This window comes from Saccostrea cucullata, unplaced genomic scaffold, assembly GCF_032062105.1.
Source record: "Saccostrea cucullata isolate Sc308-1 unplaced genomic scaffold, CSIRO_AGI_Scuc_v1 ctg18, whole genome shotgun sequence".
Classification (NCBI taxonomy): domain Eukaryota; kingdom Metazoa; phylum Mollusca; class Bivalvia; order Ostreida; family Ostreidae; genus Saccostrea; species Saccostrea cuccullata.
In genome coordinates, this window is record NW_026932065.1 from 376,412 (window position 1) to 509,853 (window position 133,442).

Genomic DNA, 133,442 nt, shown 5'->3' on the forward strand with positions numbered 1-133,442 from the left:
TGGATTGGGAGTGTCTAGTGGGAAATTATTGGTCTGTGATAACAAAACTCAGACGCATACAACTAACTCGATAGCAGATAATGTAATAATAAGTTAACGTTTCATTGTGCATCATATGTTGAACCGAGAGCTTGACAAATTCTTTTTCATTTATTATGAAATCAATGTTGTAAACATTTATTGTATACTTAGTTGTAATTACATCGATTCTGCACTATATGATACGAGTGCAACGACTGGTCCGAAAACCCATATCACGAATCAGACCGACGTACCAAAATCCATCATGATATCAAACCGGAAGTAACTTTTTAATACCGTTTAAAAGTTGTTAATCAGCTCGATTTTATTAAAATATACGAGATGAAATACAATTAACAAATTGTAATAATTAATGATTTGATTAGCCTTCGGTCCCTGTGCTGATAATGACATGAAGGTATATAAGCCTCAGGTCACGACCCTCTTGCTGATATGGCATATGGTGTGGATTTTTTTAAAATGAATAATTCTATTTTACATACATTTGTGTGTCCACTAAGAGTCAATTACTTATGATTCATGCCTTTTGACTTTTTTTTCATTCAAAACTTACAGTATCAATTTTAGGGTTTTCAGAGGCCATTGATTTATCATTATGAGATTTTGCGACGTCATTCATATCGCATAGAATCGGTGAGTATAAACTACATAGTATATGTTAAAAAAAATATTTGAAATTATAATACTTACAAATAAATAAATAAATCAACAAAACTAGGAATAAATTTAATAAATAAATAAAAATACGTTATCCATTTTAATCTATAACCAACAATATGGATTTTGTACAACTGTACATGTTTTTCATTTACAATATCTTTTTAATTAAACAAAGCTGTAACCATTTCTTATGGCATTATTTACTGTAGGTACCATTAATTGAAATTTCATTCACGGGGAATAATAGGGGACGTGTTTCAATTTAATCTTAAAAGCATATTGTGGAAAATATCTATAGAAATAAGCTTTGGTTTACGTGTTACTGTATCAAAGTACGTGCGAAGACAGCTATCAAATTTTCATCAGCCACGAAATTGGTCATATATTTCTAAGACACTTCAAATTTCATAAAAATTGAATCCATATAAAGGTTAATACCATTGTAATAAAAACTCGGTCTTTTGTATTCATTAAAAAAAAAAAAAGTACTCTAAATCTTAGTAAAATGACATTCTCTCAAACTTAATATTTATCGGCAATTCTTTTTTACGAAAAAGCAACCTTTTTTGTATTTTTTATGTCCTGTTAAAATGCCAAGTTGCTGTGAATCATATTGTGTGAATAGAGCATTAATAATGCAATAGTAATTCATATATACTTTCAAGTTTTCTATTGTTAGAAATCACGAATTGAAAAACAAAACAAAACAAAACAAAAAAAGAGAAAAAAATGACACTTCAGTAAAAAATGTCTCCGACGTAATAATTTTTTGATATCAAATTGATCAGTCCACGAACAATGAACAAATTTTCTTGCCAATCATTGCATAGGATTAAATAGCCTACGCAAAATGCTGAATATATAGAGAAAACATTTTTCTTTCCTCTTTTTCCCTATCTTAAGGAGTTTCTTGTTGCTGAATCTTTGTCATTGTGTTACAGGGGTTATTGACATCTCGTCCTCATGGTACAGAGGATATGCACGTTTATAGTCGCCTGCTTCGCGCAGTGATTGACGCGTTGGCCTAGGAGTCGCGGAGTAAGGAATTGATCCTTACGTCACGGTTTTGAATTCACTGTGTGAAGCGGAGACCCTTCCTTCGCAAGAGACTTGACGGATAAACCAAGTTCCTATGTTGCACGAATGATTGCGATCCCTCACTGCTTAAAGAAAGGAAATGCTGAGAACCGATTTAAAATTTAAGCCTCCCACCAGCAAATGGGAGCGTCTCAATATACTTGAAAAATTCTCGAAGAAACGTAAAGAATAAATTGAACAATTTTACGCGTTTAATTTTAGTTAAAAATCAATTGCTATAGCAGTCATATTTTCAGAACTCTATGAAATACGACCATCTATATTGTGTACTCTGTGAAGTGTGTTTTACATACTAGTAGTTGAAAGAATCATGAGCCAATGACTTGAACTCTTCCATGTATACATGTAAGAGCTGTATTACGCATATTCTCACATTTTTTTTCCAAACTCTATAAACCAAAAGTATCTGGTACCGTTATCTTAAATCAAGCACAAATTATTTGTACCACAAAGTTTGCAAATAGCAAATTGTCGTAAAATTGTAAATATCATTTATGAACATGTTCAGTATGCTAATGGGGAAGATACATGTAGTCTGTATGTGATGTAAATGTAATGCGTGGTACAGATGCCAATTCAGATCACCATCTTGTACTGGCTAAGGTAAAGATGAAACTCTGCAGAAACTTAAAGCCAATGGAAAGCAACAGGAAGATTTATGATGTCAACAGCTTTGAAAATCCAAGAATAAGCAAAGGATTCCAACTTGAACTAAGGAAAAGGTTTCAGCAACTGGCTGATGACGAAAACACAATCAACGAAAAATGGACTCTTGTAAAATAAGCATATAAGGAAACAGCAGAAAAGATCCTGGGCCAGAAGAAAAGCAAACGCAAAGACTGGCTTACTGCAGAAACTTACAGAGCCATAAATGAAAGAAGAAAACTAAAGGAAGATCAAACTCGGAGAGAATAAAGGAAATTAGAGAGAAGAATATAAGACCAAAGACAAAGAAGTGAAAGGAAGAGCAAGAGCTGATATAAGGAAAAATCTGGAAGATGTAGCTAACCAAGCAGAGAATGCAGCAAATACAAACCGTCTGAGTGAAGTTTACCAACTGACCAAGCAGCTTTTTGGGAGAAAGGGAAACAGGACAGGCGGCATAAGGTCCAAGAATGGTGAACTAATCATTAAGGATGGAAAAATATTGGAGAGATGGAAAGAACATTTTGAAGAGGTCCTTAATGCCCATCAGAAACAACAGAATTACCGGAAGGATGCACCATCCAAGAGAACAAAATTGAAGAAATTGACACAACACCAAAAAGAGAGGAGGAGGTTAAAAAGACAATCCAAAAAATGAAAAGTGGCATAGATAACATCAATGCGGAGCTACTTAAGGAGAGCGTATCATACTCAACATCAGAGCTTACAAATTTATTCAACAGAATTATCAGTGAGCAAGAAATACCAACAGACTGGAAGATATCGCTCATTGTCAAAATACCTAAAAAAGGAGATCTGACAATATGTGACAACATTGTGTAGAGGAATATTACTACTATCAGTGCCATCTAAATTATTTTGCAAAATAGTAGTTGACAGAGAAGGATTAGAGGACAGACTAAGACCAGATCAAACTGCATATAGAAGAGGAAGAGGATCATCAGAACAGATTCACGTTCTAAGAAATATTTTAGAACAATCTGTAGAGTGGCAAGTACCACTATACATAAGTTTCATAGATTTTTAAAAAGCTTTTGACAGCGTAATAAGAGAGAAAATGTGGGACATACTAAGGCAGTATGGAATTCCAGGCATGTATGTGGATATCATCAAAAAATTATACGATGGAATACTAAGGCAGTATGGAATTCCAGGCATGTATGTGGATATCATCACAAAATTATACGATGGAAGTTCTAGTTGTGTCATAGAGAATGGAAGAACAACAGACTGGTTAATTCAAAGTACAGACAGGAGTGAGACAAGGTTGTGTTATGTTTGGGTTCCTGTTCATCATTGTGGTAGACTGGATACTAGTAACGAGAAATACCAACAATAAGAAGAGAGGCATACGTTGGAAATTTATGTCCACTTTAGAAGACCTGGATTATGCAGACGACCTTGCACTTATTTCCAGCAAACACAGCGACATGCAGGAAAAGACCAGGAGATTACATGTTGTCGCGGAATATACAGGCGTAAAAATTAATGTTTAAAAAAAAAACCCAAAAAGCATGAGAATAAATGGGAAGAAGAAGGATGCCATCAGGTTGAATGATAAAGAAATAAAAGAGGTCGAAACATTTCTCTACCTGGGTGCCACAATGTACAAGACCGGAGGAACTGAGGCAGATATTGGGAGAAGGCTAGTCTTAGCCAGTACCGCCTTGGCATCCCTTGACAAGGTATTGAAGTCAGCACAATACAGTACAAAGACCAAATTGAAGATCTTCAACACAAAATGTTCTATCTGTGTTGCTGTATTGTGCTGAACTATATAGAGAACAACAGAAAAAGATGACGAAAAGCTTGATACGTTCCATCGAAAATGCCTTAGGAGGATCCTTAAAATACACTGGCCTGAAAAGATAACTAACCAACAACTATATGAAAGAACAAGTTCCATACCTCTATCAAGCACCATCAAAAGAAAAAGATGGAGATGGATAGGCCATATCCTCCGAAGGGAAGAGAATTCACACGTTAGAACAGCTCTCGCCACTGGGGGAAAGAGACGAAGAGGACGGCCAAAGAACACCTGGAACCGCTCTGTTAAGAGAGAAAGGGAAGAACTGGGCTGGAACAGTTTGAAGGAGTGGCAGGTTGTTGCCACTGACCGCTTTAAGTGGCGTTCTTTGTTGAACTCTGGGGCACGGAGAGGATAAGTATGTAAGTAGTTCATAACTTTTCCAAACGTTAAAGGTCTTATGTATCAACTTCATGATAAATATATTTGGGAGATTAACTATAACTTACGTTTGTCGGTTTGTTTAAAATCGAGAATTCTTAAACTCGTATTGAGAAGCCACCACTTGCCGATGAAAGTTTTTTAGACCTCTACTCAACACTCAGAGCAATAAGGGATTTTGTGCCAGCATCTAATGCAACACGGAACATCGGTTTATACGATCATATCCAAAGGACCGATCTCCAAGTAACGCAGTGGGATTTGCAACCGCGAAAAAAGAACTCCGCGACTCTAAGCAGACGTTATAATTATTGTGCCACACAGGCACATAATAATAAAGAAAGATCATTTTGAAGCAAAATTTGAGATGTTTTATTTGTTAAGGATGGTTCCCACCTTTTTAATGCTAATATGTTAAAAGCAACACCTATAAATGATACCGAATTAATAAGAAGTAATTCTAAAAAAAAAAATAAGAACACATTGTATTATTACTAGTATTATAATGTTTATAATTTATTTCTTTATCGACCAGGGTATTTATCTGTTTACTTATTTTTTTTATTTGTTGAAAATTTCAGTAAAAATTATTGAAATTAGTTGAGATAACGAATATTAATCGAGCACAAAAGTCCATCAAACCTAACAAAATTAGAGCGGAGCAAACACGGATTACCAAAACATCAGAGGTGGGATCAGGTGCCATGGAGGAGTGAGCATCCCCTGCCGACCGGTCACATCCGCCGTGTAATCCTTTTTATGTTCGAGAAAAAAGAACAAATCCGTCGACAACTCATGAAAAAAGTCAGTCAGCATTTGACTTAATTACCGTCTTCCTTGGAAGACGGTATTGTATAGTTGAAGTTTTTTACAGTCTTCGGACTATGCACTTCCTCTCTTTTGTGATTGGTAGAAAATGCATGATGAGAAAATTTTCAATTATTTCATTTGTTGAAATGCTGTTCAAGGCAAGGGAGATAACTTTCTGATGATCTAATTTTCTTAATCCTTAACAATTTTGCAAGATTTTCAATCTTAAAAAAAAATGACAAAACGAACAACAAAATCAACAGTAATTAATTTCTAATAACATGATTTTTTGTATAGCAAAAAATAAAAAGATCTCTTTAACTTCATTATAAATAAAATTTGATTTTATTGCTTGCAGGCTTTACAATTTGTTATTATTCTTTTCCCCTTTCTTGTTTGAATAAGGAAATGGAATATATTGTGTGGTTTTGCCGAAAAGCTCTCGGCGAGTCAAAGTTTACGGAGATGACCGAGCGACAACCGTGATAGGGCTAATGCCAGTAAAAAGCTAATGTAGAAATACAAAATCAAGAAATTCAGAAGAAGAATACGGCCTGATAGGTGTAGATCAGTTTACAGTTTAAGATTGTTGCTAAAGACGGGAAGCTTTTTTAAAAAGCTCTACTTGTGATAAATTATATTTGCTGATAAGGTCGATATATCGACCATAGAAGTTTCGAAATGATGACTTTAAACGAAGCTGCTGATATTCTTGCTTCATCAACTTTATTGTCAAAAACTGACTTCGTATAGGGAAATTGCTAAGAAACATATTCGTCCGTATCGAATCAACTGAGATATATAAACTCCGTATGCAGGTTACAAGGGTATATTGCTGCATAAGTAAGGAAAGTTGACGATTGAAACATGTGTTAGACTCGGTGGTATTTTTTTACGTCAAGCTCATCGGGATATATATTGTAACGACATTACAATGCAAATAATAATTCTTAATTGACAATACGTCGTCGATATATCTAAGTGTCGAGTTGAAGGCCATGGCAAATGTTTTTTTCTTTTCATTTGAATACAAAAATAGGTCTTCTAATAACGGAATGCCATTGGTACCGATGGGAATTCCAATAGATTATTGGAAGACCTGGTTTCCCAAAAACTACAGAGATGTTGTCAATCAGAAACTAGAACATCTTTTTAATAACTTCAAATAGTTATGTGTACAGTCAAATTGTTTTTATTAAAAGTAATTATGAATTGAACAATGAAACGGCGTATTTCGGTTTTATTGAAAAAAGTAGCTGTCAACATGCCGTCAGAAAGCCTGAACTTTAATTTATTGTAGGGAATACACATGTAGTTGAATATAAAGATGAAAAGTATAAAGTTTTTATGTTGTTGAATTTGGTGTGTGATTTCAAGTGTTCCTACTCAAAAATGCATTTTCCTCTGAGAGTCTGTCCATTTTGGGTTAGGATCAATATTGTAATTAATATCCTCCTGTTTGTGACCTTCTAGGAAGAATCATTGATTCACTGGTTATGATTGATTGATTATAGTTTAAGGTCCCTCTGGAGATTTTTTCACTCGTATGAAGATGCCAGCACTTGCCCGGTGATTTTTTTCGTGCCAGCACCTACTTGTTGATCCGACAAAATACATCCAAGGAACGACAACTCTTATTCATCTAACCATGGTGAAAAGTATATGAAAAATGAAAAAAAGTATTTAACTGCCACTTTTAATTGTGATGAGATTTTGGATAGTCGGTCCTCCTCAATTATCCTATAGGTAGAAACTAGACGGAAGCATGACCCTCCAAAATATTTTTGTTTGATTTTCTCATGAAAACTTAACATTTATTGTTGTTTTAAACAATCAAGTTAGATTAGGTTTTAGCCATTTGTTAGCCGCTGAACTGTAGATCTCTGCTTGAGAAGCTTTTTCTGTCCGAATTTTCTCAAACAGAGAGCTACAGTTCTGCAGCAATCATCTGTATAACCGATTTCTAAAGAATTGTCACAGGTAATAAGTTGCAATAAAAGGTATCATTCAACAATACAATAATTTCGAACTTTCACACACTTTATACATGATTAATACAGATACGAGGGTTTAAGTCAGTCGCAAAAATTTATCAACTGACGCACTGGTTCTTATTAATCATTGTTACCTAAAAGTCGAAAGAAAACAAACTCAAAGATGATATTAAGAATAATATATAATATTCTAGTTTTTGGTTTTATGCTGTGAGTGCCTTTGATCAATCAATATGCTCGCGTGATAATTTCGTAAAAGCCGAAGAAAAACAACTCATATTCATAGAATGTCAAGCTTTGAAATATCATTTTTTTATTTACCCTATATATTTCGTTTAATCTTACTCCTACAACTAATTGCTTTGACTTTCTTACATATCTCAGACTATTATCCGAAGTCCATTTTCGAACCGTCTTATGTAAGAAGCTCGTGCGTCACAAAATGAAGTGTAAACAATTGATTTTCAGATACAACGTATTTGCATGGGGTATTCCAGTAAAAAAAAAATCCACTTAAATTAGTGTTCATTAATCAAATCTCTTATTATTTCAAAATTTTCTCCCAAAGTACTTACTATTTCACGAAACAGTAATTATTCAGAATACGAAAATTAAGTCTGTAAATATTTTTTCAAATCCATTTTAGAATTCTAAATCATGACGTTCTGATTCATGCTTCAATTTTGAAAACAATGGATTCCTCGTTTAATGCATATAAGTTTTATCGCAATTCTGAATGTGTTTTTTTTTTTTTTTTTTTTTTTTGGGGGGGGGGGGGGGGGGGTTATTTGTCGTTTGTAAATCTCAAAACTTGAAATCTCCTAGAACCTCAAGCATGCTCTGAAGTAGACTAATCTCTACCAAGTTGACCTCAAAGTCTGTCAGACTGTGCAACAATTTTATCTTGACGGAGGACAGTCATATTCGGTCCATGAGATTGGGCACAAATTTGATATTAATATTTTTCAAATTCTCAGTGTACATAATATCATGACTTACATGTTTCTGGAATAATTATGACCGATATGCTGAAATGCGGTGCATTTACAATTTTTACTTTTATCTGATTTTTGAAATCTACGAATTTTATATCGTGTTTAATAGACACAAATCCTTAAAGACATCTTCTTTCATGAAGTATAATTTATTCTGAAGTTAGAAAATGTGTTTCACTCTCAGTTGATTTTATACGCAAGAGCGTACTCTACGGATTCTAAAACGAATCAAACGTTTCACAAATAAAAAGCTACTGGCACATAAGTTGATGGCCAAGGACAATCAACTCAACACTTCGAAAATTCTTTGATTGTTACAATGACCTTGTAGCAAATACAATCTAGGTCAAATATTGACCGATGATTCCAATGCAAATTGTACGACCAAAAGCTTCCGACTTAATTTTGTATGAATTTTTCTGCATTTTGAATTTTGACAAAGAGCACATGGCGTGTGACTCGTCAACAGGATATGTTTATGCCTTAATGCACCAGATCCTTCTAGTATTTTTAGAGGCCCGTGTTTTCTCTTCTGCAAATTTGCATTGTTTGAATGGATTTTTGAGCTTGACTATTGATCATTATCATCATAATTTCAAGCAATGATAAAACAGACAAAAACTGTAAATGGTTTTGAAATATCAATTCAATTTTATTAATGAGACAATTGAATATCATGTTAGAACATGAGGTAGGTATGATGAGCTATGGACATTTACAATTAAAGAGTGACACTTCGGGTTTGTGGTTTGGCATTTCTATAGTGACATGGATAAGTTTTTGGTTTATTTCTGCAGAATTCTTCTCAGGAGATCAACGAGTTCTCTTTTCTTGTCATTTTCTTTGTGCTCACTTTCACATCCGGCTACAAAAATACAATACAATAAGACAACTGTACAATTTTAAAAATTTTAAAAACATTTAAAATTTGAATAAAGCTTTAATGCACTGGTATTGAAAACAGTCGATAATATGACAGTTGTGATGCAGAATATTTAAATTTATTTTTAAGTTTAAAAAAAGAAGATTTTGAGAATTTATTTATTATTATTTACCTATCACATCTTTCACAATGGCATCTGCTTTGGCAATATTTAGAACAGATCCCTTTGTAAACATGGCAATCTCAACCACTGAAAAAAGATTCATTGTAATTCATTTTAAGTCTGACATCATAGTTCAAACTTTGACTCATTATTAATATATTGATTTTTTTGTTGGTATTGTTGCTGTTTTATTAATGATAATTATGTTATTATCATTGTATATTTTTACTTTCCTTTTGATCAAAATTTAAAAGTATACTGGCTTGAACATCTTTTCTTCATAAACTAGTCATAAAGACTGCCTTTTTAAGAATTTGAATTATTTTGTATTAAGTTAATTTACTTTAAAAACAAGCTCCTTACCATTAGTGTTTGTTCTCATTTGATGAATGACACTGTCAACAGTGTCTTTAATACAAGTTCCAATTCTGATGGCTCGTTTTTCACATCCATCCAAAGCGAGAACTTCATCTACAAAAAATAAAAACCTTTGAATACCTCTAAAATAAAAATATATTACAAGCAATGCTCTAGAAAATATTTGTAAATCAATTTTTATTTTCATTTAAATTTTCTGATATTATTTTCAAAATAAGATACACTGTCTTGTTTTTTTTTTTATTAGTAAACAACATCTAGTAATTAATATTTATTTCCATAAACTTACCCTTTGTGCATCCGGATGCAATTGGAAGAACCGATGGTGTAATGGACTGCCCACCTAAAAGTAAATATTTCATATATTATGTTTTGATTTATTGTAATAATTGAAATATACGGAATGCATCAAAGAAATAGAATACACAGGGCATTGGGAACACGTCTAACCTTTTTGTTCATGAAGTTCAGCCAGCTTTACGGCAGCGTCCAGATGTTTCAGAGCTAATTCGATGTCACCTCCTTTTATTGAAAATAAAATTCCAATTGACCATATATATTATATTGCTACATAAACTACATAAAACATTCTCTGATTGGAATGTGGTCTTGATTTTAAGAAGGTATATATATCAACTTCTACACATTCATTATTGCGGTACTTAAATCAATATATTTTAGAGAACTTTATTAAAGTAATATACATATACTATGAATTTAAAAAGTCGAGCTGTATAATGTGAAAATAAAACTTTGGAATAATAACAGGTATCTGTAATTTTTTTTATTCTAAAGCTAAACATGTAAATTTCGCAAAGAGGAAATCAACAGGTTTTTTGACTTTATGTCAACTTACCTCCACTCAGAAGTGCGACCAAGTTATCGCGGATATTCACCATATCACCGTGAATTCTCATTCCCAACTGCTTAAACTTTTCCATATTTGCTGGGTCTTTTAGTTCTGGAGAAAATGTGACAAATCAAATTAAAATACCTGTAAATATAATAAAAGAAGCAATTTCAAAGATTAAAGCTTTTTTAAAGATTTGTTTAGATTTAGTACCTTCCTCAGTAATCATCCAAGCCTTTTCCCAGTGTTGAATGTCCAACTGTAAGAGTGATGTTTCAATAGTTACATGTATGTTAAAATGTGGAGTGTATTGATAAATGCAAAGAAAGGGTGGCCCATCAACATTCTGAAGTTTTTCAATTAAATATATTTTTAAAATTTATTTATCATATTATTATTTTGTTTTCCATAGGATTGTGGGGAGAAAGAAGGGGATAGGGGTACCTTTAGAAGACATGCTTATTGTGAGTCTGTTACCACATTAATTCAAAATATTTGATACCTTTCAATTCAAAACAGAAATAAAATCAATTTAAATGTTTGACATGTTTAGCTTTCATTACTCACTTGTGAACAGGAACCTAAAAAAAAATCAATTAGCAAACAATCAGTAAATATACATGTTTAACTTAATGAAAAGGGAATATTGAAATAGAATTATATTTTCATTAAATTGATTTTTATTTGTCGAAAGTATACGTTATCTCTTATTTTAGATACTTACTCTGATTTAAACATATTTTATTGAACACAATCAAGATCTAAAATAATATATGGGATTGGACAATACACTTTATACCTGAATTCCAGTGATAAATGTGATTTTGCTTTTTAACACAAACAAAAAAACGAGAACATATATAATCGTGATGTACATGAACATATATACTTTATACAATTATATATTAAAAAAAAAAAAGAGGAAGAAGAAGAAAGTGGTGCAGAGAGATAAGAAAAGAAGGGGATGGGAGTGCATGGAGAGAAGAAATAAAGGGGGGATTATTTTAAGGATACAAAATGGTTACACTGGTTATTCATAAAATCTTTTTGATTTTTTAATATATTTATGTACAGCTTTAACAATATTGATATTATTTTGTTGATTTCATCTACAAGAAAAAGAAAATGTACAGAAACATGTGTAAAAATTAACTGAAATATAGTTTAATCTACAGTACACCTTGTTGATATAATGTACATTTATAGAATTACAACAAATTTATATACACTGTAAAAATGAACAACAAATAATTATTTTTACAATGCAAAAAATGTCAATTTAACATTTTAAAGCAGAGAGATAAGAAATTTCAGGGAAAAAGGAGTGCAAGGAAGGATGAAAGAAGGAAGGGGATTTTAAGGATACAGAATACATGTAGTTACGCTTACTGTTCAAAAATCTTTTCGAATTTTTAATATATTTATGTACGGCTTTAACAATATTGATATTATTTTGTTGTCGTCCAAGTTTGGGTCCCCAACAAAGTATTTTATCAAGGTCTATTTCTCCTTTGTTATTTTTTATAGTATGGAATAATTCTTTTCTTATTTCAGTATAATTTTTACAAAACCAGGATAAAAATGCAATCTTTAAAAGTGTTTTCATTAATATATCCACAAGAACACTTGGTATTGTCTGGAAAGTTTAAACTTAAAAAGATCTGCCTAAGGAGGCTAAATACATTGTGCCTGCATTATTTAAAATTAAATTCATTTTTTGTCGCCATAAGAAAGATATTTAAGTGCAGGATCACCTTTAGAGAGTCTCTTTTTAAAAGCATTTATAGTGTCAAGGTTTCTGGTGTTAGGCAATGCATTCCATGCTGATATATATAGTGGAAAAAATGAATTTTTGAAAAATTTGTTCTACTGCTCCTGGGAATAACAATATTATTACTAGTGCATAGTTATCATAATGGGTACCAAAATTGAGAGATTTTATGGCCCCAGGGTAATAGATTCTTGTAAATATTAGGGTGGGGCCATGTTATATATTTTATACATTAAACATAATTTTCTCCTTTGCTCCTGGTCTACTAATGATCTAATTACATATTTAATCCCGTTTAAATATAGAGATTTACAAAGAAGCATCAAGGTTTTGAAGGCCTGTGAAAAAAAAAAAAAAAATTCTTCTAATTGTAATTTCTCCAGCCTATCACAGTCAGATACTTACTCTCAATCTCTTGTAGTAGTTTTGGAACTTTGGCAACATTCATAACGACACCCTTCGTGTATTTAACCAGTGCAAGATCTAAAATAATATAATGTGGATGATTCAATATCACTTTATACCTGAATTCCAGTGATAAATGTGATTTTGCTTTTTATAGACAAACTTCTCCAAAGAAAATAGTATGTATTACTATATTCCATATATATCTTTGATCTCATGAACATATATACTTTATATAATAACAATCTTAGAAATCTATGTCTATATTTTTTGTATTTAAAATATCTACTACAATACATGTGTCAAAGAAATAATTCAAATAAGACAGAAATTAAAAAAATTCAATTTAACAAGGCAGAATTTACAAATATATACAGGCATGTAGATCATTTGTATCAGCCAGAAAAATTATTTTAAACTTAATTGAAAAAAATGTTACCCTACTCCGCAGTACTCATGCATGTTTTATGATAGGAATTATTTTAGCCACAATGTCCTAGACTGTTGATTTCATCTAACACATATTAAAAAAAAATGAAGATATATTTAGACTTTTAAAGAATTGATTTTTAAAAATATATTTTGATCAAGGATTCACAAAATTTATATATAATGGCCAAACTGGCAGATGATGAAATAAGCAATTAAATATACTTTCCTATTTGTAAGCATTTTATTCAAATCTTGGATAGCATAAAAAAAAGAATGTACAAATGTTAATAATTGATTTATTAATTTTTTTTATTTCCTTCTCCATAGGAACTCATGTTCATAACTAAATTTAACATTTTAAATGCTAGTATATTCAAGAAATTTCAAAATAGATAATTTAATGTGAAGGACTTCTAAAAATAAATTGATGTTTGAAATCTGCCCTTTGATAAGCAATGGTGCCTCTTTCAAAATTTGTGAATTCCATGGCTTTTGGCTTAAAACAATGAACAAATACAATCGCTTAAGTTGTTACATGATACTCAGGTGACCTATAAGGCCCGATATAGTTTTTTGTGTTTGACGCCGAGTCGGCAATATTTCAGCCATATTTCGGCAATCAAATTAAGCGAAAATGACCATTTTTTGTTTCCCTGGCGGCCCCCAGTGAGCCTCCTCTTTGTCGAAAACCAGGAAAAAGATTTTTTACGTCCCCGATATAAAGTATTCCAATGCTTGTGTTTCAAAGGACCAAAAATCATCACTTGGGATAAGTCTGAACACTAAAACTATGCTAAACATGTTTGTTTTTTTTATTTATACCTTGCCTCTTCCTTACCTTTTGTACAATCAGCGTCAATGGGAACGCTGTCTGGTTGAACAGTGCCAGCGCCTGAAATGGACATTGAGGTAATATGACAACTGATCTTTTCACAACTTTTATTTTTTCTCCATAGGCCTATAGCATTAATGTCTCTTCTACTATCAGACAGCTGATTTCATTTCTTTTTAATTGAGAAAAATAAGAAGTCTAGATGTTTTTCAATTGTATTTGATTTTAAAGCAATATTATTTCTAAAGATCTAATACGTATTAGTTTGCAAACACGTACCTTCCTTCTCGTGAAATTCAGCCAATGAAACGGCAGCTGCAAGGTGTCGTTCAGCCTTCTTGAACTCCTGTTCAGTGCCAGCTGTAATAAAATCAAGAGAAAGTGAGTTTTCTTTATACCACTTCCTTCACCCAGTGAGTCAGGGACATAGATTTACCCAATAATAAATAAATGCTTCATATGAACATGATTAATGCAATTGCATACAATATTTATAAAATATTCATTTCTATCCTCCTTAGTATAAAAATTACCACATAACACTAAATAATATTATGAACTAGACAGAGTTCAAAGTTTTTTGGGACGTACCTCCGCTCAAAAGAATGTCCAGATTATCTCTTATCTCCTTTACATCATTGTAAATTTTCATTCCCAAGTTCTTGAATTTCGCTTCTACGTCATCAGGGTTGCTCAAATCTACAATTTGTTTATTAAGTTCACATGACGTACCGGTATTACATCATAACTAATAATCAATTTAAATGAGAATTATTAGCTAACATTTTGTCATTAGTATATATAAAAAAAATAGCTTTTTAAGTATAATTTTATGTAAAACTTTCATATATCTCTGTTTGCATATCATTAAAGTAAGGAAATTAAATGGTTGCTTGATTTCTGAAATACCCTGTGTATGAAATAACTTAGACCTTTTTTCCTTCATTACAAAATGTTTTATCAAATACCTGCATCAGTCAATTTCCATGCTTCCATCCAGTGTTCTGGGGTATATGGCTACATTAAAAAATACATAATGAATAAAATTGGGAAAGGTATATAAAAATTCATACAACACGGTTGTCATTTTTATTAGCATTTTTAGTTAATTTATTAGCATCAGAGATTGTTTTGGGAGCTAGAGGGAATGGAGATTCCATATACTAGTAATTTTATTATTTGTCTCTTACCTTGGAACAATGTCCTGAAATTCAACAAGAATACCATTGTTACAAGTCTTTGTAAATATCTTTTGTACTGATCAATAAACATACTCTGTATTTCAGAAACTGAACAACAATAATAAGGAAATAACTTTTTAGACTTATTCAAAAATACACAGATATATTTTTTACATTTACCTTTATTTAGTTAAATCTATTTTAGTACGAAATTACTTACCAAACAACATTTTAATGTCATCGAGCTCTTGAGCAACTTTATTAATAAATGATTTCATTTCGCCAACTCTGTCTTCAACTGTAATTAAACTCAAAATCAATTTCTACTCTAACAATTTTACTGTTAAAACAGGATTATGCTATCTTGCTGCAAAATATGATCAGAGACCTATTAAACGATCTAAACTGCATACTGGACAAAAGATATAGAGACTAATTTAGTAAAGAATGCGCAAATTAACCAAAATTAAAGAATTTTAAAACTCGTACAGGAGATAGTTGTGTCTCCTAGGCTGGCAACCATAGCTCTTGCTCCTCCCTGGACGCACTCTAAAACACGTCTGACCATTGCATCGCACTCCCCGAGAGCCTCGACATCAGCTGAAAGCAAAGTGCGAGTTTAATCTTTATTGAATGATGGCGGGATGCGATTCGAACATTACCATTTTCTTGCTGTGGCGAGATGTTTCATTTTTGCCGTAAGGTTTAAAATAGTTTATTTTCTTTCAATCTCTTCGTTTTCGTACAATTAAAAAGGTCATTGCTTGATTTTTTAAAGGTTCTGATTTAAAAGTACACATGAAATTTAAGTGATGAATACCTCTAGTACAACCAGCCGGGATGGTAACTGGTTTTGGTGGAATCATAACGTGGCCTTCTTCAGCTGAAAAAAATTAAAGTGCGATATTTTCTATTGCAGGAAAACCCATAAAGGAAACAGTCATTAATAAATATAGCTCAGTTGATGTATACCCTTTTGTTCGTGCATCTTTACAAGATGTGCAGCTCCTGACAGCATGTTGACAAGGTCATTCTTGTTCTGTTCGACATTTTCTGTAAATGAAATACATTAATCAGAATACACATTGCAGGGTACCCATTGCGACAATAAAACTATGCCTTGTAAAATTTCAGTTTTTTTTATAATTAAGATATAAACCCCCTTTACAGTGGCTGAGCGTTTTCTATATACATCTTACATGTTTTACAATCAAGTGTTTCGTAAACATCTTACCGCCTTTGACGGCTCTGTCCAACACACCAAGGAAGTGTTTCAAATCGTTAGCAATATTTCCCAAAATTTCTTCTTTTTGGGCATCGGTGTAGTCATCTACAAATCAAATGAAATGTTTTACAACGGTAGGATATTAAGTCTTTAGTGCTATATCTGCATTGCACGGACTGAGACGTGTAGTCTTACTATTCATGCCAGCTAGAAACGCCGAAACCCAATGATCGTCATCTCCATCGTCCCGTTTCTATATAAAAAAAAAGACAAGGAATATGAAAGTATCATGCTAAAAAGTACAAGGGATCAGGCGTCATCAATAAAAAAAAATCCCCCAAGTAAAATACTCCCATATAGTCCAAAGTGGATGAATTAGTAGATCTAGTGTTTATTTGAAACAGAAAACCTTCCCAACTATTAGTACATTGTAACATCATGTACCTGATTCATGTTAAGTATTGAAGTTGTCCAATTACTGTTAAGTTATTGAAAATGCTAAAATATCATGTCCAGTTCCTAAATATAACTTTGTAACATGTATTTTAAACACAGGACAATGCTAGAAAATCTATCAAGACTACTTCATTCAAAAATGGAGATTTTAAAACAAAATAAATCTAATTGCATTGGCTCCAGTCAAACCGAAAAATCTAAAGACGATGTTGCATTTCCCCCCCCCCCATAATTCAATATTTTAGGTAAGCAAATTGAATTATACACGAATTTGTTCCTTCGTTATCATGTTTCATTAATTTGTCATTTCATATGCATTTTAATATGATAAAACTTAAGCTATATTCATATAGTTTGAAGTTCTTGGGACGGTCATATAACAAAAAGACATTTGCACCCCTCAAAACAACAGCACAGGAAAATTCCAGATTTTATAGAAATTGATTTTTGTTTCCATTTTCCTGTTACATGTGCCTAAAAATGTATGCTTTTTTAATGAAATTTTACCTATGGTATCTTGCAAATGCCACTGCATGCTTTTTACACGAACTATAATTTGACAATTGAAATAGACCTAAAATACACATTGTACAAATGTACTGTTTTAAAATATTCTATAAACTAAAAAATATTGCAAAAGTTTAAAAAAAAAATTCTGAATATCGGCATATTTCCTTTTCTCTTTAACGTTCGTTGGGGTATTTTCATTGAAAAAGACTATTTTTGTAAGAATTTAAATGATTATGTAAGAAATTAAGGTGTTGCAGCACGTTTTCAAATCAACAATTAAGTAAACGGTTTAATAGCTAGTCATGTTTATTTCGCTGATTATTAGATAACCTGACATCATTTATTTGTTGTTTTCTCTCTATCAATTTTAGACTGTGACCGCTTTTTGTTTGAAACGCAACATGATGCAATATTCCTTCCGTGACGTAAAACTATTTTGTAGTCTAAAAATGTCCTTTTAAAGTTCTTATCTCTTCACGTCTTTTATAAAGATTAAAACGTTCCGTGTATATGTAGGTTTTGAGAATGATTAGCTGCGATCTGTAGCTAGCTATTTTATTTAACATTAAATTAGAATAATAATTCTTACAGATAAATCGAAAACTGAAGCGCCTACTTTTGTGCGTAATTTTATTTCATTGGTGACGTTGATCTACGCTCTGGCATTTTTTTTTTCGGAGAGCTACAGTTCAGCAGCAAGAGAATGGCTTTCTTTTGGGATTTAATTCAAAAAGTCCTTGATCTGTAATATGTTATCATATAATGCATTATGTTATTAAATGCTTTTTTTATTTTTCAAAGTAGCCGTTCACATCTATTGAATTGAAAACGATATCAAGATTCTTGGCCGAAATTGGTAACTAAGGTCCCCCCCCGAAAAGCCTTTTTATGGTACTATATTCTGTATATCAGCATTTTAAACGATTATGTGCGATCACATTTTTGGAGCGCAACGAGGTGTCATATTTGACTGCTGGTGTAAAGAGAATTCGTAACTTTTAAAAAAATCTATTTAATTTTTTTTTAAATTGCTAACTTCTTAACAGTTTATAAAGAAAACGTTTGTTCTGGTGTATGATATTGGTTTTTCTTATTGGCCTAATATGGCCGTTTAAAAGATCTTGAATTGTAGATGCCATCATTACTACACATGAATAAGGCTATATTTAAAGTTACGGTTTGCATATATATACACATACATGTATATTGAATTGATCCTATAATCAAAATTATAGGACAGCATTTTACATTTTTCCGAAACACAAATTCTTTCATATTTATATGCATTTTACCCCTTTTAATTTTCCTTAGTCCACATTTGCCAACTGACATTTTCAACAGCATCGTTCAAGAAAATATTTAGATTTCCTTTGGGTTTTTTCTGTTGAATCTGTGTAATTTATTTTATGAAATCCTTCTTATTTTTATTCAAAGATGGGAATATTAAGTTCCAACGTTTTACCGTGCAATATTAACAATTTATAATTTACGATAGTTTTACAAAATAATTGCATTAGAATTAGAATTAACTGTAAGTATTTCACTTTGTCAAGCAGAATAAAGCAATCTAAGTAAATTGATTATTGTTAAAAATCATTATATATGTTAATTATGCTTCTTAGCACAACTTTTGAAGATAAAGGAAAGATAGAAACATGCACATAATTAAATGGCTAAAATTTATTGAAGCAAACATCGGTTTACTTGTTGGAAATTGAAGAAAAATCTACAATTATATTAGTGACTTAAACAGCTAAACAATAAAATAAAAAAAAAGAGTTGTTAAGCATGGGATCTATTGGAATATTTGATTAAAAATACAATCACCAATTAAGCTGCAAATAATTTTAATAAACAAAATTTAATATACCCCCTGCAGTTTTTACCTTTAAAGTGCGGGCCGAGGCAATGGCCAAAACAGCCAAAAATATCCAAGTTGCACGCATCGTCGTCTGTGTTCTGTTAACAGTCTGCACAATGGACAAACTTCCCCGGTATATATATCTTTACATCCCTCTTCATTTCGAAATTCTTTTCCATGGATCAGTGCTTGTTTTCATCGGTTACTAGATTTTGTAATGGTTAAATTACGTTAGCAAAATAAGAGAAATAAATAAAACTTGAGATAAATTATAACATCTTTAGGCTATTTAAAGATCGCTTACACATCTTTTGATAAAACCAAAATCAAATTTTATAGTTTGTTGAAGATGTTTTTCAATTAGGGTTCAATAGGATTATTTCACTGACTTCAACACCCACGCAAGTCACCAATAAGAAAATTTTGATAAATTGTCGATAACATTTTAAAGCCATGGTATTGTTTTTGAAAGTAGGAAGCATAACAAGAAATTTACAACACGCTTAAACATCTTTGACATAAAAACGGAAAACTGTCCAAACTCCAGAATCTTATTTCGGGCAGAGGGTAAGGGTGTTGAGAAGATTTAGACTTTACTTTACAACCAGAGTTTACCAATACATTAGTAAATTCCTTTGATTTGAAAAAGGGGCAGCCCCTCAACACTAAGTGCCAGCATTTTATCTTAATTGGTAAAAAAAAAAAACAACCTTGCATCTCTAACACTGATCAATTAATACAAAAAGTACGACATCAGTCATAGAAATTACTTTTAAAAAATTAGGAAAGCAATGTTATTTTATCATGTATTTATTTTCATTTATTTAGTAATTTATTCATTTTTGCTCAACCCCCACCCCCTCCCAGCTCTGTTACATTTGTTTTGCCGTTTTTGTTAAGCGGTGGTTAAGAAATTTATTTGTAAGAGCGAGGGGGAGCAATTTATTTTATTTTTTAAAATCATATTTTTAAGTTTACACATTTTAAAGTAAAGTTTGGATTTTTCAACTTTTAATAAGGTGGAATTAATTAATTGACTAGATAGAAAATAATATATGAAATATTAATTTTATGTTTTGAAACATGCAAGTACATGTAAGTGCGTAAATCTCCTGAGCAAACTTTTTCAAAAGCATGCGCTTGAAAATACATGCAAGATGCATTTTGAAATAAAGATCGAAAGATTTTGCACTCAGTTGTATTAAAAGTTGACCCTGAGCTCGTTAACAGATCAAAACTTTTCTTCCTTTTCAAAAATTCGCTTCACTGAAGAATGCTTATCATTATTTTTTCGTATGTCCAAAGTATGCGAACGCCAGAAATGAATTTTTGTATAATTTTTTTTTTACAATTTGATAAAATCCACATACTAGATACACATGTCTAGTTATGGGGGGTTGATTCACTGAGTGCTGCAGAGAATGAACGTGTCTTTACTTTTGTTCAAACATTTATTAAGCATTCTGATAGATTTCCTTGTTAATTACTGTACCAATATTAATATATAAATTTGTTCAACTTTTTATATATTTATACATATATGCAAAATGCATCAATTTGTTTACTTTTGCAAATACTGAATACTTTATATAGCATGTTTAACTGTGACAATATAAATGTGTAATTTACATGTACAGGGAGAGGGCGTTATAAGTTTGCAGAACTTGTGCTCAATCCCTTTGTAATTATATTACAAATAAAATATGTTCAAATCATATGCTTTCACTTTTTTGATTTCTTTATATATATTTTCAAATTAAGTGTTCAGATTTTTTTCCTATGTGCGTATCTTAACATGTTTAATTCGCTTGAAATTAAATGTTCAAAGTGGTCCGCGTCTTATTATGTACAATTACATACATGTAATTATAGCTTTTTTTCAAAATTATTTTCAACTTTTTTACTTTAGTGAAATTGTATCCCACACTTACAAATAAAATATATTTAGTTTCTAATATAATGTTTTCATCAATTTATACAGCAATGGATGCTTTAAACATGTTTGTATAATATTTGTTGTTTGACGTATTCTACTAAGCTTGCCAGTGCTTGCTATCATGCTTGTATTTGATTTTGTTTGGATGATTTTCTCTAGGATACGGTCAAATGTGATGAAAAGAAAACTAATGACATTAGCCACTATTTATGACTGACAGAAAACATGTCGAGCAATACAGACAATAGCCCCTCTTGGTATTAAGACCTTTAAATAATATTTTTCGAAAATTAAAAGTTCAAAGCTTTTGTATGCATGCCTTCCAAATAAATAAACATTAATTAAATTGTGATGTATTATTTTTATTATTTTCAAAACACCTCCAGCGTTAAGTTCTAAATTACTGGTGTCATAGGGTGGAGAATTTCACAATAAACACGACAGTTGACATTCTTGTAAATCTGCATTTAATGCAAAATAATATTGGTCCTATATATGCATAACTGTCTGAAGAGCCAACTTGGAGGAAAACGCTTACAGTAAAGATTTTATTTCATTTGGACGGAAGCATTCTGTTTTTATTTATTTAAGTACTTTTTACTGTACCAACAAAAAAAGTTAGGCAATCTGAAACATACAATTTCTAGTTCTGTGTGTACATGTAATTTAAAATTGTATTTAAATTAAATCCTATACATTTTTGACAATTAAAAGTTTTCACCAAAAATTTATATTTCAAATCCTTTGTTTTTGTTTTTTTAAATATACGCCCTAAAATTTCATTCAGAAATGTGCAATACTTCAGAAAATATTCAAGGAAACACATGGGTATCCCCAATCGCAGCACAATGATTTCTTCTTGGAAAGGTTAAAAAGATATACAAGTGCAGCTAAACTAAAAATGAATGTTGAAAAAAAAATAACACTATGACGGCTTCGGTAATATTCTTGCCGTGTGGTGATGGAAAAAACCTAACGTTGTGTGTTTAGCTTAAAGGGTATTTTAAAGAATCAAATGAAATTTTAAGACAGAAATCAAAATAAATAGGGAGTACAAGTATGTCAAATGATAACACAAAATTATGAAAGATTTTGGAGCAATTCTGATATATCCTTCAATCAACCCTCATAATAATGTTTTTGAGCATGTTTAAGTAGTATGATTGCCTTTTACAGAGAAAAGAGGTAATTTACTCAAAAAGTGTTGTGCATTCATAAAGTGAAAGAGCAACTAGTGCTAATTGTAACGGGAACCGTTACAGATGTTCCCCAAACGCTCCCCAACTCCCTTTTGGTGCCATATTCCCTGTTAGCTTCATTAAATAAGACAAACTCTGTACATTTTTGACTCAACGTTTTCCCAGAAGGATACCAATTATATTCTAATTTTAGCATTGCACCCGTGCGCATTTGAATGTCTGCGCGTTATGACCATATCATCTTGTCTACACTATCTATATATTTTAATATACTATACAGTTAATTCTCGAATTATCGCCACTCGATATAACGCCATTCTCGCAATACCGCCATGATTTCCCAAGAACGTTTTTCCTGCTATATAAAATTCTCTTTATAACGCCAAATTCGCATACCGCCATCCGCCACCCTATTTTCATAACAAACGTCCATTTCAAGGTGTCAATTATCTCGATATACCGCCACAGGTGTTTGGTGTTCGATGAAGCGTATAATTGGTTCACAGGTCGCAATCGATCGGCTGTACACAGCAAAGCAAGGTACATGTAGTTTTTAAAATAAACAAGATAATTATTTTAATATGAGTTGTTGTTAATATGAACTGCCGTTCTGTTTTCTGTTCAGTAATTATGACTTTAGTCATGGCTTCGCCACGAAAGAGAGTGTTGTTAAATTTTGACGAAAAAAGAGAAATTCTTACATATCACGGCAATCATCCAAAATGTACCCAGGCAGAAATTGCAAGTTATTTTACTGTTTTGTGGGAGAAACCGATAAAAAGGAGAACAGTGGGTGATATAAGCATTCAATTCTCGCCGATTCTGATGGTTCACCTGCTCGAAAAAGACACAGAAGTGCGGCAAATACGGATTTGGAGAAAGCCCTCTTTCTCTGGTTTTCTCAAGCGAGGGCAAAAAATATCCCAGTGACGGGCGACATGCTTATTGAAAAGGGGAAACAATTTGGCGAAGAGCTAGGAATTTCTGACTTCAGATATTCTACAGGATGGTTGACGCGTTTTAAAGAACGCCATGGCATTTCATCAAAAATAATAAGTGGAGAAAGCGCTGGTATTGATGTTAATTTGATTAATGACGGCAGAAAAAAGGCAATAGAAGTCATGAAGAATTATGATTTGAAAGACATTTATAACATTGATGAAACAGGTTTATTTTACCGATTGTTACCTGATCGCTCTCTCTGCACGAATGAACATGTCAAGGGCACGAAAAAGGCAAAGGATCGCATTACTATAACTCTTATGTGCAATGCAGATGGAACTGACAAATTGAAGCCACTCGTCATCGGGAAATCCTTACAACCTAGATGTTTCAAAGATTTCAATTCTAATCTGTATGTGGAATATACAGCAAATAAAAAGGCCTGGATGGTTTCTTCTATTTTCTGTGAGTTACTGAAGAAATTTAACGCGCGCATGCGACGAGAGAACAGGAAAGTCCTGCTTATTATGGATAACGCACCTAGTCATGCTGAGCCACTTTTATCCAATGTGCGGATTCACTTTTTACCTCCGACCACTACCAGTCATCTTCAGCCGCTTGATGCCGGCATTATTCAGTGCTTCAAGAGTTATTACCGTCAAAAGCAGTTAAAACATCTTATGCAGTGTATTGATGAGGGTCTACCACCGATAGTTCCGCTTGACAAAGCCATACGGTTCGTAAAACGAGCGTGGGACGAAGTTAGCCCAACAACAATTCAAAACTGCTGGCGTCATAGCGGTCTGACAGAGATTCAGAACGATCACAATAGTCAAATTGATGACGACTCAAGAAACACCGAATTTCCAGATTTGTTGGCCGAGGCATATCGCCGACTAGACATTGACGATGATATGCGGCTAACAGTCGCAGAGTTTGTTGGACTTGACAAAAATGTTGCCAGCTGCGAAACGCTAGCTGATGACATGATCGTTGAATCTATCTCGCGATCCGATGAAACTACCACCTGTGCTGCCGAGTCCGATGACGACGAAAGTGGGTCTAGTTTTCCATCTGTTAAAGAAGCTAAAGCTGCGTCAGAAATTGTCACTCGTTTCTGTGAGAGTTTTAACGACGAAGATGTGTTGGATAAATGCTTTTTTATTCAAGAATTCATTTTAAATGCCTCCGTCGCGAGATTAAAGCAATCTACGTTGGAAAATTATTTGAAATGAGCTAAATGACATGACAATTGGTTTTACATGTATGTAAGTCTTCTTTTTATCATCTTGGTTGTTTTTAACATTAAAATGTCTTTTAAAATTGTCTGTGATGTGTTTCTTAAATATTATGAAAATAAAATAATTGACACGTTTTCAAGTGTTTATTTCAAGAAAGACAACTGTATTTCAATCATAAGAAAGATAACTCTATTGTAGTAAAAAGGAACGGTAACTCTATTTCCACTAATATGGTAGAACTCAATTCATCGCCAAACTCGTTATACCGCCATGATTTCTAAATAACAAAAGGTGGCGGTTTATCGAGAATTGACTGTATATTACAATATTCAGTCCAAAAGTAATAAAAATCACTCATTCAAGTGTATTTTTAATTATACTCGTTCCAAATGCACGCACGTGCGTGCACGTGCATGATGACCATACCTTCTTGTAGGAGTCCCTTACATCTATCTATGTTCTAAATCCCATCATGTTTGGTTGAAAAACAAAGGAGTTATAGCCATTTCAAGTTTCAGACAATCAGATTGCAGCACACGTGCATGCGCGTGATTTCATGTATTTTTACTATATCATATTGTAGTATATCCTAATGCATGACTATATTTCAAATTTCAAAGAATTTCGTCAAAAAATAAAGGAGATATAGCAATTTAAAGTTTCAGCCAATCAGATTGCAGCACACGTGCATGCGTGTGATTTCATGTATTTTTACTACATCATATTGTTGGATATCCTAATGCATGACTATATTTTAAATTTCAAAGAATTTCGTCAAAAAACAAAGGAGATATAGCCATTTAAAGTTTCAGCCAATCAGATTGCAGCACGCGCAAATGCGCATGCTTTCATGAAAATTCTTATATATCATGCTGTAGATCTTCATAATGTGGGACTATGTTCAAAATTGCAAAGGATTATGACAAGAAACAAGAAAGATATTGAGACTTTAGTTTCAGCCAATCAGAGCGAAGTGCACGTGCATGCGCGCGAGATCTTGCTATTTTGACCATGCTATCTTGTCTATACTACTAATGTATCCTTACATTATGAGTTTCAAAAAATTTCATCAAAAAATAGAAAAGTTACGGCAATATTCATTATATTGGTCATTTCACGTGTTGCACGTGCGTGCTCTTGCAAGCACGTGCACGCAAAATGACCTTCGTTCGGCAACGCTGCATAACATGCCTACTGACCCTAAAAAGGTTTCACCTAAGTCGGATGTGTAGTTTACAAGATCACTCGAGGACAAAATTTTCCCAGGAAGAAGAAAAATAATAATAACTAGAGCAAAGCTCGTTGCAAAGCAACGAGTAGGTCTTCCGTCCGGTTTTCACCGGAAGTTCCGGAAGTGACATCAACACAAGAAAGCAATGAGCTAAGTTGTCTCCAGTGACTTTATAATTTCAATTTTGCATCAAAACCTTCAAAATAAGCTATTTTTGGCTACTTCCGGTTTGACCGGAAGTGACGAAGACGGACGGAAAATTAATTTTTATGCTACCACAGACATATATTATTCAAAAAGTTGTCTAGAACGGCAAAAATAGGTGTTTTCCGACTACTTCCGGTTTGCCGGAAGTGACGACGCCGGACGTATTTTGACGACCCAATTAGATAAAGCTTGACATTTTGAACAACTTTGCTTCTTTGACGTATTACAAATTCTCAATATGTTTTGAGATATAAAGAAAAAATTTTCAGCTCCTCTAGGCCCTTAATTTTAGGGGCCAGCCCTTTTTCCGAGATATCATTTGAAAGATCTTGGAATTCTACACTTCTTTTGTTCTATATGTATAATCAAATTATTTCCAAGTAAAAAGATATCGTAGAAAAGGTGTTAAAATTATGAAATTCGCAATATGTAATTTTTCGGGTCATAGCGAGCGCCGACGTGCGGCACTTCCGATAAAAATGAAATACCTTACGCATATCTATAGACTTAGGACTATCATGCCTGAAAGTTACATGATTCCATCTAGAACCATTTCTTAGAAAGTCTGCGGACAACCTCACCCTTCAAAAATCATAAAATCGGCAATATCTCCGAACCGGAAGTGACGTCATCAAATCAAAAAAATATGTATCAGGTTCAAGTAATGTTACATAAGTACTGAAAATTTCATTAAAATCCATCCAGCCGTTTTCGAGAAATCGCATGCACAAAATCGGTAAGAAAAAAAAGAATAATAATATAGAAGAAAAAAAGTGAAAAAGAAACCGAAGAATAACAAGAAGGTCTTCCGCTGAAGACGGAAGACCTTAATAAGAAACAGAGTAAAAACAATATGTTCCCCAACTTCGTTTGGGGAACATAATAAAATATGGTAAAAATATCTCTTTGGGCAGCATTCTCAATGCATAAAACAAATTGAAATGCGCCTTTCCTTTTAAAAATGTTCAATGTTAGGAATATTAACAATATATGTATATTAAATAGATATAGAATTTACATTGCATTAAACTCCTATGAATGCGCATAGCAGGTTTCGTAAACTTAATTTACTTGAAGTTTGCATTTATTATAAATAAATCTTCTCTTAATTTCAAAGTCCCTTTATGTGTTGCAATTGAAGGGCGAGCTTAGATGCCACAGACTATAGTTAAATATCGAGTCAGAAGAAGACTCTATGTAGATTTCCCACAGATCAATGAAAGCGGTTTGTATTAAATAGAATTATTCAAGCTAATCTATGTCTAAGTATTGACAATCTATATAATCACAATTTATATAATGTGGTCTCCACTGTATGTAGTCAAAAATCTTTAACACGAGATGAAAGTAGGTATACTCTGAGGAAGAAATCGCATCGATAGACACTCATGTCTATTCTCTCTAGCTCTGAATAAATAATATATAAATCAAAATAATTCTTCTTTGATTAAATTCAATATAGGTCATCTGTAAACCATATCTAAGATAAGTTACGTCGATCTTTTTTTCATTTTAATTGAAAAATCCTTTGTTGTCTTTCAAATGTCAGTCTTATGAAATATTTTTCTTCATTGAATGCCTGGTTTTAATGTAGTTTTCGCGCGCATTAGCCTTCTAAAATGGTTGTTTAACCTTGTAAAACTTATGTTCGATGAAGGAGAAAGGGAATTCAAGATGCTCCATATAATAACCTTTGCAACGTTCAGTTCAAGTCAGTTCAAAGAATGATATGTTTATAAACAATTTTTGTATCATCCAGGTAACACGAAAACACAAAGGGGTGTGCAATGAGGCAGCTTAGAATAATGGCCTGACATTATTGTGTTTTCCCTCGATGAATTTATTTTAAAATTGTTAAAGTAATCTTAAAAGGTTTCCATAAATTACAAACAGCTTAAATGCATCATACCAGACATTTTGACCTGCGGTATAAAATGAAGAGTTCACCAACAAAGAAATAAATGTAGTACAAAATATTTCTTTCCTTTACAAATAGAGAACAGTTCAATTGCAAAGAACAACCAAGCTGACACATTCCAAACACACTAGCAGCAACTATTTATGGTACCTTAGCCTAATATTTTTCTCATAACTTTTTTTTCATAAATACGTTTGTCATAATAAATAAGTTGCATTGCTATATGAATAAGATGCACAAGGTCCTTGACGGTAACCCGGGTATCAAGAATTTCTTTTGACGAGGTAATAAGCCCTGTCTGTATATGACTTTAAAAATTCTGGACTTAAGTGATGTGAATTTATGGTGAAAGGACTGTTATGTTCTTAATCATACTCATGAACTTTGTTCTTAGATGATTAGGGGTATAAAAATATTTCCCAAATAAGGTAATCAACTAGGCCCAATACAACCCCTGGGTATCAGCTATATGCCTACACATTTCATAAATTTATATAAAGGACAAAGAGTTACTGTGGAGTACATGCCCTTCTCATTCTTAGACCAAAGAATCATGGTGTTTGGTTTCTCACTTTCTTTTTAAAAATCTACTCTTTATAAACCAGGTAACATCAGTCTTCATTAATATGAATGCAAACTGAGAATCCTAAATAAATTGTAAATTAGCTAAGAGTACAAACGGGGCTAGATTGATCATATCAAGAAAAAAAAACCCTCCCAGGTGATATGAAGGTCCCAGACCTCTTTTAGGCTCTTGTATGTAATGAATTTTCAATTTTACGCCAAGAATTTATGCGAACCTTCACCTTGTTAAACCACTGTGAAATCACCAATATTCGTGAGGTCAAATTTTCGTAGTTTGAGGAGACATATTGGTGATCCTTACTCGTCCTTTAGGCACCTGGTCCCACCTTTCCATGGATCTGTGTTTATGCCCTTTTCAAAGATTTGTATTGTTATTAGATCTATCTCTATTCGTTAAATTCACCTTTTTGTGGCGATTTGATTTCGTGATTGAAAACGTCTTAATTTTTATCAAATTGTTGGGGACATTATTTCGCTAACTTCTTAAAACTGTACCTATCAATCAAAAGTTCCACTGGTCACATCCGTTTCAATCGTTTGTTTAACGTTTACAAAGGAAGGGCTGTAAATTTAGACTTGTACTCGGCACTTACGAACTTCGAGCAGTGAAGAATCTTTTTATCATCACCACACACTGCAACATGGGATCTCGTTTTTTACGGTCTCGCCCGAAGAATCGGTATCAACATCCCACGGTGGGATTCGCATCCGCGACGTAAGGATCAAATACTTTCTCCGCGACACTATATAACTTGCAAACGCTATAACCAATGCACCATACGGGCGACCATCCATTCGTAATCATGTCGTGTGCGTAAGTGAACATAATAGATTTATGTAATTATCGAACTCTGTCAATGAAAACTGTAATAGGATGCATGTTTGAAATAGTACAAAGAATTGATTTTTTAAAACTTTCAGAAAATGAAGACAAAAAAATGCCTGCATACTCGTAAATATGCAACGAATGAAAAAACCAAAAATCACGACAAAATCGTAGCAAGGGGATAATTTAAAGGTGCATGGACACAGTTTCAACTGATTTTTTTAATACCAATTTTAATGTTTACAATTCCTAACTAAGGCAATTCTAATGATCAGCAAAAATTTGAACATCATTTGTTGATTTACAAAGGAGATTCTTCATAATGTAAACAAGGCTCGTGCCATGTTTTTGTTTACGTTTAGAAAATATCATGTTTATAACAAAACGAGATTCAACAAATCATTAGAAAATGTCTAATTGTATTTAGATTTTTAACTTTTTTTATTGAAATAATCTGCTTTGAACAAACACATACCAGCATGTTTAACCTTTGTAAACAAAAACATGGCACAAGCCTTGTTTACATAACAAAGGTTGGTAGCTCTAAATTTGTTTTGTATCTCGACAACTGAAATTCAAATTGACATAAGATTACCTAACCGCTAAGCCGATTCAGAAACGATTCACCTGCCGTGTTGCGTTTTAGATAAGTTGTGAGCAATAACAATATTTAAATTGAAGTGTTTTTCACTTCGAAGGATAATATGAGATTTATCGCTGTATAATATGTCTGTGACATTAAATCTGGTGGATTAAATTATTTGTTTCGAATTATATATAACATGCTAAAAGGTCCAATTCTATTAAGTTTTATCACACGTCAGTTATAAATCAGATTTAAAAAAACAACAACAAAATCATTGATTTTACCTATTTATACATTTTTAAAGTTTTAATAATCATTTATATAACATTATTGAGTGTAAATTTACCCTTTATATTCAAGTCATGACCTTTACACACTGCACACTGAAAAGTTCTGATGCAAAGGCATTTTAGGTCACCTGAGTCACTTAAGTGACCTCTTTCTACCTCGTTCGTTGTCAATCGGTCGTAAAATTTTGAACGTTTTTAGCTTCTTCTCTTGAACCGCCTCTTGAACTGCCGAACCAATTCAGACCAAATTTGGCATAAAGCATCTATGGGTAAAGGAGAACAAAAATTATGAGTTGCAGGGTCCCTGCCATCCTGGGGCCTGAGGGTGGGACCAAAACCTCCAAAATTAATGCAATCTTTAAAAATCTTCTTTACTCCTGGACATCAAGCAGTACACTGTTGGCATGATTGTAATAAGCATTGAGTCCTCTACCAAAATTTTGAAATTCATGGCTCCAAGGGAAGGGGTTCTAGTGCTAGGGCGGGAATAAATTGATTATATAATATATATTGAAAGTACATTATTTCTTTGAAAATCTTCTCTGCTCCCGGGCATTAAACAAACAAGCTTAAATAAATGTATTTTTATGATAAGCAAGGGTGTCTTTTCAAAATTGCGAATTTTATGGCCCCAGGGTCAGGGGTTCTGGTGTTAGGGCGGGGCTCTATTGATTATATAGTGAAAATGCATTAATTCTTTGACAATCTTCTTTGCTTCTGGGTATTAATTAAAATAACTAAGTACATAGTTATGATGAGCAAGAGTGCCTCTACCAAAATTGTTAATTTTATGGCCCCAGGGTCAGGGGTTCTGGTGTTAGGGCGGGGCTCTATTGATTATATAGTGGTCACGCATTAATTCTTTAAAAATCCTCCACCTTAAAATTATTCTACAGCAGGTCTTGTATTTGATAAGACCGCGGAACATTAACTGGCAAGATTGGAAATATATGTCTTACGCCATTTCTATCTGTTACAATCAAAACATTCAATGATAGACAATGAAATGGGCGGGTACAATTTGACGCGGACGTGAGGAAAACATTGGATTGAAATTCTGGTTTGAAATTCATTTTCAATCCACCTGAGCTGTTTTCAAAAGCAAAGTGTGAATGTATGATCTAAAAGACAAACAATTTCAATTCCCAAATACATGCTGGTTGAAATTTATATTATAATGAGTTTATAGCCTATAATATATTCTTATAGACACTTATAAAAGTCATAGTTCTAAGACATTTTTTCAGGAGACTGCTATATGACTCGAAAAGGGGGGTGTCAAAATTTGTCGAGTCATTCATGCATTGTACCAAATAATTTTTAGGATGACAAGAGCTTTTTTAGTTTTTTCCTCACTGAAAAATGTTGCCAACTTTCTTATTTATTTTCAAGATAATTAAGCCCCCCCCCCCAACGCACACATAACACGTACATGCATAAATTATACCAAACAGAAATCAAATATGTGTCCCTTCATACAATGAAGCGCATTGAAGTGGTAAAATTTTCCGTTTGGACGAAACGTTCTGAGTCATGTTTTGAACGTCAATTAAAACATAATGACACGCCCATATTTTTAGAAACGAGAAAGAAATATTCGTCGTAATGTTTTAGGACACCCCAATCTTCGCGACAAGCAATATGAGTTACACTGAAATGGAGCTTGAAAAAATAAGAAGAGAGAGTTAAAGACTCCCCGCTTATGTAAAACATAAATTGCAACGAATATGTACATATCTTTGAACTTATCATGTCTATTGAAGTTACGACAACACATGTTTCGGTCGAACACGTGTTTACTCGGCGTTTATTTAGACCGTCAATTTGATTGGCTATTATATTTATGGAAAACCTGTTCTACAGGTATTGGAATAAACAAATTGACCGTTTTATCCATTTCTAAAGAAATGGGCGTGTCATAAGATGACAATAAACGTTCTAAAGATAGCTCAAAACGTTCCATTCGAACGGAAAATTTTACCACTTCAATGCGCTTCATTGTATATTCTTTTAAAACGCTGGACAGAAGATTCCGATTTATTCGAGGGTTGATCCAAAAGTAATGTCAGAGTGTCCATATCTTTTATATTTGGCGTCATATTATCAAATACAATATACCAAAAGATGCACAAATATAAATCTAATTAACTTTGAAATTTTAAGATAATACAGTTTATTTGAATTTATTTTATAAATGTTTAAAACATAGAGCATAGGGGGTGTCGCCGCGTCGCAACGGAACGTCACGTTTTTAAGTGTATTTTTTCTTAGAATGAAAGACAAACGCATTAAAAAGATTCTGAAAAAGCACCTAATCTCCCATTTTTTAAAAAGATTTTTTAGTCTTAAATTGAAAATAAATTGACGGCATTGGTATTTGTGATTATAAAATTGTTGTTTTACTCTGCTGAATTGAACAAAGGGATTGTCGAAATTGGAAAAAAAGGCTCGACGAGTTGTAATGCATTTTTTGCTTCAAATATTGGAATCAGTTACATTAATTAATCAGACTTACAGAATAAAGAATGTAAGTAAGAGACATCTTAAAAGATGGTTTCAGCAATTTTGGGCGGGTGATTGATTTTAATGAAACGAAAGCGAAACGCTTAAAACTATGACGTCTCGTATCCGTCATAAGACTATATCGAGAATTTGCAAAATGTTAACGAGACTGATGATATCTTTCTTTCACTAACTTTTTTGTCATTGACTTGACTCGTTTTAAAAATCGTTCGAAAGAAGAGCATGCTTTTGGTTATCGAATCATCTGGGAGACATGAACTCAATGTGCTGGTGATATTATAAGGGTATATTTCTACATGAAAATGGACGTTTATAAGGATGGAAAAAATAAAATCACCACGTTTATCATAAAGTTAACAGTAAGCTAACAACATACATAGTTGTGATGAGGAAGATTGCCTCGTCTAAAATTGTGAATTTCGTGGCGCCAGGGTCAGGAGGAAAATATCCAAATATGAGACACATATGTCAGAATTTTTGCATCTAATATCAAAACCATTAGTATTAGCAAGATTTATTTCGTGATGGTCGCCATATTGGAGGTTTACAAGCCCAAATTCCTTGATCATTCAACCAATTTGAACTCATACTGGGCAATTGTAATTTTAGAATTTTAAAAGATTGTTGCTCTTATACATGTATTTTTGCAATGCAAAATTAAAATTGGTTGCTCAAAGAGGAAAATTCGCTCGCATTCGATTCTCTCGTTGGACCTCCAATATGGCGGCCGACACGAAATAACTCGTGCTATATTAAGGCTAATCGAAAACTCTCTTTATGTACATGTATATTATACAAAAATGGAAGTAGTTGTTGTGAATTGACAGTACGTCGTCGATATATTTATAAATGTCAAGGTGAAGACCTTAACAAGTATTTTCTTATCATTAATATGTTTTTGAATAAATTCTGCTTCATCAGAATTTCAAATATTTTTAGTATCAACTTCGAAGTACATGTACTTGTGTGTATAATCGAATCATCTTTAACAATGACTAATGGTCTCCCGCGTGGCTCGATCAGTGGCTAGAGCGTCTGCTCTACAATGAAGCGCATTGAAGTGGTAAAATTTTCCGTTCGAATGGAACGTTTTGAGCTATCTTTAGAACGTTTATTGTCATCTTATGACACGCCCATTTCTTTAGAAATGGATAAAACGGTCAATTTGTTTATTCCAATACCTGTAGAACAGGTTTTCCATAAATATAATAGCCAATCAAATTGACGGTCTAAATAAACGCCGAGTAAACACGTGTTCGACCGAAACATGTGTTGTCGTAACTTCAATAGACATGATAAGTTCAAAGATATGTACATATTCGTTGCAATTTATGTTTTACATAAGCGGGGAGTCTTTAACTCTCTCTTCTTATTTTTTTTCAAGCTCCATTTCAGTGTAACTCATATTGCTTGTCGCGAAGATTGGGGTGTCCTAAAACATTACGACGAATATTTCTTTCTCGTTTCTAAAAATATGGGCGTGTCATTATGTTTTAATTGACGTTCAAAACATGACTCAGAACGTTTCGTCCAAACGGAAAATTTTACCACTTCAATGCGCTTCATTGTATATTCACGTAGTAAGGAGTTGATCCTTACGTTCCGGGTTCTGAATCCCACTGTGGCACGTGGAGATCGGTCCTTCGGATGATATCGTTTAAACAGAGGTCCCGTGTCGCACTAGGTTCAGCAGCTGGCATGAAAAAGATCCCTAACGGTTCAATGGGCGTAAGCGACGAATGTAGGACAAAAGAGACGTTAAACAACAAACAAATTATGACTAATGACAAGATTAATAAATGAGAGTTCAAATTCTTTTTCGAAAAAGCAGCCGTCTATGTCAAAAGCTGTCTGTCAGATAGCTTGGACTTTAAATTATCGTGAGAAACGGATGCATTAAGTGTTGAAAAGTCGTACGTGTTGATGATACTGAATTTTTGCCTGGTTTTACAAATAAAATTTTGAGATATGAATTTCAGCCTGACGTATATAAATTGATCACATGATTGATTGTATGTTGTTAAACTTCCCTCTTGATAATTTTTCACTCATATGAAGACGCCACCACTTGCCGGTGGAGAGATACAAATTTTTGTCCCATACTCGATCGGCACTCAAGGCCATTAAGCAGTGAAGGATCTTTTTTTCATGCCAGTACCTGCTGCGACACGGGACCTCGGTTTATACGGTCTCATCCGAAGGACCGATCTCCACGTCCAACAGTGGGATTCGAACCCGCGACGTAAGGATTGACTCCTTACTTCGCGACTCTAGAGCAGACGCTCAAACCAGTGCTCCACGCGGGCGACATAAATCACTAAATTATGGAAGACGTGTCACGTTCTAGTATATTAATCTGTTTTTGAATATGAATATCTAAGTTTCAAATATAAATCACATGATTATCGCAAATGAATCAACAAATTATCAAATTTCGCAGAAATATGGCTGAAATACTGCGGACTCGACGTTAAACAGTAATCAAAAATATTCTAATAGCAAAGGCACTGCGGAGCGGAGAATTTCATCGCAGAGAGCATACTAAATCAATGCAGTATTGACAGCGATTCTGATGCAAATTATATCGCTTCCGTTTCGCACAAGGACAAACTAACATACACAAAACTCTCTCACGTTACTTTATCCGCTCCAACTCTATTACCAGGGGACAAAAAGGCTTTTGAATGATAATTTAAAATTATATATTAAACTTAATTTTCGCTTATTCGAATATGAACCACAAAAGAATTGAACATATTCTTTTTTTTTTTTTTTTTGTTATTATATCACCTTGAATAAATCACCTTTATGCAAACCAATAAGAAATTGTCTTATATAAAACACAGAATTATTATCGGCCTATTTGTGGTTGTGTTAGAAAGTGCACATGGGAAATGCGACGTTTTTTTTCATCAGTTCTGTAAACTAATTCTTAAATGATAACGTATATTTTTAATCATAAGTAAAATATTTTTTTTTAAACTTGCTTTAAACTGAGCATTAATTGTTGTTATTGTGTTTCAATTTGATAGTCATTTATCATCAGGTAATTGATAATTTATGGTTATATAAAAAATTACAATAGATACTCCCCAGCCATTGAGTTTGTAAGATAGGAACGGAAATTGTCGTGATTTTCCGGATAATAATGACGTGGTAAAAGTTGCAAGGAGAATAAAAATTGAAACGATTTTCAATTAGTAAAAATTGTTTTAAATGTGCTATAGATGTGAATGACAAAATAATAATTTTTTCCTACATTCTTAGCTCAGGCTCAAGTGAGCTTTTCTGATCACATTTTGTCCGTCATCCGTCTGTCCGTCTGTCTAGCTGTCTGTCTGTCCGTCTGTAAACTTTTCACATTTTCGACTTCTTCTCAATAAACGCTGGGCCAATTTCAACCAAACTTGCCACAAAGTATCCTTGGGTAAAGGGCATTCAATTTTGTTCAAATGAAGGGCCACGCCCTCATTCAAGGGGAGATAATTGGGAATTAATGAAAATTTAATGGTATATTTTAAAAATCTTCTTCTAAAGAACCACTGTGCCAGGAAAGATGAAACTTATGGGGAAACATCCTCAGGTAGTGTAGATTCGAATTTGTTCAAATCATGACCCCCGGGGGTAGGGCGGGGCCACAATGGCCGACCAAAGTTTTACATAGAAATATATAGGAAAATTCTTTAAAAATCTTCTTCTTAAGAATAGCAAAGCCATAATTGATCATGTATTTATATGGAAGCATTCAGGTAGTGTAGACTCAAGTTTGTTCAAATCATGACCCCGGGGGTAGGGCGGGGCCACAATGACCGACCAAAGTTTTACCTAGAAATATATAGGAAAATTCTTTAAAAATCTTCTTCTCAGGAATAGCAAAGCCATAATTGATCATATTTATATGGAAGCATCCTCAGGTAGTGTAGACTCAAGTTTGTTCAAATCATGACCCCCGGGGGTAGCGGGGCCACAATGGCCGACCAAAGTTTTACATTGAAATATATAGGAAAATTCTTTAAAAATCTTCTTCTCAAGAATAGCAAAGCCATAATTGATCATATTTATATAGAATCATCGTCAGGTAGTGTAGATTCAAGTTTGTTCAAATTATGACCCCCAGGGGTAGTGAGGGGCCACAATGGCCGACCAAAGTTTTACATAGAAATATATAGGAAAATTCTTTAAAAATCTTCTTCTCAAGAACAGCAAAGCCATAATTGATCATATTTATATGGAAGCATCCTCAGGTAGTGTAGATTCAAGTTTGTTCAAATGGGGGTAGGGCAGGGCCACAATGGCCGACCAAAGTTTTACATAGACATAGGAAAATTCTTTAAAAATCATCTCGCCAAGAATAGCAAAACCATGATTGGTCATGGGACTACCTTTGGATTTAAATTTTTCAATAATAAACCAATTTTTCCTAGCCACAGTGCTCAGGTGAGCGATGTGGCCCATGGGCCTCTTGTTTCATCGTACTACGCACCTTGCAGCATAGCCTACTCTGCAGAAACCATGGGTATTATCAAATGACAAAGATCCAGGGTATCAGCACGTATTATCATTTATCATTGACTTTTTTTTTACATCGATGAATCAATTTGATGAACAAATGCACTAAAATTTCTATTTATTTAATTTAAAAAAATATTTTATTTATTTTGCTTTGAAGACCTTCTGAAATAAAAATGATCTATTTCAGCTTTGAATATCTTGTGCTTTCCGTGCATGAATACTTTTGGAATTGTGAAAGTAATTTTCAAAATGATAAATTTTGCAGCCGATTTGATGTTTTGCATCAATTGTACTTGTTAAATATGAATCGCAAGTTTTTTGATATAAATATCAAGTTCTTGAGTATGATTTTAACGTTCCATATACAGTACAATGTATATAAATTAAAAAAAATTGCTTATGATAAAATATGTTTTAAAAAATGAATAACAATTTTTTTTGCTGAAAAATATCAATTTTCCAGATATAATTCACAATGTTTTGCATACAGATAACATTATTTCGAATATGAATAACAATTATCGAAAATTTACAAGATACTATATTAAAAAATTGTGTTAAATTTGCCAACTTTATTTTTTAAAAATTTGGTTGTAATTCAAAAATTTTGTTATTCGTCATATTCGAAAACTTATTATTCTTGTACTCTATTTGTGAGCCAGCTTGTTTTCGATCCCTAAAATCTCGTTCACAATATACTTCTCTCCAAAGATTTTTTTCATTAGTACGGTTCAAGTAATTAAAGTACGTAAACTGCAGTATATGAGGAAATTGTTAAGATGATTTATAGCTTGGAATAACCATAACAGTTAAACACAATACCTTAAAGAATGTCAGGAATCTAAGAAATTTGAGCCTAAGATATTGACAGCTGACTAAATATAATGTTTCTTGTTAACACGTATCACGGACTTCAATCGCAGGAAACAAGACAAGGCTGTATGATTTATTACGTGTGGTCACTCTCTTTCGTCCTGTCCGGCAAAGCGAGGAAGAGGCGGGACCACGGTCATCATAAAAACATTCATCCATAAATGCCAAACATACTGGATAACTATTATAAACCAAACATCATGAGAACTCAAATAGTGGTGAGTTTTTTGCTTCGTATTTTGCTAAAGATATGCTTTCTTTTTTTCAATTATGTCTTCATTAAGCAACTTTATCAACTTTTTTTTTATTTAAGAAAGGAGAAATTAACTGTTTTAGTTACAGTATTAATTTGACTTTAAACTTCATCCAGGGTCGTCAACAAGGGATCCATCAAGATTTTTTGCAGAACTGTTTATTTTTTTTCATACCATGTTACCAGTATCTATGTTTTATTACAGGTGTATATTTTTTATCTCTGTCATTAGAAGTGGTTGCAAAATATTTTTAAACATTTTACAATACCTATATAAAAATATACAAAACTAAAATTACGCTATCTTTAGCGAATTTAATTTCACTTATATAAAAAATTAAAGAGTGATTTTCCCGTGTTAACTTTGAATTCCAGAATAGTAATATTCTATATGTATTCTATTTATATGACTCAAACTGCACGATGAATGCTGTCCAAACTGTAATATATGTGTCAGATTTCCTCAAATATGTGTCAGAGAGAAAATAATGAACTGGTCCTCATTAATAAAAGGCACTAGGGCAGAAAAGCTACTTTATGACATTGTCTCCAAGCATTTCGATTCTTTGGTTGACCTTTAACCCTCTAGCTGATACATCTATAGTACTCTTGCAGTTCGTCCATTATAACTGTAACGTGCAAGACTTTCTCCTACCATTATTCAACATGACATGGACATTCATTATGTATAATGCATACATAATTTAGTCCTATTTGGCACATTCAACCCAAGAAATCTGCATCCCAATAACTTTCTTCAAAATAAAATATGAAAGATTAAAAGAATCTTGTTTATTGATAAAACTTAACGTTCATTTCCTCAAGCTGTAAAAAGTCTAAAATTAGGTTGTTTTGCTTGTTATACTGTTTTTTATGGATAACTGCTAGGGTGGTGCTCAGTTTGACACAATAAAACACAACTGATAGTTGAGGAATTGGAATGGTCATTTATTTAACAAATAAATGACAAAGTATTATGCAAATAAAACATATAAAACATTTTTTTCCTGGTTGTGACGCAAACTCATGTGACATCAATAATCGTTTTTACCCCAAACTCTGCCTTATCTCACGAAGAAGTGCATAAATCTAGCTGCTCTCATTAGAAAAATTTAGAAAGTTTATATGAAAATTTTCTGATTACAAATTTAGAAATTATATTTTAGTGAATTCTTAGAATTATCTCTCTAGTGTACACAATGTTGTTGAATGTTAATTGATTGACTGCTACTAATTTGTTTTAGATTACAATTGCCATACTGTGTCTTACGTGTGTATTATGCCAGAAATCCACAGTGGCAGAGTGTGTAAGTATATATACGAAATCAACATGGTCAAGTAATGTTTTATGTAAAGTATTTTCTCAGGATATTAAGTACAGCAATATTCTATGCGTTATTTACAAATGTGTTCTCTGTAACCGAGTTTTACAGTAGATATTTCTTTCTATTTCAAGTGTGAATATACCCGCAGTCAATTTTTACGTTGCTTTGTTCAGATCATTATTTCAAAATAACTTTAACATTAATCAGTGGTAATAATGAGTCGAGACTTTCAATTTCATATTGTACACTCTAATGTCCCTTTATAGGATCCTCCTTGTAAGGCTGGGACAGAGACGTGTGTCCGACTCTCCAGATGTAAAGGGAAGAAATGTAACATGTGTGCAGGTGAGTGAAAACTTTGAGAAAAAAAAATATTTTTTTTTACTTAAGTTGAATAACAATCCTTGTTGCAAAGTACTAGCTAAAAAGACACATTAACTTGCATCCATGGAATGGCTGAGATGAATGCATTTATTCTCTGAAACAATGCGATACAAATGATTACTAAAAAAAATCCATCTACGATTTTATCCCAGCTTTATACAAAGCATAGACATTACTTATTCGATAAATATATTCTTTGTATTTTTAAAATCTGAGAGTTATAGTTTGCAATTACATTTAGACGTATAGCTACAATGTTGTACTAAAGTACAGTTACCAATCATGTTGAAATGTATGATGTTTCAATATGCTTTTCGCAGAATTTTGCTAACATTAGTGTATTCAATCCTTTGGCGTTTTGTTCAAACCCAAGTTCTAGCATTCATTACAAAAAATCTAATATTTTAAACATAAAATGTCTATGACATATTAAAGTGACGCTAATGTAGTTATCAAATTTATCAAAATATATTTTGCTAAAATACAGTTGGGCTTCGTTTTTTTTAGAGACGCCTAGCATACAAACTGCCAAACCTGCAAGTGTGCAACTTCCTGGATTCGGGGATTTACAAAAACAGCAGCTACAAATGTTGCTGCAAGCTAAAATGTTGCAGCAACAACAGGGTAAAGCCACTGCAGCAACAGATTCGGTTTTTACGGAGACTGTGACGCAGCCTCCTGCTGATTGGTCATCCATGTTTGCCGGAAATACAGCAAACACCGGAAATACGGGTACTGAAATCTTTCAAAGAGTTTTTTTGCTTCCTTCATTTTTTTTTCAAATATTCTTGCACAATCAATTTTTTTTATTGATATGCCAAAAATTATATTTCAGGTTCAAATTCTTTCACTGTGAACGATTACTTGTAAGTAAAATATCTAATTTTTTTTTCAATATTGCTGTAATTGTAGGTTATTGGTGGAGAATATCTATCACCAATGCTGAACATCATTTAGTTTAACTATAATTCTACTAATCTATTTATGTTTTAGTTTATCGGGTTACCTTTTTGACGGATTTGGCATGGGATTTATGGCTTAAGGAAGAAAAACCCAACGACATCTGCATCAACTCTTTCATTTCTTTCACACATTCATTAATATTGTCACCACAATTTCATAGATGATGAATAACAAATAAAATATGGCTTACTTCATCAGTTTCTATTTTCAATTGAAACTATATGTTCCATTATAGAATCAGTACCTGTTTCAGAAATGTCTTAAACCATTTCACCGTACATGATGTATTTAAGCTTTTTTTTAAAGTTAGTAAGTTCTTCAATGTTCGAGAGGATTTGGGAGTGATAAGTAACTCTGTGCCTTATCAGTCTGGGCAATATAATTTGCTGTTGACAATTACTTGGGATATATTTCCGCCACAATGGTGACTATATATATTTACATTTTCTTGGCCCTGGGAAATGTTTGTGGTGAGACAACGTTATTGTTTTGTAAAACTTACATATACAGAGCCTAAAAAACTTCCAAGGACAATTTGTTTTCCTTTAAAATTTGTAATCGGCGTAGCATCGTATGGCATCGTATAAAAAAAAGCCATAATATCATTCCACATGAATTTTTATTTAATATATAAGGTATACAATTACACTATTTTGTGTAAAAGTGCAAACAAAAGGATGTTAATCTATAATGATTCGCAAATGGCAATATATAAATTATAAAGAAATGTGAAGCAATATTATAATCAGTGAACGAAGGCACCTGGCGTTAGTTATTTTTCTTTTAATAAGAAAAGTACACCACTACCTAATACATGTACTTTGGCCATAACATGTTAATTATGTATTGTTTGTAGATCTTTCATTGGTATCAACAACCTTGACCTTTTGACATTGTGATTTACGTACTTATGAAAAAACATTTTTTATTTCATTAAAACATTTTAAAGAAAAATGAAGTAATATCACCTTGGTGTCTGTGTATTCCTTGTTGCAAGACATTTCATTGAATTTGATTTACATACTTATGAAAAAACTTTAACCTTGTAAAAAATTCATGACCTTGGAGTTTTAACTACTTTTAAAAAAAACTTTAACTTTGGTCACACTTTTTATTACTTAAAAACATTGGATATCAACAACTTTGACCTTTTGACCTTGACCATTTACCAGAAATACTTCACATATGTAAAGATTTGAAGTTGACCTACTTTACGTTAACTTTGGCCATAACTTTTTAACGGTATAAGGGTTTTCATCCTTCAAAAAAATCAACTTCAATGATAATTTCTATGAAATGACATATGATAATGAATTTTGTTCTTTTAATAAGAAAAACTTCATGTGAATTATTAGGTAGGGTGTGTATTTTTTATTTCATTAAAACATTTTAAAGAAAAATAAGTAATATCAGGTGTCTGTGCCAGTGAATTTGTGTAAAAAATTCTCACTTTTTATTACTTAAAAACGTCATAAGAAATATTCCAAAGATTTGAATGTGGATACTACCTTTGAAATTTTGAAAATTAGATTCAAAACCGTTCTCGAAAGATGAAATCCTTGGTCGAAGAATGTTACAGCGGCAAGTACGACAGACTTCCGGGACGTCTTCGTCCTCCTCAGGTACTATAACAACACTGTGCAGCCATTTAGAACTACCCCCAGTTCTTAATAAACATTTTGTGATTTGAATTTTAGACATAATTTCTATACAGTATCAACAGATTTGTGAAAGCACATCACGTATTCCACCATGCTATTAATCTGGGGAACAATTCTAAATGTCTTAGAACTACCTGTATCTCATTTCATAGTTGTTATTGACCGTCAAATTTAGAATTTGTACACTTAATTCATATAAACGATTCAGCTAATTTTTCTTACAGGATCTTTCACGTCCCTTGCTAGCGGTGGGTTCAGTCCTGGTACTCTAACAGGAAGTGGGACTGGATCACTGGGTGCTATGAGCTTCAATCCAAATCAATTCAATTCAATGATGACACAATCCTCAAGTGGTTTCTCTAGCGGGTCTTTTGGCAATTTCGGTTCTGGAAATAATATGGGCTCTGGATTTGGTTCATCTGGAAGCGGAAGCTTTGGTTTTGGGGGTTCGTCTGGAACTGGATCATCAGGTTCATTTGGATCCGGATCTTCATCAACGGGCTCAGGTTTTAATGCAGGATCCTTTGGGGGTTCTGGAGCACCGTCGGGATTCGGAATGGGATCAAGTTCTGGATCTGCTAGTGGATCCAGTTCACCGTCCGCAACAAATATGGGATCAGGTTCGTCTGGTAGTAACGGATTTAATGTTGGAAGCTTCGGAATGGGAACGACTTCTTCAAATACATCTTCTAGTGGATCTGGAATGGGAAGTTCTAGCAGTTTTGGTATGGGGTCATCCTCTTTCGGTGGTGGATCAAGTGGATTTGGTATGGGCTCTGCAGCGTCGACTGGGTCAACGAATGGATTTGGAAGCTCTGGATCTTCAGCCACAGGATCTGGATTTGGAACTTCATCTACATCCCAAGGGTCAACAAACGGTTTTGGAATGGGAAGTGGGTCAATGTCATCCAGTTCTGGTTTTGGATCAGAGTCTGGATTCGGATCATCATCTTTATCAGGTGGAAGCTCTGGAACAGGTTCATTATCTTCAGGATTTGGTTCATCTTCAGGAAACACTACATTAAGCAAAACTCCAACCTCTTATTCAACTAGCAATGGGCCTGGTACAGGAAATGGTCGCTTTGATTACAGTAATAATTTTGGAAGTCAGAGTGCCTCTACAGGATTCGATGCCTTTAGTAGCAATGCTTTGAACAAACCGGGTAGTGGATTTATTAGACCAAGTCTACTGGATGCCAGTTTTGGCTCAGGAATGCCAAAGGGCGGTAGTTTTGCTGATGGAATTAAGGGTTACAACACCGCTGCATCTGTACCAGGGGGTTCTGGAGTAAGTGGAAGTAGTGCAACGGGTGGAAGCACAGGTGTATCCTCTAGTGTAGTAAGCAGTGCAGGGAGTAAACTTGGTATTTCCGGCTCGGGAGCCACTGTAGGGGCAAACAAAGGAGATGATGGATCAACGCTCAATGGTTTTGTCGGAAGTTTTACAGGAAATAATCTAGGTAATGTCTCAAATGTTGGAGGATTTTCTCCATCAAGTTCAGGAAATAGCGGAGCAGTTGCTTCGGGAGGAGGCGCTAGTGGCACAGCAGGCGGAAGTGCTGCTTCTTTTGGAAACAGCGGAAGTGGCTCAGCTCTTGGGTTTGGCAGTAGTGGGTCCACTGGTTCTGGTTCAGGAGGATTTAATGGTGGTTCGAGTGGATTTGGGTCTGGGGGGATTGGAGGAAGTTCAAATAGTAGTTCTGGGACAGGGGGATTTGGTGGTAGTGGTTTTGGGTCCGGAGGATTTGGAGGAAGCGCAAGTGGAACAAGTTCTGGTGGATTTGGGTCTGGTGGATTTGGTGGAAGTAGCTCGGGTGGCTTCGGATCCGGAGGTTTTGGTGGTAGTTCTAGTTCCACAAACTCAGGTGGTTTTGGATCCGATGGGTTCGGAGGAAGCTCAAGTGGTAGTGGTTCAGGTGGGTCTGGGTCTGGTGGTTTTGGTGGCACAACCTCAGGTGGTTTTGGATCAGGTAGTTTCGGTGGAAGCTCAACTGGAAGTGGTTCGGGTGGCTTTGGATCCGGGAGTTTTGGTGGCAGCTCAAGTGGCACCAGCTCAGGTGGGTTTGGTTCGGGTGGTTTTGGTGGAAGCAGTTCAACGGCATTTGGTGGAAGTGGGGGCGGTTCTAAAAACGGATTTGGATCAAACACCGGGGGTTTTGAACAGGGAAGCGGCTTTTCCTATACAGATGGTTCGATGAGTAAAGGGGTACACGACACACACGCCGGTGGCGGTCCTGTGTAATCAGTTAACAGTGACCAGATAAATGTTTAAAGAACTTATCGGGTTTTTTTGGTAATATTTTCTTTCAAAAGGTGTACATATTTATTCCTTTTATAAAATTGATAAAATGTTCATTTCTTTGTCATTTATATTTTTACAAGATCGTCTCTTATTTGTTTAGAGTTTGTTTACAGATAACACAACCCCTTTCCAAAAATTTATTGACCCGAATATCATTTCCATAATCCGGGTTTGGTACAAGTATTATCTGAATTACATTGATTAACTTTGACAAGGATGCGTGGTAGCGTTTAATTCATACAAATATTGATAAGTAACTATCAAACATGTCACCTATGTTTATCACTACGTCTCCATTTTCTTCACCAGCTATTCTGGTTCCAGTTTAAACAGAATTTTAATGGGGTATTGAAATTCATTGTGATGTCAGTAAACTTTTAGTAAAACATTTTTTTTTCTAACCATTATATTGCATAAAATAGAATACTGTAAAAGTGGTTATTTACACTGGTTGTTAAGTACGCGTTTGTGACTGTCAAACATTACGCGTGGGTATAATATACGCGGTCGCACAAGTTACCGAGAAAAATTTACGCGGCCATCGATATCATAACCGAAATAGGGTTGTTCCCCTTTAAAAATGAAAAAAAAAATTACAAACAACCTAACAACATAACCTCAATAAGAATTTATACTGTTTTTACTGTTGGATTAGTAAATATATTGTCAATGTAAACAGTCAAATGCGGTGAAGTGTGACGACTGGTGTATGCTATATTGTAATTATTAACGCAAGCTCAAACTTCAAAGTGAAATCTACTTACCTGTATCTGCGTGTCGAGTTCTTACAATTAATTTAATAGGTATGATTGTAGTGACTATGAGTTTATTTAACATTTTGGACTAATCATTTGAAATTAAGAAAGCTATAAACGAATATACAAAGGGAATGAAAATAAGTATCGATGTTATGAAGCTTTTTATTGCTTGATGTTGCTTTAAAATATTTAATTAGAAGATGCGTTTTTCATCGCACAAGTAACATAATAAACAATTACGTTTTCATCACATTTTGTGATATATTTGTCTGTTCACGTGCGTCGAATACCACGATAAATATACGACTGGTTCAACCCGTCTAACAGTATAAGTAATAATGTAGGATTGAAATTTTGTGACCATACGCGCGGGGGTATTTTACGCGGTTTTTAGCTTACCGCGTAAGTAGTGTAAATTTCCCCCATGCGTAAATAACCACTTTTACAGTACGTTGGCAGATGAATTCTTGTGATTTAGTCAGTTATCGAATTTGAAACTCAGATATGGTGCAAAAAAAAAAACGAATAAAAATGAAAATTATATAAATACATGTATATAACAAAAAAGTTTGTAAAAATGCATTATCACCTCCTCTATAATAGTGTTTAATTTAATTTGTTATTACATGTATATGTATACCGTATTATGAAAAATCTAAATAAGAAGTAGGTATGGACAATTGAAAACAGAAATTGAAAACAATTTATGTGGTACTCAAAAGCACAGTAGGTTTGACCGGTCCGTCAGAAGGATGCCACATAAACTACTTTTGAGGTGTGTTGATAATATTTTAAATTCATGTTTTTGTTTAGCGATATCCTATCGTAATCAGATTGTGCAATTAAACATAAAAATTAAATAAAAATATTTTTTTACATACATTTCTTATAGTTTCAATGTTAATCAAATCATCAAACCAGTTTATAAGACGGACCAAGCTTACATCACTCAACATCAACCACATCTGCAATATTCAAATCCATTTCTCAGAAAAATACACAAAAAAGACAAGTACTAACCATATCTCTAAATACTTGAACATGAAATTGGCATGTTTGTTTGTTTACTCAGTGTTGTATCATCACCAAACACTACCATCATACCATGGTGGGTGTAAGTCACACGAAGGTATTTAGAAGGATAGTCTCTTAATATGATAACACGGAGAGCTGAATCTTTTTTTCCTCGTATCATTAGAAAAATTATTTGTAGCGTTTCTTTATGTTAACGTTTATAACATATTTATCATATAAAATAATATAATAGAATAATACCATGTCCTTAGATATTGTATAATTTATTAAATAAATTCATGTATTCAATACAAATAATATATGTTTACGTACATGTAGCATGTAAAGAAAAAAGAAGAAAAGTTTGGTTAAACCTTGCAGCATATACTGAATGTAGCTGCAGATCTGTAGCTCTCCGAAAAAAATATATATTGATAGACCGGAGAGCTACAGTGCCACCCATTGAAAAAACTGTATATTTATTGCGCACAAAAAAGTGCGCTCGATTTTTGATTAATTCTTCCAAATTCTTACCTCAATTGCAAAAAATGGAAGATTTCAAAAATTTCCTCTCTCCTCTATCAAGTTTTGTCGTAGTTGACATTTGAACGAAGCATATTGGACCGAATTATCTTTGAAACCAAAATGGCAGTATAGATAAGCAAAATGTTCGATGATTGCAATATCAGGGCCAGGAGGACTATTAACAACAATTATGAGGAATGTTTTGTTGTGGAAAGAGTCAAAGAATATGTTAAGAACACACGGTTAGTAATATTTTGAGATTACAGTTTTAAAAACATGGAGAAATAAATCGAGAACCGAGTGCATTTTTTTGTGCGCAATAAATATACAGTTTTTTCAATGGGTGGCTCTGTAGCTCTCCGGTTTATCAATATTTTTTTCCGGAGAGCTACAGATCTGCAGCTAATACTGAATGCTGTTTTGGAACTGACAACTTTGGCGATAATGAGGATCCCGCGAAAGCCCAGATCAATATCGTGCTGAGAGTTAAGGTCATACGCAACGTAGTTTGAACTTTATTGGGTTCTTCCCTGGAGTTGAAGAGTTCCACTAAATGAAGGACCTATGTGCAATACTTTTAATGTCTATATATGGATTTGTACACCTTTTCTTAAACAAATTTTGATGAAAAAAAAACTGGAATTTATGTTTTGTAATTTTTGTACATTTTTCTTTGAATAATGCAAAAATTTTCATAATTTCATATGATCTTTTCAAAACCCCTGGTAGCTGCAGATCTGTAGCTCTCCGAAAAAAATATATATTGATAGACCGGAGAGCTACAGAGCCACCCATTGAAAAAACTGTATATTTATTGCGCACAAAAAAATGCGCTCGGTTCTCGATTTATTTCTCCATGTTTTTAAAACTGTAATCTCAAAATATTACTAACCGTGTGTTCTTAACATATTCTTTGACTCTTTCCACAACAAAACATTCCTCATAATTGTTGTTAATAGTCCTCCTGGCCCTGATATTGCAATCATCGAACATTTTGCTTATTTATACTGCCATTTTGGTTTCAAAGATAATTCGGTCCAATATGCTTCGTTCAAATGTCAACTACGACAAAACTTGATAGAGGAGAGAGGAAATTTTTTAAATCTTCCATTTTATGCAATTGAGGTAAGAATTTGGAAGAATTAATCAACAACCTAGCGCACTTTTTTGTGCGCAATAAATATACAGTTTTTTCAATGGGTGGCACTGTAGCTCTCCGGTCTATCAATATTTTTTCCGGAGAGCTACAGATCTGCAGCTAAACCCCTGGTAACGCATTCTGATTTTTTGTCTAAGAACATATAATGGTATTACAAGTTTAAATATAGAATATCTTGAAAAATTATCAGTAGGTAAGGTACCTTGCGTATGTCCTTAACAAGAATTCTTTTCGAACACTGAATACAATAAATGAAAAAGGATAACTGAATCTCCTATTTGGTAAGTCCGTGAAACTTTTGAATTTTTACAATCAAAAACAAAATAATTAGTTAGGTACATATACATCAGCCTATATCTATCTGTGGATATGTAATGATATAGATCAGGGTAGATTAGGTGCAGATAAAATGCGTTTCCCGTCCAACCTTTGCTCACTCGTTTAGGTGATAACAGTACCTGGTCGTACCTTCTTACTGGGGCTCATCCTCGTGATTTTAGTTTGGCAACCAAGCCCCTCTTCATTTTCATTTTATAATTTTACGGATAACTTTTTAAAGGAACGTCAAATGAAAGTAACTCCGATGTCTTTCAGTCTGTGTGCCTGAAGAAGACACTTCGACAGGGGGACTTGTGAATACTCACCAAGAATCTCGAATTAATATTTCATATTGTATAATAATGACTTTTCCAAGAAACTTGACTAATTTTTTAACAGTTAGCTGTTTGGTGCTGCTATGCCTCCTTCATGCCTCAGCAGGTAAGTGGTACACTATGAACAAGTAACATTTCACATGTAAGAATGGGGGGTTTCTTCGATTTTAACGATTTTTACTTTTCGATGGGAAATGGTATTTGCAGAGGTATAATTCAACAGGGGTTCTTAGGTTTCCCCCTCGTCTGTCTGAGGGTCAGAGGGTGTCCCTCTATCTGTCTGTCAGTCTTGGTTTTTCTCCACTTAAAAAAAATGGTTGTAGATAGTCATTCACTTGCAAAGACTATATTTTACAACAAGCATTCTAATGGAGATTTTTAAAAAAATGAAGTATTATTGTAAAATAATTGAAATGTTCGAAACAAATCAATGCTAAAGATAAAATATTTCATTAAGAAAGTTGAGTCTCAATATGTACAGATCGAGGACCCGAGGAATATTTGAGGTAAAAAAAGGAACCTTTAAAGCAGAATAAGATTTGATGAATTTCATCTCCCGTCATATAAATAGCTACCTCTTTTCATGAAAATTGAGTATTATTTTAGTATTATACCTCCGAATCAGCTATCTAGCGATATGAATATTTTTAAAGGTTTATATAAGCAAATATGACACTCCATCCTTCATTTTATACCATATACTCAGCCAGTAAACCATATTACTTGTGGTACTGTAAATCTTCCATTTGTACCTCCATGGTCGACAACTAGACATTATTAATATTCTATCATATAACGAATATTTTTATGTCATTTTAAATGTGATCATACTGAAATAATTGTATACCCCCCTCCCCGACCCACGATTGGTGAATAAACATATATAAACTGTCATGTCATATGCATGTATAGCGGACCACCAAATTAAACTCTAAAAAATAAAATTTAGAATTCGATATTTACAAAGTATTTAGTCATTAAAATTTATAAAAATCATTTAATTTCACTTTATAACGGGATTTACGTTTATTATCAGTCACACCCTCTACCTGCAAAGGTCAAGTTACTAGTATCACATTCATGAGTTATCATTGACCGCAGAAACAAAAATCTAGGTTAAAAATTTAAACCGTCAATATTAGAATACTTTGAAAAATTAGATAGATAAATGTTTTGTTCAAAATTTTCAGTGTTAACTTCCACTTTTTAGATAGACTTTGTACAGATACATCACAATATTATGAACACCTGTAAAAAGTACTAAAAACTAAAGTATCATAAATTTCAGTCCCATCGTTGGTGAAACTACAAACTTTTAAATAAATTGTTAAATTAAACATCCAAGAATTTTTTCCCATACATACGTATATTTTTCGTTTTGCAGTTTTATGCTTTGAACAAAAAGAACTGAAAAATGATGAAGAAATATTCACACAACAATTCAAAAGTTATTTTTTGTTAGACATCACCAACTTCTTGTTTATATTATTACTTTGCAAAATATATATTATAAGTACTTTAAATTATTTTAATTATTACTTTTTTTTTACTCGTAGTTATGTCCTCAGTATTCTTATTTTTATCGCATATCCGGATTGACCCATTGATAAGGATCATATCACACATGTATATACATGACATAGATGTCTGATTCTAATCAGTAACGTATACCAGGTCAATCACTCAGGCCATCACATTCTTAGTTTATTCATAATGACCAGAATTCGTATTAAACCAATGGTTATATCAGGAACGTAGCATCGTTATTAAAAGGGGAGGGGCGGTCTATCTTTAATCTTCTTCAGTGGTGGATCCAGGAATCTTGAAATGGGGTGGGGGCAGATTGGGGTCGGGTAGGGGCCCACAGCCACACCAACAAAAATTGATACATTAAATCTTTATATGCATATTTTGGACACAAAATGAATGGGAGGGGGCTCTAAATCCACCAGTGTTCTTTCAGTTATCAAATACACTATTACTACATTAGTAATATTACGCTTTTTTGACTATCCTGCAACAAAAGGAAACCGGCCTTTCAATAGTAAAAAAATTCTGTTTTGAAAAAAAATGTGTGTTGGGGGTGCGCCCTCCCGTTTAAATTTCTTTTCTGAAAATTTGTTTGTACTATCACAGCCACGTATCCGGAAAATGTTATTCTCTATGTAAATATTCTCTCTTTTCCTTACCGATGCCTATTTCCTAGTTTAATAATTGCGGGGAAAACCAAATCTGAAATCAAGTTGTTTGGTAAAAGGTTACTGTAGGTAAATATTTTTTGAAGCTTTAGTGTGAACTCTTATCATTCACACTGAAGGAGAGTGCTTATGAGTTATGGATGTAAATATTGAATAGGAATATGGGAGTCACTGTTCGGGCTACGAGTCTCGAATTTTCTCAGGAATTTGATATGCTTCGTCGCTAACCTGAAGTCTGTGACTATCACTATAAAACTTTCGTTCTTACCTTTAAAAGGTTTAAATCCAGCAAAATATAATGGTTTTGATTTTTCATAGAAATATTCCATTCGTTTGAACCTCCATGCAATGCTGAGGAGTTCTTATCCAGCAAGTCTACTTCGTACAGTGGTTCATTAGCATGATTAGTAGAACGAAGTATTTGAAGCAAACGTTTGTAAGTGATCCTCAGCCAGCACCACTCATCTTTACGTTTGTTTCAAAACTCATGCACTTCAAGCAAGCGGATATATATTTTTTTATACACCACATTTCTTGCTTCCCAAATATTGTATTAAAACCAGAGACATAATTGTATGGTTTTTATATGTCCTTGATTAAAACGTTTAGATTTTAAACTCAAATTAATATGTACCACACATGTACATGTATCATCATCATGTGTATATGTTATATTTGTGCATCAGTGGTATATCTAGTACAAAGAAACATAATAATTACATACATTACACAAAACACAAGTTTCAAGATTATCTCCCTTGGTGAGTTGGTGTGTTCTTGCATTACTGAGGGGAGTAAGCAGGCACGGGGGACAGTTACTTTTATATTGGATGCATTACATCATCGATATACCAACATTACTTATTGTATAGATCTATGCACTCTTCAACTTGAAAATTACTGAATTAAAGTTGAGGCTCCTATGTTTTTTTTACAAAGAAAATATCAGAATAAAAGAAAATAGAAGTGGATAAGAACTTATCAAAAGATTGAAGAGATATGGATCTCTAATAAAACCCCACGCATCTAATCATTGTACGTCAGCATTCTGAGGGACAATTTCTCTAATAATTAGGGATGAGTACGTGTATTGCCAAAATTTTCGTATCGCGATATATCGCAATTTTTTCCCGAAATATCATAATAATATCATGATATTTTTTACAAGCAATTTTTATGATGATTATAAATGAATATTCATTATTAAAAACATGCTAGAAAAACAAATTTTCACTTTTTTGAAATTTTTATGTACATTATATTAGACATGTTTGGATGAAAAGACGCTGTATTTTTACCTTTTTCAACATTTTTAAAACTTTCTGTACTTGTAATTTGAAAGATTGAACAAATAAATAAATAATTTCTGGATCTAAGTCTGCGTATCACGCAATAAAAAATCACGATATACCGGTGTACCAGTAAAATCTCACATCCCTTCTAATAAAAGCTTCAAAGAACTTTATACAAAAGGTTTGTACAATCAAAAAAGTATTTTCTTAAAAGACTGAAAATATTGGCATTTTCAAGTGTCCTAATTAAAAGTAAATTTTGTAAATATGTATAGTTAAAACCATCAAAATTATCATTTCTTAGCATTTTTTATATCATCTATCTGTAACATGAAATGAATTTTAAAAGCCATAACCATGCTTCATTTATTTAAGCACATTTGTATACAGAAATGGCCACTTTCATGCTGATACATGAATGAATACTTTTTGTGCCTTTATCGTAGGCCAGTTACATTCTTGAAATTGGATTATTAAGTACATTGTACCTCTAGTGTAATTCATTAACCTAGCCTTGTGTATTTACTGCCATGGCCAAAGTAATTTACAGTGTTTTAAAATAATTTTTTTAATTTAGTTTTTTTCTTTATTTCAGCTCAAACCATTCGATTAAGAAGCTCAACGGGAGGGGTTGGCGGTTATAGAGGTAGGGTAGAGATTCTACACAATAACACCTGGGGAACGATCTGTGATGATCATTTCGACAGAAATGCCGCTGTGGTGGTGTGTAAAATGTTGCGATTGTACACAAGGTAAGAGAAATTGATGTTGAAAACATCGTATATACATGTAAAATGATCTAATTTTTAAATTCTGTGCATGCAGAGTGATATTTATCAATTGTTATGCTAAATGCTAATGAAAATAGCAAGAACTTATGATTTATAACTTAAATATCTTGAATATTTTCAATGAATTGATTTTGAAGTTCCATGCAACCACTTTTTTCAAGTAATCAACCTCCTAAGTCCTCCTTAACTAGTTTAAATTTATTTTTCTCAGCCCATCATGTTTGAGGTAACAAGATTTTACTGTAGATGTTTACTCCAGTTAAACTGGTTTGTATATCATTTTCAGTAACAGTTTTGTGGTGGCCAGATCCTCGGCTTATTTTGGCCAGGGAACGGGCCCAATTTGGTTGGATGACGTGACATGTCTGGGCACTGAGAACTCTCTACTGAACTGTCAGCTCAAACCGTGGGGCGTGCAGAACTGTGATCACAGGGAAGATGTCGGAGTGGACTGTAATGCAGGTAAAACATCTTAACCTTTATTAATTAATTTTTTTTACAGAGAAAATATTCACAGTATCTTAAATCTTTATCCTATTGATTGATATCCATTGATTTACTTGTTTACATTGGACAGATATTGGAGAATTCGAGAAATAGTTTGATATTTCTATAATCTCTTTATAACTTATGATATAAACTCAAAATAAAAGATACCCTAGCTCCTGCATGATTTTGATTTCAACTTTTCAAATTTCCTTTTGTTTGTATTGATAAATGTTTCTATCACTAACATGTAGTCATTTGTAATTCCTGGTATTACAACAGCTCAGGTTGCCAATATCCCTTTACGAGTGGTGAACGGCTCTAGTGTTAACGCTTACAGCGGCCGAGTAGAAATCCAAGTCAACAACACGTGGGGTACTATCTGTGATGATGAATGGAACGACAAGTCAGCCAGGGTTGTCTGTAACAATCTGGGGCAACAAAGGTTAATATAGATAGAATGTTTTCTTCAAAGTTTCATTGCAAAATTTTGTGCCTTAATTATATCTTTAAAAAATTATTTCTCTATAAAAATGCCTCCTTGCTATTTTTACCCAACTGTGTATCATTCAATTTTACTGTTTAACTTCATGCTGTCGGTCATTATGTGACTATGATCTGATTTTTTGAATCATCACACTGTGGTTTTGTGGATTCATTTCACCATTTGTGTAACATAAATTGTGTAAATAATTTTTAGCGCCACTGCCGTGCCTGTTGGAAATGCCCTCTTTGGTTCAGGACCAGGTCCCATTTTATTGGATGATGTGAAGTGTTTAGGTAACGAGACGGGACTTGGAGCTTGTGATCACAAACCTTTCGGAACCAATAACTGTGACCACTCAGAAGATGCTGGGGTTCTCTGTCTTACTGGCCGTAAGTATTTTACCAAATGATATGCAATGTAAAAATTAAAAGATATGAAGATAAATAATTTATGATAGATATAATTTTTATGTGTATAAAAATTTTTGCATTTCCATCCAAAATTTCAAGGGAAGATTTTGGGAAGATTGTAAAAAAATCTTTTTCTCTTTAATTATGAATTATTTAATTGAATTTTAAATTAATGAAAAATATTGAGAGAAAAAAAATATGTGTCAGCTTCATAGAGTCCAGTAGCCCAGTTATTATCTTTACAAAAAAAATGGTATTAAATTATACCAAATAGCGCTAACAATTGTCATTTGATGATGTCTCTGAGATGTAAAAGGTGATATTTTTATTCCAGCATCAAACGTACAATTAAGGCTCGCTGGGGGACTTAATAAAAATCAAGGCAGAGTAGAAATCCAGGTTTTTGGAATCTGGGGAACTGTTTGTGATGATAGTTTTGACAGAAGGGAGGCCAACGTAATTTGTCGTCAGCTTGGATTCCCAAGGTATGTCAATGATCTTAACCATGTTGACTGTAGGATTGGATATTTATGAGTGCTTTTTATTTGGCAAATTGTGTGCATGTGGGTTATTTCACAGATACAGTAATAAAAGATATGGAAATACTGAAAAGATATGGAAAATAACGAAAGTACATTCAACTCATGGTAGCATGGTCTTATTTTTTTTCATTGAAACAATACTTGTAATTTGTGTGTATTACCAATAAACATGTGAGAAATGATCCTCACTTGAATTAAATAAAACCCAAAACATCACTCTTTAATGACTATGAAACATATTACATAGTAATTTTGATAAACAGGGGAGGAACAGTATTGAGGGGGTCGACCTTTGGAGGGGGGAGGGGCCCCATATGGATGGATGACCTTGAGTGCAATGGAAACGAGACCGCCATACAGACATGCACCCGCAAACCCTGGGGGGTCAACAACTGTGGACACGATGAAGATGTTGCTATTTCCTGTACCCCAAGTAAGGAAGACTAAATTTCATTGGGTTAAATTCAAATGTATAAGCTACAATATTTTGGACACTTCGTATGTGTCAGGTATGTAATAAAGGTCTAGGCTTTGTAAAGTATTACTAAATACTATAATTTGTAAAAAGAAAAAAAATAATAATAAATCTGACAAAGTATTTGCATTAAATCAATTTAGGCAAGATATAAAATGCTACATACATGTGAAGTTTCATTAAATTCAATGTACCGTCAATACATTTTCTATCATGTTACAGCCAATGTTCCTCCCATTCAAATTCGACTGGCGGGGGGTCCCACCAACAGAGAAGGTCGAGTGGAGATCCAGTACAATAATCAGTGGGGGACAGTTTGTGATGACCTGTGGTCTAATGCTGATGCTGCTGTTGCCTGCAGGATGCTGAATTTACCATTGTAAGTGTTTTCATGTATAGTAGTTGAACTTCATTATCTAGAACACTGATGTCTCATCATTTCAAATTTATGGATAATTCAACATTTTTTTTCTTAGTCCTATTGAGATCAAGAGAATGAAGTTTGACTCTACTTTATTTGGAAATTGCATTGACACTTCTAAAGTCATTTCCCAGTAAGAAAAATTTTCTTTAACCCTAAAATATTTGTTTGATCAAAATAATTTTTATTGAAACCTAGCTCTGGTGCAGTGGGAGTTGTAAAGGCTGCGTATGGTCCCGGGTCGGGTCAGGTCCTGATGGACGACGTCAAGTGTGTGGGGACAGAGACCACCCTGGCTAACTGTAACTTCCCAGGGTTTGGACAGAACAACTGTGATCACACCGAAGATGCCGGAGTCATCTGTCAAGACAGTAAGTCATTCTATAAAGAAGAGATTCAGTATTAGGGCCCAACCATGTAAAGTTTTAGTCAGTTATGAAGAAATTGCAAGAAAATCTCAGATAAGAGGGAGTTTCACGAATCCCTGAAAGACTGAATACTGTAGATCACTTAATATTCACGACATCTTATTTTCAAGAGATTGCCATCAACTCTGCGAGACAAAATTTTCACGAATTGTTGTTTTGCACTATATAATCAAGAATGCTATCATATGTGAGAATGAAATTTTCAAATCCAGGCAAAATATTTTAGGTTTAACTTTAATTCTTTTGTGAACTTTTCAGCTACGGTTCAGATGCAGATTCGACTGGTAGATGCCAATGGACAGACAGGGGGATATCAGGGGCGTCTTGAGGTCAACATTAACAACACCTGGGGAACTGTGTGTGATGATTCTTTTGGAACTCCCGAGGCTCAAGTTGTCTGTAAACAATTGGGCTTGAATTCGTAAGCAGAAGACCTATAAAGGATGATGTGACATAACTGCTATCTGGGGCCCCTTTTTCCATGACGAATTATATTTAATCTACAACGATGTTGGTAGTTTTCAAACATGAGTGAATAAATACGATGCCTTTTGAATAGTTTCAATAGTTCAGACACATTTTAATTATAAGGAATACTGCATTATCTTTGATTTTTTAGATATCACAGCTAAATTCGGCCAGGTTTGTGCGAATATTTTCTTTTGCGGCAAGGGAATGGGCGGGAGTACAATAGAAGGATATGCGTGTCCGAGAACACCTTATATGGCTATTGTTATTGTTTCGCACTTAGTCATTGTCCAATCCGATAACAGAACAACAAAACATGCTGGTTTACTACGTTTCCATATTATCGCAGACACGTGGTTTAGGTCAATTTACCTGTTATCCTTTTCTACATTTCAAACTTTTATAATGGTCATCCAATGCTGTTTATACTTAATGATATGCATGAATTTTCAGCATTTACGGTTTTTAGGACAAGAAATGCACATGAAACTTGTATTCACCGATACTCGGGAATACGTGTAGACCTAGCGAATTGCTAACCAAACACGCTACAAAACTTCAAACTATTGTATATCATGTATATTCTATCAATTGTTTGTAACTGTATATAAATTTTACTGTGGTCTCGGAAATGATACATATGTAGATCCGTGTCTAATCTGTGACTCAAATGCATAAAAAAAAATATCGGAAAGCAGTAAAATTCCAAGCACGTTTCCATAGTATTTTTGTGGTACTCACTCGTAACGAATTTCATTTATCAGTTAGGGAGTATCGCCAGTGCCTCGATTAGCATATGAATTCATTCTCAGAAAATCTAAATCCGTCCATCTGTTCATAATGGGAAAAGCCAGCTAGATTTTACAATTTTTTAAAAAATAGCATGTGAGCGCAGTTAGGTACAATTTTCTCCTTTCACATATAGGTAGATTTCAATAAAATACAGTGACCAGCCAAAGGAGAAAATTGTACCTACCTGCGCTCGTATATTTTAAGGGCTTCAAAGATTGGGGCGGGGTTAAAATGCAATGGGAATTGAATGTTAACATGATACCCCTACCCCAATAAAAGATCTATATCTTTCAAATTACGTTTCTATTTTTGTTAAAAATAGTATTTTATAAAGGTACACACATCAGTGATTAGTTACATACAAAAATTTGAGTAAAATTTAGACATTTAATTTTTTGTCAATATACGAGGGGCCGCAAGTCACCTCATCCTTTATTATTTATAAATTTTAAAAAGTGTTTTTGTTGTAACAAATTACATTGGATGAAATAGAAGTGGTTTGTGCTTTTTTCCTAATTTATAGAGAAAATTATAAAAATTGGATGTTTTACAAGCAAATAATTTACTAATGAAGAAATACATGTACTTCTAAGTAAACTGATAGAGAAGCATGATTTTTTTTTCTTAAGGAAGCTCTAAACACCAACATAAACTGCTTTTTGGACTTAGAGAAAAATTAATCATATAAAGGTGTGCATATTGAGACTTTTTCATTCACTTATAACATAGGGTACCTGCCTTATTTCACAGGAAAAATGTTCAAAGACAATGGACTATTTATGAACAGAAATTACTGTTGTTTACTTACACTGGGTAATTTAATGGAAATAATGAATTCAATTTCTTATTCTTGGTCCAATATAATGTTTTGAATATTTTAAGTCAACACAAATTGTGTGATTAATTGTAAATGACCATTTTTTCTATCCTAATTCTAAGGGCAGATCACTCTAATGACATAAAACTACCCTACAAATGGAGCTCTTTGGTGTGCAGTGTTTAGAGCTTCCTTAAGTTTATAATCGTACAAATAGGACCTACATGTATAACCTAAGAAAATACTCTTCCACCCTATGTATCTGTTATGTATATACTCTGATATTTCAGGGCAAATGCTACAGCTAAGGGTAGTGCCTTCTTTGGACAAGGAACAGGTCAGATTTTCCTAGATGATGTAAACTGTGCTGGGACAGAGAAAGGTATTCAGTTCTGTGGACACAGAGGGTACGGACATAACAACTGTGACCATTCTGAAGATGTGTCTGTCATCTGTAAAGGTGAGAGGTCAATCTTTGTCTTCAAAACATAAATAAAAAATGGAGGAATGTTTTACTGATAAAGAGGAAGAATGCTGTACATGTACATTACAAGCATGTACTTATCTCTCTGTGCATCAGAAAACACATGGGGCCATCAGAAGTACCATGTATTGCTTAATTTACCTGTATTTTTATGATTCTATATCTAGCATTTATTATTCATTTATAAATACATGTACCATACAAAGCACAGAAATGTGTAGCACTAATTCATGATTACGCCAACAACTCCATACTCAGTGATTGCGCTAAATTTTGAATACGCCATTTTTTGTGTACGTACAGTAGATCTAGTCTCATGAAAAATATTCTCAATCTAATGTGAACAAAATGTGGTTGAATAAATATTGATTCCATTTTGATTTCATTGGTTGATGTTTAATTCTTGACTGCTTTCTTTTGTAGCTGGTATTGTACAGCCAACCAGGGCTAGATTGGTGGGGGGAACCACACAGAATGAAGGTCGATTAGAGGTCTACCACCAGGGGGCTTGGGGAACGGTCTGTGACGATTACTTTGACACCATTGCTGCTCAAGTTGCATGTAAAATGATGGGACTGCCATGGTGAGGATCTTATTTGCAGACTAAAAAAGTTCATGAAGTTAATAAGTAAACAGAATGTTTTATTCAAGTGCATTAATTAGATGATATGCACATCGGGTTAAAATGCAACTGAGTTAAGTTAATTTTGTTTCATTATCAAAAGACAGTGAATTGAATTTGAAAGGTATTGATATTTAAGGCAAGGAGCCCAGCCAAGACCCAAAGCATTCTTTGGAGCCGGAACGGGCCAGATTTTGTTGGACAATGTTATCTGTAGAGGAAACGAAACCAATATTCAGTTCTGTAGACATCGACCGTGGGGGACCTCTAACTGTCGACACAACGAAGATGTGGGCGTGGTCTGTGGATCTCGTAAGTTAAAAAATCTTCTTCTTTTTTTTTTAAATATCAGTTCAGCATGAGACTTACAAAATGTAAACACAAAGACTAATGTAAGTGTATTTATTTGGCCAATTTGATGAAGTTTGGGGAAGATCAGATTAAACATATATGAATATATGAATGTCTTAGATACAGATACACATGCATTTAAAAGACATTTAGTGATGTACTGGCTTTAGCATAGGGTACCATTTATAAAAGATCCTAAATATAATATAAGTAGTCATATGTAATATGCAAACTGTAAGTGATATTTTTTCCCTTTTAAAGTGACCAGAGTACCAGTTCGCCTCGTGAATGGTACCTCCACAGCCAATGGACGACTTGAGATTTTCTATAACAACACATGGGGAACTGTGTGTGATGATTCTTTCAGTAATAATGCAGCAGCTGTAGTCTGTAATATGCTAGGTTTCCAGAGGTAATAAAATTTGATCAGGAAAAAGTAATCTTAATTATACAAATATAAAGATGATAAAAGAAATTACTGAAAGTAAACACTGTATATATTTTGAAATATATATGTTGTGTAATTCTCGTTTGTAGACCTATTAGTATGTTAATGTACTAGTGTGGACATCAATTTTTTATAGGGGGCGTAGTACAGCTGTATCTAATGCTAGATATGGACAAGGACCAGGACCCATTCTATTGGACGATGTCATCTGTAAAGGGACGGAGACCAGTATCTTACAGTGTCGAAGCAAAGGATGGTACACTAACAACTGTGATCATACAGAGGACGTGGGAGTTATTTGTAATACAGGTAAACATTGAGGCAGGTGGTCTCATTGCTTGATGGGAAAAATTTTTAAGTACATGTGGCACAGATCATAGTCTATAATTCTTTGTTTAAGATCTGCCAAAAAAAAATTCCATACACTCTATTAGAAGTAGAAATGATGTTATGAAATTTACCTCTTTATTTAATATAAAATTTTGGTTCATGTATACAGCTAATTGTACCTAACAGTAATTCAATTTTAAAATAACATTAAAATACCATTAATTTAACTTTATATATTTACGTGGTTTAAAATCTGTGATTGGAGGGAACAATTGTAAACATGCTCTATCTTTGGTTGAACAAGATGGAAAAACCTCAATATAAACCTCCCAGAACTTCTTTTTGAGGTGAACTCATTTTGAAGTTCACCCTAGGAAACGGAGTCTAGACCAGTCAGAGGGCATAGATATGCCTGATCATTTAATAATATAGACTATATCTGAATTTACTATCTGCATAGGTCAGCCAAGATTACGTTTGGTAAATGGAGGCAGCAGATACAAAGGAAGAGTGGAAATCAACATTGCTGGAATGTGGGGCACAATATGTGATGACAAGTTTGATTCTAATGCAGCTAAAGTTGTGTGCAAGACTTTGGGCCTTCCATAGTGAGTACATAAAATTATCCTTTCCTGAAATGTTACTTCTTTCGTAAAGTAAGAAATGTATTTTTAGTCATAAATTGGTATCATTTTTTAAAAAATATCATCATTATCAAAAAATTTATTTATACCGTGTGACCTTCAAAGTGAACTGCAATTTTTGCGATTAAAGAACAGATGCCTACATGTAAATTAATTTCATGATCAAAGCTTCTATTTAACATGGGATGTTTTCCTGCATTTAGTCAGAATGCCCTGCCTGCCACTGCAGCTGCCTTTGGACAAGGCACAGGAAACATCCTACTGGATAATGTTGTGTGTCAAGGCAACGAATCCTCCATATTGGATTGTCGGACAAATCCAGTCGGCACCAATGACTGTGAGCACTCAGAGGATGTCGGTGTCATTTGTCAGAATAGTAAGTGAAAAAAAAAGTTGGGGAAAAAATTGTATTTACTTTATTTTCTCAAGGGTATCGAGGCATTATCGGTATAAAGAAAAATTATAGCAAAATACAGTTGAGCTTTTAAATCTCAAAATCTCAAACTCTGATTTCTTGAATACCATGGCATGGATATATCAAAGTGATTTGAGAGTCCCCCTTACTTATTCTTGAAGCAATATATTTCTTACCTCCAATATCTGCTTTTCTTGGTCCCATCCAATTTAAGATAACAAGGTTTGAATGTGTGTTTCACTTTTGTAGCACCACAGAATAACAATGTACGTGTAAGACTGACAGGGGGTCCATCAAATCAGGAGGGTCTTCTTCAGGTGAACTATGCAGGCCAGTGGGGAACTGTGTGTGATGATGACTTCACTAATAATGCAGCTAAAGTTGTGTGTAATTCCCTAGGGTTGTCATAGTAAGTAGTTGTAGCATATGCTCAAAAATATCTCTCTTCATATACAATGGAATCAGTTTATTTAGTGGGAGTCAGTGTTTATGGGCACCAAAGTATCATGTTCCTGGGAGCATATTTCTGTTGTTTTCTCATTCATACAGAAGATGATGAACTGGTATCAAAGTTAACATTCTTGGGGATGTACATGTAATTTTTTTTTACACTGTAAAGGTGACATCCATGAACACTGGTCCTGCAGAAACATTGATTCCACAGTACCGGGTAGTTGTTACAGTGGAGCCTCATTTTTCCGGAAGCTTTGGTCTTTGTCAATTTGTCCAGATATGTGAAGCATCCAGATATCTGAATTACCAGTTAAACAAGAACAAATGACATTAAAAAATTTTGTTTTGAGGAAATGTCCAGATACTGAAGCATCTGGATATCTGGCGTCCAGATATCTGAGGGTCCACTGTACTTAAATTCTGTAAACTTTTATTTTTTTTTTGTGCTGAAAGGAAAAAAGGTAATACTTGATAGATATCAAATTTTCATTTTGAGTAAGTTTTCTTGTAGTCAGATAAAACTTCTGTCTTGCAGTATAAAGGCTGTGGCTGTACCTGCAGCTACCTACAAATCATCCAACACAAACTACGGTCCTATTTGGTTGGACGGTACCAACTGTACAGGTACAGAGTCTTCTATTGGACTGTGTGGACACAACCCGTGGGGGACAAATGACTGTGACCACACGGAGGATATTGGAGTGGCCTGTCAAACCAGTAAGTGACTATACAGACAAGACAGTAACAATTTTCTATAAATATAATTGTATTCCAACGCCAAAGACACCAAGAGAATGGGCACCACAATTTCCTGAATTTGCTTGTTTAGATAACGGGTATTCAAAGTCACCATTTCAATGTACAATATATTATAAGATCCATTTTCTTACAAATTTTGTTGGGTCAAATTTTTGAGGTTTGAGAGAAAAACTTTGCTTTGATTTTGTGGATGAGGAATTGCTATGTTTAAATTTATTTGAAATTTAACATTTCCTAAAGGACATAAATTCATAGTCCTCTTCATACCCAAAAAAAAAAACCCAAACCAAATAAAACAAAGAAAAATCCCCCCCCCCCCAAAAAAAAATAGTGACAAAGGAGATTCTAAAATTATGCTTTTTTTATCACAAAAGAAGAAGAGATTTATTCAGATTGTACTTTATTTCAGCTGTTAATTATCACATAACATATTGGACTTTACATGTATCTGTTTGAATTTGCAGCTCAGATGCTGAGTATGCAGGTCCGTCTTGTGAATGGCACCAGTAACAGTGGCAGAGTGGAGGTCTACCATAACAATCAGTGGGGAACTATCTGTGATGACGGATTCGGAATTCAGGAAGCCACTGTTGTCTGCAGGTCACTGGGAAAACCCACGTAAGAATCTTATAAGCTGAATTCTTAGCGTTATAATGCGTGATTGGTAACTACCGGGTATTACATACTCTGTTTCAAAATATGTATGTTTTTATACTGTTAAGTATGCCAAACAGAAATAAAATTATATGAAATAAAATACGTGTACATCTGTTACTGAAGAAATTTTTATGATTTCTTCTCCCTTGAGTCTTACATCCTTGCAACAATGGTTTGGTACTACATGTTTATATAACTTGTACAAGTAATAAGTCTGACCTTATGATATTGTATGTACAGTGGTGTGGTGGTTCCTTTGGCTAATTCTTACTATGGAGCCGGTTCTGGTAGTATCTGGATAGATGATATTGACTGTGCTGGAAATGAGACCAACCTTGGAGCCTGCAGCCACAAGCCCTGGGGGGTCAACGACTGTGACCATACTGAGGATGCCTCCGTCATGTGCCTGAGTGAGTACTGAATATGCATGCTTTGTTAAATTTCGGTATCACAAACACCATATCTTGAATACCATGGAAATGTCAATGTGATTTTGAAGTCCCAACCACTTATTATTAATGTATTTTACCCATTATATAATGAATCCTCAGATATCTTAAGTATTTTTCTCAGTCCCTTTGAGTTTGAGATATCGAGGTTGGACACTAGCTCAAAGAAAATTATGGGCCTAATAATTTAAAAATATTGAAAAAGATGTAATAGGCATGATGAATGAGTTACAAATTAATATTGTATAGTAGTCATAAGACACTTTTAAAAAAAAATCTTTTTTCATTTTAACTGAATTGGTTTTCATAATATATGCACATACATATAATTACAGGTACTAATCCTAATCCCCCTCCTGTGACGGTGAGGCTGGTGGGGGGACTGACCCGCAGTCAGGGGAGGGTACAGGTCCGATATAACGGGATTTACGGTACCATTTGTGATGACTCCTGGGACGACAGAGACGCCCAGGTGGTCTGTAATATGCTGGGCTACAGTGCAAGGTATCTCCATTAGTCATTATTTATTGAATTGAATATTAATTAAAGATAAAAGACTTTTTTTTTAGGATTTTGGCATTTAGGTTTGCATTAAAGTAAAAAATGTAGAAATGAATTTCAAACTGTTGCAATGAAATAAAAATATCTTCTCAATATTTTCAATTCTTTAACATGAGAGAGCATTGTTTTATTACATTTGTGATAATCTAATTTTTATTTTAATACGATAATCTTACTTGTCTTCAGAGGAGCACGTGCCATCAATCGTATAGGAACAGGAAGTGGCCCGATCTGGATGGACGACGTAGAGTGTGTAGGGACAGAGACTAACATTGGACAGTGTACATTTAAGGGCTGGGGAGAAAACAACTGTGACCATTCAGAAGATGCAGGAGTCGTATGTGTAGACTGTATGTGAATTCCATACTGTTAAGTATTCACAGAATATTGGCTTAAAAGTTTTTTTAAAAAATTCAATTTATCTGTTTTTACATAAATTTAATCGATATACTCTAGATTCTTAAATGTACCAGAGGAATTATGTGTAATTTCGCAAGAAGGACCTATTACTCACTTTTATTTTTATGGTGATCAACCATCTTTTCATGAGTCAATGTTCTCAATTTTTGACTTCTAAGAGCCATTTCTTGATATTAAGTATTTATGTAAAATAAGGAATCTACAGAACATAAAAGCAGAGTCAAAACTTTCCTTTTAATTTCCTTGATAGCTTCTGTGCAGGCTCTCAGGGTTCGCCTGGTGGGGGGACCCTCTACCATGGAGGGGAGAGTGGAGGTGAATTATGCCGGGACCTGGGGAACTGTGTGTGATGACCACTGGTCTAATGCTGATGCTCAGGTTGTCTGCAGAATGTTGGGTTTCTCCACGTAAGCTAATTTTCCACATGTAAATATAAAAAAAAATTAAAATAAACTTTAAAACAATGAAATAGTCATTCACCTACTTTATATCTAATGAACCAATATTAGAGATAAATTATCCCAGATAAACAAGTTAAGAAAAAACTTATGAAATTTGTTTTTGTAGGGATGGTGCCACAGCCTATTCTAGGGCCAGATACGGACAGGGCTCACCCAATCAGAAGATTATCCTGGATGATGTAGGCTGTATTGGAACTGAGACAAACCTTGGACAGTGTAACTATACAGGGCTGGGTCTAAGTAACTGTGACCACACAGAGGATGCTGGTGTCAGGTGTTATCCAGGTAAATTATTGTATACAGGGTTTTTTTTGGTCCTTTCACACATGCAAACAATTTTGTCCTGTCTTAAATTTGCCTGATCACACCTTTGTGTAAGAAATTGTACGGTATTCTTTTAATTCGCCCCGTTTTAAATTTGCCCAACAAAGGTTAGGGCAAAATGAAATGGGGGCAAAGGTTAGGGCAAAAATAAAACGGGGGCAAAAATTTCCCTGTATACACTAACATCTATTGAGTCAAGTTCCATGTGTATTTACATGAGTTAACACTCTAATTAACACTATACATGTACTAGTGTTATCCAATATAAATATTTATGTTTGATTTCATTCATATGTATTGAAATAAATTCATATTTATGATTTTAGCTGGACATGTGGTCACCAATAACATTCAGATTCGTTTACGAGGTGGCAGTAACAACCAGACGGAAGGACGTGTAGAGATTTTCTATAACAACACCTGGGGAACTGTCTGTGATGATTACTTTGGATCACAGGAAGCAGCCGTCATCTGTAGCATGCTGGGACAATCTCCGTAAGATAATTTAAAAAAATAATATCAATATTTATGCAAAAAGTTATGCATGTAAGTGAAAAAGAAGTAAATATTTTTATGTAAGTCTTCAACAAAGATTAAAGCCGAATATTTTTGACTGCTTTTATTAGTAATGGTTGATTTTTCTCATATTCTTTTCATTGTTAGCAACCCTCATTTAGGACATGTATGTGTACTGAGTATCGCCCTCTGTGGTAGTCGGGGCTGGGGAGTGAACAACTGTAGACACACCGAGGATGCTGGAGTGGTCTGTGCAGGTAAAAATAGGATTGTATATAATCATTCATGAGAAATGTAGAAAGCAATTTGATCCACTAATGTATTTTCCAATGAGAAGTGGAAATAATGCATTACCTCCAGTAGAGGATGCTGGAGTGGTCTGTGCAGGTACAAAATAGGATTGTGAAAATGTTTTCTTTGGCCAGAAAGCAATTTGAACTAATGTATTTTCCAATGAGAAGTGGAAATAATGCAACTGTAGAGGAAATGCAGGTACAAAATAGGATTGTGAAAATGTTTGATCAACTTGTCAAATAGAGAAATGTAGAAAGCAATTTGATCCACTAATGTATTTTCCAATGAGAAGTGGAAATAATGCATTACCTCCAGTAGAGGATGCTGGAGTGGTCTGTGCAGGTACAAAATAGGATTGTGAAAATGTTTGATCAACTTGTCAAATAGAGAAATGTAGAAAGCAATTTGATCCACTAATGTTTTTTCCAATGAGAAGTGGAAATAATGCATATTACCTCTAGTAAATGTAACATTTGCATGTAAATTATTTATTTCCATTCATGTTAGACTTCTAAATATACATGTAGCTGACATAGCTGATATAGATCAACAACAAATGTCAAGTTGAATTATTATAGGTAGTCAAAGTTTCTGGTAAAAATTGATTTAAAAAATTCGAAATTTGTAAATATAGGTAGACAGAGTGTGACTCCTGTGCGATTGGTGGGTGGATCTAACAGATATGAGGGGAGAGTAGAGGTATTTCACTCTGGACAATGGGGCACAGTTTGTGATGATGTGGCAAACTATCATGTGGCTCAGGTTATCTGTAACCAGCTAGGATTCCCAAGGTAAGTTGTGTTAGATCTGTGTAAAATTTCACACAGAAATGTCATATGAAATATTGTCTATATGCAAATTATTTTTCAAAGAAAAAATACACATTATTTCAGCTATATTACAGGATGGAACTGCCTTATAACTTGACAATTTTATAATGAATATTTGCCCATCCCTCCCTGTTAAGAGTTATTTCTCTTATCAAAGGGTCAATGAACCTTGAAGAAATGTGAAAGAGGAAACTTCAAATTCATGTACTGTTGAAAGCTTGTGATTTAATATTCTAATTTAATATAGACACTTGCACAAGTTTCCATGGCATAAAAATTTACCCCTAGTTTCCAATGTAAATGTTTAAAAGTTGAGTATTTCCTTGTAGTACAACTGCCGCAGTTAAAGGCTCCGCCTACTTTGGGGCAGGCAGGGGTCAGATCTGGATGGATGACCTCCACTGTGATGGAACTGAGCTCTCATTGGACAATTGTGGCTTCAGACCTTGGGGAACCAATAACTGTGGTCACAATGAAGATCTGAGTGTCATTTGTACTGGTTAGTATTATACTATTTTAATTGATTGATATAGTGCATGTACATCCATGTAACAGATATGCAGGGAATTTTGTTTTATGTGTTAATTAAAAAATTAAATAAGAGAATAAATGTTTTTGTTCTATTACCTGGATATGAAAAATATCTACATGTAATTTTTAAAACAAGATTTTTTACAGTGGAGCTTTAAACATTTTTTCACCGTGTTTCAGCTCCTACCGTCCCACTTCGTTTAGTGGATCCTAACGGAAATCCCAATCAGGGCCGAGTGGAAATTCGAGTCAACGGAACCTGGGGTACTGTGTGTGACGACATGTTTGATTCCAAAGCTGCAGGTGTTGTGTGTGCCATGGCAGGATTTAGCAGGTAACAGTCTGGGAAACAAGTACTTCATAAACTTGTACTTTATATTATACAGTCAAACTTTGTTATCTCCAACTCAAAATTAAACTCAGATAAAACTTTGATAAAACTTTGAGATATCTGAGAGTATAATCTGAGATACCTAGGGTAAAATACATGTACACATAGGGAAAAGTGATCAAATTAAGAATTCACAACTGACATATTCATAGTATTGGAGATATCAGTGTTTTAGATGCCCAAATTCAACTGTATTTTGAGAAAAAAAAATGATAAGGTGTAGCAACTAGAAATAACCTAATTTATGTAAGGATAATTTTGTGAGCTTACTAGAGCAGTGTCTTTGAAATGTCATGTCTTCTAATGTCATGTCTTTAATACTATTGACTACTATAGAACTGGAGCTGTTGCTAAGACAAGGTCCTTCTTTGGGAGGGGTGCAGGACAGATCCTCCTGGATGATGTACACTGTTCAGGGTCAGAGAAGACCATCCTCCAGTGTTCCTCCAAACCCCTGGGGACCAACAACTGTGACCACGACGAAGATGTGGGCGTCATCTGTAATGCTGGTATGGGTTTACCTACTGCAGGTTTCGTCTAATGCATTGTTCTGATAAGATTTCTTATTAGATGTTTTAAATGTTAAATAATTATCAAATAACCCACCTCCAATGCTTTAGTAAAACGATATGATTTTTTTGTTTTTTCTTTGACCTTGAAGTTATTGAGTCATTCTAAACATTAAATTTTATAAAACTAAGCTTACATCAGTTATGTTGACTGTTTCTCTTTAAAGAATACAGAGACTATTATTTACTTGAAAATAACAATAATTTTTATAAAAATTGACACATTCAATCTAAGTACCTGTAAATTAAAGAGATATTTCAAGTAATGCCTTTGGTTTGGACCATGACCTTTTGTGTCCTCAAGGAATAAGCAGAATTATGTGTATTTTTCTTCGTTTGTCTGTAGTGAGCCTGCCTGTTCGGTTAGTGGGAGGGACCGCTAACAGCGGCCGTGTAGAGATCCAGTATAACAACACCTGGGGAACCGTCTGTGATGATTACTGGACTTCAACAGGCATCAAGAATGCTCAAGTTGTTTGTAAAATGCTCGGAAAACCATAGTATGTACACATTAATTTTTGGACAATTTGGTTTTAAACCTTTTGTAAAAGATGCTCTTTAGAGAATACCTAGTTTATAGTTGCATTTTCATCAAGTGTACTTGGAGTGTTAAGTTTTTTCTTCTTTATTGTAAAATTAGCGAAATAAACATGTACACTTGTTCAAGCTATTGTCAATCCATGTGTAATAATTGTTTTTACATCCCAAAGAGGAGATTACTGTGTATCAATACAAAGCTAAAAATCTCCATGTGAAAGCTGACATCATATACATGTATATTACCTGTGTTTCAGCTCCAATGCCTATGCCCTAAGTAGAGCCTATTTTGGACAAGGCACAGGAACGATCTGGTTGGACGATTTGAAATGTCGAGGTAATGAGTCCAGCATCGATTCCTGTCCTCATAGACCGTACGGCAGTAACAACTGTAGACACACAGAGGACGTAGGAGTTGTCTGTACTGACAGTAAGTTATCACTTCAATGTTTAGTCATTTAGAGGAAAAGTATCAGTTTGGCTTATACATTTACATGTATTATTTTGATGTGAGAAAAACTTTTGATTCCATTTTGTAAGTATATTAATTGATTTCAAAAGCAGCAGTCCTCAAATAAAAAAGAAGATTGTTATTGTTCTGTCTTGATTACTCTTGGTCAATTGGACAAAGTTGAAGACAATCGAATCTAAGGTTTTCACTGCCTATGCTAGGATTGTAAAAATCTTACTTTTACACTAAACACAAATGATGCTCAATATTTGTTAGTTTAATAAGGTTGCAAAAATCAGGGATATTTCTGGCTTGCAAATAAAAGTCTGTATACATTTTATATATTCCTTTTGTTATAGCTCCTAGATCCACCACTCCAAGACCCGGCCGTGTCACCACAACCCTACCCACCCCCGCCCCAGGAACCACCTTCATCCGACTGGTCAACGGTCAGGATGCCTATCAGGGCAGGGTGGAGGTTTATGCCTTCGGTCAGTGGGGAACCATCTGTGATGATGCCTTCACCAATCAGAATGCTGGTGTACTGTGTCAGATGCTGGGTTACAGCAGGTTTGTGGAGGAAAATTTGAAAAAAATCTGTGATTTCTAATTTAATAATTACAAGGAATATATGTTCTGTGTATAGAAATTGCCCACGGGGAAAAGTGGATGTATTTTGTCTTCTGTTGCCCTCAGCTTTTTACCATTAGGCTTCACGGCCTTAAAACTTGGATGAGTTCACTTTCCATCTCAGTGTTACTTTTGCAAAAAGGATTATATGCTGGATTAGTGAGACTGAGATCAAAAGTGAGCTTGTTTAAGTATTATGGCCCTAGAGCAAGATTGACACCGAATTTTCACTAGCTGACCTTTGCTCTCTTTTTGTAGAACTGGTGCATCCTATAGGGGTGCAGGATCATTTGGAGCAGGCACTGGTAAAATCTGGTTGGACAACGTTAATTGTACAGGAGGAGAGGGCTCTATAACTCAGTGTCGCTCCAATGGCTGGGGGGCCCACAACTGCGGACACAATGAAGATGTGGGCATCATATGTTCTCCTAGTAAGTGATAATTCATTGTGTATTATAACATTAGTTATAGAATCATCAATCCTTGTGCTATACTAGAAGTTTATGTGTTTTGGACATTATTCAGCTTGTTTGAAATGTAATGAGGCCAAGTACCTAAGTAACTGGTTTGATATAAGAATGGTTCATCAAAAGTCAAAAAAAGGGGCATTTATGCATGTACATATAGCTTTTAGTGATTATAAAATTAAATTATGATTCACTGTACATACATGGCATATATACATTTTATTCCTATTTTTCTTTCTAAAGCAACATACCCTGACTACTTCTTGTTGATGACTGATACTAAAAATAGAAGCATATACAGGATGGACTTGAATTCCTACAGTTATGAAACCCTTCCACTTCATAACCATGACAACCCCATCTCTATCGACTTTGATTCTCTGAATCAGCAAATCTATTGGACAGATGTCGGATCCAATCAAATCAGATCTGCTGGAATTACAGGAAGTAACGAGAAGGTCGTCCGCCAGCTGGGAAACAGTAAGGAGAATTTAAAATTTTAAATTAGAGACTGATATTCCTTCAGATACACTAATAACAGATGTTTTTAAAAACATTTTAAGAATACAGTTTGTTTATAAAGTTTTATGATTAAACATTTAACATTTCTTTGAGCTCTAGACCATATTTCTATTTCCCTCATGTTGAATATAGCTTCATTAAATATTCTATGATTTCAATGAGGACTCTAAAGATTTTTGGCCAGACAGCTTGAATGTACAGCACGATTAGTATATAACTAACAAGTAGACATTTATTGCCTTTACAGAAGCTACTCCTGATGGTATATCTGTGGACTCCGTGTCTCGCCTCGTCTTCTACACCGACACCGGTTATAATGTCATCGGTCTCGTAACAATTGATGGTGCTTTCTCTAAAACGATAATTAATAACAACCTGGATGAACCAAGGGCCATAGTGACCAACCCACAAACAGGGTAAGACTGTAGTGACCAACCCACAAACAGGGTAAGATTCTTCATCAGAATTATTACATGTATATGCCTTTTGCTTTTTATGCCTTTAAATGTATACAGTACATGTTAGTCCTTGATAACTGTAGTACAGTAAAAACACTTATATCGAACATGCTTATAATGAATTGAAGCTTATAGTGAAGTTATTTACATTCCCCATGGGTTTTAAACATACAGATACAACGAATTAAATTTACAAAGAAGCAAAATTGCCATCCCCAGCACTTTGTTATAAGCCTGTTTTAATGTTGTTTTAATTTCAGTGTGCTAAGACATGTTTCTAAAAGTACACGTAGATAAGTGAATAGTACAAAGTCTTTTATTTTCTTACAGAGTGTTTTACTGGACGGACTGGGGAACTAATGCCAGGATAGAGAGGGCTAACTACGATGGAAGTGGACGACAGGCCGTAATCACCACTAATATCAAATGGCCTAATGCTCTGGCTATCGATTTCCAAGGTATTCAGAATATATAAGTTATATACAAATTATCCATTCCTGAAAAAAATTCATACAGTATATTGTACTTTTCTCGCATAAAGGGAAATTTCTATTTAAAAATGAACACATGTACAGTATCTGCATCCCCCTACCCCTCCCTTCACCCCACTTCAAAAACATTTTAAAAGCATACATTTAAACCACTGTTTTTCATAATATAAAAAAGACTATTGTAAAAGTGTTAATTATGTTACAGGGAGTAAGATGTACTGGGCGGATGGTAGCACTAAGTTGATAGAGATGTCTAACTTGGACGGTAGTGGCCGTACAACGGTGTCTGACCAGTCGTCTAGCTCCGCCCACTTCTTTGGCCTGGTGCTGTATCAGACCACATTGTATTACACAGACTGGAGCCAGCAGTAAGTAATGGTCAAGGCTTCAGATCCAGTCTTAAATCACTGTAAAATATACTATTAGGTATAAAGCTAAAAAAAATGTGTGGCTGCGATGATTTAAGGGATTGACCCATTCTTCGTTACTGTGTTTGCTAATTTTATGAAGTACATGTAGTTGTTTTAGGAAGTTTAGATGTTTTTTTAAGTAAATTTAAATATAAATTAAATGGGTGTATATTTTTTGGTTTGCAGTTCTGTGATGAAAATTTCCACAACTGGAGGTACCCCTATACCTGTTGGACCAGCAACATTTGGCAGGCTTAATGATTTACACTTCTACAGAAGTGGAGTAGGATTTTCTGGTAAAATAGATTGAGTATAGTGTATCAATATAGAATATGTTATATTTAACACAAGATACACTCTAAATACATGTATATTGAAAATGTGAAAAGAATACCTGCAAAATAATTAATGAAAGGAATATTTTCACAAAAATATGTGATATCAGTTAAAACACAGATTAAGCCTTCTATCTTACACACATAAATGTTTGGAATAACTGTTGAACTTTTATATCTGGAACATCAATATTTGTAATACTATGCATACATACATGTATGTATGTCTAAAAGATTAAGATCAAGTTTGAGATTATGTTTGACTGTGTTTTATAGGAAGCAATGCCTGTACTAGTGGTAAAGGAGGCTGTTCCCACATCTGTCTGCCTGCCCCGGGTAACATCAAGAAATGTGCCTGTCCCGATGGTCTCTCACTACAGCCAAATGGGTTATCTTGTGGAACAGGTAAAACTCATTGTCCAGGAAAAATCTAATTCAAAGACGTCAGTTGGACATCAAAATTATTTTCTCTCCTGTAACCAAGATTATGCCTGTATAAAAAACATGGTATAAAGTCTTCTATGAGGTTCATAAAAGTTCACTTATAATCCAGATTTGTATATACATGTATAAGAGAGTTCTTATTAAGAGGGTTCTACTGTATTGTGATTAATTATGAAGTTAGAATATATTTGATTTGATTCATTTACTTTCAGTTTATACATCTGTGTCAGCATCTTTGATAATTATTATGATTTAATTAATCCACATTTTGTTTGGTTTAATTGACAGCCATCCCCTGCCAGGCACTACAGGCCCCCACCAATGGTATGATAACCCCCTCCACCTGCACCACCTCTTCAGCGGCCCCTAACACTAACTGTACAGTCACCTGTAAGTCAGGCTACTCTCTGTACGGGTCCAGTCAACTCACCTGTAATGCTAACGGTCAGTGGAGCAATGGAGCCTCATTCATCATGTGTCAAGGTTTGTATCAGTGTTTTCTAATTTCTTTTACCAAGATGATAAACAAATGAAAAAAGATTTTGTTTAAGCTTAAGTTTTGATATGCAAACTTTTGTAATTTCAAACAGAATATCTTTAACCCTCATACAGTGTATGAACAATATTGTCTGGATGCTTTCTGTTCAATCTTTTCCTTGGATGAATGTATGAGCTTAGTTTCACAGAAAGGCCTATTGTACTAAAAGTAGCTTGTGACATGACCCGGCGAGTTTTCCTTTGAAGTCAAGCATACTGTAACTGCAATACAGAACACTTTTTGTGGGCGTTTCTTATGAGCAGAAACTGTACTGTATCTGCAAAATATCAACGATACAGTACGGTTTATTTTTAGCGATGATAGAGAGCTGTATCCGTATACAGACATACCAATCTTCAATTCGCCATAGAACTGCATGCATGTTAGTACATATTTACTCAAAAATTGAGGTGAATTATGAATAAAATTTTACAACGTAAAGGTTAGTGTCGGGATTTTAAAAAATTTAGAAAGGAGGGAGTGGGGCAGTTCAAAAATTATTAGTCTGACACCCCCCCCCCCCCCCAAAAAAAAATTCCGTTGGGGTAGATTCACAACTAACCAGCACACTATATGTGCGTCATACCGTTACTTGTTGATGAATTAAAAAACGTATGTATAAATTTAGCAAAAATAATTTACGAAAGCGAAAAAGAAAAAAATCAGAGGGTGGGATGGGGGCACAAGTGAGTGCTGTATCCCCCTTTAGTTACTCTACATTTTAATGAAAACATGAAGGTAAAATACCCCTCCCCCTTGCTTTTATCTGCTTATTTCAGTTTTGTATATGACGACCGGTGGAGGACATTGTCGGAAATTTCTCTCAAAAAATACGATCTCCCTGAAACATTTTTGTTTCAAAAATATTCCCACATGATTCTTATATATCAAAATGTTTTGCATTAAATCGTAGCTTAAACTGAAATTTCCCGAAATTCATAATTATGAAGTTTAACTTTTGAAAATTTGCGTAAACCTTGAATTGTTTGAACAGCGTTGAGAAAGACCAAAAAAAATGTCAGCAAGAGCTAAATAGAGAAAAAAAACCTACGCAATCAAATCTAAATAAAATTTTTGGAAAACAAAATATTTAATGCATCCCCTATATAATTATTTTAAAATGATAGATACCTGCACGTCCACCTCACTCGGCACTTCAGTTGCGAATGCTTAAAATGGGATACAAAATCAACTTTCTGCAAAATCATCTGATTGGTTGGAAGGTATGTACCCATATAGGCATGTAAATTAGTGATGTCAGTAGAAAGGTCATGTCACAAGTCATTTAGAATACTCGTTTCCTACTGTATCAGAGATACAGGGCGGGGCCCGGCTCGAGCTATCGCTCTCGCCTCAAGCCCCGCCCTGTAACTCTGATACAGTAGGAAACTCGTACTCTAAATAATACAAAGTAGACAAATGGAAATCAAGAATTTGAATAAAAACAACTGTTAAAATTTCTTTTTATAATATACAGCATAAACATGTTCAATGTATGCAGTGATATTGGACATTGTTTGTACAATTTAGATACCCAGCCCCCAGTGGTGACCTGCCCAGCCAGTCAGACAGTGACAGCTGACATGGGTAGACAGACAGCTACTGTCAGCTGGACCGTGCCTACTGCCACTGACAACTCTGGTGGTAATGTAGCTGTCCTGCAGGAAGTGACATCACCAGCCGTGCTGGGACCAGGGGCACACGTCATCAAAGCCATCGCCTTCGATTCAGCGGGGAGGTCCAGCTCATGTAGCTTCACAATCACTGTTACTGGTGAGTTAAACAAGAAGTAGATTTAAGTATGATTTAAGTAAACAAGAAGTAGATTGAAGTATGGTTTACGTAAACAAGAAGTAGATTTAAGTATGGTTTAAGTAAACAAGAAATAGATTTAGGTATGGTTTAAGATTAGTCAGGTCAATAAAATTTGCGATAACTATCAGATATAATTAAACAATGAATTTTACTCTTTTCTTTCAAAATATTGAGATACTCTTTTTTTCCATATTAGAATTTTAGTGTAAGGTATTGGTATTTTAAAGAAAATTACTTTCTAGAGAAAGTTTTTTTTAAAACACTTTCTATTTTTACAGTTTTGACCTGTCCTGTTTTGACCCCTCCAACAAACGGTCAGATCATGTCCCTCCAGTGTTCCAGGAACTACGGTTCTACGTGTCGGGTGGGCTGTATCTCAGGATTTAATCTAAAGGGTAGCTCTACAGTCACATGCCAGAAATCAGGAAACGCTGCACAGTGGACACCGGCCACCTCAAGTCTGCAATGTCAAGGTCAGACAAAAAGTCCTCATTTGTAATAGTTGTAAAACCAAAAATAAATTAAAATCTTCATTTGTGGCACATGTAGTAGTAAAAAAGAAAAAAGGATTGAGAGTTTAAACTTTTTTCCCTTTCTTTTGTACTGCCTCAGAATTTTAGAAGTATTCTTTAATTGTTTTTTGAAGAAACTACTGGTTTCACTGTTGTAATTTTTATGAAAGATTCTTTTATCTTATTTCATATTTAACCATATTTTCTACAGCTATAACTTGCCCCAAGATTCCAGTTCCACAGAATGGTCAGATAACAGGTTGCCAGCCCCCGTACAAGGTGGGCACTGTCTGTACCCAGGTGTGTAATGCCTCCTATATCCCCTACGGTAATAACGTCTACAGGATCTGTCGGCCCAACGGTCTGTGGGGTGGATCCATGTTAACCTGTCAAACACCTATGGGTGAGGACTTCATTACTTTCAGCCTTTTTCAAATCATGCTGAGAAATGGCATAAATTGATATGATAAAAGAAAAATATATGGGGAATTACTTTATTAAAATACTATTCTGAGGAAGGAAATAAAATTCACATTTATTTTTTTTCCTTTTTCATGTATAAAGCAATTTTTTTGTTTTGCTTATAAATTGAAAATTTTTGAGAATATGTTACTTTTTACTCTTGAGAGCATGCTCAGAATATGTTGCAGAAAACAGATCTTAATCTAAAAAAAAAAAACAACAAAAATTATTGCAAAATCGACATCTATTATGATAAATGTGTGGATATCTTACAGCATACAATGGTGGGAATGCTGGAAAGATGGTGGGTGGTTCCAATTCAGGAAGTGGTTCCGGTTCGGTGAACAGCAGCGCCATCACGGCGGGAGTGGTGATAGGAGCCGTCCTTATCGTGATTATTCTAGTCGGAGCCTTCCTCTACATTAAACGACAGTAAGGGTCTTTTTCTACATGTGTCTAGTACATGTATTTATAATGGACATAACACAATAATAGTCAAAGAATTGTTAACAACAACAGTCGTAATCTCCAGAATAGATGATTTTAAGTATCAAAAGATCACTATTATTTTTTTATATACATGTATAAATATATTTTTATACCCCCGTCTTAAGACGGGACGTATTATGTTATGTTTAACTGTCCGTCTGTCTGTTAGGTCGTTTCCGGCTCATAACTTAAATACTACTAGGCCTAGGATTATCAAACTTTGTCATCTGATGCATCTTGGGTAGAAGGTGTGTCGTGCACAAAAAGTAGGTCGCTCTGACCTTTAATTAAGAAGTTATAGCCAAATATGGAAAAATCCTTTCCGGCCCATAACTAGAAAACCATAAGACCTACAATCATCAAACTTGGCCAGTTTATGCATCTTAGGTAGAAGGTGTGTCGCGACCTATTTCAAGGTCACTGTGACCTTTAATTTAAGTGATTTTTTTTTAAAAAATGTGTCTTTTTACTATTCATTTACACATCCCAAATAATGTAAGAGTCTTGCACTGTTCTTATTAAAAAAGCGTTAAATCAAGAAAATACTTATTTTTTCTAATCATATACTTGACAGCAATCTATAACAAATATAATGTATGTCAGAGAAATCCTGCCTCTCCCATGAGTGTAATTATCAAGCACTGGTCAAGAAGAATTTTGATAACAGAAAATTGCATGTCAAATTAGAGAGAAATTAATGGGTTTTGAGTGCGAGGAGCCAACTGACAGAGCATTGCTGTTATCTATATCCCTTGAGTATTGGGCAAATGGGTAAGCCTGTTTGATCAAAAATAGCTTTTGTTGACTAGCTTAAGTTTTAAAATGAATTTGATGAAAAGTAATTAAAACTAATTTGATTTGCATAATAGACTAATCTGATATTATGTAATATTATTAATTTAAAAACTAATTTTATGGGGTGGGATGGAATCAGCATGTCCATATGAATTACATATTAAAACCTGTCGGACATTAAATCTCAACCAAAAAAAAAAAAATCTGAGTATTTTATATGTTTTTTAAAAAAAATTATAGTAGATAGTGCAGACCCATTCATCTCTTGGTAGTAAAGAGTAGACAAGCATTCAGTTAAAGATTAATTAATGAGTTCAATGTTGGAAGCCTAGCTGTCTCAGTCGCTCTGATTAAGCTGTACCCTTTGGGGGTTAGACAGAGGAACTGTTGGTCATTTGATGGCCAGCCTTTTCTTTTCAAAGTTAATTTGGTATAGATTAAGTTGTTAAGACTAATTTGATGATGGGCATTTGACAAGGTCTAACACAACCAGCACAGAAATCTATCGGTGATTTATTATAATTGATGCCTACATCACAGGGAATGGATAAATATTTTAAGGAATGGAAAAATCATCAAAATCTTAGAATCAAGGTTGATGTGATTTTCTTGCACCTAAACTGTTCAAGAAAATTGTGTAATTTTTTGACGGGCGTATCATGCTGTGGCGCGGCACTTTATTTTAATCATACATTTTGCATTGTTTTTTCAGGCAGTTTGCAAGTTCTAATTCAAATAGATCATATGAATTGGGAGGTATGTCTAATCCCAATTATGCCAGTGCAGAGACATGAAAATAGAGAACAATCTAAATTGTGACTTTCATTGAAGAATAGCATTGAGTTGTGCAATACTCTATGACTTTACTTAGTATAATTGTTTTTTTTTTTACCAACTTGTTGCAGTTTCATTTCATTCATATTTCATTTGTGAGTAAATACATTAATCATTGTTATTTAATAGAAATAATCCATTTATCATCTGTAATGAATGCATGATTGTTCAACACAAATACTCATTTGACTCTAAGATACTCATGTAAAGAAATATCTAAAAGTGTTTATTCAATAAATACTAACACAGTTTTTGTGTTTTTGGTGATATACATGTACGATATGCCATGATGTCATGTTACAGTGTATTGTGCTACATAAAGAAATGCAAGAAGAATGTTTAATGTCCAAAAAGTTTTTTTTTTCTTTCTTGGACCGTAAATGTCAAAATTTAATTCGTAAAATCTTTTTTTAAGGTATTCAATCCCTAATGGGAACAAATTCAGTGAAATTGAATACATAACTGACATGTAGGCATTGAATACTCAGTTTATTTAGACATATTTCCCATTTATTACCATTAGTATGTATATTGGGATGTGTCCTAATTTATGACCTTGAGTTTTGGTGAGAGTTATCTCCCCCTTTTTTGATCAATAAAAAAAATCAATTAAAAAAAATTTAGCCGGTAAAAAATTGTTTTCAATTGCCATTCTATTTTTAATGTTTCAATGCATCTTTCCACCGCAGGATTTATTGATATTCAAATTATTTAAATCTTTATGTTGAAAAAAACGTTTTCCCCATAGACTTCAATGCAATCTTTGTTAATTAACTACTGCTTAATTAATAACATTTTTAAAACTTTCTCGCGGGCAATCCTTTTCCGCTATAAAATGCTTTAATATAATATCAGTGTATTATGTACATGACGGACATTTAAGGGTAGGGAATTAGGTCCCATTAGGGATGGAAATCCTTAACTAGAAAATGTAGTGTTACAAGGGGGATAACTCGGTATTCTTTTTCAAGTTGGAAAAAAAGAAAATTGAGTTATTTCCCTTTTCAATGATCAATGCGTCAGTGTTTGACCCAATGCGGCGATACCTAATAAATTAAGATTAATTTTTTGGGTCCAAACATAGTAACACGACATCTGAGTCTGTAGATATGCATTCACTGTCTACAAAACATCTTACCCGGTTCAATATTTGCATGGTTATGCATCACATATAAACTGCATATCTGTTATGTTTACAGGTACATGTACAATTGTACATGTAATGACAAAAAAAATTAATTCTTTGTTTAACATCCCCAGGCAAGTGTTTTGTCTTTAAGCAAAAGTTCCCCAATTTTCAACAATTTTTTTCCCCAAAGAATTGGACAACTGTATCCTTTAAAAGTGCATTTATCACGCCAATTGAACGTCTTATCAGTATTTTTCCAATTTATTTTAATGAATAAAAGCTCACCATTATTCTCTTTCTCATATGAATAGGAATTTAACACCACAAATACTTCTCATCACATATCATGTAATAAGCATTGCCTATAACGAATCAAGGACATATGATTTCGCATCGTTTTAAGCGTAATCTGTAATATCCATTAGCGTCAGTTCGATATAAGCGTGTTCTACTGTAATTAGAATGCAATGTTAAGGACATACGCAAGGTACCTTACCTACTGATAATTTTTCAAGATATTCTTAATTTAAGATTATAAAATGAAAAGATGTTCATAGATAAAAAAATTGCAGTACCGGGGTTTTTTGGAAGATATCAAATTATGAAAATTTTTGCATTATTCAAAGAAAAATATATAAAAATTACAAAACATTATTTCCTGATTTTTTTTCATCAAAATTTGTTTTAGAAGAAGTGTACAAATCCATATAAAGACATTAAAATCTGCACACATCCATTTAGTGGAACTCTTCGATATAAGAACCCAATAAAGTTCAAACTACTACGTTGCATATGACCTTAAGTGTGTTTTAAGTAGAATGCAGTACAAAGATGGATCAGTATTTTTAAAATAGGTCGACACTACACGTATGTCTTGTATTTTTCTTAATAGTAGTTGATATATTTTAAAACATTTTAAAACAAATATTTAAATGTATTTTCTGTATTCCCATCTCCTTTCCTGGCTTCGCCGTGGATCTTCAATCTTAGTATTTCACTGAAAAAAAAAAAAGAAACTCTCATAAGATTATTAGTTGACTAAGACTTTTGTCTGCCCAAACAGTCATTAACTTAAATATAAATGAAAAAAAAATCATGGGAAATGTGAAGAGAATGTTTAAAAAAACTTACTCATAACAAACTACTTAAGACTTAGTACCGAGCGTTAATTATTGTTCCATGCACCGTATACTAGTGACCCAATCCAGAGTGGAGAAAAAAAGTTTCAGCAGCGACATAACGGGGTCCAACTGACTCAGTGGTCACCTCACGATCTGATGATCTAACATTATTGTCTTCATCTCAAATCGGAAATGAGAGATCACCCCAGGCAGGAAATGGCGACATTTTACTTAAGGACTTTATCCGTCATATCTCTTATACACAGTAGAGAGTATAAGATGAGAGATAATGTTGATACTATTGTGTTTGGTGTACCTACCTACTGTTTTATCAACAGGTATGTTTCAGGGGTGGGTGGGGGTAAAAAAAAAAGGGGCGAGAAATCGCGGAATTGGGTATTTTTCAGTGTTTTGATAAAAGTGAAATTTCATAACCCTTGCTTGTTTAGATTTGTGGCATAGTCATGATTTAGTCACACATAGTGAACTTTTATCCTGATCAGTACCTGTTCATAGTCTAACTCTATGTAACCATAAACGTTGACGTCTAGACAAATATAAATAAATTCATATTTTAAAATCAAAGTCAAAAATAATGAATTTAAAAAGTTGAAATTTGTATGTGACTCGTAATTCCCGTGACATTTTCACATTTCAGTAAATTTGGCGTTGAACAGACCGACGACGATGACATCAATCTCCCGTTCTATAATCGACGCCGGCTCGTCTAACGCTGTGGACGGAAATAACGACACGAACATCTTCGCCGGACACTGCACGTTGACGGACTCCACGGGGAACTACCCTAGCACCTGGTGGCGAGTTCGTCTATCCGGAGCTTCCACCGTCAAATCCATAAACATTGTCTCCAGACCTACCTGTAAGGAAATTTTAATTAAATTCCACTATCCCCCCCTCTTAATCCGAATGAAATTCTCCACGCATTGGCATTTAGCGGATAAACTTGTTTCCATTATTTAAAAAAAAACAATTAGCTGTCTAATAAACTTTTTAAAAGAATGGTTAATAGTGGACTACTTTAAAAACCATTTTATCTTTAAAGAATTCGTGTACTCGTACCTCTACCTGGCGAAGCACTTCCACGAAGACAATAACTTTTTACCAATATTGTAAAATTCATAATTTATCAATGATACAGTAACATGACGTCTTTGAAAATCAAAAGAGTTGCAATTCAAAAAGGGTCCAAAGTGGTCAAAACCAGAGAAACTTGGTTTCTACATAGGTGACCTCTTGTTGAAAATTGAAGAACTATTTTCTGTCTTATCCCATTTTTACATTTTCCCTACATTTTAAGTACCTTTCACTGTCTTTTTTTGTTCTCCAAACCCCCCCCCTTTTTTTTTGTTTAAAATACAACATATAATTGTTGAACATACCATTTTTATCTCATTGTTATAAACATTTACAGTTGAAAGTCGTATAGCAGGGATCTCGGTGTACGTTTCCACTGGATCGTTAGCAGATTCGCAGTTCTTTGTCCATCCGTTCGCGTTTTACGATAAAGGGCCATATATTCCAAACTCCAACATCCGTATAAACCTTCCGGAGCCTCTTGTTGGGGACTATGTGACTGTCTACAACAACAGAACGGTCCGTCCCTTACCCCCGGGCTACAGCAACTCGGCGATACTGGAACTCTGCGAGGTTGAGGTCATTGGTGAGTACTTTTATATGGTAGAGTTCCAGAATAAAGGAGTGTTCGAAGATTATATTAGGATACCAGTATATATATTTGTAATGAATTTAATAATGATAGAAATAATTTACCGGTATAAATAATTTTTTTGACATTGTTTAACATACCAGTGAATAATTCACAAATAATTACTTTCTTTCTTTTTTTTGCTAGTAATTAGATTGAAGCGAAATCTAACATTAACTCTTTCTTTTTACCTGAAAGTCTTGTTATGGAGAGAAAGTTTACGTTTATTATTTGATAAGTAAACTATTTAAAAACAAATAGCGAAAAAATATAACATAAATCAAATACTTCTTTCTTTAAGGCTGTCCCCGGGGGTTGTATGGAATCTCTTGTCAGCTCAGCTGTCCCGTAAACTGCCAGGAGGGCACGTGTGACCCTGACACTGGAAGTTGTTACAAAGGGTGTTCTGCTGGATACACGGGGAGTCTTTGTAATGAAAGTAAGCAAAAATAAATCAATGAAATATCAAGAATTCTTTTCAGTTTCTTATACATTTACATTATAAATTTTAGCTTAATAAATCTTTTGAAGGGTCATTATCCATCTGTTCTCTCATATGAAATTTTGCTAATATACATTATTTTTTAAAAGAAATTTAATTTATTGTTGAAAAGGTGCGGGAGTACAATATCAGTATATCAATGAAGGGGCGCAAAAAGCAGAAAACTCGATAATTTTAATAAAAATAATTCTGATTCTGTAGAGAGAGAGAGTGGGGAGGGTGGGGAGATAGAGAGAGAGTTGTCTCTCTTATCAGAGGGTCACTTAACCTTAAATGAGTAAATAAGATTTTCAGTACATAAAACTGTGAATGTTTTCCTCAGATTGTCCACTGGGATACTACGGTCCAGGATGTAGTGTTCGTTGTGGTGCCTGTGGACAGGGGATGCCCTGCGAGCCCCTAAGTGGACGCTGTCCCACGGGCTGCAGACCTGGGTACTCCTCCCCGTACTGCAACCAGAGTAAGTCCACATCGTCAGGGGCCTGTATTTTAACGTTAGTCCTTAGACATTACATATATTTTTTGTACAAAAATTGAAATGCATAGGTTTTTTTAAGGTTGTACATGGGGATTTTATGGAGTCGGTTGTGCACTGAGATGTAGGCCATGTCCAGAAAACCGAACTTGTCACGCCATGACAGGAGAATGTCCGGGGTCACGGTCACTTGGTAACGTATTTAACCTCTTAATTAAAAAAAAAGTATAAGAGAATACTTTTTACTTATCTCTTTACATATCTGGAAGAAACTTTATTACCCCCAACCCCACCCCACCCACCCACCCACCCATCCCCCAAAAAGACGTCCATCATTTTTTTTTTAAAGAAACGTTTCAATTTTATGTAAGTAGTGTTTCCATTGGTAAGAAAATTTGAAAATATTTTTCAATTGACGACGATTTTCAAGTACAGTCAAACATGTATACATGTTCAAGAAAAAATGCTGCCCGCGACAGAACATCAGTCAAGAGCCAGCAGATGTAACTGTATATAACATATTAAATTTTCTTTTTTATACGCTGTAGGGATGCAGGTGAGGGGGCCCGGAGACCCGGTGTTTGACGGTACCGTGGCGGGGATACTGATCCCCCTCTTCCTGGTCATCGTCATTGTCCTGGGCTGTGTGGGCTGGAGAAATAGACACAACCTCGGAGCCGCTAAAGAATGTAAAAACAGAGTGGCAGCGTACGTATACATACATTTTGTTTTTTGTATGGTTATATTTCCTATATCTCTTTGATTCGGATTTTATCCTGACGTTCATGTCTTACTAGACTAAAGATATAGAATTTATGGACATAAACATATTTTTTGTAGATATCTAAGCGAAAAAACGCAGAGTGGATCCCAGTATTTGAGGAAAAAAAGTCGAAAAAGCATCAGCAGAATGACAAAGATGATGAGAAGGGGGCAGTATATACGAAATGTTTCCACCGAAATCACGCCTCCCACCAGAGAACACGCAAGAGGTAAATGAAAGCATAACAGAGCTTTCTAATTCAATCGCATCATTTCGGGTCTTTCCTTTTTTCCGCTAGTTGGAAAGGCCAGAGAAGTTGCGATTGTTGTCGCATTGAGTTGGTAGCCCAGGTTTTTATATAATCTTTTCGAAAAAAATACTCGGATAGTTTTTTCATCTTTTCAACCTCGAGATATTGAAGGTTTGATTACACATTGAAAGTAATTTATTAACCCTCAAAATATTTTTTTATCATTTTAAGGCAAGGAAAATGTCTACATTAATGTAGGAATTGATAAAGTTCCTATAATAACACTAGAAGAGGGTGTGACCGATGAGGAAACGAAAACAAACACAATTGAAAAACCGCCTAGACCGTCAAATCCAAAAGCTAGCGCTCCGTACGAGAACACGATGATACACGAAATCCCCATCTCAGAGCTAGCGTACGTGGTGTCAGAAAACGCCAAAGACAATAATAGACCACTCAAAGATCAATTCAAAGTAAACAATATTTTGTTTTTGGTTGTTTGTTTTTTATCTGCTTTATCATTTTTTTAGCATAGAATATTGTTTAAATATTTAAGGGGTTTTATTCTTAGAAACGACGACATTGTCTTTTCTGGCATTCAGTAATTTGGACTTGTAGAGATTTAGTTATAACCATTGCAAATGCATCAACATTTTTTTACCTTTACCTTTCCTTTAATATTGACCTCACTTATCTTAAATTAGCGTTTAGCTCAGTTTTAAACATACCATTCAAGATTTTTATCAAACTTCATACACTGTTATATACTGATGAGAGCAATTCAACTGCATCAACATTTTTGACCTTGACTTTGACCTCTTTTTTCCTAAATCAGTGTCAAACTTCATATGCTGATACATACTGATGCAAGCAATTCAACTGCATAAACTTTTTTGACCTTGACCTTTTATTTGACCTTGACCTCACTTTTATCAAATTGTGTTTAAGTCAGATTTAATTAAAGAAATCTTTCTAGACATTTTTATCAAACCTCATAATTATGTTGATGCATATTGATGAGAGATATGCAACTGCATAAACATTTTTTACCTTGACCTTTCCTTTGACCTGGACCTCACTTTTCTTAAAATCAGTGTCAAACTTCATATGCTGATACATACTGAAGTAAGAAATTCAAGTGCATCAGCATTTTTGACATGACCTTTTATTTGACCTTGACCTCACTTTTATCAAATTGTGTTAAGTCAGTTTTAATTAAAGAAATCATTCTAGATATTTTTATCAAACATTATATGTTGATACACATTGATTAGAGATACATTTTTTACCTTGACCTTTGCTTTGACATTGACCTCACTTTTCCTAAATTAGTTTCAAACTTCATAAGCTGATACATACTGATGCAAGCAATTCAACTGCATAAACTTTTTTGACCTTGACCTTTTATTTGACCTTGACCTCACTTTTATCAAATTGTGTTCAAGTCAGTTTTAATTAAAGAAATCTTTCTAGATATTTTTATCAAACTTTATATGTTGATACACATTGATTAGAGATACATTTTTTACCTTGACCTTTGCTTTGACATTGACCTCACTTTTCCTAAATTAGTGTCAAACTTCATAAGCTGATGCATATTGATGTAAGTACTTCAAATGTATCAACATTTTTTACCTTGACCTTTCTTTTCACCTTGACCTCACTTTTATCAATTTGTGACCATTTATAATATTTTTTCAACTTCATATGCTGATGCATACTAATGAGAGCTTTTCAACTGCATCAACAGTTTTTTACCTCTGCATTTCCTTTGACCTTGACCTCACTCAAATGAATATTATGTCAAACTTCATATGCTGATACATACTCATGTAAGCAATTCAGCTGCATCACTATTCAAGATATTCTGATCAAATTTCATACACTAATACAAATTTTCATGTTGCTTTACTAATATACCCTCGGCGGGGCATTCATGTCCTATGGACATATTTCTAATTTATTTGATGAAATACTTTTTTTTAATTAGCAACTGAGATATGGACTACATGACAAATGTGACATTGCAAAGAAGGCAGAGAATAGTTCTAAAAACAGATTCAAGTCTCTTTATGCGTGTAAGTTAATACATAACGGGTATTCAAATGTTAACAATAAATTTTTACCAAAAAATGAGAATAAAGAAAATTGAATGGCTGTATTTTGTCCTTTCTTAAATTATTCAACTGAGGTACGTATAGTATATAATCGATTGAAATTTTTGTTGTTAATTTTTATAGATGACCACAGCCGAGTAAAATTAAAGAAAGACGATGGGAAATCGGACTACATAAACGCCAACTTTATTGACGTAAGGACAAAATAATATAAAGTACACACCTTAAAAAAATCATGTTTTCAAAATTGAAAGTACTTGCGTTTTTTGCATTTTTCTTACAAGTAAATGTTTAATTTGTAGGGTGTGGAAGAAAAAGGCGCCTTCATCGCCTCTCAGGGTATGAACGAAAAACAAAATCAGATCACTGAATTGTTTAATATATGCAAGCTTTTATATATAATAATTCTAATATTTTTTTTTTCTCTTGTACAAACTTTTATTACCCATGGTTAGGATTAAGCAGATTTTTTTTTCTGATTTAGTTCAAATTACAATAATGTATAAATGCAGGACCGTAGCATCGATTTTAAAAGTGGGGGGGGGGGGGGGGGGGGGGGGGGCAGCCACTGAAGTTTTATTTTTACTTACCTTAAAAGGTTCATAAGTACGAAAGCCTATTAGGATCAAACTAGAGAGAAAAAAAATTTAAAAGGCGTTATAACGCCTTTCGAAAAGGCGTAATAACGCGAAAAAAGGCATTATAACGCTTTTTGAAAAGGCGTTATTACGCCTTTCCATTCCAAAAGACGTTATTACGCCTTTTTAAAAGGCGTTATAACGCCTTTCTAAAAGGCGTTATTACGCCTTTCCATTCTAGAAGGCGTTATTACGCCTGTCCAAAAGGCGTTATTATGACTTTCCAAAAGGCGTTATTACGCCTTCCTAAAAAGCGTTATTACGCCTTTGTAAAAGGCGTTATTACGCCTTTCCAAAAGGCGTTATTATGACTTTCCAAAAGGCGTTATTACGCCTTCCTAAAAAGCGTTATTACGCCTTTTAGAAAGGCATTATTACGCCTTTCCAAAAGGCGTTATTACGCCTTTTACTTTCAATACATAACTAAACATATTTAGTCCAACCGAGGGGGGGGGGGGGGCGTGTGTATGCAGAAATCGTACCTTTGGGACATGAATTTCACAATTAGATATAGGACTAATTTCTCAAAAAATAATTTAAACAGATAGCAATTAGATTTCCAGGAAAAAAGATTTTTAAATGCGTCATATATTTTCAATGTTGAACCAACTAAGTCCTTCTTTCATACCAGACACACCTCTACCAAGGGTCATTGATTTCAATTGCTCATTATACTCATGCAAAGAGTTGCTGCTTTTTTCCAAGAAGAGAGAAAAATATCTTCAAATGACATAAATTTTAATACACTGTACATGGCAAGCAAAGCTCCAAGATAAGTCTGCCTATATTCTAGATCTTCACAAGAAGAGTGTTGCCTTCTCTTAATACGAATGCAAACAGTTGTCAGTGAGATGTGCAGGAATATAGAGAATTGCATAAATAAAGATGGTTTTAATTAAATCTTTCTATATTTATTAACAAAAGATAACGCCTTTTCCTTTTCCTTTTCATGTAGGCCAGTAATACGAGTGCGAATGGGGTAAACCCCCTCCAAACATACACACTTTTGAGGAAAAGTCTTGCTACAGTTTAAATATTATAATTAACTATTGGTTTCTTGGTTCCTGAACATTTTGTTGCAGTATGTAAAACTGTGACAAATTATTGCATTTAAATAAATTTTTACCGAGTATTTCCCCCACGAATTTGGCCAGTGAAGTGTGTGTGTGTGTGGTGGGGGGGGGGGGTTTAAAAAGCACGGGCCTGTTAAATGCAAAATAATGGTTATTCAAAAGGCATAATAACTTTTTTGGAAAGGCATAATAACGCCTTTTAGAAAGGCATAATAACGCTTTTTAGAAAGGCGTAATAACGCCTTTTAGAAAGGCGTAATAACGCCTTTTAGGAAGGCGTAATAACCCCTTTTAGAAAGGCGTAATAACGCCCTTTGGAAAGGCGTAACAACGCCTTTTAGAAAGGCGTAATAACGCCTTTTGGAAAGGCGTAATAACGCGTTCTAGAATGGAAAGGCGTAATAACGTCTTTTGGAAAGGCGTAACAACGCCTTTTAGAAAGGCGTAATAACGCCTTTTAGAAAGGCGTTATAACGCCTTTTCAAAAGGCGTTATGACACCTTTTAATTTTTTTTTCTCTCTAGATTGATCCTAATAGGCTTTCGTAGATAAGCAAAAAAAAAAAAAAAAAAAAAAAAAAAAAAAAAAGGGAAAATTGCACAAAGTCGAAAAGGGGAAATCCTATTTCGTGTGTGTGTGTGTGTGTGTGTGTGTGTGTGTGTTGGGGGGGGGGGGGGTAGAGGCAAACTTTTTTTCACTTTTTCACTACCAATTTCTTTCGATATCCATTTTTTAAGCTTACAATACTATATTTCCTTCATATTACTTTACTTTGTATAAAGGGGGGTGGGGGTCCAACCAGCCTTTCAATGAACATTTTCAATAGTAATAGTATTGTTGGCAAAAAAAGTGGGGGGGGGTTAGCCCCCCCCCCCCTGGCCCCCCCGATTGCTACGTCCCTGAAATGTATGATCCGTCAGCTAAATCTATACCGTAAATACCAAATTTGATCTTTATATATATAATAGTTACATAACATTCTATCCCTTCTCTCTCTCTCTCTCTCTCTCTCCAAAATCTGCATCTAGAAAATTAATTTTGATATTCCGTATATTCAGGTCCTAAGATCAATACGATGGCGGACCACTGGTTAATGATTTGGGAGGAAGATGTCTGCATTGTGGTGGCCCTGGCTAACCTTTTTGAGAACGGAAAGGTTCGTATGTATTGAAAAAAAATGACAATGGCAAAATTATCATACCAGGCTTGGGGGGGGGGGGGGGTTAAGCTATCGGCCCATTAAAAAATACATTTTTCATTTTTACCCTATAACCAATGAATAATTCTTCATATTTATATTTCAGGAAAAATGCTACCAGTATTGGCCAGACGGTGATAAGAATTGTCATGCTGGAAAATTCGTCATCAGACAACAAAACAGAAAAGACTACTCGTTTTATTGTGTTCGGTACTGGTCTGTCCTCAATAGAAAGGTATTGTCATATACAGAAGTATATTAAAGACGCGTACTATAGGATTCAAGTTTTAATTTATTTTCATATGTAAAATGTATTACAATATAACATGTACTCCTTGTAATATTTGTACAAAGACCAAGGAAGAAAGAACAATAGTACAGTTCCACTTCCGGGAATGGCCGGACCACGGATCCCCGGAAGCACTAAGTCTCGTCACATTCCAGGCGCATGTTCGAAAAGAGAAAAGTAGAATGGCGGGCAAGATGCTTGTTCATTGCAGGTGCGCGAATTCTTTTAAACATAGCATATTTTTTTTTAAAATATCTTCAAAAATTTAAATGTTACCTTTGAATTTTTTTAAAATTTGTAATAATAATACATTCTAGCATAGTTTATTAACCCATTTTTTTTCTTACAATTAAATGTTCTAATGTTTTTTTTTAACTGCAGTGCGGGGGTAGGTCGTACGGGGACCTTTTTAGCTTTAGATTCATTGCTTGAAAATGGAAGAAAAACAGGAAAAGTTAACGTGTTTGAATACATTAAAAAGATGAGGACCTGTAGAATGAATATGGTCCAAACAGAGGTGATTTTAAAAGAATGCTTTAATAAGTGACTGTTCGAATAAGAATTCTCGTATTCATTGTTGCAAAAATAAATTATTACAAGCACTGGTACTTATGTTTTGTTGTTGTTGTTGTTTTTTAGGGTCAATATGTATTTATACATGAGGCTTTGTTTGAAGCCTTCCGATACAAAAAACATGCACTATCGTACCGAGAATTTGCCAAGGAACTAAAAAAATTAACCGGTGAGGACCAACCAACCAATGAAACGCCCTTAAGGCTGGAATACAATGTGAGTATAAATCATATATTCTAATACTTCGTGACGTCAAAAGCATGTTTTTCAAACTACCACCACACAAAATATAAATTAATTTTTTAAAAAGAAGATGGGGGGGGGGGGGGGATAAGACGGGCAGAATGCCATATGGCGCGACAGATAAGAGGTGAAAATTTTAATCACAATTATAACCAAATTTTATTTCATATTTCATCACCACACAAAATATAGTCATATTAATTTTTAAAAATTGTCAATTTGAATGTAAAATCTCTACAATTTACAAAAATCTCACAAAGACTGAAAATATTTCCCTATGAAAAAGCATACACAGACTTAAAAGAACGAAAACGATCGATCATTATTTCATACTTTAACAAAATTTTTCAATATGAGTGGGTCTTCGCTCCATTTTTTTGAAAGATAATCCTAGAAGTTTGCAATAAAATAAATATTTTTGGGTTTACAAAAAAATGAAGCGAAGACCCACTATACCTTAAAAGTACACTTTCATGACAAAACATTCGCATCTTTCCGAGAAATACTTCAAGTCCATTAAGTCAAGGGTCATATCACTAACATGATTTAAATGCCCCTAATCATCATGAACCATGTAGCATAGTGGTTAGCGCGGTAGTCTCAAAGCAATATGATACTTCGGTATTTTATTGCTGGCCGTGGGGGTTCGAATCCCACGTATACCATCTAATATTTTCATAAATGAAATTTTTTAAGAGATTTAAGAAAATCATAATTTCATAAATTTCAATAATGAGAAGTAAATTGAAATACTCAATTTACATATCAAATGTGATTTCTTAATATCTATATATAGGCATTCTGCCGGCCTTAACCCCCATCTTCTTATCAATTTCATGCTTTTTTTTTTTTTTTAAGGAAATTGAATCCATGAAGCCGTCCTACCCGGAATCGCGGTACAAAGCGGCACTAAAGGCCATCAATAAAACCAGAAACAGAGAGGAGGAGGCCATGCCGGGTATATTTACTATGGAAGAAATTATTAATGTTAATTTTTTTTATTACACTGTATTACATGTATTTCTTTTTTTAATCAAACACTCACTTTCGTTTTCATTTTCCCCTAAAAGTTGATGACTATAGGGTCTTCTTAACTACCCCTGTCGTTGGAAGGAACGACTACATTAACGCAGTGTTCCAGTCAGTGAGTATATTGCGTTACCAATTTTTCCCCCTTGTCTGTTCAAAGAAAAGATTTCCATAGTTCTATTTTCTCCTTTTATTTACAGTCACATACTGAATCAAACGCGCTCATCATTACCTGTTCGCCATTATCACACAATGTTGGAGACATCTGGCGGTTAGTTCATGACCATAATGTAGGTGCTATAGTTCTTATGGGATCATCTGGCCTTCCAGAGGTGCGTATTTCATCGAATTTTAAACACTTTTTAAGGTTCATTTAAGAGAGATAACTCTCGCAGAAATAAATGACAAGTATTGCTTTAATTAAAGTTGAAAAACCATTGCTGTCAAAGGAGATGGGTGAAAAAAAGCGTAAAGAATGTCTATATAGCTTCAGATATATAAAAAGCATACATGTACATGTAATTTGTGAATTAGGCATTTAGAGCAGAGTTCTTATTATTGATTATGTTAATAAATTTATTTGCAAGATGTTAATAAATTTAAGTCACATCACAATTTTCTGAGGAAAAATACCCCGCCAAAAATTATTTTCAAAAAATAGCATGTTTCTCTTTGGGGTTCGACCCTAGCAATAATGAATCCCAGTACCCTATTTCTTTTCAAACATACATTATTAACATTTTCGTCCTTTTCTCTAGTTTTCTCATTGGTTGCCGTCCACAGAAGAAACTGTGGAATTTGATCCCTTCTTTGTCAGGAGAGCTATAAGTTTCGCTGGTAACGAAGAGATAGTAGAATCCACAGCGAAATTCAACGTTCAGGTAGAAGTAGAAAGTCTCATCTCCATTATTTTGTTTCCTTCAAAGGTTATGAAAGTTCGTATAATTTAAATTCACCGATATAACCTTATATCTTGTAGGATAGCCAAGAAGTTGATGAAGTTAAAATTTTCGAGTTTTTGAACTGGAATGTCAATAACGCATACCCTACATCTCCAAAGATGATGGTTAAAATGATCGAACACGTCCATGATTGGCGGAAAACCCGTAATACGGACGGACCTATTTTAATTGTGTCTGTGTAAGTCTATAACACTATTCCTGTTTGCAGGATCCTTTGACTTTTAAGGAGGTTTAAGATGCTAAATACAAGATAAATACGATTAAAGATAATAGAAAAAGGAAAACATCAAGATTTCCAGTAATAATCATAGAAGGGGGGGGGGGCATTTCACATGTCTCCTTGAAAATGAAAGACCAACGATAAAGGGCTTAAAGGCAAACAATACTCTTGCAAGTTTTCATAACTTTTTGTGTGTAATTTTACACATATATTAAAACAAAATAAGTCAACAGACGTACAAAAGTTAAACTGTAAGAATACAAGTCCTGACACCCTTTTTTTCAAAGCATGCTACAGCTTTTAGTTTGGTATTTCGCCCATGGAAATAATCTAATGGCATCTGAAGTTTCATTTTGTGTCCTGATCTTTCTTCTATAAATGTAATATTTGTTTTCCAGGGATGGAGTGAGTTGGTGCGGCGTGTTCTGTGCGGGTTATAACTCGGTAGAACAGTTAACGTTTGATGATGAGGTAGACATGTTTAATATCGTCAGACATATGCGTGTCAGGAGACCCGAACTTATTCCATCCTTTGTAAGTACCATTGTCATTACTGTACAATACATGCTTTTTGACAAGTTTTGTAGATTCCAATGTGCAACAAAATTTATCTCTTGAAATTTTACCAGAAACACTATTTGCAAATGAAAATGTATGTACATGTACTTTTTTTATTTTAAAAAATATATCTGAAGTATATGTAAAGGTCTCATTGAATTATTTACTGACCTCTCACTTTGATGTCTACGTGTCAATTTGTGATATATGGAATCTATGGTATGTCTTATTAAAGATTACCTTATTCTTGTTTTTTATATTTCAGGAGGAATACCAGTATTGCTACCGAGTTGTACAGAACTACATTTGTAGTGGAGGGCCTTATGAAAATGTCGAGCTTCCATGGGAAGGATAAAAATATAGCATTCAGTTAACCAGATACAGCTCATCCAAGCCATTTGTGATATATAGTGCATTTACAATCTACTAAGTTATTACAGACATCAATTAACATGGGACTGTACAACTAATGCATTAAGTACATTGTCACCGGGAAAAACATTGCACATTTATGGGAACATACTGCGTTTCACATCATGCTCTGTATTTTCATTAACATTTTCGGTAAGCCATGTCATCTGTATAATTTCTACAATCCAATACAGTAAAACTTCTCTAAACAGGCCAGCTGCCGGACTGAATAAAATGGCCGGACTAGAGGGGTGGCCGGTTTCCCGAGAATCTAACAAACTGAAAAATTGCAGAGACTATGTGAAGAATGCAAGGATCAATATATAATTGGTGTCTGTTATAATTATCTGTCAACACGTATTATATTCTTAAGGTCTAAAAAATGTAAGTTATCATTAGTGAAGATAAATTCTACATACATGTTGATTTTTAGATAAAGAAATTCAGAATAAGAACAGAAAAACACGAAAAGTTATGTATTTACAGCCTATGCTAGCGATAAACCATTATTAAACAAACCGGATCTGAGCAGACTGTGTAGAAATTAAACTTGTAATTAAAAATAAACTGGACCAGATATACATACAGATACACAGTTCTAATAAATACATGAGATTCATAAATACTGAAATTTTATCTTTACCATAAGAGATTAGTGCTAACCAGGACATTTTAAATGAAACATATCAATTTATGTATAATTTTTGTAATTTCTATTTTATTTATTTTGACACTGTACATTGTATAACATTCACACACTGTTTTGAATTTTGAGTGTGAATTGAATTTTATTGTCCTTATAGTTAAAATTATTTCATATTAAATATACATAAAAATTGTATTTGTTTTTATATTTACAAATATTTGTCTGGTAATAGCAGTATATACTGCACAAGTAAAGGACTGCTTAAAGAATCTTTAAACATGTACACTTAGGCACTAAATCTAGTAGACATAAACACAGTAAAATTAATTGCATATATAACCTCGCTAATTACTGAATAATCACGATAAACAAAGGTTTTACATTGGTATTAATAGCCTACCTAATACCTGTAATTAATATTCTGTTTAATAATAAAATGCATTTTTCACCGTAAAATATGTACTTGATCTGCTTTCACAGCACATAAAATACGTCATGTCGACAAGTTTGCTGCGATCAGTGATATGTTTATAAACTGTTGTATGGGACTTAACTAGCAACTATTTTTAATGCATTGATAAGATTTGATGTAGTTTAATATGCTAATATAGTTTAAAATTGCAAATTATTTGACTTTCAGGTATTAAGATGAATACCTATTTTCTGTGATGTCACAGTAAACATTTCCGTAAAAATTAGGCCCCGCCCCCTTCTTCAAGCCTTAACAATGCTGCGTGAGTTTTAGGATGAAATTCATATCAATAAAATCAAAAGAAAAAGAGGAAAATAGATTTAATACATTACAGTGAGACAATAAGTTAATCACATATTTACAACGGATAGGTTTAAAGTTGCCTTTAAAATATGGCTTTAAAACTTTAACAAATCTTCTGTTCACAGAAAACACAGTCATTTTTAAAAGTAATAAAAGACATACATGTTCACAACACACAGGGAATGAGTAAATTGTCATGCTCTCCATTTAAAAGTCAACAGACTTTTATTGTCAGTGTTCAAGACAAACACTTGGAATAATCTTCAAGGAATACCACAGATTAATGGAAACTCTTACAATGTTTTGACATGGGGTGGATTTAACAACAGTTTAATCCGTTTTGAAATGTTCCGCTGGTGGGGCTGCCTCCTCAGCAGCCTGGATATCCGTGACACTGGGCTCCATATCAACCTGCTGTGACCTCTCCACTTCACCCTCCCCATCCAGCTCTGTGTCCATGTTTTGATCACTAGTATTCAATTCTTGTTCAGCTGACTCCATTTCTTCCTCCTGAGTTTTATTATCCCGACTTCTCTCCTCAGTAGCAGGTTCCTCAGCTCTTGGTGGTGCTTTAGCAGGGGGATCGACCTCCTTTTCTCCCTCGGATCGTAGATTTCCTTTACTCCCTCCACTCTTATTCAGGGTTGAGGATGAGGCAGATTTGTGCGTAGTGGGAGGAGACTGTCCCCCGGGATTTCCTCGATTCTGTTTTATGAACAACTCTGGACCTCCACCATATATTTCTAAAATCATACAATAACTCTCAGTATTCTTTGTATAACTGGAATATGAATTCCTGCAATTTTTTTAATGTACATGTATTTACCCAATTACTTGAAAAATAAGGCCACTACCTGGCAGGTAAACTTACTGTGAAGGAATTTCCAAGTTTCTGCCGAGAGTTGACCGTGATCCGAGTTCTGTCTTAGATAAGTCTGTCCTCCTTTAGTGTACGATATTCTTTGATTTTCTATCGGTCCTGGTGGAGCTGAAATACACAAAAATAAACTCCATAACAGTGACAATTTCAATAAAAGATGATTTTTAGATCACAGATTAAGCAGATATCTTACTGTCAGATTTTCCTCTGACAAAGTTTTCCCACTCTTTAAACCAGGCCATGCTAATGGCATATATGACAGAGGGTCCATCTTCTTCATGGAATTTCTCATTCAACTAAAGAATTAAAAAAATATATTGTAATGTATGTTGATTAAATTAAATAAGAGATAGAAAAAATCACTTCAACACCAAAACTAGAATACTTCCAAATTTAGCACAAATTAAACTGAAAAGGCTTTCTTGAAAATAAAATGCACACTTAATTCAGGTCAGTACTGAATAATGAAACCTTCAATGCTCTTTTTAACATATAAATTTAATCAATAATTGAACAAATATTAATTTTTTGTCTTTGTAACTTAAAGCCTTTTTTAAATAAAAGAATTCTCAATACACAAATACTTATATATACATGTATATATATATATATATATATAATTTAATGGTGGTAAATATGTCGTGAATGTTGTTACGCGTTATGACCAGATTTTTTACTTTCCAAATCTGGTCATGACCAGATTTTTACATGTCAAAGGTTGGCAAGTATGCACAGTAGAATCGCTTAGACCATAATTATTTCTAATCAATGTTGCTCTTAAAGTTAATGCAGGTAACATGCCCAGAATATATTTCACAATTAAAAAATTATCTATATTATTCACACCACTACTGAGATAAATTTAAACCTGTATGAATTGGTCCATTTCTGTTTTCTGTCTAAACTGCAGTTTTTCTAGCTCCTCTTGACAAGTTGTACATGGGATTAAATGGTTACACACTGGACCTCCTCCAAATCTGTGAGTGATATTGTTCATGTTTCAAAAGATGGCTGTACAAAGAAACTATTTTCCCTTTACATTGTTAAAGATACTTAAATATTAATCCCTCTTCCTATTAGGAAAACATGACAGTCTCTTGCAATGAATACACATTTGACTGTATAATATACATTAAAAAAATAATGTGCTTTTAAATTACCTTTGATAGAGGAATTCCCATAAAGCCTGATTAAAGGAAATGACTAGATCATCCACATGATTGATTTTGTGGGGAGGTACTCCTGCAACATAATCCATCAGTTATCAATGTGTTACCCTCCATCATAGTTAATGTTCAAGCTAACAAATGTTATTGTTGTCCCCCGCTTTCGCAAAAGCAAGGGGACATTAAATCTCATTTGTCTGTCCGTCCGTCAGTCTGTCCGTCCATCACAAAAACTTTAACCTTGCCCATAACTTTTGAAACAGTGGAGCTATGACTTTTATATTTCACGGGTATATTCCTTGTGACAAGAGCTTTCTTTGGGTGCCACCAAATTTGTCCTTTTGACCTTGACCTTAGAGTTTGACACACTTTTCTACCAAAATTTTTAACTTTTACTTTGGGGATAACTTTTGAACGGTGGATGCTAGGACTTTTATATTTCACATATGTATTCTTTGTGGCAGGTCCTTTCATTGGATACCAACAACTTTGACTTTTTGACCTTGACCTTAGAGATTTCCGTACTTAGAAAAAAATTTAACCTTGTCCATAACTTTTGAAGGGTTAGGTCTAGGGCTTTCATACTTCAAATGATTAATCCTTGTGAGAAGACCTTTCATTGGACATCCAGAATTTTGACCCTTTAACCTTGACTTTGGAGTTTGACCTACTTTTTAATAACTTTAAGCTTGGTCATAACTTTTGATCAGTTAGAGCTAGGGCTTTCATACTTCACATACGTAATCCTTTTGAAAAGACGTATATTGGATACAAAGAACTTTGACCCTTTGTCCTTGACCTTGGAGTTTGACCTACTTTTAAAAAACAAACCTTGACCACAACTTTTGCAGGGTTAGGGCTAGTAGGGCTTTCATACTTCACATATTTAATCCTTGTGACAAGACCTTTCATTGGATATCAAGAACTTTGACCCTTTGACCTGACCTTGGAGTTTGACCTACTTTTTAACCTTGGCCATAACTTTTGTACAGTTCAGGCAAGGGCTTTCATACTTCACGTATATAATACTTGTGGCAAGACCTTTCTTAAGAAACTACCAATATATATTTAATTTGCATTTAAGAAAAGTTGAATCTTCGCTATTTTGCCATACAAGGTCATCAGGTTCACTTCCTTATAACTTTTGATTGAGAAGAGATAGGGCTTTCATATCTGACATGTGCATTACCTATGACAAGATTTGACACAATATGTCATAAAAAATGACATCCCACCCACAAAGACACCGAAAGCGGGGAACCACAATTCATTGAATTTGCTTGTTCATGCTCAAAAATAATCCTCTTACTGTTCACACAAATAACATTTTACCTTCACTCTTCACACAAATTCAGTTTACCTTGATCATACAGTATTTGACAAAAAATTCTAAACTTGACCATTTAATGAAGAATATATAGGAATTTTTTTAAGCGAAAGTTATCTCTCGTATTATATGATACCTAGAATTCTTCGTCATTCTTACCCCCATGTTTACAGAGGAAATCATCATTACATATTGGACCTGGCTCAGCAAATGTATTAAACTTATTGATCCACTGTTTGGAAATGAAAAACTCCATCAAACTTGGCTGAAACAAAGATGTTTAAATATTTACATAAATATATAAATATATATCCACGTCTCTTATTTTCAGATATCAAATTTGTGAACATGACAACACGGCTACCTCTTTTTCCATGAAAATGAAAATATTCTCTTCTTTACAGACTTACCTCTCTGGCTTCTATCAGCTGCATGGCCTTCTGTCTCAGTGGTATCATGGCATCGTTTCTCTTTCTGCAAAAGTATTTAATTTTTTGTCATATTTTCTTTTTCTCACAAAAAGAAAATTATTTAGTTTAATATTAGATACAGGATATCCTCAATTTATACCCATGTGCAAATAAAAGGTATTTTTTCTTTCATGATTACATAAATTGTTCAATAAACACATCAAAGTGTTTTTTTTTTGCTTGCTTGGTGGTATGTCCATATATTTATTCTAAATACTAGTACCCTGCACATATAAACTATATCATAAACCATTGTGTCCCCAAACACACAGGTAGATTTACCTATAGAATAGGACATAAGCCTCACAGTTAATGACTTGTCCTACGTCCACCTCTGTAACATACTGGTCATCAAACTCGTACCACTGGTCATTGATGTAGTTCAGACAGTAAGCTGTGTAGTGACCACCTATAAAGAGAGGATAAAGACTAAATACATTGGAAAATGAAACTGGACACTCAATAACTGTTTCTATCTCAAAAAACTTTCTTTTTACAATTGCCCCTCTGAGACATTAGTAAGTTAGTAGCAGTAACAGACTGATTTTTATCTTACCACCAGCAGTTCCGTGATGACAAATGACAGCATGAAGATCATACAGAGTTACTTGTGAGGAACAATCTGTAAAGTAGTTTTTAAAGATAACAGTAAAATACAAGTACTGGTCCTTTAGTTTTTAAATAATTGTAAAACAAAAATACAATTTTAAACTATCAAATTTTATTATTATTTAAAAGTATAAAAGTTAAAACTGAAGATTCTAATACTGCTTGTTTTTAAACTAATATACTGTACATATAAGTAAGGCTATAAATAACCTCTATGTAGGTACTTCTTCATGTCCAGGCTGTCCAGAGGAAATGACACATATGAGCTGACCTTGGAGGAGTAAAACTCGTGTCTGAATCGCTTCAGGTGGATACACAAAATCTGTAACATAAAAACCAACAAGGGTCTGATCTACTTAATAGGTTCACATTTTGACATGCATTTACATGTTTCTAAAATAATGCTGACTACACCTACCTCCGGTAATTCCAGAACTTTAGAAAACTTCAACCCATTCCGTAATCTGCAAATGTTACAAAAATAAGCATGAAATGAAAGATAATGCAATATTGTTAAATTAGCATGCAATAAATTTTTATTAAGTATGATTTTCAAAATATTTCTGAACCTTCTAGATAAAACTTACTTTTTACATTTTTCACAGCTGTACATATTGTCTCCTTTCAGTTCATCTGCAGAGAAGAATGCTGCCAAACAGTCCTGTAGTGTTATAGTGGGACCAATAAACCAGCTGAAAGTATGCAACATCACCAATGATGTTCTATGTAAAACTAGACAACAAATGTACAAATTTACATGGTCAAAATACCATACAAGAACTATTTATATCCACCAACACCTTCGCTATTTCAAGTCATGTTCATTTAAGCTCTGTGCTGCAATGTTCTTGTGTTAAGAAAATGTGTATATACATGTATGATACATCTTTTCGATCTTCTTTGTTTTTTTATAAAGTTTTATATGTTTAACCTTACTTTCTCATCCAGCCAAACATCCAGCTGAACCAGCCCTGTTTGGTTTCTCCACACGCCCCCACCTTTGTGAGGGAGGATGCATTATGGCCGTGGATCATGTGTAGGTGATCCTTGGTGGGAATCGGAAGTGATAAGTCCTGGAATGTCTCCTTTGTGGTAGAAATCTGAAGCATATTAGGGAAAAAATTCTCATTCAAATAGTCCTTTTCTTATAGACCTTTCTTAATGTCATATCTTGGAGCTCTATCAGACATCTTGGAAAAGTTTTTTTTTCAATTCAAAAAAAAAAAAAACTAGTTAACAATAAACATTAAAAGATAACATGCTTTTTAATTTATGTTTACTATGGAAACAGCTTTTACCCTTTCACAAGTCAAACACTGCACTGAGCTTAATATTTTCCCATCAAAGATATCAGATATCACACTTCTGTATTGCACATTTTTCTTGTTACCTACACAAAAAAGAAAACAGCAAAAAATTGAACAGAATATCTGACTTATAAAACGAAATTCACATAAAATACAAATGGTTTACAGCAGTTTTATATTTATAAATTACCCTTTGGTCCTAAGGTTGCCTTGGAGGAATACTGGGACTTTTTGGAGTCTGGATTTTCTGAGTACTTCCTAGCCCTATTTGATCCTTTTTCTGTATCCCCCTTTCCCAAATCCCCGAGGTCTTTCCCTCTAGAACCCTGTTTTGCCTGTCTGAGGCTCGCTGTGTCACTTTCCTTTGAGGCAATGCTATCACCAGCCCCTGAATCCTGGTCACTGCTATTCACCTGTATGTAAGTTTTCCCATCAGAAACAATGCTATTCGGCATCTGATTTGGATTTTCAACAGTTTCTGATGAGGTGCCTGCTGAATTTTTGCCATTACTTAGTCCTGAGTCACATGATTCATAACACTCTTCTGATTGGCTGCTGCTGTTTGAATCCCTTGACAACTGTCTGTGGTGAATCTTTACATTTTTTTCATGTTCTTCATCCTCCTCATTATCAGAAGCTACTATTGGCTGCTTCAGTTCTTCATGAATTTGATCCATGAAGCATCTTAAAAATTCTTGAGAATCCTGAAAGAACAGCATGCATAACTAGACTTTTCCTCCAAATCATTCCATTGCTGGTTGTTATGGTTTTAAAATACTGTTTTATAGTTTAATATTTCCATTTCTAATTTTTTTCTCTGTGATAACTTTTTAAAAAATCTTGATAATTTCCGGAATGTAAATTGCTGTTTGTTATGTGTTTTAAATATGCACGTAATCTCGTGCGGCTGCCTTAGGACTATTGAAATTAGCATTCGTGTGAATTATTTTCTAAATCTACGATTTTATTTCACAAAAGTGCATAAAACATACATTCATTAAAAATTCTCCTGCAAAATATGGTCATTTTTAATTTTTTTTCCATATATATGTGAATCACTTGTAAACAAGAACATCATAATACCATACCTGTTGAGAATATCCCCTGAACATTGGATGAACAACCTTGATTCCTGTAACAACTCCATTTGGAATCACATAACTAGGCCTAAATATAAACAGAACAGAACAGAACATTTCTTTTTATGTATTTTTAAGTGGCATGTTACCAACAACACAGAAGTAAAGTTTAAGAAAGAACATCTCTACTATTTTATAAACACACTCTAAAATTCAATTATGATATATCAGTACCTTTTCTTGTGCCAAATTTCATTGACAAGCTTCATATAGCTCTTTGACAACATGGGGGATTTCTCTGGCCTGACATATGAAGAGCAGTCCAGGAAAAATCTAGTTAGCGGTGGGCTGAAAATCAAAATGTTTTGTTATGTCCCACTGCATATCTCAAATTAACTTGAATACAGGTATCAAAGCCAATCTAGTTAGAAATCTTAGAAAAAAAATTCTTTGCTGAAATATTCTTTCTTACCAGTTAGATAAAGCTTGAATGGCTGCATTAAGGTAGCAGGTATTTCCCAAATTTTGTAGTCCTGTTAATCCTTCAATACAAATCACATAAAACCAAATAATATACATATAGCAGTTATGGAATGGGTATGAGGGAAATAGCAAATATATGGTTCCCCCAGGGAGAAAACTATTTCCAGAGGCAGTGAACATAATTCTTTTCTCAAGAAGTTTTAAGAAATTATCCTACCTCTTGGTTTCATGTTCTCGTCTTCTCCCTCTGAGTCGGACTCCTCCCCTGCTGAGATACTGCGGTATGGTGAGCTGTCCGAGCCGAGCTTCCTGCTGGCAGTGCTTTGAGATCTCGGCAGAGAACTCATACCATCCTCCAGCATATCACAGTCTTTTTTAATTGGTACCGAGGCAGAGTTTTCTGGGATGCTAAAATTGAAAAAAAAATCTGTTATGGAAAAGTAAACATTCATTGATATCTAATAAGATAATTCAACAAAACCTTGTTATGAACATTCTTGGGGGAAATTCATCAATTGGGCATTGTTACTCTATTAATTTAAATGCATTTTATTTAATTATATGTTTCAGCATAATAATCAATTTATGCATGTGTTTGAAAATCTTACTACAAACAGTTATTGCAATTTTCATCTAGATTCTTTTACAAGCCCTTGAGTATTACTGGCAGAAACTTTCTTGGGGCTGATATTAGGGCTCAGTTTAAAAATGCAATAAAATAAAGCAATTTACATTGTACAAATAGTACATACATAAATGAAGGAGTATTCCTTGATGGAAAGACCTCAGTTTCACAACAGTAACACCAGATTCTCAAAGTTGTCAAGTTGATAGTCAAATGATGCTGAAAATCCTGAAAGGAAAATATCAAACTCCTTTAAAGTTGAAATGATTTTTCAACTAAAAATAATAGTTCTGAAACACATCTTTATTCTCTTTTACAATTATTTCAGAATCTTTAACTTTCATACACAATGTTAAACATCAATTTGGATGAACTGAAATTAATTATTTGAGTCTTTCAAAATCAGATTCAAACTCATCTCCTGAAAACTTTTTATTTACCTCTGCGTGAGTTGAGCTGTGATCTGAGTATGACTCACCACAGCCTACATACTGACAGGAACCCACTAAACACAGCCATAGGTTACTGGTGTTTACTTTACAGGTATTGCAAGTGGTACAGTCCTGTAAAATTTATATGTGAAGTGATTATTGTACAAGTTTGTAAAACAATAAAAACACAATTCATTTTTTGATCTACTTGTTTAATTAAGAGGTTATCATTTTAATCTGATTTTTTAAAATCCATACTACATCAAATAATCTTTATTCTTTACATGCATATGTAATGGAAAGGGAGAAAATACAAGGGACCATAGTCACTTTACCAGGGTTCAAACTTGGGTCCCTAGACTATAGACCATTTTCCTGTGACATATTTTGTCTAGGAGTTATTCCCCTTAGCCACCATCTTGTAGGGCAAAGTAGTGAATTTACCTCTTTGAGCAACCAATTTTAAACATGCATGCAAGAAATATATGGGGGAAAATATTCACAATCTTATAATCATGAATTAATAGAGGCTTTAACAAACGTATATTCATAAGAAAAATAGCATTATCTTTACCTCAGTAACCAGTATAACAAATTGAACTTGGTTGAATAATGAAGGGATCTGGGAATGTTGCCCTACAATATGGAGGCTAAGGGAAATAACTCCTAGACAAAATATGTCATAGAAAAGGGGTCTACAGGAAGGTGCTCAGTAGTAAATGAGCCACAGTAAAAAAAATTAGTACCTAGGAGAAAAAACAAGTGTTTTTTTCTCCTAGGTACTAATTTTTTTAACTGATTTATTTTCTCTACACAACAGGTCCAGTCCAAAGACTATTTCTACCTACGAAGCTATTAATAGCTACAGACCCTAAACCGTGCTACTACACCTCAGAAACGAACCATACCGTTCCGTGCACAAAGCGTACCGTACCGTGAACAAAGCGAACCGTTCCGTGCACAAAGCGAACCGTTCACAAAGCGTACCGTATCGTCCACAAAGCGAACCGTACCGTGCTCAAAGCGTACCGTTCCGTGCACAAAGTGAACCGTTCCGTGCACAAAGCGTACCGTACCGTCCACAAAGCGTACCGTTCCGTGCAAGAAACGAACCGTACCGTTCTTTGGTTAATTATGCAAACCACGCCCCCAATGATTTTTGAACTGTGCAATGACAAAATAAGTTATTTTGGTTTATTTTTCGCAATAGCGCCCGTGAAAGGAGGAGGGAGTTTGTGTCTGGCTGTTCGAAACACCAATATCAAGTATCATGCATCTGGGCTTTCAACTGTGAAAATAAAGGAAACTACTCGAAATAAACAACTTCAAAACAACTAGACAGAGTTTGAGACGATTCCTTATATGCTATAAATTAGATCAACTCGTTGTGTTTGTGATCAAAGGTACAGTACAGACCACGGGTTTTTCCCGCAAAACACGTGGCACCGTGAACCTCGAACTTGATGTCGGTATCCTTGATGTCAGCGATCGTGGACACCATGTAACAAGGTGTATCACAGTTCCCCATTACGGATCTGATAATAGATATTTTCATTTTCTTTATTTGAGCAAATTAAATCAACTTCTTTTTTAAATATTTGTTGTACTTAAATATTCGTAATTAAACTATACAGATGTTTAAACTAATTCCCTGGTTTTCTTGACTTAAGATTTTAATTTTGCCCATTTAAATTATTGAATCAGATACGTGGTCCTTTTTGCCGTAAGTGTGCATTCATATGTAGTTCATATCAGATGCGTGATTTTACTAATTAATCATAAATTTTGTAAGAATTTTAAAATATATATGAACTGTCTAGAGTAAAAAAAAACGTATTAGACTCGCACTTAAATTCTGCTCAGATAATTACTCGGCGAATCATTGATGCAGTTAGACTTACACTGAAAATCAATAATTATGTCAAATATGGATTAAAATATTACATGCAGAAAACGGGAAGATTTCTACTGAACGGATAGAGATGATAATCTGACTAATAAAACTCTGATCAATTTACAAGCTGCATACAAAAAAAAAAAACAATTTGCGAAAAATTTTTAAAATTATAAGGTTTGTTACGCTGTACCCTCATCCCCTTTCATAACAAGAGGCCCATGGGCCACATCGCTCACCTGAGCACTAAGGGTAGGACAAAGAAGAAAATGGCTTTTTATTGTAAAGTTTAAACCCAAAAGTAGTCCCATGACCAATCATGGATTTGCTATTTTTTAGAAAATGATTTTTAAAGAATTTTCCTATATATATCTTAAAAAACTTTGGTCGGCCATTTTGGCCCCGTCCTACCCCTGGGGGTCATGATTTGAACAAATTTGAATCTACAATACTTGAGCATGCTTCCATATAAATATGATCAATTATGCTTTGTCATTCTTGGAAAGAAGATTTTTAAAGAATTTTCCTATATATTTCTATGTAAAACTTTGGTCGGCCATTTTGGCCCCGCCCTACCCCCGGGGGTCATGATTTGAACAAACTTGAATCTACAGTACCTGAGCATGCTTCCATATAGATATGATGAATTATGGCTTTGTCATTCTTGAGAAGAAGATTTTTAAAGAATTTTCCTATATACTTCTATGTAAAACTTTGGTCGGCCATTTTGGCCCCGCCCTGCCCCGGGGGGTCATGATTTGAACAAACTTGAAATTACAGTACCTGAGCATGCTTCCATATATATATGATGAATTATGGCTTTGTCATTCTGGAGAAGAAGATTTTTAAATAATTTTCCTATATATTTCGATGTAAAACTTTGGTCGGCCATTTTGGCCCCGCCCTACCCCCGGGGGTCATGATTTGAACAAACTTGAATCTACACTACCTGAGAATGCTCCCATATAAATATGATCAATTATGGCTTTGTCATTCTTGAGAAGAAGATTTTTAAAGAATTTTCCTATATATTTCTATGTAAAACTTTGGTCGGCCATTTTGGCCCCGCCCTACCCCAGGGGGTCATGATTTGAACAAACTTGAATCTACACTACCTGAGAATGCTCCCATATAAATATGATCAATTATGGCTTTGTCATTCTTGGGAAGAAGATTTTTAAAGAATTTTCCTATATATTTCTATGTAAAACTTTGGTCAGCCATTTTGGTCCCACCCTACCCCTGGGGGTCATGATTTGAACAAATTTGAATCTACACTACCTGAGGATGTTTCCTCATAAGTTTCATCTTTCCTGGCACAGTGGTTCTTGAGAAGAAGATTTTTAAAATATGCCACCAAATTTTCATTAATTCCCAATTATCTCCCCTTGAATGAGGGCGTGGCCCTTCATTTGAACAAATTTGAATCCCCTTCACCCAAAAATACTTTGTGGCAAGTTTGGTTGAAATTGGCCCAGCGGTTCTTGAGAAGAAGTCGAAAATGTGAAAAGTTTACAGATGGACAGACAGACGGACAGACGGACGCCGGACAAAATATGATCAGAAAAGCTCACTTGAGCCTTCGGCTCAGGTGAGCTAAAAATGATACGAATTAGCAGGTTATAAGTTCTCTAGAAGTGTGCAAAATGTTACGTTGTTGTAAATTTAAAAAAAATTCATAATCTACAGGACACCTTATTTGTGTCTGGAAAAGGATAATTTACAAAATAAAATGAAAATAAAAAGACAATGATTTTTCTAAATCCTCCTTCAAGCCACATTATGTTTGATACCCCCCCCCCCTTCTAGAAGGCGATACTAATTAGCTACTAAAAACTCATCAAAAGTCTGCGAATGTATGTGACGCTATTGTACAATATTTTAAAAAGTAAAATGATAATTAAGGGATTCATGCTTATCCAATTGCGTATGAAATGGATATTTTAGGAAGATGTTGTGGTGAAACCTGGAAGATGAGTTTCGCTGGATGTCAGTTGAGTGAGTTTTAAAAAATGCATGTACACTTGATGTGGTCAGAGCTAAATAATTTCTAAGGTGTGTTAAACACACGGCACCCAGGCCCTCTGGCTGTTTTTTTAAACAGGTGTGAACTGACCATAAGAATGTTTCAAATCACAAGAGAAATTCTTTCCGCGTAAACAGCGTCATGCGATTTTGACTGAGAAGTGATGCACAAGGATTTCGTGCATGTGCAGAGACCGAATTAATGCATTGCGCAGTAGTTTTTAATAGGTTGAGTTTGAACAAAAGTTGTGGAAATTAAATAGCATCATAGAGTAGACTGATTAAATGTGACTTTTGCGATGTAAATAAAATGGAGAATGAGAATAAATACATTTTGTTACTAAGAATAAAAATATAAGCGCGAAAGGTCATATTTTTTCTATAGATCAATCAATTAAAAATAATTTATACACATATACGTGTGTAGTATTATATAAAGAACAAGTATATATTCAGTTCTGTTAAAGCTCTATTTTAAAATAAAAAAAAATTATTATATGCATGAATATATATTTTTTTAAATTTGAAACGCAGCCTTTTATATATCAATAAATTTACAAATGCGAAAAAGATCAATGGGACGATGTTTATTTCCTTTCATTTTTTTTCTTATTTCCTCCATCACTGCTGCAGTGTAAATTAATATTTAAAACTGAAACCGAGACATAAAATACAATACTTTGATCGACACAATAACATACATGTAATAAAACATTTACACTTCTCGAATAAATAGAAACTCATTGATACTTTAATTGATATGAATAATAAATAAATTACATTCTTTAATAACTGAAATAAAATTGTAAAATTAGCAGCCAATGAAGGATTAAGGCTAATAGGCTCCGCCCACTTCATTTGCATACCGTTTCCCAAAGCGTACCGTCCACAAAGCGTACCGTTCCGTGCAAGAAGCGAACCGTACCGTCCACAAAGCGTACCATTCCGTGCAAGAAGCGAACCGTACCGTCCACAAAGCGTACCGTTCCGTGCACAAAGCATACCGTTCCGTGCACAAAGCGAACCGTTCCGTGCACAAAGCGTACCGCACCGTTCTCAAAGCGAACCGTTCCGTTCACAAAGCGTACCGAACCATACCGTGCAAGTGGTGTAGTAGCACGGTTTAGGGTCTGTACGTAGGTATTTAAACCTACCCAAAGTAGCTATTTTTACCTACTTTCTGCTTTACTTCCATTTTGTGGCCAAACGAGTGAACGGCGCAAAATGGTGAGCACCATATTTCTTGATACAGTCACACTGATGCTGGATATGACAAAAATTTGACCAAAAAATGATTACTTCATAAATTAACAACTTTGCATAGAAATTAATGTAAAATTGAAGATTTAGGAAGTAATCATTTTTCGGCCAAAATTTCGTTGTATTCATCATTAGTGTGGCTGTATCAAAATATATGGTATTCACCATGTTGCGCCGTTTGGTGTTTTGGTCACAAAATGCAGATAATACAAAAAGTAGGTAAATATAGCTACTTTGGGTAGGTTTAAATACCTATGTAGCTATCAATAGCTACGTAGGTAGAAAGTCTTTGGACTGGACCTGCACAAGCCCCTGTGAATGAGTTGACCACTGCAAAATGGATGTACAAGAACACCATATATAAAACTACAAGAAATTTATAAACTTCATAAATTTTCTTGGGGAAATTGTAATATGCATATATATTAAAATGATAAACCTGTTGTTTTCGTCTCAATTCTTCCCATGTAACACTGTCCACTGCTCCGACATGAGGACAAGATGATGTCTTTGTTGGCATACTGTTTTAAATCAATACTGAAAAAAAACATTAGTATATCTTAAAATATAGTCAACAGTTTCGACAGAGAGGCCAAAAAACTTAAGGGCCATATAATATATTCTAAACCAATGGTCTCTCCATTTTTAATGGTTGACAGGAATGTCATGTATTATATGAAGCATGCAAAGAATCAAAAATAATTTCTACTTGTGTACCTTGTGTCTATAGCCAGAATTAATCAAATCATACGTAATTTCTGTTGTTACAATCGACTGCAAATTCAAAGTGATTCGGCATTTTGTAGAATTCAGTTATCATTGCAGGAAGTAGAATCAAAGTCATCGACACGCTTTGATTTAGGTTAACCAGACGCTTGCCGTATGGAAAGCAAGCTAGACAATAAATTAAGGAAGTCGACTAGGGTTTTATTATGTGAAAACTACAAAAGAGAATGTCTTAACTTTCATACCATATATGACTTACATTTAATTCAGTGTACATAACAAGTTTAGGGAAAATCTACCGTCTAGGTATTTTTATGGACCGTCTCAAAATACAGGTAAAACTAACGCAAGGTACATTTTTTAATTCAAAATTCATATCAAATTATAGAAATACTACAAAAGACTTTTTTGCTCAAGTCATAATATGTGACGAGTAATACTATATTGTACATTATATTTAAAGAACACAGCCAGGATATTGTAAGTCTTTAATATACATAATGCATATTTGTATAATGTAATTCAAAGTCTCAAAGTGAAGCTTGAAATTCGATCTAAATGTGATTCAATGTTCGTTAAATTCTTTGAAAGAGAAAAAAGAAGAACATTCTAAAGAAAATCCAATTTCTTTTTATATCTAGCCATAGATACCAATATTTACTGACATGATATGAAATTATAAGTGATTTACAATGTTTTGCAATATAGATACAATATGTACAAAATGCTCTATATACTACACATTTCAAAATAACTGAAGGGAATAGAAGCAAGTAAAGTACTATATAAGTAAAAAAAAAATACTGCAATTTTCTTCTATTAAATGCCCAAATGTTTTTTGTACTATTAAATTATATTTTTTGATCATATTTAAATAAAATATATATATATTCATAGTAGGCGCTCTTATTGCATTTTCTGAAAAATTATTTTAAATTTTCTAATTTCCCCTATATATACTATAATGATAAAGTTTGAAGAATTACAGTAGATAAAAATATACACATTACTTGGAAAATTCAGACGTTTTAATGAATATTTTCAATTTTCAATGCCCGAATTTAGAAGCTGAGGATGTACCTTAAAAATTAGATATTTTAAAATCCATTATTTGGAGGTAACACCATTTAGATTAATTTTCAACTTTCAAGTATCCTAATCATTTCTGAACTTTGTAGTGTTAAAAAAATAATTTAGTTTTATAATAATTTGTATCTTTTCTTTAATATATTTCTAAAATCTACGTTAATGTATCATTTATTTAAAGAAGGTCATGTTTTGCTTCGCCAGAATAGACGTTTTATCAGTGTATCATGTGTATGTATAAATTATGTATATTAGGCAAGTAAAGAATACTGCCTAACACACGTGCAGTGGGATTAACAATACAATGTAGGCGATTAACAATACAATGTAGGCCACCAAGGTCCCGAGTCGTGTGATGGTAATCAAAGTCAGCAATAACTCTGGATTCTAAATAAATACATGTATAGCAAGACCACACAGACACCTGACGTTACTTATATTCTTTTAATAAAAGAATATACTTCCTACCTATTAATTAGGTAGGGGTAGATCTATATGAAAAAATAAGCAACATCAGGTACCTGTGCAATTTTTTTTTTTACCATAAAGTTTAAATCATATATAAAATTCAACAGAACCCATTGAGTAATGATTTTAAAAATCCACTATGATGTCATCAATAATGTGATTATAAAAAAATAATTAGAAATGCCGGTATATACTTGTGAAAATTTTTTTTCATTTGTGTATGTTTATAGGTAAAAACTTCAAAATAAATTAATAATTCAATATTCACTCACGATTTTAATAATGTTTTAAGTTTTAATTTCATTAATTTTATAAAATGCTGAAAAGCAACCACATTAAAAAAAACAAGTATATACTGACAAAAAGTCAGAGATACTCAAGCTGTAGAAAATCAACTAAGAAAAGTCATTAATATCCTAAAATGGTATAATGTGGGCTATTGAGTTCAATCTTCTATTGAATTATATACATGTACATGAAACAAAATTCATATAATGAAGTTAATTAGAATAAATATAATTTATCGTACTATACGATGAATTTACGTTACTCACTTTCAGGAATTTTTTATAGAGTATAGTAGACGTTTCTTGAATTAATAAAATATTTTTATGTAGACATTTCATATACTTCAAACTATACGCTTTTTTAATTTTGCTTAATGACGTACATAAAAACATGTTATAAACATCAATCTAAATAGCTTGTTGCAAGTCGGAAGAAAAGTTTTTCAAAGTGGAAGGGGGGGGGGCTCAGGGCTCCAAAAAGCCACGTAATTACCGGTATACGGGTACATCTAACTGTGCGGCATGTACAGTACATATTCCGTTCGAATCCAAAAGAAGTTATTTAGGTTCCGTTACCAAAGCTGAAGAAAGTACGATTTTTTAAAATAAAAAAAAAAACGTATGAGGGAGAAATAATTTTGCGCTATTATTTTACTGTCACTCAAAGTGCACATCATTTTCAGGCCCGTTATAGGCAATTTCAGTTTGGGGGTACAGCCATACATTTTTTTGCTACGCATTATAAAACTTTGACAGATAATAATGTATCTTAGTGTAGTCTACTTGTGAAGTTATGCCAAGTTATATTGAAATCAGACCAACACTGCGAGAATAAGCGTTTCGAAAATTTGTTAAGAGAAGGACAATTAGAAATGGGGTAACCTGCGTCACCTTTCAGAGTAACCAGTGGACTCGTCCAAAGATGCTTTGTCGGCGACTGTAAAAAGTACCTGAGATTCCTACGCAAATGAAAGCGCGAAATCTCTGTATAGAAACTGTTGCAGCTGCGACGCTTCACTCATTGTTCATACGCTGTAGAATAGAATCCGACTTTTAACACTTAATATTTTTTAATATACAGACGTTTTCAACATATGCTTCATTTTTGTTTCTAGAAATATGTTTATGTACAAATATAATATAATTTCGTGTTTTTAAACTGAGTAAATCGATGACCTAGCATCGTTTTAGATAACTCAAGCCCCTCTAGGGCTTGAGTAAATATATAGCGTCGATTTTATTCATGTGTTCTCTCCTCTCGAGGTCTTGGACAGTAAACTGATAGGCGGGGTCACGTGACCCCGTCTAAAAATTACTGTTTTGCATTTGATCTCCTTTATTTTTAAAATTAAAAAAAATTATATCATTCTTTTATTGTAACATTACAAATGGAAATGAGTGGAATCTCATTCATAAGTTCCATCATAAGATATGAATAATATCTTTATCTCTCTAGTGATGGTCTTTCACATGGCCCATTGCTTCATGTTGCTTTGGAGTTTCTTCGTCACACGGTTGTTAAAGTTAAAAATATCTTATAGTCTAATAAATTGCTATCTTGGGTTACCTTTTTGCCACTACATTCCAATTTTTATCTGACCCTGAAAAAAGGTTTGGTCATGTGCTGTCTAAGCTTGTCATATATTAGCACATGCTATGACGCTCACGTCAGTCCGTAGACTGCGTCACGATTCCAACTTGCATCAAGGTCAATTTCAACTAATCAAGTACGCCGTACAACCGGATGTCAACAAAACATCGCTGTTGTCATTTCACTGAACTACATGCTTGTAAAGTGAGCGGAGGGGAAAATGTGTGAGCACGCTATATTACAAAGTGGATATCACCACCCCGTTTTACGTGAATGGCAAACAACAAATACACAGATTAAGGCAGAAAATTTGATTTATCCATTGTTTATTACGTAAGTAAAATTGCACTTCCTTTTTTCGTAACAGATGAATAATCTTATAATGTAATCTAGAATATACACTTAAATTGATAAGGTTGTATAATGTTTTTGCTCTTTTTAATCTTTTTTGTTGAAGGACTCATGATATTTCGAGTTCCTATATACATGATGTACATAAATATGCAACCCAATTTACTACACCCCCCTTCCTCTAAGGCTCTTATTCAACAGTTTATGCTTACATGTATTTGACAATTTCATGAAATTAAATGCCTAAATATGAAGAACAAAATATTGAGAAAATAAAACTTTTAGCCACTGTTCCACTATTGTTAACACTACCTTTTGGTTTCCTTGTTATTGATATTGCTTACATCACCCATCACCCCTACCCCCGAAATGTTATCAATCATCTAAGAAATTATTGCTTAAATATTAGCTAGAGGGATGAATATTTATCAGTTAAAAATTTTTATTATTGTTTTTGTTCTTTGGATTTTCCATGGGCAAACCAGCTTTATGCAATGCTTCATTAATTATCTAGACACAAAATTACACGTAGATGTCACTGACTTGTCAGTAGATCAGAAAAAAACATGAAATCTGATGATCAGCGATTTGTTTAACATTTCCTTGAAAGTTTGTTTTAGAAAGATAATGTTCTAATTTAGGGCAGGAAAGTGCTATGCATGATTTGTGTTTATTGGCATTAAAATACTTCAAATTGTTCTGGCGACTAAATTTATTAAAATTATTGAAGTATTTTCTCCTCATTTTGATAAAAAAAAATTGTGTCTGTTGACTATATAAAGAGATTGGAAATCAATCAGAAAAGGAATCAGTGGTATTTTTAATACTTTCCATTTGTGACAAATAGACATAGACTGTGTACATGGTAATCAATTATAATTTTTGCTTGAAATATAATTATATTAATTTTATTAATTATTATGATACATTTAGTATTTAAATTGATACTACGGTCATGTCTTAGACTTATGTTCATCTGTAATTGAACAGATCAATCAATAAATTGTCATTCATCTCTTTCCAAATGTTAGTGACCTTTTGAGTGATATATCATGATAGCATGTAGATGTAAATAAGTTTTAATGCATAATGATTTCTGGAAAAGTTAAATATCATTGAGGTGTATGTGTAATAAATTAAGTTAAATCAACTGAACTCATACAAGCTAGAGGTAAAATAAATAGATATTTTGGATTTTGAGATAAGCACTATCACATTTCATCTGCACATTCATGCATTTACATTGTAACAGTGCATGGAATTCATTGTAAATTTTAGTGTTTTGGGTATCAAATATTTATAACGAAAAGTAATGTATTTTCATTTTAATTTAATGCATTAAATATTAAGTACTAGAATTATTTATTAGTATTTAGGGTATTGGGACTTTGGGAAGGTCCTGTCACATGACTTTGTAGCTCTCTGAATGACCTAGATGTAATACTTCTTATCTGATAGTTAGTCAGACACTTCTTAATACTATAAATCTATTGATTAACAGCAGTCTACAATATTTTAAAAACAAAGCACCACACATTTCTTTCCATTAGGGTGTCAGTTGCTGCTAAGAAAATATTGATTTGCTAACAGTCAACTAGGCAAAATTATTTTTGAGAATTAAATCATGTGATACAACAGCCTTGAAATGTTTGATCAAGTTTGTTTTTCCTTTAAAATGGAAAGGGGATGGATGATCTGGATTATTGAGTGTTGCATAAAATTGAGTGATTTCATATATACTAATAAATGAAATGTGTGAAAAATTCTAGAAAGTCCTTAAATTATTAAAATACAAGAATTTCTCTCATTTGATACAGAGAAATGGAAATGAAAAGATTTTTTCCAGTAGACTAATGACACATTTGAAATTATCTAAGCTTTATATATAGACATCATTCTATTTTACTGGCAAATTTTTGGGAAAGAAATCTTTAAAAATTAATTTTTCTCCTCTTTTGAAAAAAAAAAAAGAAAAAGAAAAATTTTGCATCTTAGAGATTCCTAACATCACTAATACCTTAGTAGTCAAAGCATGGAATAGACTGAAGGTCATCCTCTAGTCATGGCAGCTGAGTTCTTGGATCATGTGAGTCTGTGGAATAATGAGGCACCACTGTCATATGACTTGGCTATATATTCACGGGGAGAGAATAACAAACAAAAACTAATTATATTAATAAAAGAGTATATTCATGTACAAGAATATGAACATACCTTTGCTTTTGAAAGCCAAAAAAAAATTAGTAATAAAAAATCCAATGCGTCTACTTATTCGAGTGCTAACAAAAAAGATACTCCATAATGAATTTTTTCCTCTTTTATCTTTGGTACATGATGTTTGAGTATACCCGTAGATTTAAACACCATTTATTCTTTGTCGTGTAATACAGGAATAAATAGTTGCAAAATTGAAAAAAAAAATTAATAATAGCAGAATATTTGGATATTTCTGCAATGATTGATATCCTTTTGCCCTTGCAGTGTAACAACAAAGACCTCATATGTTATTGTTAATGTTAATACTAGCATCTTTTTAAATTCAACTGATTAATTTGTTTAAGTAGATGGAAGCTAGCTAGTACATAAAATATTGCATTATAGTTCCACACAGCTTAAAAAAACAGTTGACCCTTAAAACTTTCTCCCATGATGAGTTAGAGATGGCTTCATATTGTTTTTGCTTCAGATAACAGCAATATTATGGGTTTTTTTTATTTAATAAAGGAGAATAATTCACAAATTATACATGTAGTGATGTATGATGTACAGTTGAACATAATTATGTTGAAAAGTCAAACTATAGTATCTTAAATACCAGGGACATGTCAAAATAAGTTGGCAGTTCCAACCAATTTTCTTTCTTTCCTTTACCCTCTCCATCTCAAATTCTCGAATATCTCAAGTATTTGTTTGGTCCTGGTCCAGTCAACATTGATATATCAAGGTTTGCATGAATTATAATAGAATAAATTGGTAAAAATCTTTATCCTTGTGTTCTTCAGAAAAAAAATCCTATTCTCAGTGTGAATAATTTCGATTCTTGCAGAGATGAGGAAGATGCTGTACAGGAGGTTGCCAGTATGCCGGGTGTTGCCAGATATGGCATCAACAGGCTACGAGAGGCACTGGAACCAATGGTGAAAAATGGCCTGAAATGTGTGCTTATATTTGGCGTGCCCAGTAAATTACCAAAGGCAAGTATCTATAACTTAATAAACACCAATGTTTCATTATTAAGATTTCTTGAGTGGATTTTTTTCATTAAGTTTGAATGTAAGGTTGAACTTTCATTATCCAACACAACCATATCTCAAATACCATAGATATGATGAAGTGATTTGGAAATCGCAGCCACTTTTTCTGGATGCTTTTAATTAAAGATTCATCTTATCTCCTATCAGCTGCATGGAATTTTGCTTGATTTTGATTTTCTATAAGAAAATTACTGTAAAACTTTGAACATTTTCTGCATACCCTATAATGCAATTTTTAAAGGCCTTCTTTGACTTGACAATTTTTTGAAAAAAAGATTTTTAGAGTTATCTCTCTCAGGGTTACATTGGATCTTAAATAAGATCTCTCTTTGTTGTAGGACAATAATGGCACAGCAGCAGATACCCCTGACACCCCAGCTATTCTTGCCATCAAAATGTTGAGAAGCTGGTTCCCTGATTTACTGGTGGCCTGTGATGTGTGTCTCTGTCCTTACACCTGCCATGGGCACTGTGGTATGTGCAAGAGTTTATATAACACTGTAATTACTGTAATTATTAATTTAAGGGTGTATAGTTTTTGGTCTCTCCAGCTGTTTGTTTGCCTGTTATCTCCAAGAACTTCAACCTTGACCATAATTTCCTACAGTTTTTCATAGTTTGGATTTTGACAAGATCTTTTTTTGACATCAATGTTTTAATTTCTTGAACTTGGTGTTTCCTTTTGAAAAACTTGTACCAAACTTTGACCTTGGTCATAACTTTTGAACGGTTGAGGCTTTCATATTTTGCATTTATAATTTCTCGTCACAAGGCCTTTCTTATAGTATCAACATTTTTGATCCCGTGACTTTGATTGATTAATGTTTTACGCTGAATCAGCAATATTTCAGCCATATATTGGTGTCTTGTGACTTTGACCTTGGATTTTGATTTTACTTTGGGAAAACTTTAACCTTGCCCATAACTTCTGAATAATATTAGTTGGTGTTATAGTTTTCAATTTTAAGAAGTGCCTGTATATTTATTGTGACAGACATTTCTTTAATCTCAATATTTTTTTACCTTAGAGTTTTACTCTTGAAAAACCTTAATGCTTAACCTTGCTCATGGCTTCAGAATCATGGCTTTTGGATCTAGGTCTTTCATTACATGCTTTAGATTTTTTAACCTTATGACTAGAGCTTTTGTGGGGGAGGGGGGGGTTCCAACACTTTCAGCAGCATGACCTTGACCTTGTAGTCTTGTAGTTTGACCTACTTTTTTGTATTTTTACCTTTGCTATAACTTCTGATAGGTTATCAATAGGTCTTACATACATATATCATATGTGTATTCCCTTTGACAAGCATCTCTTTGGATACCAACATTTTAGCACTTTTGACCAGATGTTAACGAGTTTGGTCCAAGTTTTGAAAAACTTTTACCTTGGCAATGAGCTGCCATTTGATATGTGTTTATTTAAATTGCTTTCTTGAATGGGCCGAAATGTCAAAAATGTTTCATCTCTTGTTTGTTTTGACATGATTTTGTAAAAGATTAGATTTCTCCTTTGATCTAAAATACTATCACAGTTATGTGTATTAAATTTTAAAATATTAAAAAAAATAGATACTTATGAAATGTCATGTAATATTTTGTAGGTATTTTACGTGAAGATGGAAGCATTGAAAATATAGCAAGCATCAAGAGACTGGCAGAGATAGCTGTTAACTACGCCAAAGCAGGTACATGTAGATCTTAATTACGATAAACAAAACATCATAATCAGTCAAGTAAGAAAAAATTGATTAAACATAGATATGTTTAAAAGTTATTTCATACATTATGGCTGCCTTGAAATATATTTGTATATCATTTTAAGTTGTGAATAAGGAAACATTGATAAAGACATGTAGACTAGCTTGCTTACACTCTAAGGATTTCAACTTCATATAGTCATGATTTTAATTGAGTCTCCTTGTTATAGTTTTTACTTTGATTTTTCAGGATGCCAAATTATCGCTCCATCAGACATGATGGATGGAAGAATTGGCTCAATAAAAACAGCTCTGACAGAAGCTGGGTATGGGAATAGGGTGGCAGTCATGAGCTACAGTGCTAAGTTTGCCTCCTGCTTCTATGGACCATTCAGGTAAGTTCGCCACAAATAAAAACTTTGTCAATCTTGAAAATGTTGAAAGTAGAAGGCATTTCTTAATTTTAAATTTTTTTTTGCATAATAGTCAAAGTAAGAGAGAGTTTTCAATTTTTTACAGCATATTATTTGTTTAATACATGAAAAAGGAAAATATATTCATTGTGCTCGTCTTGAAAAAAAAAATCCATGTGAATATTTGATTCCATGAAATTATATATCACATAAATCTCCTTCCAATACAGAGATGCTGCCAAATCAGCCCCTTCATTTGGTGACAGAAAGGCTTACCAGTTGCCATCAGGTTCCATGGGTCTAGCTGAGCGTGCAGTGGAGCGTGACGTGAAGGAAGGTGCCGACATGTTAATGGTCAAACCCGGTCTGGCTTACCTGGACGTAGTCAAAATGACCAAGGATAGGGTAGGTCAAATGTATTTATCAAACATAAGCACTAAGACTTTGTCCAAAAATAAACTTACTTTCATCAGAATAAATTTTGAATTTCATCAGGCAAAGGCATATTTATTCCTTTATCCTTTTTATTCAAGGGTGGGGGGAGGTGGTAAACATCATCACCCTATTAAGTAAATAACAAAGATTTTATTCCCTTCTATAAACTCAATTTTCACAAGTTTTCTTCTGTTTTTACAGTACCCCACACATCCATTAGCTATTTACCAAGTGTCTGGTGAATATGCTATGTTGTACCATGGTGCTAAAGCAGGTGCGTTTGATTTAAAGACAACTCTGATGGAAGTGTTAGTCAGTATGAGGCGAGCAGGGGCAGACATTATCATTTCATACTTCACGCCGCAGGTCCTGGAATGGCTCAAAACATAGGAGTGATGGGGTTGACAAGACAGAGAAAAAACAAAGTTGTTTAAATTATTACCTGAAGATGTAGAACTGACTGAATATTATACACAGAAAGAAGTCAATTTTTAAAAAAATTTCAGTAATGAAATTGGTTATCAAATATTGACTGTTTTAATGCAAGAGGCAGTATTAAAATTGGATGATGTTTTTCATATTTCATGGGGTTTTAATCTTTTTAACGAAACAGTTTCTCATTTAGTCAAAGACACAAATTTGGTAAATGTGAATGATGATTTGAGGCACTTACCAAAAAATTACTTTGTTGATTATGAAATGTACATTTTATTTTCAATAACTGTCAGAATATTAATTCTGGGCTTACAACATGTTTTATTACAAGAATTGGTTGTCAGTGCATAGAATGAGCGATGATGAAATTCTTTCTTTTGTTATCTAATTACAAATACACATGTATTAGTGTTTTCCACAGAGGTTTTTATAGAGGTACATGAATAGTAAATAACGAATTCAGTTGAAAAATATATGGCGTTGTGAACAGCATTTTCATTTGTACCATGACAAGCTGGATGACAACATTTCATTAGACCAAAATGAGGAATATTAATTTCAGATTAGGTGTTTATGGTCAAAATTTCTCCCATTTCATTTGAGTTTGATCATAATATATAAAATGTGTTCAAAGTATTATATTTTTTTCATGTACAAATCTAGGGCACTAAATAATTTGATGTGGTCTATATTTCATATCATTAGTAACATACAGTGGCATTAAAATGGAACATATCCAAAAATTTATACATACATGTATAAAATGTGTCATAGAGACCTAATTTTAATTAATGAAATTCTCAGATATGTATTAAAAAAAAAAAATATAAACATTGATGAGACTATGAATTGTTATCAAATGAAAATAAATTATTTAATGTTAAATTTTGTGTTGAATTTTTTAATTGATTGAACTTGGCAATCAAATGTATGTGCCATTGTCTTTTCTTTGCTCGATGAATCAAAATGTGGCATTTGTCAAATGGAAGAGGAAAGAAGTAGAGGCTTATAAAATTGAATATTGCCTTTCCTAGTTTTATCAATATATTTAAAAAAATATTTTTAAAGAAGAGGAAAATGTAATAATTTTATGGAGATTGGATTATTTCTCTTAGTACACCCACCTTTGTTTCGATTTCGTTTTTTCACAAAAAATCAAATTTAAGATCACGGGGCAAACAATCATACCACTAATTTTTTTTCAACAGCAAAACTTGCAGGTTGACAGATAAAGTAGCTTGGTAGATAAATTGCAAAATAATAAGATAGAATAGAAATTTAAAAAAATGAGCTTATACACATTGGTAAAGAATACTTCATTTAAATATTTTTTTTAAAAATGAACAAATGTTGTTGACCACTGGAAATTGTCTCTTGAATAGAAATGTGTAAATGTATTAATTATGTCTTTGATTGTTGACGTTTGAGTTGGTTAAAAATGATGCCATTTGTTCAGACAGGCAGCCAGGTTTTACTGGCAATCTCCCCTGCAGAGTTGTGGTTCGTTCCTCTCGTATGAACCTAAGAAAGAGAGCTTTTCTGGATTTTAAACTTTTACCAACTTTAATGACGCCAAAAAAAAAAAACAACCCTAAATACAGTACATTTACAGATACTGTATTTACAATTTTAAAAACATTCACAACAGAATAATGAAACAAAACGTAATGAAAATTAGTTCTATAAAAAAAAGTTTGATTTGGTGTGAACATATTTTATTTATGAAATGAATTAGGACAAGTGTATGGGCGCAAACGAGCTCGTTTGACCAAAGAGACTTCAGTGCCCCTTTGTCTATTCGTTGTGTTAATTTGTGTCAATCTTCGAGCAGAACAAAATGTTTAGTTATAATAAAACGGAACAAAGTAAAAGTGAATGAATTATATTTAAAACAGATTCTTTGAAAGTTATGGATGTTATGCTTACCCTCTACCAAAAAAAAAAGACCAGTAAAAGACCAAGATTTGCAGTTGGAACCCTCAAATGATGGTCAGATCAAACCGTAAAATAAGAGGTGCTCAACAGCATTATGTATGCTACAGATTTTGTGAAAGTATTACAAAATTGTATTAAGTGGTATATAAGGAAAGACTGATAAATAATGGATGCCCCCAAAATTGTAAACGTTTTACATTTTGCTACGTATTCTTACTATGAAACGCCCCTCGACGAAAACCCCACTCACCAGATAAAATACATTTGCAGTTACTGTTCATTTGACCCCTTGACTTTGGAGTTTGATCCACATTAAACATTTTTAATCTTGACCATAACTATTGAATGGTTGGTGCTTGGGCTTTCATATTTCACAAGTATTGATACAAATATTTTCTTTGGATAACATTTTCATTCCCTAATCTAAATTGGAGTTTGACTTGCATTTTAAAAAATCTGCCATATACGGGAGCATCGGTGTTTTACGAACACATCTGTTTTTTTTACAGAAAAAAATTCTGAAATCATGATAAATGTTACTTCGTAACAATTTCCTAGTAAAACATAGACAATGTCATAGTTCCCCTCCTATTATTCTATCTATCGGACAAATATTTGGCGTTTTCTACATACGTTTTATTTAGGTCACCTGAGTAAACTCAGGTGACCTATTGCTATCCATTGTTGTCCGTCGTCGTGCGTCGTCCGTCGTGCGTTAACATTTGAACATTTTCAGCTTCTTCTCTGAAACCGCTGAACCAATTTCAACCAATTTTGGCACACAGCATCTATGGATGAAGAGGAACATAAGTTGTGAATTTCATGGTCCCTGCCCCCCCCCCCCGGGGGCCTGAGGGGTGGGGCCAAACCACTAAAATTAGTGCAATCTTTAAAAATCTTCTATGCTCCTAGACAACAAGCAGTCAAACTGTTGGCATAATTGTAATCAGCACTGAGTCCTCTACCAAAATTGTGAAATTCATGGCCCCAGGGTCAGGGGTGCTAGTGCTAGGGCGGGGCTAAATAGACTGTATAGTGAAATTGCATTGTTACTTTGAAAATCTTCTTCTCTGCTCCTGGGCATAAAAAAGGCTAACCAAGTACATGTAGTTATGTTGAATAAGATTGCCTCTTCCAAAATTGTGAATTTCATGGCCCCAGGGTCAGGGGTTCTGGTGTTAGGGCGGGGCTCTGTTGATTGTATAGTGAAAATGCATAAATTTGTTAAAAATCTCCTCCTCTGCACTTGGATATCTAACCAAAGAACTATGTACAAAGTTATGATAACGAAGGATGCTTCTTCCCAAATTGTGAATTTCATGGCCCCTGGGTCAGGGGTTCTAGTGTTAGGGCGGGGCTCTATTGGTTATGCAGTGAAAATGCATTAATTCTTTGAAAATCTTCTTCTCTGCACCAGGGTATTAAACAAATAAACTCAGTACATAGTTATGATGACCAAGAATGCCTCTTCTAAAATTGTGAATTTCATAGCCCATGGGTGAGGGGTTCTGGTGTTAGGGCGGGGCTCTTTACTTGTTTATATAGTGAAAATACATTAATTCTTTAAAAAATCTTCTTCTCTTCTCCTGGGTATGAAATAGACTAACCAAGTACATGGTTATATAGAATAGGTCTGCCTCTTCCAAAATTATGAATTTCATGGCCCCAGGATCAGGGGTTCTGGTGTTAGGGCAGGGCTCTGTTGATTATATAGTGAAAATGCATAAATTCTTTGAAAATCTTCTCCTATACTCCTGGGTATAAAACCAATGAACTATGTACATAGTTATGATGAGGAAGGATGCTTCTTCCCAATTTGTGAATTTCATGACCCCTTGGTCAGGGTTCTGGTGTTAGGGTTGGGCCCTATAATGATTTTACTGTGAAAACGCATGAATTCTTTGGAAATCTTTTCCGTTGCTCATTGGTATAATGCCAATGATCTAAGTATACATTTATGATGAAGAAAGATGCCTCTTCCAAAATGGTTAATTTCAGGGCCCCTGCGTTAGGGGTATTGCAGACGCGGGGGGGGGGGGGGTTACATATTTTCTGAAAATAAAGTAATACTTTGAAATCTGCTCTTTGATATTAATCACCCATTTCTTATTAAATGAAATTTATAAAGTTTCCAAAATTTTGAAATATGTGGCCCCAGGGTCAGTGGTTCCTCTGGGTTGGAGTGCTCAGCTGGTGGTTATAAAGTGGAAATGCATTTTCTCTCTGTTAATCTGATCTGCCTTTGGGTATTAAGTAACCAAAATAAGCATGCTAAGTGTATAGTTATGATAAACAATGGTGCTCTTTCAAAATTGTGAATTTCAAGGCTTTTGGTTTAAAATAGTCAAACCAAATTCAGTTGTTGGAAAGTTGTTACATGTTACTCAGGTGACCTATAAGGCCCGTGGGCTCTTGTTTTAATAAAAATAGAAAAATAACTTTACCATTATACTCATATAAGATCAGTGTATCATTCTGTGAGCTCATTGCTCATAATACCTCTTCTTAATCAAATGCATAATATATTTAAAATTTTCAGAATATTTACACATTAAACGGTAGATTTTAAATGACTTTGAGGCTTGGGGTCAAACAGGGCACAGTGAACAATGAATTAGTCCAAAAATCAGAATAAAAAGTCACGATATATGTATATATCAGTATAGAGAGACATTGTGTGTCAGGCAGAAAAAAAAAACAGCAAAGAAATCTTTATAAATACAGACAGTGAATGAATAGCACATCTTATTATTTGCCTACACCGTATAAACCGGGTATTATATCTATAAATGCATTAGTAACATAAAGTGGCATTAAAAATGGAACATATTCAAAAATTAAATAATACGTGTAGATGTGTCATAAACACTTAATTAAAATTTTTATGTTGAATGTTAAATTGTTAAATGTTAAATTTTGTGTTGAATTATTTGATTTAACTAGGCAATTCTTATGTGTATTTCTGACATAGTACCCGGTATATGCATTTGTCTTTTCTTTGCTCTGTGTGTATCAAGAGGAAAGATGTAGAGACTTATGCAAGTGGTTATATTGTCAGTATATATATATTTTTTAGAAGTGTCATGAATTAGTATTACCAGCCTTTTAGTATTATGGAGATTGGATTACTACATGTACACATGTATGCTTATTTTGCTTTCTCCTTTTTTCCACAAAAATTTATATTTGGGAAAACGGGGCAAACAAATATGATTCCAATATTTGTTTAAACAACAGAACTTACAGATTCACATCAACGGCTTAACTTCTTAGTAGTCCGATAGACAAATTTCCAAATAAAATTGAAATTTTAAAAAATGAATTTGTACATATTCAATGACAAGGAATGCTACATTTTAATTTTTTTTCCAAATAAACAAAATGTTGCCGACTTCTGGTAATTTCTCTTTGCAATATCTAAAATTGTGTTAATTTAGTAATTATAAGTCTTTGATTGTTGATGTTTGACTTGGTTTTGCAAACTTGATGCATTTGTTCAGACAGGCAGCCAGGTTTTCTGGCAATCTCCCTTGCAGAGTTGTCGTTCGTTACTCCTATGAGTCGATGGTAGAATTGTTATTTGGATTTTAATTTTTTATCCCATCTTCTTACCAACCTAATGACGCAAAAAGAAAAAAACCCAAATACAATGTATAAACAGATGTGTAATTACAATTTTTACAGTATTCACAGCAGAATAATCAAGTGATACAAAATTTTTAATGAATATAAGTTCTATTGAGAAGTTTGATTTGAACATATTTTATTATGTACTAACTATTCGTCATGTGAATTTGTGTCAAATTTAACAGAGTAAATGTGAATAGATAATATTATTTAAAACAGATTCTGCGAAAGTTGTGGGTATGATGCGTATCCCCCCGATAAAAGACCAATTTGCACCATGATATGTTATGAAAAACCAAGTAATGGTCAAATGATATCAAACAGTAAAATAGGTGGTGCTCAACGTTATTATGTACTAAATATTCTGTGTAAGACTTATAAAACTGTACTATATTGAGTAGTATTGTAGGAAGGTCGTATAAAATGGTGGATACACCCAATATTATAAACGTGTAACTTTGCTGTAAATTCTATTTAAAATGTCTTGCTATATGAAACATTCCCAAAAAAAAATTAACGATAACTTATTATAAATTAATTTCTGCGAAATATCAGACACACCAAGTACATATGTAGTATTGTAGGAAGGAATGTCCGTGTCCTTATTTTGCTAAAGGAAACAGCAAATGTGTGTTTTAAGGTCAGACGACACGTTCTTCAAATACTGCAGTATATGTTTTGTATCTCTTGGTATTACATAAAAAATATTCATATTTTTGTCATTCTCTTCTGATTTCTACATTGTTTTCAAAATATTTTTAAATGTAAGTACACCAAAAATTGTGATATAGGCCATTCAGAAGATTACCCATAAGGTCTGTATAAGAAATATGACCCTGTGGTATCTTTTCCAAATGCCCGGTAAGGTACCCTAATTTTTTGTGAGGAAACTTGCTTAAGTACTTACACTTTAATGGCAAATTCTCAGCTCTTTTCTGTGAGCGCACTGCTCATATTTCTTCTACTTTAGCACTGGGAATCAAATGCATAATTTTCAGAATGTTTACACATTAGACGGTAGAATTTTAAAAAAAAAAACAACTTTGAGGCTCGAGTTCAAATATAGCACAGTGAACAATGAATTATACGAAAAATCGGAATAAAAAGTCACGATATTGTATATATCAGAATAGAGAGACGTTGTGTGTCAGAGAGAAGAAAAAAAACAGCAAGGAATTCTTTCATAAATAGACAGAAAATGAATAGCACCCCTTATAATTTACATACACTGTGCGAACCGGGTATTGTCTATACATGTTAATGTTTTATATTTTTTAATGTAAACTTTCTTAAGACTTTTCTTTGTTTAAAATATAAATTTTATACTGAGTTGCCACAAGTTTTAAAATAGATCATTGTAAGGCGACCAAACACACTTTTTCAAATTTTCAAAAATAGATTACTCTTTGCAAATACATGTATATGCAAACAAATCTAAGCAAATATTTCTGTATATTGTTGAGAGAAATGTTCTCTATTTTGGCGAACGATGAGGTTAAGAAAGGTCATTAAGTTTGTTTGTATTTTATGAAACTATAAAGTCTGAAGAAACTAGTTAATTTAGAGTTTTGTTTTAGCTTCTTCTTTTGCATAACTCCTTAAATAAGGAATTCAAAATTTCTTACCATAAATTTCTAGTGTAAAAATAAACGAATTAAAATTATTGTAGTGAAAAGACTCCATATATCGGTGTTAAATATTTTCAAAGGAAGGAATATAAGATGAATTAATTTTTATTAAACAAATACAATTGGAAATGTACATGTACATATTTTGTGATTTGAATAAAAATCTCCTTTTTATGATTCAGCACAAGTGCTTAGAGATACCCTCCTCCCCAAATTCCAACTCCTTGACTTTTTTTAAACATTTAGATATTTTTTTTTCATATATGACATACAAAAAGAGTAATTGCGCGTCTTTCTGTTTATATACTGCCATACGGGGTAGGGGTGGGGTGAGTGGACGTAAATACGCGTTCAAAAATCACATTAAAATTAGTGGAGGAAGGTTAAAATTTTACTTCACATTTTATAACATTTTACATGTACAATATGAGAATAAAACTAATACTAGAAGTTCTCCATAACCGTTATTTGTAATGATTCGTTTTTAGAATTTCGAATTGATTTTGAGAAAAGTATTGAAGGTCATTGCAAGAATAATTTAAGAATAAATATCAAAGCATACCACAACTTTGCAAAATAATTCATTAATTTTTTTTAAATGTGTAAGAAAATGAAGACTGAAGTCCCCTCAAACAAAATAATGGATAAACCTCATCAATAAAAAAAATTAAGAAGTTACCCCCTACGACCCAAAAATAAATAAACAAGCAATGAAGTCGCTTTGATGTTTGAAACTTTTTGATCAAAATGATTCTTTTTGTTTTGATTCTAAAGCAATGTTGGCTTTACTTCTCGTAAATAGATGGATTAATTTAATTGGAAAATGGAAGGAATTTGATTTCTTTAGGAAGAAATATATAGGTTCTATAATAGCCATTAAGATATAAATTGAATTGAATTTATGTGTCAAGACGTACATAATTGCATAATTGAGTAAAATGGAACCAAATTTCTCCTAAATAAGACCAAAGTTCGCCATTTTTTAAAAATATTCAAACAGACATATCCATCTATATAATACAACGTTTACTTATATGAGCACGGATGACGAGTTTTGCTTCTTCAGAGAGGGTATTTTAAGCGATGCGTTCTTTGCCCGAGTTTTAACCGATGCGTTCTTTGTCCGCGATTTAATAAGAATTTAAAAATCTGAACCCTACACATGTTAAGCTTTATTCTCAAATTTTTTTTCTTCTGAAGAATCAGAAATATTAAATGGCTTATTTGAATGTACTAGTTTCTCTGTTGATATAAATATCTACAAGCAGAAAAAAGTGTATTTTTCTTTGAGAAAGAACAAACTAAACAAAAGTAATGCACAAACATTAAAGTAATAATTGAGTTCTTCCTTACAATTGATTACAAATATGAATGATTCACATAAGATGGCAGAGTAAGAAAGACCTCCTCAGGAAACATACAGCTTTGTTCGCTATTTACCTGTAATTTCAGGTATACACACCTTCCTGCTTTTGTCGTAGAGCCCGTGTTTATACTTAGGATATAATAAATTATACCTTTTAATATGCTTTTTATGCATAACTTCATGAAAAGAATGCACAAAAAAGTAAATAAATAAATTTTAAAAATCTGTAATAGTTGTGAATTTCATTTTTTTTTCAAAGGATTATATCAAATTTTGTATATAAGATTCTTAAAAAATTAGTTGATTTTGCCTGTTTATAATTTTCATTAAATATATCTTATGATGTCATATATCGGTAACTTAAAAATGCATTTCTCTTAAATATATTTCTGTGACACCTTTTCAAATAAAAGGAAATGAACATTTTTACAGATATTTTGGGACAGACTTCATGGTAAATATACGCAATTCCATTAAATTACATTTCTTTTAGTTGTTCGTATGTCTCTTTCTTTATAGAGGAGGTATATGAATGAACAAATAACTTTCATAGGGGTTTTCTTTGTGTTTTAAAAAGTGCAATGACACTACAACCAAACTGTGAAAGAAATAAAAATTGTGAAAATACGACGCTAAAATATTCCTCTAAATACTTGTAATTGAAAACTAGATCAAATGAAAATTATATATCATTTAAATTCGTTTCATAACAATTGAGAAAATTAAATGTGCGTGCAATATTAGCTAAGAATTCATCATAGAGATAGGTTATTCGAAACCCTGTGCGGAAATTGTGATTCAAAAGATAAATGGAAAAGCATGTATTTCATCAATTTGTTGTTTGCTAAACCTAACCCTTACTCAAGTTTTAAAAATATGGCGATGACATGCTTTATGGAAATCTCTAATATGTGGACCAAAGTACAGCAGAAATGAGCTGGGTACACAGAGGGCGTTTCAGTAGAGATACTTGTTAGAATTTATAAAGGTATGATAATTAACAATTTTTCATAGAAGCTTTACCTCCGGGAATACGATGAAGCCACAACAGGAAATCAAAATTATTTATAGAGGAATAAAAATTAACAAATAACTTTCATAGGAGTTTTCTTTGTGTTCTTAAATGGACAACGACACTACACCGAATATGTGAAAGAAATAATATTGTGAACACGGAATTAATAAAATGCGAGGGTTGATTAAATGTTTTGTAGATATCATCTTATTATTTTGGATTATTGTAGGAGTAGGCAAGTATATTTTTTTTCTATATCGATCATAAGCTATATGCGAAGTCCATTTTCTCAAATTGCTTAAAAATTTTGTTTCCCGACTGGTGTCCAAAAAATAGTGCAAGACCAGATAGAAGTCATACGGGTACTCTGATCCTCAGCCAGGAGATAAGATAATCTGTAATTTATAATTATTTATAATTCAATTCAAAAAGTCTCAAAATGAATCATGAAAATTAAATTTTTTCATGCAACAATTTTCATTTTATACCTCTTTATGTGCTGCAAGGTTCTTTGATGTCCTCAGTAAGGTCTCAAAAAAGTTGAAATTTTCACCCCATAAATTTTTTTTTTTTTTTTTAAATAACATATTTAAAGAAATTAAGGTTCAATTTAATCTAATCATAGATACCAATGTTTATTAATATGATATAAAATAAGTGATTGATGGTGTTTAGCAATGATAGGAAAATCTTTACACATTATGTAATTGTAAAATTATCAAAGTAAGTAGAAGAAATTAAAGTACCTTAGTTTATACGATATATAAAAATTGTGCATCCCCCCCAAACCTAGATACACATAATTTTTATTTCTAAAACGTTTGTTGATCAAATTTGAATTAGAAAATGCATAATACGTGTTTTTATTCGCATTTCCTGAAGATTTATTTGAGATTTATAATATTTTTCTATAGAATATGATGAACTTTAAAGATAAAGTTTGAAGAATGATCGTGGGTAAAAACATGTTACTTTAAGAATTCAGAGACATTTTACATGTAGTGAGCATTTTCAATTAGTCTATGCCCGATTTTTTAGAACCTGAGGATTGGAGTATCTTGAATATGCCAAAAATATCCCTAACTTGAAACTGTCATAAGGATATGCGAGAAAATTGCAGGTCCATAAAAAAAGTGTTTAGAATTGGAGCGACCCCCTCAGTTTACGGTCCAAACTCGAAAATCCGATTTTGGGTGGCGTGGAAAAATGGTTGAATCTAAAAGCCCCCGAAATCCCTAAATAAAAACTATATCCTATAGCCTGCGCTATGCGGTCCTAGATTGCTATAGATAAGTATGAAGAAAACCGTGTTTCCACGATATTTTTAAAGGCCTTTTCTCTTATTAATTTTCATCTATTCATAATTTCAGAAGAATGTCATACCATTATAGACTATTTTCTAACTTCAGGTATATGTAAACTAAATGAACTAGAAATAGGCTCAGCATGTGATAAGTATTGAGAAAGATGGTTTATTTTTCTGATTTCAACTTTTACCTATGTAATAACTAAAATAATTTTGGATGGGAATATGTTGAAAACTCCATCAAAGGATTATTAGTTAAGTCACCTTCGATAAATGTGTCGACCGAGAAAAAAAAAATGTGTTGTTGTATGCGAGCATTATATTAAATCTTTTTTCAATTGACAAAAGACAGAAAACGAAACAAGTCAACACAAAATTAATCTGAAAAAGATAAAACTTTTGAATACCTATCTTAATTCATGAAATAAATTATTTTCTTATAATGTACCGCATTTTCCTTAGCAATTATCATTTGCCATGAAAAAATTGTAAAATACAAGTAATTCGATGGTGACATTTTATGAAAAACTATTTTAAAAAAGAACCAACAAAACATCTGGCATACGCATGTATATTAAAAGGCAGACCCACAGAAAATAGACAATTCATGTTTAATGCTACAAATTTCGTAATGCAGTACGGATCAGCACAAGACTTAGATTTTCTTTTCAGATTCTCAATGTGTCGCTGGTACAAGTAACGCGGGAAAAAATCCCAACCCCGTTGATAAGACGGACGCGGGGACTGGTATGTATAAACGAAATACTCAACATACAGAAAGTTTTGATATTTAATGTCATTTTTGTGTACTAGTAATCAAATTAATATGACGGTCAAATGTAATTCCGAATCAACTTTATGGACACCCTTCTGCAACTTAATTCTTAATTCGCCACATGATGACAAAGACTACCAACACTAAAGCTTTGATAGAAAAAAAATCATTAAATATATATAAAATGTAATCTGCATTTTAAAAATTCCATTTTGGAAAAAAATCTCATACATGTATCTGGCCAAAGATTTTCTCTTTTTTGGGAATTATTTTCAATGAATTTTACAAGATACAAATTTCATTAGTTATATATTTAGTGAAGGAATAAATCTATTCTGTGCTATTATACGAAGTAAAAATTCCAAATACTTTTTTTCTTACAGCAAGGACCTTTATACTAGATTCAAAAGATTCAGACTACCAAATCAAGTGCTGTGGTTTCCTATCCTCTTGGACATTTTACGTTGGAGGAACCACAGGAACATTGTATGCCCAAGTATGGCGACCGGAAGGAACCGACTGGAAACTGATTGGAGAAAACACAATCACAGTGGCAGGTAACACCGTGTCTGTTTTTGTTATTAATTAAAGATTTATTAAAAACGGCTATCAAACATGGTTTAACTTTGTTTTTGTAACAGAAATAACTTTATATTCATGTCCCCAATAGTTATGTAGCCCTTCTCCTCAAGTTTCATGAATGGGTCTAGTTCCCAGGTTCCACTTCGCCATCACTCTTCCTATATATATGAGATGTAAAACTAAAAAATAAAATAAAGATATAAAACTTGGCTACACAACATAAGTTTTCAGTTATCACTCTTATTTTTACCACATCTATCTTTCCATTCTTATTTTGTAGTTTCAGATGCAAACAGCCTTAAAAATGAACTTATCGATGCATCATTACAGATACCAGTACGTTCAGGGGACTATATAGGATTGTAAGAAATTTTTTAAAAACTTTTAATTGTAATAATTATAAGGTCAATTACTTTTAAATGTATATTTCTTTGACTGACTCGTTATTCTAAATTTAGCAAATCTTCGGCCGGAACAATCCCCATGTTTCATAAGACTAACAATGGAGTGGGGAGCGACAATGAAGATGTACTGTATACCGACTCAGGAACATATACAGTCAATAGTGTAGTGACGGCTGCCACTTTTACTATGTATACAGAGAGAAACATGGAGTTTAGCATTCTGGCGGATTTGGTA

General features: G+C 33.6%; 8 protein-coding genes and 1 long non-coding RNA gene across 9 annotated transcripts; 7 read left to right on the forward strand and 2 right to left on the reverse strand.

The window, feature by feature from the left end:
* Positions 1-9,081: 9,081 nt before the first annotated feature.
* LOC134234388 (uncharacterized) lies at positions 9,082-19,531 on the reverse strand. Its single transcript, XM_062716448.1, has 22 exons — positions 19,426-19,531; positions 16,769-16,826; positions 16,583-16,678; positions 16,321-16,401; positions 16,169-16,231; positions 15,838-15,948; positions 15,569-15,646; positions 15,358-15,371; positions 15,136-15,184; positions 14,759-14,866; positions 14,447-14,527; positions 14,174-14,227; positions 13,391-13,417; positions 12,904-12,981; positions 11,295-11,308; positions 10,941-10,986; positions 10,734-10,838; positions 10,328-10,399; positions 10,167-10,220; positions 9,863-9,970; positions 9,509-9,586; positions 9,082-9,318 (listed from the first exon to the last, which is right to left on the reverse strand). The coding sequence occupies exons 1-22, from the start codon at positions 19,483-19,485 to the stop codon at positions 9,239-9,241; spliced, it is 1,515 nt and encodes a 504-aa protein (XP_062572432.1). The 5' UTR covers positions 19,486-19,531; the 3' UTR covers positions 9,082-9,238.
* Positions 19,532-23,473: 3,942 nt separating this feature from the next.
* LOC134234389 (tigger transposable element-derived protein 6-like) lies at positions 23,474-24,712 on the forward strand. Its single transcript, XM_062716449.1, has one exon. The coding sequence runs from the start codon at positions 23,474-23,476 to the stop codon at positions 24,710-24,712; it is 1,239 nt and encodes a 412-aa protein (XP_062572433.1).
* Positions 24,713-38,265: 13,553 nt separating this feature from the next.
* On the forward strand, positions 38,266-41,343 carry LOC134234411 (uncharacterized). The gene is made up of 6 exons (XM_062716474.1): positions 38,266-38,487; positions 39,767-39,829; positions 40,114-40,192; positions 40,739-40,963; positions 41,067-41,097; positions 41,225-41,343. The coding sequence occupies exons 1-6, from the start codon at positions 38,431-38,433 to the stop codon at positions 41,271-41,273; spliced, it is 504 nt and encodes a 167-aa protein (XP_062572458.1). The 5' UTR covers positions 38,266-38,430; the 3' UTR covers positions 41,274-41,343.
* A 245-nt stretch (positions 41,344-41,588) lies between these two features.
* Positions 41,589-43,164, forward strand: LOC134234384 (uncharacterized). Its single transcript, XR_009985169.1, has 3 exons — positions 41,589-41,664; positions 42,724-42,816; positions 43,080-43,164. It is a non-coding gene; the product is annotated as an uncharacterized LOC134234384 (long non-coding RNA).
* An 88-nt stretch (positions 43,165-43,252) lies between these two features.
* LOC134234390 (uncharacterized) lies at positions 43,253-45,097 on the forward strand. Its single transcript, XM_062716450.1, has one exon. It carries the CDS (start codon positions 43,253-43,255, stop codon positions 45,095-45,097), a length of 1,845 nt encoding a protein of 614 aa, XP_062572434.1.
* A 3,968-nt stretch (positions 45,098-49,065) lies between these two features.
* LOC134234391 (deleted in malignant brain tumors 1 protein-like) lies at positions 49,066-79,831 on the forward strand. Its single transcript, XM_062716452.1, has 47 exons — positions 49,066-49,372; positions 53,352-53,508; positions 53,834-54,009; positions 54,316-54,478; positions 54,734-54,909; positions 55,265-55,415; positions 55,736-55,905; positions 56,170-56,326; positions 56,567-56,739; positions 57,055-57,217; positions 59,164-59,333; positions 59,781-59,940; positions 60,119-60,291; positions 60,592-60,742; positions 60,915-61,087; positions 61,569-61,716; positions 61,956-62,128; positions 62,417-62,576; positions 63,156-63,337; positions 63,844-63,997; positions 64,277-64,446; positions 64,821-64,989; positions 65,233-65,396; positions 65,717-65,873; positions 66,034-66,212; positions 66,578-66,746; positions 66,915-67,024; positions 67,696-67,852; positions 68,221-68,390; positions 68,603-68,756; positions 69,150-69,322; positions 69,729-69,882; positions 70,177-70,349; positions 70,730-70,940; positions 71,259-71,431; positions 71,711-71,947; positions 72,237-72,405; positions 72,778-72,905; positions 73,144-73,306; positions 73,535-73,644; positions 73,960-74,088; positions 74,416-74,610; positions 76,196-76,438; positions 76,759-76,953; positions 77,204-77,395; positions 77,730-77,886; positions 79,451-79,831. The coding sequence occupies exons 1-47, from the start codon at positions 49,294-49,296 to the stop codon at positions 79,530-79,532; spliced, it is 7,692 nt and encodes a 2,563-aa protein (XP_062572436.1). The 5' UTR covers positions 49,066-49,293; the 3' UTR covers positions 79,533-79,831.
* A 2,007-nt stretch (positions 79,832-81,838) lies between these two features.
* LOC134234401 (receptor-type tyrosine-protein phosphatase alpha-like) lies at positions 81,839-94,896 on the forward strand. The gene is made up of 24 exons (XM_062716465.1): positions 81,839-82,160; positions 82,481-82,702; positions 83,255-83,503; positions 83,850-83,987; positions 84,373-84,510; positions 84,608-84,718; positions 85,074-85,233; positions 85,366-85,517; positions 85,770-86,011; positions 87,529-87,616; positions 87,779-87,849; positions 87,958-87,994; positions 90,425-90,522; positions 90,671-90,799; positions 90,919-91,064; positions 91,235-91,370; positions 91,493-91,642; positions 92,528-92,627; positions 92,740-92,813; positions 92,899-93,030; positions 93,457-93,579; positions 93,678-93,838; positions 94,279-94,414; positions 94,704-94,896. The coding sequence occupies exons 1-24, from the start codon at positions 82,112-82,114 to the stop codon at positions 94,791-94,793; spliced, it is 3,132 nt and encodes a 1,043-aa protein (XP_062572449.1). The 5' UTR covers positions 81,839-82,111; the 3' UTR covers positions 94,794-94,896.
* A 1,344-nt stretch (positions 94,897-96,240) lies between these two features.
* Positions 96,241-110,689, reverse strand: LOC134234403 (ubiquitin carboxyl-terminal hydrolase 20-like). Its single transcript, XM_062716466.1, has 23 exons — positions 110,544-110,689; positions 110,266-110,363; positions 104,657-104,779; positions 104,344-104,444; positions 103,809-103,999; positions 103,581-103,650; positions 103,343-103,456; positions 103,118-103,196; positions 102,220-102,733; positions 102,021-102,112; positions 101,659-101,822; positions 101,310-101,414; positions 101,141-101,186; positions 100,933-101,044; positions 100,670-100,735; positions 100,396-100,522; positions 100,054-100,117; positions 99,803-99,908; positions 98,311-98,392; positions 98,019-98,127; positions 97,344-97,446; positions 97,142-97,258; positions 96,241-97,013 (listed from the first exon to the last, which is right to left on the reverse strand). Exons 2-23 carry the CDS (start codon positions 110,344-110,346, stop codon positions 96,601-96,603), a joined length of 2,979 nt encoding a protein of 992 aa, XP_062572450.1. The 5' UTR covers positions 110,347-110,363; positions 110,544-110,689; the 3' UTR covers positions 96,241-96,600.
* Positions 110,690-114,113: 3,424 nt separating this feature from the next.
* On the forward strand, positions 114,114-121,454 carry LOC134234404 (delta-aminolevulinic acid dehydratase-like). Its single transcript, XM_062716467.1, has 7 exons — positions 114,114-114,317; positions 117,382-117,529; positions 117,928-118,063; positions 119,191-119,274; positions 119,537-119,681; positions 119,930-120,104; positions 120,336-121,454. The coding sequence occupies exons 1-7, from the start codon at positions 114,205-114,207 to the stop codon at positions 120,522-120,524; spliced, it is 990 nt and encodes a 329-aa protein (XP_062572451.1). The 5' UTR covers positions 114,114-114,204; the 3' UTR covers positions 120,525-121,454.
* The last annotated feature ends 11,988 nt before the right edge of the window (positions 121,455-133,442 follow it).

Coding starts and splice junctions, on each gene's coding strand:
- LOC134234388 (XM_062716448.1), bottom strand. CDS start 19,485: ATGCGTGCAACTTGGATATTTTTGGCTGTTTTGGCCATTGCCTCGGCC. Junction 14,228..14,446: donor TGAATTTCACGAGAAGGAAG/GTACGTGTTTGC, acceptor TGTCCATTTCAG/GCGCTGGCACTGTTCAACCA. Junction 13,418..14,173: donor TGACGCTGATTGTACAAAAG/GTAAGGAAGAGG, acceptor AATATGTGTTAG/ATGAAATCAACAGTCTAGGA.
- LOC134234389 (XM_062716449.1), top strand. CDS start 23,474: ATGCTTATTGAAAAGGGGAAACAATTTGGCGAAGAGCTAGGAATTTCT.
- LOC134234411 (XM_062716474.1), top strand. CDS start 38,431: ATGCCAAACATACTGGATAACTATTATAAACCAAACATCATGAGAACT. Junction 38,488..39,766: donor TCATGAGAACTCAAATAGTG/GTGAGTTTTTTG, acceptor AATTTGTTTTAG/ATTACAATTGCCATACTGTG. Junction 41,098..41,224: donor TTCACTGTGAACGATTACTT/GTAAGTAAAATA, acceptor TTTATGTTTTAG/TTTATCGGGTTACCTTTTTG.
- LOC134234390 (XM_062716450.1), top strand. CDS start 43,253: ATGGGCTCTGGATTTGGTTCATCTGGAAGCGGAAGCTTTGGTTTTGGG.
- LOC134234391 (XM_062716452.1), top strand. CDS start 49,294: ATGACTTTTCCAAGAAACTTGACTAATTTTTTAACAGTTAGCTGTTTG. Junction 56,740..57,054: donor CGGAGTCATCTGTCAAGACA/GTAAGTCATTCT, acceptor TGAACTTTTCAG/CTACGGTTCAGATGCAGATT. Junction 65,397..65,716: donor AGGAGTCGTATGTGTAGACT/GTATGTGAATTC, acceptor TTTCCTTGATAG/CTTCTGTGCAGGCTCTCAGG.
- LOC134234401 (XM_062716465.1), top strand. CDS start 82,112: ATGTTGATACTATTGTGTTTGGTGTACCTACCTACTGTTTTATCAACA. Junction 84,719..85,073: donor TCCGGGGTCACGGTCACTTG/GTAACGTATTTA, acceptor TATACGCTGTAG/GGATGCAGGTGAGGGGGCCC. Junction 87,995..90,424: donor CGCCTTCATCGCCTCTCAGG/GTATGAACGAAA, acceptor CCGTATATTCAG/GTCCTAAGATCAATACGATG.
- LOC134234403 (XM_062716466.1), bottom strand. CDS start 110,346: ATGCCAACAAAGACATCATCTTGTCCTCATGTCGGAGCAGTGGACAGT. Junction 99,909..100,053: donor AGCTGATAGAAGCCAGAGAG/GTAAGTCTGTAA, acceptor TCTTTGTTTCAG/CCAAGTTTGATGGAGTTTTT. Junction 97,014..97,141: donor AACTTGGAAATTCCTTCACA/GTAAGTTTACCT, acceptor GTATGATTTTAG/AAATATATGGTGGAGGTCCA.
- LOC134234404 (XM_062716467.1), top strand. CDS start 114,205: ATGTGTGAGCACGCTATATTACAAAGTGGATATCACCACCCCGTTTTA. Junction 119,682..119,929: donor TGCTTCTATGGACCATTCAG/GTAAGTTCGCCA, acceptor CTTCCAATACAG/AGATGCTGCCAAATCAGCCC. Junction 120,105..120,335: donor TCAAAATGACCAAGGATAGG/GTAGGTCAAATG, acceptor CTGTTTTTACAG/TACCCCACACATCCATTAGC.